Raw genomic sequence first — 109360 nt, 5'->3', positions numbered from 1 at the left:
TATTAAATATATCATACTGTATACTCTGATTTCTGAATCTGAGGTTAGTTATCTTTGCATTAAACCAGGCATCATTGGCCGGGGGGGGGGGGGCCACTTACATTGACGAGTGGATACCATGCACGACCAAAAGAAACACGTAAAAAGGATGTCTTTTTCACGATAGGGCACGTTACGTACGTAACGTGATAAGGGTGTCAAAAACACAAAAATAATGAAAAAAGGGTATCTATTTCTCTAGGAAAATTACGTGTTTAGGGTCGAATTTGTGGGGATGATCAAACAAAATTAAAATGTTTTATAAAGAATGTCATTTTTGCCCCAACACTTCGTGTTTAGAGTCCGATTTGCGCGAGGTGTAGAAGGTGGGGTCGTACTAACCCAAATAAGGTTAGGTCATAGAGATGTATACTAATTAGGCTATCTCTATGATCTCAATGTTAAGACGACCGAAGGACCCGTAACAATAAACCATTCCTGTACTTTTTTAGGGGTTCATTTCAGGGAATATTTTCCAAGAGTATCGTTTTGTTTCCAATACTTGTTAAGGGTAGGGTTTCACACGCCAATACTTGTTAAGGGGTGCATTTTAAGAATAAGGAAATTACGTGTTTAGGGTGCTTTTAGAGACCCCATGGTCCCGCATGGTATCCACTCGTGAATGGAAGTGCCCCCCCCCCCCGATCATTGGATGAACTTCATTTCTAGAAGGGAGGGGGGGGACACAAATATTAGCAAATATTAGATGAATACAATAATGTCTTGAATCTCAATTGCCTGAAAGGTACATGATGTAATTTTGGGTTACAATTTCTCTAACACATTTCGTAGGTCTCTACCCTGCATTTTAAAAAAAATGATGAATTACAAGGGACCATCCATTCAGCATGATCACACAGTCAAAAACAGAAATTATAAATATTGAGAGATTTAAGACACTTAAGCCACTCCCCCTCCCCCATTGGCGGCGGTAGCCAAAAAATTTAGGGGGTCCACCTGAAATCTTTTGATGGACATATAAATGTAAAAAAAATTGAGAAGCAAAAAAAAAAAGGTTATCAACATAAAATTTAGGGAGGCATCCCCCTCACCTCAAATTTAGGGGGGGCAGGACCCCCCCCCCACTTTATTCAGTAACCATGAACAAAAGCATATGATGAAATTGTAATTTCATGCATGCATGTTCAGCCCCCCCCCCCCACATTACAAACTGTTCAATGGACCCTGATAACAGAGGGTTATCATTGTCACAAGATTGACAGGCATAAATTTTAATTCTATCATTTTACAAATCTTGACTTTTCAACCATCAAGCTTCATTTTTTGAACAATCACAATAAATATTTTACTACAAAAACAGTACAAACAAAGAAGCTCATGTAAAGTCTTCTCATAATTTATGCTTTAGGAAATGACTTGATAATGGAATGTTCAAATGTTCCCATAATAATAATACATTCAGATAGATAATCATTCAAGGCATTTCTAGAAATGAAAAGTGCCCTGGGAAAGTGCTGAGCCTACCTCCCTTCACCAATTACAATCCAATTAGCTTCTTTGATAGTGATTTTGCCAATAAATATGTTCCATGATAATCCACTGGGTTGGTATTCTTAAATTATATTGCCTCTTGGTAAAAAGGATAAATTTATTTTTCTTTAATCTAAAAAACTTATAAAATCTTTTGTATACTGATATACCTCAAGACTGCAACTATATTGGTTTATTCACATATTTCACAGCATAAAACATATCACTTTCAATATTCATAAAACAATACTGGTAATCAAAACTCATATTCATCTTGTTTTGTGCACAAAAGATATGAGCATCAGGTTAAAAAAAATTGAAAAAAAAAATAACGGAATATATATGAAATTCCATACCATTTCAGGTTTCTCTATAAGATAAATTTTGATCAAATTCCTGGGGCAAAATTAAATAAAGAATTAATGTGAGATGTAAATATCTGTAATGCACATTCATAAGGCCATGGCCAGCCAACCAGCCATGAGAAGAAGTCCACCTATTGGCATGAGTTTGACCGGTGTTGCATCACTGGTCATTGAATAATAGTAGCCAGTCCCACAGAATCCAAGAATTCCTGCGGTCATCAAGCTCCCAGTCTGTAAAAAAAAGATATTTTTAAAAATCAGTTATCGTTAATTGTCAATTTAATTTAATCAACAAAATTGTTATTTTATGCACTATCAGAGTTTATGTCACATACATTTATGTATGAAGTCAATCATCCTAAGTCAAATCATCTGTTGTTGTTTGCTGAAAATTAATGGCAACCAGTCATATTTGACTATTACCGCCAACTCGTTAGGCCAACTATTATTTTCTTTTTTTCTTTTTTTTATTATTATTATAAAGACTATTGTATCTTACAGGTTACCGCATAATCCCGTCCTTTCTAACGACACCGTCCTGTCTCTCCGGTGTAGACAGGGGGCTCCCTTTGGAATACTCTATAGTCTTGAAACATCGACAATGTCGAAGCAATTTATAGGACCGGGGCCCCGTCTTACAAAGAGTTGCGGTTGATCTGATCAATCGCAACTATGGAAGGCAAGTAATGTCAACAGAGTTTGTTCCAATTTTTTTTCCAGAAATTACATACATGTATATTCACACATTCACTGTTTTCATGACAATTCAGTATGCTTCTCTTTGATTTCAAAGGTCAATAAGAAATTTTTTTATAAAGAAAAAAATCATGACACTGAGGATTTCCATATACCTGAGATTGATGGGATCAATTGTAACTCTTCAAGCGTTAATTACTTTATAAAGAGGAATTTGCCACACAAAGTAAAACAATTTATGGATACCCAACAGATTCAACTTAGGAGAGAGTCAACCAGAAACTTTGCTCTACAGACCACAAACAAAACCTCAAAAACATAATTAACAGCAAAATGCATAACTATAAATAATAATAATAATGGAATAATATAGGATTTGTATAGCGCACGTATCCACCTTGCTAGGTGCTCAAGGCACTCCTATATTACCCTGCCTAAGCTAGTCTACCGATTCTGGTGCGCACAGCTTTTTTGAGGAATTACTTGATTTACTTCCTGCCGGTACCCATTTACCTCACCTGGGTCAAGTGCAGCACAGTGTGCAAAAATTTCTTGCTGAAGGAAAACACGCCATGGCTAGGATTCGAACCCACGACCCTCTGTTCGAAAGGCGAGAGTCAGAACCACTAGACCATGATGTGCCCAGATGTATTACATCTGCTATTGCTTGATTAAAAATGGTATGGTTAGCAAAAACAAGAGACTACATGCGGAAGAAGGGTTAAAAAAGGAGAAGTTTGACCCCCTTTCATGTGTATTGTATGTCAACATTTCTTGCAATGGCTCTCCTAGCTTGAGAATGACTTGAGTTCTACAATACTGACAAAATTACAGCCTAACTGAAACAATGAATTTTAATATTAATACTAGAATGAAATAATAAAGTCGAGTCAAATCACAATTAGACCAAATGTGATTAATTAAACAGAAGAAATGGGACTAAAATCTTTCCAGTTTATTCAATGATACCAAATTGGCATTAGACAAGTTATGATTCATCTTTGAGGACACCATGATCTTACCATAAGTGGTTGCCTTGTGAGAGGGACGGCCAGCAACGCCAACGAATGGATCAGATGGTATTTGTTAGCTGAATCAAACGTCTGCAGTGATATAAGAAAATAATGAGGGGGAAAATGAAGGTCTTGTTTGGGGCAAAAGATTTTAAAAGTTTTTGTAATGACTTAAATTACGATGTAATTTGATATAGATATGAATTTATTGTCCACGTCAGGACATTTGATCTCGACTGGTTGACGCAAGCGTAAAATAGATTTGTGAGACCATGGAACTATAAAAAGAAGTTACGTCAAGGAATCCCTTACTGAGAGGCCAAGTCCATCCCTTGGCAGCTGTACTGGGTCAGCTTGCTCATTATGTATGAACGCTGGTAGGTCATATACATAGGGTAGATCAAATTTTTTGTGTGTTTTCTGCTAATCCAAGAATCTCAACTGTATGAACTAATTTTTTTTCTCTGGTGAACAATTGAATGACAAATAAAGTGTACGTTCCTGGCCTAGTTGTGAATATAAATATTTTAAAAATTTTGAAAAAAAATATATGTATTATGAAAAATTAAGCAAACTTCAAATGAAATGTCATAGTTTTCATATCCAATTTTGACAATTTCTTTTTTTATTTTTTTTTATTTTGACAATTTCTTTACAGTATGTACTGAGATCTTGATCATCATTCAAAATTTGTTTATAAACATTCAATTAGCTGATGCAGTTGTACAATCAACTTTCCTTTAAGACTTTCCCTGTGTATTGAAAACCACCAGACCTACAACTTCTTTTGTATTCAAATCTTTTGTTCCTGTCAGCAGTCTGTACATGAGCATTTCTATTCAATTTACCAACAGAGTGACTCACACATCATAAGACAGACAAGTTAACCTGTAATGGGAATTCTTACTTTTTCTTCACCTTCAATGAAGGTTTTTGATGTGGAGCAACTACTGACCAACTGTGGAATAGTTTTATTGAGCACATTGATTGGTGGTGATTTTTTTTACCTGATTGCTAAGAAAGCATGAATGCTTGTAAGCAAGCAACCAGAGGACCGACGGCTTAAGGTCCTCTCCGAAGGACCTGGTAATGAGGATTAATGCTTTACCAAAGGGCACTAGCGCAGAAAGTGGGAATCAAACGTGGGTCACCAGAATACGAATCCCCCGCTCTACCGACTGAGCTATCGCGCCTATTAGACGTAGGACACTCAGCACAAGGACTTCAAGCTACCAACTACTTTATACTGTGCTTCAAATGTTTTTGGAACCACAACTCACTATTTCTAGTTTCTTCATTCATCTTCATCACCTGTGTATATACCTTTATCGCCATTGCTATTCCTTGGGAATTATATATCGTAGCGCTCCATTCTGACGCATTCCGTTGAGGCCTCGCGGGCACGGTCATTTTCTTCTTGAAAGCGCTACTACTCTAAAGTAATACAATTGGACTACACATGATGAAATTACAGACATCATGCTCATATGCTCCAGATAGACAGTGTCCATGAGGAATCAATGATCAGAATTTTACGTCAAGCAACCAAGCAATGGTGAGAACATAATTAATGAGGTGAGAATTCAATTAATGAGTTTATATATGTTGAATATCACAGCGATACACAACAAGTACCATGCAATTTTATACATTTTTAGGTATTGAATCAACAAGTGTCTAATTATTGCCTCCTACAAAAGTTGCTACTTGAAAAATGTTATAACAGTTTGGCACATACTACATTATTTTTTAAAGCAATGTAATTTCAGCTTTGATTGTTGTTTTTGATACAAAGTACAATTCTACTTCTATACAGCACTTAAAAATTTAAAGATAAATGCTAGTTGTAGTAATGATCTCAAAATGACTTTTCACAGAATCCAATATAATGACCACCCAGGTGTCTGTTTGTATGAATGAAAAATATGTGCCAAAGGATTCTGGAAGAAATTGTGCAATTGCTGAGAAATATTCAGCTCGGATTCGGGCACTTCGGTTGGGTCTTTATTCCAGCAATAATATACACCGTCCCACGTGTGACTGTGTTGGCGATCTTCAGTGTGATCGTTTTTCAGCTTAGATTTTATGATTTCACAAAGTTCAGTTTATGTAACTGTATCAGATCTCGATCCACGATGATATAGTAATACTTAACCTTGGTTTTACAGACTTTCTCACAAAATCAGTGTTTTACTGCAACTTCTTTCATTTAGCTTTAAAATGATGTTGAAAAGCAACTTGATAGGGGAGGGGGACTAAGACAAGTGGAAGAAAGGTCACTCACCGTTATCTCGTGTTCTATCCCTGACCTTGTCTTAAGAACTGCAATGAAGGTTATATGAACATAAATGTAATACTACAGATGACTGCATACTGTCTGCCATACAGACAATGTTGTATATAATTATGTCAAGTGCAAATAGCTGTAACCCCAAATCTGCCTTTCTGTTATTTATTTAACACTAATTTCCATTATTCATCCTTAAAGCCTGAAAAAACGAAAATAGTTATGCTTTAAAAGAAATTAATACACTTTTAGATAATTAATACTTTTTCCAAATACATGTCTGTCTGACAGGTGTAGCTGCAGCCAGGCCTGTATGATTTATTAGTCAATTTTATCTATATAATTTACCAGTTATGATTCTTTATAAATGTTGATATGACACTATCAATTGCAAAAAAACAATACCAGTTTTTTATTCAAATAATTAATAATCAAGTGTGTGCTCAATTTTATTCTTCTTTTAGCCAAAATTGGCATTTGGTGGTAACATGTCCTAGGAATTCTTGGTCATCAATTTCTCCCAAAATTTAGTGATTTTGAGCCATATGATTAGCATTATGCAGATTCCAGAAAAGGCTTTCAATTTTTTAATCAGGCAATTTGATAAAATGAACTATATTTTTCTATAATGTCCTTATACCTGCTGAACAATTGACACAGTTTCATTCCTAAATAAATCACTGTGCACCTTTTGCAACTAGCAACTCGCGTAGATCTATTTCAGGGCACTAAATCTGGAGCTCTGCCACGCCTACGGCACGGGGGAACTGGTCGCCGTGCTCGTGTTGGTGAATGAGGCGACAATTCTCGTACAATTTAGAGACAAAATAAAGTGGCATTACTATCACTAACACAGTAAAAGTATTCAGACAAGTAATTATATATCTACCATGAGCACCGTATGCTCCCATGATTACTGCTGTGAATCCTGAAACTGCCCCAATGCGGAGAAACATCCGCCCATGTCGGGCGATTCTTGCTTGCCTGCTGTCCGCCATGATTGTCTCTTATCGCATCATATCACAACGCGCTGTCCCTACTCTGTGATCACGTGATATTCAGGGAAAACCCCCTCCGTTGATTTGCGAACGCCACGCCCACTATGGCCGTTTTCTCAATTTCAAAATAAAACATATATATCTTCATGTAATTATTGAAAAAATAAAATGAAAATGAGCAGTTACGTTATAAGGTAGGCCTATAGATAGCAGTCTAGCAGAGCTGACAACAATGATGTATCAAAGTCACTCTGTTCAGTTTTTTTTAATTGTCATTATTATCAGGTTTATAAAATCACATCAAAATATTAAATTTTATAAATAAATATTTCTCAATTCTAAATTGACAAAAGGCTGCTTATTCTCCGAATTTTTATTAAATTCAAAACAGATCCTTGGATTATACCAAACAAGAATTTCAGTAATTTCTTTGAGCGGGCTATTTTCACCAGCTTCGAAGCCAGGATTTTCAATTAGTGGGGGTTCGAAAATTTGACAAGATTTAAAAAAAGGGTTCTCAGTAAAAAAAAAATTGTTGGACATTTTGTCCCCGATAAACTGTTTTCTTTCCATATTTTTTATTGCTTTGGAAAAGTTGGGGCCCCATCCCCCTGCCTACAGGCTTTTTCACTATATTTTAGTAAGTTTTGAAATATTTTCGCTCACTTGCGACTACTTAGAATTTTACCCCGTTATGTAGGGCATGTTTTGATGCCTCAAATCTCTTGTCTCTAGACGCCATGGAGACGCAGGAAAGGTGGTCTTCCACGATATACTGGAACCTTTACCTTCCTGACTAAAAGTTAGACTGACTTATCAACAAATAAACTGTGTTTATCTATCTTTTCCTATTTAAAACAACAGCCACTGCCTGGAGTCATCTACATTTAATTCTGTGTATTAATTCTGTGTATTAAATACGGATTTTTTTTTTCTTTCGGTCGATCACTTCTTTTTTTTTTTAATAATTTTTTATTTTCTTCCTCTTTCAAATCAATAAGTTTACAATCACAATTCATAAAAATAAACATTCTTTGCATGTATACAATCAATAAACAATCAAACAAATAAATATATCAATATCAATGAGATTACAAATGATTACAAATGAAATTAAACTGCCAAATTTCTCTTCTATAACAAATGTGAAAAAAAACACATATCAAACGACAAAATAACAAAGAAAAAAACTTTATAAAGGATGACCTTTTTCCTGGATAGAATAGAAATAATCTCTTATGCAAATAATAATTGTAGAAGAAATGAATTTCAAAAGAGATAAAAGATTATTTCAAAGGTTAATTAGAGGAAGATTATTATCATAAAACATCCCTACACACTCACCTAAAACCCCCATACCCCTCCCCCTCATCTCTCTCTCCCCAAACACTCACACAAGCTCGCTTCAACTCACCATCACCCACAGCCCCCCCCCCCTTCCCCGTCACAGAACTCACACGCACATCTACACACGTACACCCACACACGATGCATCCTGCTCTGGTACAACTATCTGTCCCGTAGAATGCCCCCCGTTCAACACACAACTACTAACATTATTATAAAGAGTTTTTACCCAAGAACACATATTTTTCCCAAACCCGAAATGTTCTAAAGTTTTGAATAAAAGTTTATGAGAGATAAAATCGAATGCCTTTTCAAAATCCACTGCAATTAAAAAACCTAAGGGTTGATACAAAGACTGAAAAAACATATCATCAATTAACCGAACTGCTTCCCCAATATTACGATCTTTAACATAACCCACTTGATCACAATGAATAATATCTCCCAAGACCTCTTTCACCCTTGTCGCTAGCACCTTTGACAAAATTTTATAATCTATATTCAAAAGAGTTATCGGCCTGTAGTTTTTCATGTGCAAAGGATTTTTGCCTTCTTTTTCAATTAAAGTAATTACCCCCTGTCTCTGCATGCGAATTTGACAACATTTTAACTTCAAAACTCTCATTGAAAGCTTCAACTATGATTTTCCTTAAAAGTGGCCAAAATGTAAAATAGAACTCTGCGGTAAAACCATCACTGCCAGGCGATTTATTCCATTTCATTTCCTTTAAAGCCTGAAAACATTCTTCATGTGTTATTTGATATTCACAAAACTCTCTATTTTCTTTACTCAGTTTAGGTAAATCATTAAAAAACATATTTTCAATATCATCACTAGTTTCTAGATTTTTACATGCATATAATTTTTTATAAAACTCCCGAATGATTTTTATAATTCCTTTGCAATCTCGCACCGTTTCCTGATTTTTATTATAAATCTCCTTAATCGCACTTCTCCTTTTATTGGATTTAAGTAATTGTTCAAAGAACTGTGAATTTCTTTCTCCTTCTTCAGACCATTGGGCTCTTGAACGGACCTTTAGACCTTGACGAGAATAGTCGAAAAGTTTATCTAGTTCCTCTTTTTTAAATTCAATTTCGTTTTGGATGTCAATATGAAAAGTGATCGTCAAACGATATTCTAAATCTTTAATTTCTTTTTGTAATTTTTCAATGTGATTTTTTCTGAGTTTTGCTCTTTCACGGGAAAATGCCATTATATATTCTCTTAACTTCATTTTCATAAAATCCCAAAATTTAATCTTGCTTATTATTTGGTCCCGCCATATTCTTTCGATTTCAGAAATCTTCATCTTTACCCCGTCTACAAAATCTTTATCAGAGCATAAACTGCTGTTAAACTTCCAGTACGATCTCCCATATACAAAGCTTCTTATAGCAGTCTCCAGTGATATTAGCGCCAGCTCATGGCCAGATCGAAAACTCTTGTAATCCGATAATACTGTCGTAGTCATACTTTGTAAAACAGTCTCTCATTCGTACCTCCCTCCCTAAAAAAGGATGTATAACTTGTTTAAGTGTTTTCAAATGTCCTTCTGTATAGCATTTGGTTAAGCACATTTTTATGCACGGATTTCAGAAATGTGCAGTGAGCAAAAATATTTAGTATTCAATCCCTCTCTTGAAAAGGGCTCCGATCGGTTCGGCTCTGCCTTCTATAGTCCTGTGATGAAAAGACCTATCTTTTGCCCATGTCAAAGTAACAGTGGTTATTTCTTTTCAGATATCATGGATTATATAATACATGTATGCCCTCGCAACGTAAGATTTATCATTCGTCATTGAGCTCAGTAATGGGGCAACAATTTGTAGGGGCTGAGTTTTGGATAAGGAACGCGAGTTCAAAAGAAACTAGAGCAAGCACAGCGAGTCAGTAAATATATCAAGTTTTTAAGAAATAAAAAAAAATCATTAATAACTCCGTCATACCATGCATTTGACATGAAAAAGGTAAAACCGGTCAGATGGTGAAGGATAATTATAATTATGATAAAATAACCAAATAATAATTTTTGCAAGAACTTTGGGGACTTCGCCCCCCCCCCCCCCAGGAAGAAAAAAAACTCCACTATTTTTACATACGGTCTGAGCGACTTAAATCTGGCTGGTATATAGGGGACTCTGCGGCTTAGAATCTCGGAATCTTCCCCACAGGAGGTCCGTGTATAGCGTGACTTCGTTTTCTCTGAGAAGGTTGGAGGCACGTCAGAGCGAATATCTCAAGACATCATCCGCAAACAAGATCAGGGAGAAAAGTACAGCCGACCTTTCGGGCTGAATTATAGCTGCTATATTTAAGAAGAGGAGATAAAGAAAAATATAAGTTGGGCAACTGAAATTGATTGTCGAGAGAGGGGCGGATGCGTGCAGGGCGGTGGACGATAAAGCGAGATGGACAGATTTCGATAGATCTTGGACTGGAGAGGGAAGGATAAATATAATAGGGTACAAAAAATGAAAGAAAAGAAAGTTTGAGAGAGAGAGAAGGTGAAATAGAGGAGAGATCACGTTGGATTTATTGTAACAAGCCCGTTTCATAAAACTTCTTAAAATAACAGTTTAAAGCTACTGAAATCAATCAATTTCATTTGCTGATAATAAAATTTTTGATAGAAAATTTGCATGATGAAACGGGACTACAAATGTTCGAATTGTTCGTTTGTATATCCAACTTATTTTCACCAAGAATTTCTTAGTATCCTTTATAATACTGCACACATTTTTGGGTAGCTTTTGTTTTACTCTTCGTTTATTGTTAAGCGCATTATTACAGCAAACTTCTGACACATTAATATAAACAAACGAAGCAGAATAAAAATTGTATAAACAACAACAACGGTGACAACAACACGGTGCGCTCCCCAGGGGAAGGGACAATTCACAGCTCCTCCCCTCCCAGGACTTTGCCCGTTTCTCCTCTGCTATGGATGTGTGTCTTGGTGCCACTGTACTTTTTGTCTCCCTCACCTTTCCAAACTTCTTCCTTCACATTTCCAGATTTCCTTCCCCCTTTCTTCTATCTTTCTTTCTCCTACGTACGTCACAAGCCAGAAGAGAAGACAGTGAAACGAACAAACGAAAAATAAATGAAAAATAATGAAAAATCAAATTACCTTGGGCCGTGGAACAAATAGCTCGCGCCGAGATAAATCAGGTCGAATTTACAGCCAATATTCGCACCTGTCGTTTGGTTGGTCTCGCCTCAATTTATACCAGTGCCTTGACTTTTAAAAGCTTCGCGTGCTAACAAAAACGAGTTAAAGCGAAAGCAGTGAACATCCTTATGTAATTATTGGCTTGAACATGCTGACTGATTTTTGTTCATGATTTTAGCGCGTCCATCATATTATTTCATCAAAATATAATCTATATATCTGAACAGCTTGGTTTGGGTCGTCCCTCGTAAAAAGTGAATAGGCCTACTTACCACCAACTATGAAAATATTAGATTGTTTTGTTTTGAATATAAAAAAAAGTGACGCAGAAAATTAATCAATCTCAAAATAATGAAAAAAATGGCAAGCCCCCAAGGAAGTTGTGCAAAATTATTCTTTAAAGCTTTACACAATGAAATTATACTACTTTGATATTTTATAACTACAACGTGTTTTTTATATTCTGGTCTGAATAACTGGACAGTTTGAGAACGATTTTTTATAAAGAAATAGATGTGAATTTCCCCGAAAGCAAGAATTTTCATTTTAAAGCATTACATGTAGAAAAATTGTGAAGAGGACATGGATGGTTTGAGCGCGAAGCGCGAGCTGAAACTTTGGGGCGATTTAGACCTTTAAAACAGACATTTTATTCACTTTTGTAATCATGAAAAGAATGGATATCTTCCCAAATAAATGATGAGAGGGAAGCACAAGCTGTTTTTTTTTTCGATCTAAAAATTTGACATTTAAGCACTTTTTCAAATAAAGAAATCTGATATTTTTTCATATACTGATCCAAAGCGGAACATTTTCAGCACCGTTTAACACATAGGGAAATCGTGAAGAAGATGCGGATTTTAACGAATGATGTGAGCGCGCGAGCTGAATTTTCTTGGCGAGTTTTACTTTTTGTAATCATGAACGGGATGCTTATATCTAACTTTAAAAAATACATGCGAATGCAAAGCGCAGGCTGAAAACAATTGATATTCTGACATAAAAGGGGGTAATTCACGAAGAGGATAAGCGAGCTGATTTTTTTTATGTTCAGCACTTTTTGATATCATAAACAGGATGCGTATCTCCCTATAAAACAATAATGAAAACTCCATTCACGGGCAAGGTAATGTGTGCATATTAACTTGAAAATGAGTTATTTTAATCAAAATATTTTCCTTTTAAGCAGTTTCAGTTTTCAAATTCAGACTGTATTTCCAACAGAACAAAAAAATTAAAACAAAGAGATTACTATGAGATGATATTTTATTACATGTATCCCACTCAACAGGCAATGCGAGCGCGAAGCGCGAGCTCAATTTTGTTTTTATATAAATGACCTGAAAATTTTGATGTTTTCCAAAAATTACCTTCGCGGCCTTGTTTCGTTCAATTGTCTCACTTTTCTCTTTCTTCTGTTTCTTCCATCTTTCTCTTGTTTTATAAAACAGAAAAAGAAGAAATACATTTCTTCTTTTTCTTTTCATCTGTAATATGCAATAGGGAGCGGCCGCTTTGGGCCTCTGGATCCGCCTATGTGAATGTCTACCTTACCTTTATTCCTTCTGACAAGAAATGCGCTCATCGTAATGTAAGCAAGAAAAGAAGGGTAAAGAAAGGATGATGAATCACTCTGGTTGAAGGGTAATTATCATGACCTCCTCCGGCGCGAAGCGCTGAGGAAAATTTGATGTATAGGCCTATCGTAAAAAGTTTAAGGACTATTCTCTTTAAGAAAAATATAACACTCCGCAAATACCAAAATACTTTTCTCTTTTTCTCTCTGCAATTTTGCTCTCCTTTGGGGACCCATATCGTTTTCCGGGGTAGGGGCTAATCCCCCCCCCCTGGCCACCATCGCCTAGTTGGATCTTCGGGCTGAGCGCATGACTTTGGCCAGTGGTCCTAAAATGTATTCAAATAATGATGACATATCAGAACAAACGCTAATTTAACATTAAACATTTAAAATCCATCCAATAGACTGATGAATACCGAGTGAAAATATTGTATCTGTGAAAATCCCGCATGGCATCCAATAGACCGCCCGGTACCCCAACACTGATTGGATTTTCCCCCGTCGCTACGGGGTAGCGGTCAAGGTTGACACCGCTCGCGAGCTGACGAGCGCGTATCCGCAGCTCGAACGAATCGAGGCTGCTAGCTGGCCCAGCATGCCCGGGGCCTTCGTGCAGGTTCACGGTCCCCAGCCCTGCGGGGCACGAACAGACTTAGGTGTCGTTTTTCAGCAGTACCAGCTTATTGCCTCATTATACGCCGTGGGTGCCAAGCGCTTGAAGTCACAATTCAATAGAAGACAATCTCGGGCGAGGCTGCGGGTGCTTGCACTCTTCCAGGCTACCAAAAATATTCTCCTATCCCCGACCCCACTTCCTTTAATAATCTCTTGAAATGAATTTACATAATACACAGTGAAAACATTTCATACAAGCAGGTTTATTTCTATAATGATGGGATCTAGATAGATATGCTCAATGTTTACAGTGGTCTATATGAGCCCAAAAATTAAGGGGGCTAGATGGCGTATCGGGCAAAATTTATAACAATAAAAAATAAAAAAAAAGTCGTGAGCGAAGCGAGCGAGCAAAATTTTCGACACAATTATGTTTTTGCTATACAATTTCGTGATAGATTTTGACATAATATTCAGAAAATATTGTCATTATCACCCTTTTCTCTCTCTTTTTTTTTTGTCGTGAAAAAAATTGGATGGGGGCAAGCCCCCACGTCTGTGTGCTACTGAATGTTTGTAATAACAAGAATATACTAAATTGGACTTGTATCGCGCCAACTCCATTCCGTAGAGTACTCAAGGTCCATTGCCCTCGTATGCCAGTTGATCATGCACTTCAGTACCGTCACTTGTATAGTTTCTAAAATATCTCATCCCATGCAACTTCCTTAGTCCCAACAGACTACCAGCAACTGGAAGATTATTTTAAAAAACAACCCTAAACAACAACCAAAATTATTCAATAAAATTCATAAACAAAACAGACAACATTGAAAAGAGTTTAGACATTTTTTTCGAAAATTCAAACATATCAGAAATTGAACATTGCTGTCAATTTCGTTTAACATTATATTGATCAGCTGATTATAACTGTGATATAGTAAACGGGTTTGTACATAGCGTTTGTTTATAACGTTTCATCATTTTAATTGTTAGATAGGCACAATTAAAAATATAAAAATGGGAATTATATAGCTTACAAAAAAGCATTCAGAAATAAGAAAATATATATTAAGAAAAATCTGTTTTGAAATCGGGGAGCATGAGAAAAAAATATTGTGAAGCAAACCTATAACATCAACAGATTACAGCAAATCGCCTGAGATTCACATGCATGAAAAAGGCATGTTTACACTCTCCCCTCTGCATGTATGATAATGAAAAATAATGTTTTAATTTGGTTTTTCAAAATAATTTCTGTGATTTTTTTTTTTTTGGGGGGGGGTTTAAGGCGCACTCGTCTAACCGCATTGAAATATTGTAAAATTAATTCTTTATTTTGATTGCTCTTGTTTTTGACACTCCAGGAATATCATAAAGAATATTGTGTATAAGCACAACAGAATAGTGCATGATATCGTGAGAAGAAATTGCCAGTGAGTTGGAATATGCACGTTCTATAAATTTGTTGATCTTTGGTTAAGCTTTGTTGTTGCAGCATCGGAATTCGGCCGTGCCTACAACCCTGTTTAATTCATTTTTTTCTCCAATAATTGCATTGCCATGTATAACAAATTACGTTACTCCAGTCCTGAATTTTGCACGGATGAAGTTTTATTTCTTTAATTATAGAAAGGGTATATAAACAAGAATAAACCCACGGTAATAGCAGACGATCCAAAGAAAAGGTCGCTCATGGCCGGGTGCAGATTTTTATTTCCTGGGAGGGTATGTAAGCTGTTCAAAGAAACTCGAAAATGAAAAGGCGAGAGAGCGAAGAGACTGAGCATGTAATATGGCGATTTTCAATTTTGAAAGATTTGGGTGCACATTTTTTTGGTGAATTTTGTGAAATTGTTTAGTAAAAAAATGTACGTTCGTCAAAATTTCGGAGTGGGAGGGCCCCTCGCCCGTTCAATACGACCATGGATTTTTCTTTAATACACTGCAAAAACTCCGGTGTTGATTTAACACCATCCCGGAATATACATATGTCCACACCATTGAAACAATACTAGTTTGGAATCGAACCGATGCTGTTTTAATACTAATTGGTGTTGTATAAACACCTATCTGTTGTTAGACCAAAAGGAAACCGGTGTTGGTTGACACTTCTCTGGTGTGGACATATAGATTCCGGGCTTGTGTTAGATCAACACCAGAGTTTTTGCAGTGTAGTAATACCAGGCCTGTGTTATTAAAAATGTATATATACGGGAGTGCAATATGCAGGATGACAGATAATAACATGACCAAATTTACAATGATAAATTATAATTATGTTATACATTCAATAAAATATTTTCATGCTTTATCCTATAAATGTATTTGAAATATTTTTGTGCACATTGCAGTCTCTGTAAAAATGTACCATGCAGCACTAGGAGAGTCATGTACATAAATGAAAGCAAACCAACGTTTAATTAAATAAAATAATGTGTTACGCTGTTAACACTGAAAAGTTCAACTTGCTGTGAAGTTTGTAGAAGAGCGCCCTCTTCATTTTGGCAGTTTGATGTTAAACGGCCGAGATGAGGCCTGGCTCTAAGTAATTAATGCAGAGTTCAGTAGTTCTAAACAATTATGTTGGACCTACTAGACAGGGGCAACAAACTGATTTGAAAGTAAGACGGGGGAGGGGGTGGTTAAATATGCATAACATCAAAATATGAAAGTAATTTCCACTTTTTTGTACATGGTGACAGAAAACTAGGGAGCTGAAGCCCCCCGCCCCTCCGTTTCGTTTCGCGCCCTTACTACTCAATATTCGATGTCCAGTGCAATTCAGCAGACACCCTAACCCCCCCCCCCCAAAAAAAAAAGGGGGGTGAGGCGAAGTCGGATGCATAGAAAATATGGAAAATATTTGGGGGCGAGTCAGGAAAATGACAATCACTCTCCCAACGCCTTGTTTTCCAAGCATCTTAAAAGGTTATGGCTTTATTTTGCATCGGAGGGCTCATAATTATGCACATTTTGCTGCTCCGACATTATTTGGCAATGCCAAAACCTTACAAAATAAGCATAATATTTATCAAGGCATGAATATCGCAATCTTATTATGAAAGCAGATGGGACTCATCTGCAAGATACGCCTCTCAAGGTGCATAATTTTGGACCCACAAATGCAGGGGCCGTGCATATCGCTGTGAAGGCATGCCTACCGTGTGGTGTAAGCTATCCAAAACATCTAGTAGCAGCTGCGAGGGAGGCCCCAGTCAGTCACGTCACGCTCTCCAAAGTTATTTTGATGATGTAGGCCTACTGTATTGATAATTATGTACTATAATATTAAAGTGAGAGTCCACCCTGAGATTTTATAGCATTGCATAGGTTTTTGTATTTATCTATGTAAAACATAGTAATATTAATCAATACACAGGCTAGCGGGTTAATATAATAAGACTAGTATTTTTCTAATATGTTTTGTGACATGCTTGATTTTTCCCCTTCTGGTCCTGATTTTCAAATCTGAACATTTATTGATGTACATTCAGGGCAGTAGTCTTTTCGTGAGGGGTGTTCTTTTCAAGCATTTGTGCTTATGACTGTCCCCTCCCATCCAATGACTGTTTATTGTTATTTTACCGTGAAATATTGTCAATATATTTTATGCTGTTCTTTGCTTAATTGTTGCATAGAAATTAAATATTCCATGAAGGAGAAAAAAAGTTATGAGCAAATTAATGAAGGTTTTACGAAAATTTATCAAAGAATCAGAATAACTATTTGTGTGTGTGTGTGTTTTTAGTTTTATTTTTTTAATTTTGTGACGTCACATGCAAGCAGCTGCCCCGTCGTATGCCATGTTTGTACAGAGTTTTCGCTCAACGACGCATGGCAGATTCAAGAACCTTGAAATACTAGCTGTTCTTTGTCATTTGACAGACATTTTCAATACATTTACTGCGTTCTTGAATCCGTCGTACGACGCAGAGCGAAAATAACCTAATAGTCCCTTTTCTTGCAAAAGTGTTTTTTACATTTTTGTCAGATGGTATAATAGGTAGACAGGCCAGTGGCATACCAGGGCCCCGTCTTACAAAGAGTAGAAATCCATTAGTGTCATTATTTTTCTACATGAAATTTGCAAAATGGCGTTTGTAAACAAAGTCGAACACACAAAATTGTCTAGAAATCGATGATTTTATGCAATATACATCATAATTTAGAAAATATTTTGAACAAACATGTATTATAGATGTGGGCGTTGCTGGCTTTACTTTGAGGTTGATCAGATTAATCGCACCTCTTTGCATGTAAAATAAGGAAATTGTGATTTTCAAGTTATGCTTCATAATTTTACAAACATTGCATATTTTGTAGTTGTGTGCACATCAACCACTCACTATTATTTTATTTTGTATTTTTTATGATATCAAATGTGAAATTTTTAGGAAGTTTTCTTCAAACAAAGGTTAGATCCCCCTTTGGAAATTTGGAATTGTCATTAGTGCAACGTAATCGTCATTGAATATAGAGCCTCGTTTAGGTCAAATTTGAAAATTTGAAATATTCTTTAGTTCATAAACTTTATCCAGAGCTTACCATACATACAGGGGCTAAGCATAAACGTGTTGAAGTCCTTGAATATATTTGTTTGTATTTCTAAAACCTTGATGTCACACATCGACGCGTGTACTCTCGTTAAAGCCCCTAAAAGATGTCAGATCGGTATGATATGAAGTTTATGAACAACCCTTAGGCTGTGATTGAGACTTCATCCCCAGTCGTTACAGCAACTAAATCCAGCGAGACATCTATGGGTGTGCGGCTCATCGCGCGAAGCAACGACTGGATAGTCGCGGCTAAACAAGGAACCACTCACAGTGTGAAAATGGCCGCCCAGGTGCATAACATCATAAAATATATGAACGGGTTTTTGAAATGATATTGGAGACGGTTTTTCGACCTGGACTAGTTCATTATCACCTTTCCGCGAAGTTTGTTTTCGTTTCGTTTCATCGGGGCACAAGTACTTCCAGTCACTTGTCCAAGTTTTCTTCAAACCTGAGATGGGATGGTCGAGATCAAGAGAGAGAGAGAGAGAGAGAGAGGTAGAAAGAGGGGGGAGAGGGGGAGGCGGGGGTCTGTCACACCAGAAGCATGTTGCATAAAACTTTTTACCTGAGAAAACTCTGGTAAAAACTGGAAACTAAGGTTAGTCTGATTTCCGCCATTGACTTTAGCACAGGGCAAAAACCCCGTTAAAAACAACCTGAGTTTTCTCAGGTAAAAAGTTTTATGCAACGGGTCCCTAGAGGCTGATTCGGGGGCGGAATGAGTCGAAAATTAGAGGGTGGCACAGCAAGTCCCGATCGAGCGAAACGAGCAAGCAATATGCATATTTTTATTGAAAATATTTTTTTTTGTGATTGATTTTGACACATGATATTCAGAAAACAGCATTATATCGTACTCTTTTTGATTCCGTGGGGGGGGGGGACATGGCGCCAATCCCTCACCCCTCCTGTCTGTATACGCCAGTAAGATGACTAACTCAATGTATGGGGTTCGGGAGAACGGGTCTCGGATTGGACTTCAATGAATGACCGGGGAGGGGGATCGTGGAGATTTTTGCTCCTATTCCTCGTGTTTCATTAGTTTTGTATTGATTTTTTCAGCAAGTGAATTGAGAATTTAAACTTTAGAATAGTTTTGACATTCCACTTTTTAACAAGTGCAGTTTGATGTTATACTCACCCCCCCCCCCTCTATCCAGCTTCGAGTTTCTTATCTTTTTTTGGCGATATTTTGTAATTAGAAGACTGAAGCTTCGGCGGGTGGGACACGGCGGGGATGGGTGGGCATTAATATTGTCTAACTCATTCACTGTTTATCCAGAAAATAGGAACATCTTGTGATTATTTTCTCATCATGAATCCCCCCCCCCCATCCGCTTTCGGCACAGCTCTCACTTCCAAAATCGTCCCCCTGTTAGGAATGTTGTTAGGTGATTTCCTTTTATATATCTGACTAGACTTCCTATAAACTTAAAATCACCAACGATAGTTGTTTTCACCCCTGATGTCACCGTGAGGGGATGACTCGTCCCAAAGACCTATAAATTCAAACTCATTGACGGGTCATTTGGGTCAGTTGTCGGAAGTAAACGCAATAAATTTCCGATAAAAAAAGTACAAGTATTCCCAAGATTAGTTGCGGCAGCTACAGGGGCTTCTACTTGGAGGTAAGGATGAGTACAGTGGTAGGGGAGAATGCTCCCCCAGCCCCCCCCCCCCCACCACCCCTACGCGAACAGAGATTTTTTAGAGGGGGAACTGTAATATAATGAATGACTCGGAATTCGAGAAGAAATGCTCCTAAATGGGTAGAGGTAGGGGCGATGAAGGTCGGTTAATACCCCGGTTGATACAGGTTCAAGAAAAAGTCACTTTGCCCCCGCCCCAGCCCCCCCCCCCCCCCCATCTAATCAAGTGCAAACTCACACTCAACGCACACACACACACCCACACACATGCACAATCATCTCGTTTTCGTTAACTGACTTATATTGAAGATTTATTTTCAATTGGTCTAATGCCAATTCGTCAAATTGCCAACTCGTCTAATATCATAAAGTTGATCTACCATTAGTTCGTCCACTATCCATATGGTCTTCAAAAGGCATTTCTTCTATAATAACCAGTTGGTCCACTAGCCATTTAGTCCATATACTAGTACCATTTGGTCTAATTGGACTAAGTGCTGATTGGGCGAAATGAATTCATTGTTATGAGACGAAATGGTCATAGACCAACAAAATTATGATTAGACCAAATGGTTGTTCGGAGAAATTCTGATGGACGGAAAGGCAATAGACTAAATCGGTAGACCATGTGATGAGTGGACAAGTTGGCAATAGACAAAATGAACAATTTACCATTTTGAGTGAATCCCACTCTACCCCCCCCCCCCCCCACCTCTCCTTCGAAGCTTATCTCCCTCTATCGCAGATTTGAGAGGGTATAAAGGGCACATGAGAGTAATTCAACCGCGCGCAAAGCATGCCGGACAGGCGTAAGTAAAGATCACATGACTTTATTGATTAAAATAATTCATTAAAAATAGATCAAATGTTTGTATATCAAAAGAAAAACGATAGACATAATGCTATGTTCATATTCTTTCATAATCAAGGCGTTTGGGGAGGCTAGACTGCATTTTTGTATTTCATTTTAATTATTATTACCCAAAATGCAGTTCTGGTTTTTGTGGCAATGAACTGGCCGGAATTATGGTTAGTCTTATTTCAGGCCATTTAACTTTTGATTGAGCTGGTCAAGTACCTGATTAACATATCAAGTCTTAATGTACTGTTAATTGTGACTAATGTCAGTGAATTAAAGCAAAATCTATCGAGGGATTGATTTTTAATGATTTTTTGATGAGCTATGATATAACACGTGAGTGAATGGGGGTCTGTAAAATATGGGCGGCCATAAGTGCCAAAATTACCGATTTGAGAAATATATATGTACCGTTGAAAATAAACTAAAATGCAGAAATATATCTAAAAATAAAGAAATTTTTAAAATAATTAAGATAACAAAAAAATAGAAATTCACAGAATCAAACATTAGTGCAGAAATAAGGACAAACACAAAAACAAGACAATCGCAAAGAATAATAAATGATAAAAAAATACGTAGATAACCATATAATTGAACACAATCACAGAAATACAGGTTCATGCAGGAATAGAGAAAGACTGAGAAATGTAAAGACATTCATAGAATTAAATACAACTTCAGAAATATAGACAACCGCAGAATTGAAGAGAACTACAGGAATAATAGAGACCACAGAAATAAAGACATTTTCAAAAATATAGACAGCCAGAGAATTGTAGACAACCTAATAAATATAGACAATCTCAGAATTTAAGAAAACTTCAGAAACATAAACAACAGAAATATAGACAACCTCAGAACACAAAAACTTCAGAAACATAAACAACAGAAATAGAGGCAACCTCAGAAATACAGACAACCGCAAAATTAAACAAAACGACTGAATTATAGTCCATCGCAAATAGCGCTACCTCGTCGAAAATAGAGACTGCAGAAATTCTGGAGAGCACAGAAATTCTGTAGAGCTGAGAAATAAAAGTACAGCACGTCAAACATACTGGAAATGAGAGGGCAATAGAGGGCGTACTACCACCACGCACGTGTATGATGCATGCATGCGACGAGTGCGATCGAGCATGTGCTATGGTTTTCATCGTTACCGGTATTTTGTATTACATTATCCCACTTGTTTTGGGATTTAATTTCAACCTCTATGGTTGATTACGTTTGTTGGGCCTGAACTTGGTAAAGAGGACTTCGTGAAACAGCGGACAAGTAGCTCACTATCTCCGATTCAGTCAAGAAGTTAGACTTATAACGGTGTTGAGAAACGGGCCCCATGATGTCTAATCTACGATGACCGGCGTGAAGTTGGTTGGATATTCGATATTCAAACTGTGAAGTTGGTTGGATATTCAGGTTCGATATTCAAACGCGTGTGAAGTTGGACAGATATTCAATATTCGATATTAAAAAATTAGGGGTTTTGAAAGCTAGCTAGGGGGTTTAAAAGGTGGAACACGTCTCGGGCAACCATAAAATAGCTGGCTTGCCCTAATACGAGGATTTTTTAGGGGACAAAAGTCAGTGAATAAAAGGGTTGGAAATTTCTAATTTAATTGTTTTTTCAAGGGGCCCCCAGGGATATCCCGACGGCCTAGCCAGGGTAACCACCTATCCTAACTTGTAGAACTCGATTCGGGTAACAAGATAAACACCTGATTGACCCGGCGCATGTACATTAAGGGGGCTCAAATTAACAAAATTAAAGGGAATAAAGGGCTATTTAGACCATTTTTTAATTTAAAAAAGTATTTTTTTCAAGGGGCCCCCAGGGATATCCCGACGGCCTAGCCAGGGTAACCAACTATCCTAACTTGTAGAACTTGATTCGGGTAACACGATAAACACCTGCTTGACCCGGCGCATGTACATTAAGGGGGCTCAAATTAACAAAATTAAAGGGAATAAAGGGCTATTTAGACCATTTTTTAATTTAAAAAAGTATTTTTTTCAAGGGGCCCCCAGGGATATCCCGACGGCCTAGCCAGGGTAACCAACTATCCCAACTTGTAGAACTTGATTCGGGTAACACGATAAACACCTGCTTGACCCGGCGCATGTACATTAAGGGGGCTCAAATTAACAAAATTAAAGGGAATAAAGGGCTATTTAGACCATTTTTTAATTTAAAAAAGTATTTTTTTCAAGGGGCCCCCAGGGATATCCCGACGGCCAAGCCAGGGTAACCACCTATCCTAACTTGTAGAACTCGATTCGGGTAACACGATAAACACCTGCTTGACCCGGCGCATGTACATTAAGGGGGCTCAAATTAACAAAATTAAAGGGAATAAAGGGGTATTTAGACCATTTTTTAATTAAAAACAGTATTTTTTTCAAGGGGCCCCCAGGGATATCCCGACGGCCTAGCCAGGGTAACCACCTATCCTAACTTGTAGAACTCGATACGGGTAACACGATAAACACCTGCTTGACCCGGCGCATGTACATTAAGGGGGCTCAAATTAACAAAATTAAAGTGAATAAAGGGCTATTTAGACCATTTTTTAATTAAAAAAAGTATTTTTTCAAGGGGTCCCCAGGGATATCCCGACGGCCTAGCCAGGGTAACCACCTATCCTAACTTGTAGAACTCGATTCGGGTAACAAGATAAACACCTGCTTGACCCGGCGCATGTACATTAAGGGGGCTCAAATTAACAAAATTAAAGGGAATAAAGGGCTATTTAGACCATTTTTTAATTAAAATAGTATTTTTTTCAAGGGGCCCCCAGGGATATCCCGACGGCCTAGCCAGGGTAACCACCTATCCTAACTTGTAGAACTCGATTCGGGTAACACGATAAACACCTGCTTGACCCGGTGCATGCACATTAAGGGGGCTCAAATTAACAAAATTAAAGGGAATAAAGGGCCATTTAGAGCATTGGGAACTACTGCCCCGACTTCCTCCCTATCTCTTAGTGCCGGCAATGGGAAGAGTAGAAAAAAAAACCAATAAGAAAAGGGAGAAAATGAAATAGAAGATATCATTTATTCTACTCTTTTATATTGTATTAATTATATTTGATTTTTTATACAAAATTATGAAAAAACAATAAAAACTTTAAAAGATAAAAAAATAGAAGAGAGAGAAGGGAAAGGGACTCGGAGAGAGAGCAAAGAAAAGGAGGGGGGAATATAAAGAAAAATAGGGAGAACGGAGAGGTCATAATAGTATGAACAGGATACTTTAGGATTGTTCCCCGAGCAACTTTGAGATTGTTTTAGACATGCATGGTGTGCAGAAAATGAACATCATATATCTTTCATCTTCCTTTCCTTTCTTTCCTTTTGTCATTTCTTTTTGTTCCCAGTTTCAGAACTTTTTGGGGGGCTTGGGGCAGTGTTATCGGATGGGGTCCGGAACAATAATGGCACAAGGGTTTTTATCCTATAAGGAGGCAAAATAACATTCTCGGTGGGGGGGGTGACACACAATTTTTTTAAATCGAGCGAGAAGTGCGAGCTAATTTTATTTCAAAAATAATGGTGTCCCTCCTGACTTGAAAAGCGACCTGTTAAGGACTAGCTGTTTGCATTAATTGGGTCATGAAGATGATATCTCACCAAATAAATAGTGTGAGCGCGAAGGGATGATACCTGGACGTTCTAAGCACCTTTTTTGTCATCATGAACTGAATGGGTATCTAATTCGCTGAAAATATTTCAGTTATGAAAATTGTGGACACGCAGGATATGTATCTCGCTAAAACAAATAATGAAAACTCTAATGACATTGGATTTTTAAGACCCATGTAAATAGATAATTTACTTATTTCAATTATTAGTTACTGCGAGCGCGTAGCGCGAGCGACATCGTGAATTTTATATAATGACCTGAAAGATCTATGTTAGTGACCAAAATTGTCGGGAGCTAAATGCTAACGGTGAATGGATGAGAAAATTTTCAAAATTTTAAGAACAAAAAAAAAGTCTTGGAGAATTATGACAATGCTTACTAAACATTTTTTTCTTCAAAATTTCGGGGGGTTGGGCAACTCACTGGGCCTCATCCTTTGGTGCCACCACTGGTCTGGGGCGGAGCCCCCGGAACCTCGTGATATTTTAAAACTTTGCAGATGGCCAACATTTTTTATCATATCGCGGGTATATACACCACATATTATATTAAAGGGATGGTCCGGGCTGAAAGTATTATAGCTTAATAAATAGAGTAAAATTCACTTAGCAAAATGCCAAAAATTTCATCAAAATCGGATAACAAATTAAGAAGTTTAAATTTTAGCAATGTTTTGTGAAAACAGTATGGTCATGATATTCATTAGGTGGGCTGATGATGTCACATCTCCACTTGTTCTTTTGTATTTTACTATATGAAATTAGGTCTATTCAAATTTTTTTCCTCCAAGAGCTAGAAAAATTGGATTGTCCATTGATTTATTGCATTTGATATTATTTTATTGCTGCAACTTATTTCACTATAAGGGAGACATTATTCACACAAGTATGAAATAACGGGGAAAAAAATTATGTATTAACACGTTAAGAAAAATGAAAGTTGAGATGTAACATCCACAGCCCATCTAATAAATATTCATGATGATTGTTTTCACAAAATATTGCTAAACTTTAAACTTGTTTGTTTGTTTTATTTCATAACAATATAGATACAATAACGGAGGATCGCCCAATTCAGCTGTATTTGCAAAATACTGCTGTTCTTCCTTGGGGTCCTACGTTTACCAAACAAAGTAATATACACCAATAAAAATACTAAAAGAAAAACATTTCCAAGTAAAGTACATTGACAGAAAAGTGTTAAAAAAAAACTTACTAAAACTATGAAAACAAAAAGAAAGAAGTAAAAATACAAATGCTCAATCTAAATAATCATAATAGAGTATGAAAGCAACTTAAAGTTGGTACATTATGAATTTCATTGAGCAATCGATTATAAATTGATATCCCCGATAGAAAAATGTCCTTTTACATTTGTTAGAATTTGGCTTGGGTAAATTAATAACAAATACTTTAGTATTTGTTTTCCGATTTTAATGAAATTTTTGGCATTTTGCTCAGTGAATACCACTCTATGTATCAAAATATAAATATTTTCACCCCGGACTATCCCTTTAAGTTCAAAGCAGTTCAGTGCGGATAATAAACGAAATATATTAAAGCAGCAAAACATAGCAAAAGTGGAAAATTTGTATAAGTCACCAGCGAGCGATGCGAGCTAGAAAATCTTGGCCTTTTAAAAAGATTTTAAATATAAATTCAAATTATGTGATGGTCGCATTGGCAATTTAGCCGATCAATCAATCAATAATTAGTCACGCGATATCGTATAAAAGAGACATGTTAATTCATAATACAATTATTTTTTAGGGGTATAACTCCGTCCTTGTTGATTAATTGAATTGAAGGCTACACGTGCCATAGAAAATGTTTCCTGAGAATTATTTGAAGATTAGAAGAACGTTAAACTCATATTTTCAACAAGACGTTTTGTATCGATATACGGCCCCATATTTTTTCGGTATGCCTATTTTCTGCAAGAGCATGCAGAGACAGCCGATCTACAACAAAAGGCTAAAGATAATCATTCGACCCAACCCATTCTCATTTTTCTTACTTTGTAATCTGATTACAAAAAAGTAAGTATGTATAATGATTAGACTGATTCGAGAAGAAAAATATGGTTAACAACTCAACAAACTTTGTGCGAAAACAAAATACATGTATCACTCGGTTTTCGGAACTATGTTAGTGGCGGAGGAATTAGGACTGAGTGTCATTAATGAATAAAATCTGCTGATGAGATGCTTTACCGAGTTGCCCCTAAATGTGCATGCGCCGGGTCAAGCAGGTGTTTATCTTGTTACCCGAATCGAGTTCTACAAGTTAGGAGAGGTGGTTACCCTGGCTAGGCCGTCGGGATATCCCTGGGGGCCCCTTGAAAAAAATACTTTTTTAAATTAAAAAATGGTCTAAATAGCCCTTTATTCCCTTTAATTTTGTTAATTTGAGCCCCCTTAATGTACATGCGCCGGGTCAAGCAGGTGTTTATCGTGTTACCCGAATCGAGTTCTACTAGTTAGGATAGGTGGTTACCCTGGCTAGGCCGTCGGGATATCCCTGGGGGCCCCTTGAAAAAAATACTTTTTTTAATTAAAAAATGGTCTAAATAGCCCTTTATTCCCTTTAATTTTGTTAATTTGAGCCCCCTTAATGTACATGCGCCGGGTCAAGCAGGTGTTTATCTTGTTACCCGAATCGAGTTCTACAAGTTAGGATAGGTGGTTACCCTGGCTTGGCCGTCGGGATATCCCTGGGGGCCCCTTGAAAAAAATACTTTTTTAAATTAAAAAATGGTCTAAATAGCCCTTTATTCCCTTTAATTTTCTTAATTTGAGCCCCCTTAATGTACATGCGCCGGGTCAAGCAGGTGTTTATCTTGTTACCCGAATCGAGTTCTACAAGTTAGGATAGGTGGTTACCCTGGCTAGGCCGTCGGGATATCCCTGGGGGCCCCTTGAAAAAATACTTTTTTTAATTAAAAAATGGTCTAAATAGCCCTTTATTCCCTTTAATTTTGTTAATTTGAGCCCCTTAATGTACATGCGCCGGGTCAAGCAGGTGTTTATCTTGTTACCCGAATCGAGTTCTACAAGTTAGGATAGGTGGTTACCCTGGCTAGGCCGTCGGGATATCCCTGGGGGCCCCTTGAAAAAAAAAATTAAATTAGAAATTTCCAACCCTTTTATTCACTGACTTTTGTCCCCTAAAAAATCCTCGTATTAGGGCAAGCCAGCTATTTTATGGTTGCCCGAGACGTGTTCCACCTTTTAAACCCCCTAGCTAGCTTTCAAAACCCCTAATTTTTTAATATCGAATATTGAATATCTGTCCAACTTCACACGCGTTTGAATATCGAACCTGAATATCCAACCAACTTCACAGTTTGAATATCGAATATCGAATATCCAACCCGTGACTTCACGCCGGTCATCGTAGATTAGACATCATGGGGCCCGTTTCTCAACACCGTTATAAGTCTAACTTCTTGACTGAATCGGAGATAGTGAGCTACTTGTCCGCTGTTTCACGAAGTCCTCTTTACCAAGTTCAGGCCCAACAAACGTAATCAACCATAGAGGTTGAAATTAAATCCCAAAACAAGTGGGATAATGTAATACAAAATACCGGTAACGATGAAAACCATAGCACATGCTCGATCGCACTCGTCGCATGCATGCATCATACACGTGCGTGGTGGTAGTACGCCCTCTATTGCCCTCTCATTTCCAGTATGTTTGACGTGCTGTACTTTTATTTCTCAGCTTTACAGAATTTCTGTGCTCTCCAGAATTTCTGCAGTCTCTATTTTCGACGAGGTAGCGCTATTTGCGATGGACTATAATTCAGTCGTTTTGTTTAATTTTGCGGTTGTCTGTATTTCTGAGGTTGCCTCTATTTCTGTTGTTGTTTATGTTTCTGAAGTTTTTGTGTTCTGAGGTTGTCTATATTTCTGTTGTTTATGTTTCTGAAGTTTTCTTAAATTCTGAGATTGTCTATATTTATTAGGTTGTCTACAATTCTCTGGCTGTCTATATTTTTGAAAATGTCTTTATTTCTGTGGTCTCTATTATTCCTGTAGTTCTCTTCAATTCTGCGGTTGTCTATATTTCTGAAGTTGTATTTAATTCTATGAATGTCTTTACATTTCTCAGTCTTTCTCTATTCCTGCATGAACCTGTATTTCTGTGATTGTGTTCAATTATATGGTTATCTACGTATTTTTTTATCATTTATTATTCTTTGCGATTGTCTTGTTTTTGTGTTTGTCCTTATTTCTGCACTAATGTTTGATTCTGTGAATTTCTATTTTTTTGTTATCTTAATTATTTTAAAAATTTCTTTATTTTTAGATATATTTCTGCATTTTAGTTTATTTTCAACGGTACATATATATTTCTCAAATCGGTAATTTTGGCACTTATGGCCGCCCATAGTAATACTCATGTGTGCCCTAAATCATTTGGAGAAGGGGGTGCGAGCTGATTGAATGAAGCAAAATAGTCGGAACTAAGAAAACACCGCAGGCACAACGGGAAATAAATCAAGACATCATACACTTTTCACTTCTCAAAGTTTCTTTCAACACACGGGACCCGAACCTAGTCGTTCTTCAAGAATAAAGGCATTATTTAGAGAGTATATAACATGTATAAGGGGTGGTCCTTCAGGAAATTTGAACATGTATTTCGGACTTTCACGGTCGCTCTCGGGGATCAAGTGATAGAAGTGTCAATTGTGGCATAGCCCCTATTAAAAATGTTGCCATCTTTGTCATTAAAGAAAAAACCTAAGAAATTATATCTATGTCTGAAGAGGGGATTATAGGCAGAAGGCTAATTGACCTCAAAATCATATCAATACAAATTATGAAAAAAAACATTAGCATGCCTGAATATGGGGGTGGTGGTGATGGGAGCAAATAGGAAAAAATAGAGAAAGAAGTCAGAAGAGAAGATATCTAGAGGATATTAACTTGAAATCTGTCAAAAAATATAAACCCACAGACTATTTTCTTAGGACAGTTTATGATAAGCGACTTGTAAGAATGAGAACGGTCTTTTTCAAAGACTAACCTGGTGTCGGTCTAGACGAGAGATGCATTCCAATGGAAGGCGGCACCCCTTAGATGACTCGAGATGAACCCTTTCTCTTATGTAATCCACACCTTGCGTTTGTTAGTACAATGGGGAAGAAGCGAAATATGACCGAACCCAAAGCCCATATGAAGGGAGTGTCATTACAGTAAGATGATATGGGGCTGTATTATTGCTGGAATCGGGGTCGGTTAATGAGATGTTTGCTTAGAAGACAATTTTTTGTCCTGAATTTTTGTTTTAAAATCCTCACAGCCGACTCTCATCCGTCCTAAAAAGTCCACCCAACAGAAAACAATAAAACAAATCATATTATTTTATAATAATATAGTTATATTTACCCAGGGTAGCCTCTTCATTTTCGAAAACTGTCCAACAAGCGGGCCCTGCTATCATTATTACCCCGGCTTTAGCTGAGCTGCCTAGGCGCTCAAGCATTCTAAAAATTTCTTCCTTCCGGGTACCCATTCACCTCACCTGGGTTGAGTGCAGCACAATGTGGATGAGTTTCCTGCCAAAGGAAATTACGCCTTGGAACCCACGACCCTCTGTTTCAAAGTCTGAAGACTTTTTAATCAACGTGTAAGGTTTGAATGGTTACAGAACTGATTTCCTATCCGGACGGATCTACAAGATTGTTATTGTGGACAAACCCTAGAGGTGATTGTTGATTTAAAAAGAAATGTTGGTTTGATTTTCTAATGTGGGTTTAGATTTTTAATCTATACACCCGGGTCTATATGTTATGAACTGGCCCCTCGTGTTAAGCGAATTAACTATAACAATCATTTTGGGGGTATTATTATCATAATCCGTATGAAATCCTTCTCGAAGTAAGGGAATGGACCAAGGTCCATACGCCTACTTTCAGCACCACACACCAACACCACAACTCCATCACCATCACCACTGGCAGACAACACAACTATCACCATCATCAATATCATCACAGTCATCATCTGATCATTATCAACACAAACATACCAACATCAACATCGTCGTCATCATCAACCTCATCATCACTACCATCATAATTATCATCATCATTATCATCATTATCATCATCATCATCCATCATCATTCATCATCACTACCATCATTATCATATTCATCATCATCAGCACCAAAACCACCACCACTACCATCATAATCATCATCATCATCACCACCACCATCATCATCGCCACCACTATCATCACCACCAACATCATCATCATTATCACCACCACCATTCCACCAACACGAACATACCAATATCATCTTCGTCGTCATCATCAACCTCATCATCACCATCACCAACACCATCTTCATCATCATTACCATCAACAGATATACCAACAATAATAGCACCACCGCTGGCAGTTTATCTTCGTAATCATTATAAATGGAATATGCGATTGTGACAATTTATCAGGCGATTATCAATGTCCATGTCCCGAACATTTTATCAAAAGTTGCTACTTTGTTTTAGAGAGTCATGAGACATACGCAGGATGTATTCTGGTGACCTCAACTCGAGGTCAGGTCATAAAAGAATGTGATTAGTCTGGCAGTAATTAGCCATTTAGACGTAACCCGGAGGAGATAAGGGGTATCATGGGAGGAGTGATGATGGATGGAGGGGGGTAAAGATGCCCCCCTACAGAGAGCGGAGAGGTGTCTTAACGCTATCGAATGGGCGCTTATTTACGCCTCTCTTTACTCATCCTCGGGCAAGAAATGGACCACCTTATGTAGTGAATCAAGCGATTGCTTTTCTTCGATCAGCGGATAAATAAATAAACAAATGAGGAAAGAAAGGGTTTTGGGATTTATTGAAGAAGAAGTTCTTCTCTGTTTTGGATGTCTACATCAACTCTCATAAGTGTACATTTATCACTATAAATGAAGACAAGAAGAAGAAGAAAGAGGAGGAGGAGGGGGAGAAGAAGAAGAGGGGGAGGAGAATAAAGAAAAGAAGAGGAAGAGGAACAGGGAGAGATGGGATGAGGAGAAGGAAAAACTTGGAGGATGGATGAAATAAAACATGATATTGAATATGTGGTGACTTTGCATCCTCATTCTAACTAACCGTGTGACTCATGTAAGCGTTTTGTGAAACTTGACCAAATTAACCATCATATTAACATATTGATAAAGTTTACGTAGTTATGTCATTGTTATTTTTAATTCAATTTCAATTTAATTCAATTTATTTGGTGCTTCCCTCTCTCTCTTTCCCCTTCATCTTTCAATCATCAATCATTTTTGGGTGGAGCGCCCTCTAAAGAGAGACAAATTAGCGTCGTAAAATCGTCACCACGAAGAATGAGTGAGAGCATCGTATTGTTGGTTACACAATAGCCTTAATTCAACATTCTTTCATCTTCAAATTTACAGCCTACTGTGAATAGAGAACGATACTCGTAAATAAACCTTTCATGGAAATCTTAAAGGGATAATGTTCCGTGTGTCATGCTTTTACTAACCAAATTGAAATATATTATTTTAAAGATTATAATCAACTTCACTGTTATTGAAATGTTGTTACTGTTGTTATTATCATTATTATCATTATTGATATAATATTATTATCATTATTATTTATTATTGTCATTATTATTATTATTATTATTCAACAACAATATTCTTTTCATTATCATTTATTATCAGTAGTAGTAATAATTATATTAAAATTAGTATTATTATCGTTAATATTTTTTTATGATAAATAATTATCATATGAATTTTTATTATTTGTAAATTTATCATCATCTTCCTCTTCTTCTTCTTCTATTTTTTATTCATCTACTTCATCATCTTTATCATCATCATCATGGTCGTCATAATCATCATCATCATCTTAATCATTACCTTCATTCTTCATCACCTTCATCATCATCATCATCATCATCATCTCATCATCAATATCATCATCAATATAATCATCATCATCATCATCACCATCGTCATCATCATCATAACCACCACCATCATCAAATTACCATCAAACTCATCATAATCACTGTGACATCCATCATCGTATCTCTCTGTTTAGAATTCATTATTATCCTATTCATCATGGAGGTATAAAAGATTATTCCATCTGACAATACGTCTTATCGGTCCTACAAAAATCACTGCTCCTTTAAATTTCAAGTGTGATCTGTTGGCTACTTTTGAAAAAAAAAAGATCAGCGATAAGTTCCCGGTAGGGGACGTGTCAGCAGACAAGCTATATACAATCGTTTGCAGACGCTAGTTAACAATTATCACAATTCGCTTGTTAGTCCCTTGGAGAATAACAAAACTGGTCCTCCAACACAATGCGAGATAGAGACAAATAATAACAATATGAGTGATCTATAAAGCTTAATCTTTCCCCGTGGGAGAATTTAGAAAATTTACTTTCACGGTTTGGATTGAGTGATGTGTCATGCGAGAAGAGGTATCGGTATCGGCGATCGAAACTTTCGCAGTGCTATCGATTTTACTGGAGCAAACGAATTATATTGCACTGTTGGATGAGGAAAATTTTTTTGAAATCATATCAGCCTTTGAAAAAAAAGATTAACGTTTTTATTGTATTTACTTACCACTACACTACAAACGCACACACAATGCACAATAAACATGATAAACACTCGTAGAATAATGAGAAAGAAAACTGATTATCCCGCAATTTGTAAATAAGGACTTCTATTCTTCATCAATTTTTCCCCCAACTACTTTAATTTGAGAATATTCATGATGATGCCACTAAGAGAATCCCCATACACTGCTTTTTATCGTACCTTGTGAAACCAATATATATTTTTAGAATGACAATAAAATATCTATATCAGTGTTTAAAAATTATTTGGTTAATTAACTCTGGGGATAATAATGATTATCATTTTGACCATTTGATTTTAGTTCTTCGTTAGAATCATGTTGGTACAGGTATGATATTCTTCAGACGCAGAGGTGTGTTGCTAAAGAAAACACGCCGATACAAGGCTTATTCATAAAAAATAAAAATGAATAATAGTAAGTAGGCTTAATAATCATGTAGCGCCAATAAGATCATATAGGCGACGATTGAATTATATTTTTGGGTTCATCGAAAGGGGGGAGGGACCGAGACGACCCTCTCACAATTCTTTGGCTCTTGTACAAACTTTGAAATTCTTGGAGGCGGTTCGTCCCCCACTCCCCCCTCCGAGACGAAGCCAATGAATCAGATTAATTGTATGGAACAATAGACGAATTTGCACAATTAACACCTAAAGGATAAATTTCAAAGGAAGCCATCAAAATAAATCTCTTTTGATTTTTTGCAAAAAAATGATAAAAATATGATTGTTCGATAACGTACAGTGTATTTGACAAAAACTAAATGGACTTTGCTAATTATTTAGGCTAATATATCATTCGAAAGCTTTTTTTATATATGTCTTACAAGATAAAAAAATCAAAGAACATAAAATCAACATTTTAAAAAGGGCAGACTGCACGGACTTGGAAAAAAAACTTTGAAAATATTATTTTTCCATTTTTTTCTTTTAGCTTATTTAAAAAAAGTGGAGGATGAGATAGATCGCGGCTACTTAATCGTGGTCAATGACAGTATACACTCTGTCTGTCACTGAGCTTTAAATGCTAATACGAACAAATAACGTCAAAGAAAGCCTTAAGTAACGGATCGTGAACTAATCATTATGAAGGGTTACGAATTGAGTGACAGACCTAAATACCTTGGTCCATGAATACGGCCCTAAATGAGGATGTCAATTCCTAGTCCTGTTCCTATTGTTTGGACCACAAACCGATCCCCGGTCCACTCAATTCTAGGACCACCCATTCAATAGCCACAAATCAAGTCTACGCCTATTGAACATATTGAAGATGCGTCACCGTGACATGGCCATCGACGAGATATGGGGGTCGTTCACACTGGCGGTAAAATGAGAAGATGGTGAGTGTGGGATATTATGTTCCCAATCAGTTTCAATCTTGTCGCTCGCAAAAGAAGAGAAAAACGAAGGGAAAATCCTATTTTAAAAGCATTTTGTAATTTTTCATTATATCCACCCCACCCCCACCAAAAAAACATTCCAAGTTTGCCGTCTGTATAGCCATGCATCGAACTATCTCTATGCATCTACTTATTCACTATACCATTAGCTTGATGAGATACATCATGTCATGTATTTTAGTATATCAATTGTAACTTTGAAACAGAATTAGGTCTTGAAACACATTTTGCATTCATTTGATTCACTTTATATTTCTTCATTATTATGTGTGTGTGTTTTTTTTTAATCTTATACTTTTTTATGCCTAATCTTGCCGATGAAGTTGTTAAGTGTAAGTGGTTATCGTCGTCGTCGTCGTCACAGGGAACTAAGTAATGTGATGCAAACTGGGCCTGTAAGACCCCTGACTTATGACTAGTTTGTTGCCAATTAAACCCTTCACTCAACTTCGCCAATAAAAGATGATGGGAGGGGCAAACGAGCTCATTTCAAATCACCTCTTTCAATCGAGAATGAACCTCCTTGTCAATAGCACAACAATCGATAATCGGATCACTCTTTCTTTGTGCCCCTTGTTAACCCCCTTCTGTCGTTGTTCGCACCCCTTTTGACCACCCTTCCTCGCTCCTTAATGATACTTTTGACCGCCTGTGCTCAAGAACAGTGGTATTTGTCGCTATGCAAATAAAACAAAATGTATGACTGAGAATTAAAAAGAACATTGTTTTGTTTATATTGTATTCATTCGTTCCACAACATTTTATTCCACCAGTCCTGTTGAACGGCGAATAGCAAAAGACATTTTTTTCCTCCATTTCCTTTCCATATAAAGTATATTGATTTACCAAGTAAATGAAGAGATGTTATTTTTGCCAACTTTTTAAGGAACATAATTTGGCCCTGAAAAATCTCACAAAAACAGATTACAGGCTTACCCGATATAGCAACACTGAATGTATGAAAATAGAATCATCTTTTTTTATTCCTCTTAAACCCGATCGGAATGAGTAATTCACTTAGGAATGCTCATGAGGAAAAAACATCAGCATTGTAGAAAGGGATCTTTAAAAGGGAAGTTTTTTCCCCCTCCCATATATAACTTTTATGAAAGTTTACGATTTTTTGGCATGGTCAGCGCCCGCCCCTCTTTAAAGAATATGGACGAGGGCGTAGGCATGGGGTGCACGTGTACCCTCCCACTGAAGCAGAGGAGTTCCGACACTGCTCTGCAAAACGAAATTTGCACCCCTTCTTCTGCTTTTAACAGCTGATTTTCCAAAATTTAATTCCACCTCCCCAAGATGTGCACTCCATACCACTTAAGTTCCACCCCCCATGCTCAAACCAGCCTACACCCTTTTTTATGCATGGGTTTATTCGTGCAGGATTATTCTAAGTACGGTTGTGACATGCACGTTGCAAACAGTTGTCAATTTGTGGTTGATTCATTTCAACTGCAAACAATCGTCCAATTCCTGAGGGAAAATATATTCATGAGCAATGCCCCTCCCCCTTTTTTTAAAGGCACTTTATCAGAGAGTCAATCTTGACTTTCTGTAGCTTTTTATCCCTTGAATGATAAAGTGGGCGTTCAAACAATATGAGCAGTTGGAGTTGCGCATGCGCCTCAGCCGTCCAATAGCGAGTTTCCCCAATTGCAACCGTGACGGATCCAACATCGGTAAATCTATTTAAAATACCGTCAAATGACAATGAACAGCGGAGAGGTCTTTGTCGAAAATTTGTATTCTGTGACAGCAGATCGTCCTAAGATTCGGAGCTGGGGAAGAATTAAAAAAAGAGAGGAGGGACGTTAACCGATAGTGCATAATAAAAGTGGGGGTGGGGGTAATAACTCAACACAACATCGATCCGGTATTACAGTACACATTTCATGAGGGGATATTAACAAGATACGGCTAAACTACATTCTATTATTGTGAGCTTATGGTATGCCGGGAGGTTACAAAGGGGGCCATGGGCGATGGGCATGTACCCCCTCCCCTTCCCTCTTAAAAGAAAGAAAAAATAAGCCCAGAGAGGCCGGCGGTGATACCATTGTAATGGGCTGGTATAAGCCGATAAGACCACTATTTCAGTCCACGCGCCGAGGAGCGAGTTTGGCCCGCCACCTGCCCGTGTTAACACCTCTGGAGTATGAGGTGTCGCCGGGATGCTTTCGACCATATACCATGTATGCGATTGCGTATTTATCATGAAGGCGCAATTGGGGCTAAGTGATTCTTCTTTTCAAACAATTTCCCCATCGTCTTTTTTTTGAAAATGCATTTCCAGTCTCTATTCCCCTCTTGTTTGATATTTGTTTTCGCCTCTGTGACTTCGGATTGCCTGCTTGTTTCATTTTTAACGACCCAGTTAAAAAGAAAAAAAACAATCAAGTTCACGAAAACGTTGAATTGCCTAGCCAAGTAAAAAATGTAGCAGTCATCACAATATGGCACACAATGGATACAATTTAAAAATTGGGGAAAAAAATGATAATTTGTTTTTCAGTTTATAAGTTTTCGAATAAATAATTTAATTATTCTAATTGTTCTACTCCCATTATTTTCATCAACATTCATCATATTCATAAATATAAACATAGAATTAAAGGTCAAGTCCACCTCAGAAAAATGTTGATTTGAATCAATAGAGAAAAATCAGACGAGCACAATGCTGAAGATTTCATCAAAATCGGATGTAAAATAAGAAAGTTATGACATTTCAAAGTTTCGCTTATTTTTAACAAAATAGTTATATGAACGAGCCAGTTACATCCAAATGAGAGAGTTGATGATGTCACTCACTCACTATTTCTTTTGTTTTTGATTGTTTGAATTATACAATATTTCAATTTTTACGAATTTGACGATTAGGACCTCCTTGCCTGAAGCACAAAATGTTAAAATAATGGAATTCCACGTGTTCAGGGAGGAATGAAACTTCATGTCACATGACAATGACGAGAAAATAAAAATATTTCATATTTCAAACAATAAAAAACAAAAGAAATAGTGAGTGAATGACATCATCGACTCTCTCATTTGGATGTAGCTGGCTCGTTCATATAACTGTTTTTGTGAAATGAAGCGAAATTTTGAAATGTCATAACTTTCTTATTTTACATCCGATTTTGATGAAATTTTCAGTGTTATGCTTGTAGAATTTTTCTCTTCTTATTTAAATCAAATTTTTGTTGGGGTGGACTTGTCCTTACATAGTGAGATAAAACAAGCTGTAACATAAGCGTATAATGGATACAATACCTCCAATAGCGATAACGTTTATGATTATAAAACATACAGGAGACCTATACTATAGAGCAATCTTGCCGATTGCGCAGATTGATAATTAATATTTTTATATTTTGTCATCATAAGGTACAGGATATTTCTTCATTTTTTTCTGAAAACTATAGAAAATGGAAAATACAAAATGAAAAGAACATACAAAAATTATTTCATTTTTCCCTCGTTTATGTATTTTCGATTCTGTTATTAATCGTTAATGATTAAAAACAACTTGATGGTAGAGACAAAAAGAATACGCATTGTACGAATTTTCTTATAACAGCGTTGATTATTTCCTGAAAGATGGGCCCCGATAATTTGTCAAAATTAGTATTTAAAAAATCTTTGGAATTAAATGGAAAAGGGACTACATTTCGGGGGCCATTTACAAACCAAGCCGGTTACCGCGGATAACGAATTTAATGAGATAAGTTGAATTATTTGATATAAAAATCTGAAGTTTTATGATCTATGTTTTACTGAAAAGAGAAGTTTAAGTGGTGTAATAAGCCACGTACCCCCCCCCCCAATAAAACAAACGAGGGACGAGACTGGGCGTACCGGGCGAAATATATGTACATGAAAAAATAGTTGCGAGCGAGCAAAAGTTGTAACATTTTTATTACAAAAATGAATTTTGTGACAGATTTCGACATGATATTCAGAAAATCATATCATATTTCACCCTTCTCTTTACTATTTCGTTCATTTTGTCTTTTTTCACTTTGGGCGAAGGGGGAGGGGTTCAAGCTCCCCAAGACCCCCCCCCCCCGCGCCATCTGTACACCACTAGAAATAGAGAATGACCTAATATTGATACAAAATAACCAATTTAACACTTTTAGTTTTATATAATACTTTCAGGTTATAGACAATATTTCTTTCCCTCTCTTTGTATCTCTTCATCTCCACCTCCCTCTCCTTCTCTCCACCCCTTCTCTTCCCCTCTCCCTTCCCCTTCCCCCTCTCTCTCCCATTCCCATTCTATCAATGAGGGCGAGAGCTCGACAAGCTGAAGAAAAAAAATGATTTTTAAAATAATTTTGTTGTTTCTGTCAGCTTACAAGTTATGTTTACATGAGTGCGGATATAAAATCGTAGCGAGGCAGCGATTTCACGAAAGATGAGTGAAAAAAAAAATCAAAAATGGAAACAATAATTAAAGTATTGTTAGCAACTAGCACGACGAGTCCTTTCGAGACACCGTGGGGTATCTGGGCGCTATAGCTCCCCGATCCAACAACTTTGATCACACAAAAGACCTGCTTTGAGTTTATAGATATTTCTTTTCTTTTAAATGTGAATGGATTACAAATTAATTTCATTATGGATGAGAATGACATATTTTTGGAAAATTAATTTTAAAAAATGTAAATCTGGGCGGTTTCTGCAATGTGTGTCGCAATATTTGGGTTGGACACCCCCCCCCCCCGATAAAAATAATAAATTGAATAAATGTCTGTGAATTGAAAAGTAACCAAATATAATAAAATATATAACGTTAGTATTAAAATAGGAAACCAGCAAATATGCGGTCCGTATTAAAAACATAATTAGACACGTAAAACGCAAAATTTGAGTTATTAAAACAAGAAGGATTTGCTTATTTTGTCGTTTTTATTTTATCTATTTATTTATTTATTATTCATTTATTTTTTTTTTTGGGGGGGGGTTCTCAACACCAATTACACAGTATCAGTAAAATTATCCTCCACATGATCTATATAGGTGCGGATCCAAAGACTGTCGTGGGTTCGTGCCCTTCTTCTTTGCCTAAAATGTATGTTGTATCTGCTTTTTATGACCTCTTCTTTATCCTTCACTTAAAAAAGAGACTTGCTGAAAAAAGCTATGCCATTGCATCGTCATTATCGTTCTGAATTTGAGCATGAGTACAGAATATAACGAAAAGAATGACAGAGAAAAACTATGATTGAGGAAAGAGAAAAGAAAATTCCAAGTCTGTGACTTCGCTCACAATTACAAATCGGGATTTGGGTCTACGGTAGCGTGAAATCGCAACAGAAAAGAATTTCAAAGCGGTGGTAACCTTGAAAGTGAATCGCGGCTTTTTGAATGTGTTTGGGATAGGGACCGGTGAATAGCTCTGATATTGCGTTTAGACTACTGATACTCATCGTATAACTCTAGGATAATACAGTATTAAGGTTAAGAATTATTAGTTTTGAACTATTCTCAACGTCGTATTGGCCAATAACAGAAATATTATCGAAAAGCGAAAACCCCAGTCTGTAAATTTTTCGTCATTCTTTGATAGCAAATTAGCATCACATTATTGACTGCGCGGACCATAATGAAAAGGATATCTTTCAGCATACATGTCCTTTTGGCAAACTAAACCTATAAAAGTCAAATTCTTTATACATTTTTTTTGTTTCTAGTCTGAACGTCCCCCAGTTTCAAGTACGCACGACGATACGATACCACTATACGGAGCTTTTTATCCAGTCTGAACAAGCTGCCGACCCTAGACCCAGAGAGGTAAAGTGAAACGTAATGAAGGGTGCCGTCCTGGCGCCGTCGTGGCTCCGTCACAACCATACCAACAAAATAGACATTTTCCAACTATTTGCACTCGTATACTTCTCGTGCTAATATGCCGAATTAATCCTTACAAGAACGGCTGAACTTCACTTTAAAAAAGGTCACGGTCCTCATTCTTCTGTTCAATACTTTGCTTCCTTTTTCCAATCTCCCTTTCCTTCTGCAATTTTGTCTTTTGTGGCGTCATATTTTTCTTTGGTGAAAATGCCCAATTCGGAGGTGTTTATTGTTGTTTATTTTGTGTTCTTGTGAATGAAGGACCCAAGGTCAAATTTGGCTGCGATGTTTTAACGCCCAATTGAAATTCTTTTGATTTGGCATCTCCAAACTATGTTTGATCTGTAATACAAATTGATACAACATGGAATATACACCATGATCATGATGACGAACATCACAGTTTACGGACCAACTTAACCAGCAGATATACAAAGCTCATTTAGTCCATGGATTGCGGATCAACTAGATTTATTGAAGCGATTTGCACCCATATCGTGCGTTATCCATGCAAAAAGCTATTGAATTCGAAAGTGTTCAATTAGTATTATTTTTGTTTGTTTCCTTTTTCAAAACATATCTTAATTTTCATATGCAAGTATAAAAACTATAAAATCTGCCGAATATATACAAAGTATATGCAATGCAAATGCAGGACCTCCTGTTTTAAACACAGTACCCTACCTTATTTTATTAATCTCCTTAAACTCGTGAAGTGCATATTTTCATTATAATTTCATTGTATATACTGGATTTTTCTTAATGTACCATTAGTTTTATCATTATTATATTATTGTTTTATGCTACATGTGCAATTGTCATGCCTTGTAAATACATACATTTCTGCTTTCTAGCTGCAATCTGTGTATGGTTGTTTTACTGGAAATAAAGAAACCATGAAATGAAATGGAATTTTCCAGCCGAGATCAATCCGGGTCATTTTTTATCATAAGTGACGTGATGTGGCAGAGTTCCTTCACGGTGCCTCGATAATGTTTCTTTATGTTCTTCTCTTGTTCCTTGTTCGTTTTGGTTGTCGTCATGGTCGTGTAAATATCATAATCCTCTAAATTATAAATGAACAAACTGCATGGAAAATGTCAATACCAGGATCACGTGACGATTGATAACTAATCTGGGTCCCGTACCACAAAGGCTAGCGATTGCTCGTACACTCGATTTTCACGATTGATTGTACATTGTAGTCAATGCAATCAATCGTAGAAAAATGTTCTATGATCGTTAAAGTTTTGTGTTACGGACCCCTGGTCACAGAATAATAACCATGATAACAGCATAATATAGGTTTTCCCGTCCAATTTCGTCAAAAGTTCAACCGATCTAGTGATGTAATAGTTTAATTTGCAATAATTGAATGACCTGTGATATCAACATTTAAATAGCCAAATACTTAATTCAATTCAATTCTATTGGCATGCGATTTCACGGTTTTCTCATTTAAACAAGTATAAAGAACGATCAAATTAAAATAGCTGAAGAAGTGTTTTCGAATTCGCACCGGTACCCTCTTTGCGAACGTTAAGAAATTCAAAATCATTGATATGCAATCACTTATATGATATGGACAGTGTTTTCCGTTGTTTTTTGTTTACTTCTTTTGAATAATTATGGAAGTGTATTTTACTTCTAAATTGAATGTTTACAATTTTACTGAAATGTCTCATCCATCTGACAAACCATCATCGGAACAACAACTCGTTTTTGATCCACTTTAGATAACTATAGATTGTGGTCAATACCATGCATGTTTCCCATTCCTTCCCCAAAACGATATAATTTACATTTCTTTAAAAAAAAAATAAGATGATGAAGAAAAAATAACTACTATAATTGGCATAGGCCATCCACTCACTAAAGGGCGGATCCGGGGGGGTTGGGCACAGCCGGCTCGTGCACCCCCCCCCCCCTTTGAGAGCCAAAATTATGTTTTCCCCTTATTCATGTTATTCATTGGTTTAAAAACCCATTTTTGCTCGTCAAATTCCTAGGGAAAATGTGCTCCCCCTTTTTGGGAAATCCTGGATCCGACCCTGCACCCACTCATTGATCACTGACCGTTTACAACCTGTCCTACAAGTGTTACATGAATTTAGTTCTTATTTAACATAATGGAATGAAATGATTCTAACTGAAATGATCAGAAAAACTAAAAAGATAAAAAACATATTGTATAACGTAATTAAAAAAATGAACACAGAAACATGTTATCTGCATTTGGACGTTTAAAGTGCAAATAATATTATGTGTGCATAAATAATCATGAGGTTTTTATTCATAATGGAAAATAAATTTTGGATGTTAAGATAAAATTTGATTAATGATATATATGAGTCAGAAGTGCGAAAAGCAAGAAAATCTTAATCCAACATCTTAATCCAGATTTTGTTGTTGTTGCTCTTGTTGGTCATGTTGGTTAACTTGTAGTAATAATGAAAACGCTTCATCCCGACACTCGTTATGACCTCAGACAATCAATGAAATTTTTACGATAAAGCAGACTTTCCGACAATAAGTTAAATCTATTCATATAATACCCAGTCTTTCTTTACAAGGTCAATAGGTGAGAGGGACGAGGGATAATGAGAATTAGAGAGAGCAGAAGAAGGACTTTGATTTTATTCACCCTTTGGCCAGATTCAATTTATTAAATGTGCTAATGATCCTCTGTTAACACCGTTTAGTTTGCGCCCATGTCGCGTTGATTTTAATAGCTTCAGACCTGGATGTCGAATAATAGAACAGCAAGACAGATCTAAATTGCGTCTTCAGACTTTTTTTCTTCTTCCACTTCAAACGTCTAAGTCCACCCCACCCTGCCTACCGCGGTAGTCTTTCCCTGGTTGTTTTGAGGGTTGATGGCGAAGTCCGGTGATATTGGCGTGTGTTGACCGTTGCGTGTAACGGCTGGTAAGGAGGTTATTAATGGATGAAATGAAGCGGATTCAAGGTCATGTTATTGATGGTGAACTTGGGGTGGATGATAAAGAGCCCTGCGGATGGTGAGGAGTGTGGATGAGGAAAAGAAAAGGAGGAAAATCGGCTGAATATGCATGCATGAGAAGACACCAATTGAGTACTGATATAACACACATCCAGCATCATCATAAAGACGGGCTAAGAAAATACGTCTGATTGCGGAACTTTCCGTGTGCGTAATCCCCCACAATTAGAAGGTCTGTAAAAAGGCACGAATTTTGCCACAAATGAGTGATAATTTTCAAAGGGCTGCACCAGTGTAACGAATCGGTCCTTCATTGCGCATTCTGCCGGTCATTGTGCGGCGCCGCGGGGAAGCTGACGGGGTGAATGGCGTCGCGCTAACCGCTATCCCTGCCAGAGAGGCTACAGCGAGACACTTCGGCACCTTAAAGTGGGCTGTCCTTCCCTCAAACATCTCCTCAATCGTAGACTGATCTGACACATGAATCAATCAGTGGAAGATCAATCAAGAGGCTAGATCCCAACTCGATTTTTTTTTCTTTCTAAGGGTGAGCTTTTGACTTCACAATCGCACCCCTACATCAGACACTTTACCCCCTCCCGAAGATCCCTCAAAGGTGTCTTAATTAACCCCTCCTTATCCTCACTCGAGGCTTGGGCCCACAAATGCCCCTTAACACAGCAATGACAAAGCCCGCCTCTCCGTGTCCAAACGGTGCACAATAGAAGAATCCACAGGTAACAATACTAACACAAATTTGACTGAATGGGACTAAGCATAATTGGCGTTTGCCGAAGAATTCACGAGGGTTTATTATAGGTGTATCATGGTCGGGGATGAATCCTTCTCCCGAGAGGGGTTTAAGAGAGATGCCTTCCACAAACACTTCTCATCGATTAAAAAAGATCTCTCTTCAGCTCTTGACAGGACTCAAGATGGGATGAAAAAGACAAGATCTTTGTCATCTACAGCTCTCAAAAGATCAAAGACGTTAGGTCATAAACTTGATAAGTGAATATACCAATTAACAAATTGGTATAGGGTCACGCTCGAGGATTTCGTACTTTTAGGATGCAAGTGAACTTAGTGAAGGCCTGTTGTAAGGAAGAGAATAAAGAAGTCCTACGATCCAAGAAATTTAGAATTGAATGTTTGATAACTGATTTTGAGAAAGTTTGGCAAGGTCTAATGTATAATTGTGTCATCAATATCATACATCAAAAGTATGGATTATAACTTGTTTCTCAAAGTTGAAATACAGTTTCTTTTTTATTTCAACTAAAAAGATTTTTAAAAAAGAAATGAGAACAAGCAAATCGCAGTTTAACATACATTTTGAAAATGATTTCCTACTCTGTTAAAAAAAACGTGATTTTTACAGGGGAAAAAAGAAGATTTTGCAGAAAGCAATAACCATGATAACAGAATCATTCTGTAGATTCATACAACGGGAATTTTTCTGCAATTTAACAGAGCAGGGCCCTGTTGCATAAAAATTTATGTCATAATGACATAAATTTCGATCGTGACATAAAATCATGCATAGCTTATGTCGTTGACATAAATTTCGTTGCATAAAAATATTTATGTATTGTTTTAGCTTATGATGCGATTTAATCATCATTACATAAACTGAATAGTCATGAACGAGCCTGTTGACATAAACTTGGCATAAGTTGTCATTTTTCAGCCGCAGGAAGCTCTTGCGAAAAAGGGTCTTCGGCTTTCTATTTGGACGGGATAGAGGCCTATTTTGGTATGTATCAAATTTTCATTGTTGTATATCGTAGATAATAGATATATCTCACGTTCTGACCAAAATTAAAAGTTTCTAAGTATGAGGAGATGTTTTAAATAAATCATTATCGCCGTCAATTTTATGTAATGATTGCTCGGATACTCTCCGGCTGCTCTTAGCCGTACAACGCCGGCAGTGCTAGCCGGAGGTTCCGGCGTCTGACAAAGACAAATAATGCATGGAATCAACAACAACAGAACAGTGTTAAATAATCTTCACGACATTGAACATTAATTTTAAGGTTTGGCGTCGGATAAACACAAATAATTCATGGGATGAACACTGACAGAAAACAGTTTTAATTAATCTTCACGACATTTTATTGGACATTTTCATTCATTGATTTGAAATTAAAGGTTTTTTTAAGAGCATCACTGTTCTTCCTGGAAAGATCTAGGCCTATGTTAACATTACTCGTTAGGCCTAGTCTAACGTTAGACTTAGAGCCGAACTGTCTAAGATTAGACTAGAAGTCTAGACTAGACACTCTAGAGTCTATACAAAATAGCTCTGTCACTCACCGTGAGGGCCTACCCCGTGCAGGCCTAAATAATTAGTTGTGCTGAGCCTATGTTTGGAGATTAAAAAAAAACCTTACATTTAGGCATGTCACTGTCAGTGTCAATGCAGGGCCAGGCCCTAGCAAGTAAAAGCTTGGCCCCTTTATTAAGTGCTAGTCTAGATCTAGATCTATTGTTATCAAGTTTTCTATCTAGGACTAGATCAAGTCTAGGGTCTAATTTAGACTTAGTCTAGCTCTAAAAAATCTAAGTTAAACTTGTCTTAGTTACTTAGGTGAGCTGAGCTGGCCCTACAATTTAGTTTAGACTCTAGTCTAGGCCTACCCTGGTTTGGGCCTTGGTCCTGGCCAGTGAATGAGGTAGTGCAGCCCTGCCCCTGGACTGAGTCTGGCTGGGGCTCCTTCCATTCATATTTTTATTAATAGATCAAAATCGAGACCTAATCTAGTTTAGCAATACAAGAGATCTAGAATAGATCTAGCTCAGGGCCCCAAAATTGTGTTTACATCATTAGCAAACTAATCATTTGTGGGGCCTATATATCATTTATATGAAACAAGTAACATTATAGATCTACTAGAACTACAAAAGTTACTTTAGATCTATTCTATGTCTAATCTTTAGCCTGACTTTTTAACTCTGACATCAAAATTCAAATACAATCTAGTATATGTGTAGGTTATAACTTAGACCTTTGGGAGACGAGTCCTCCGCTGCCGACGCTACGGTGATGGAGCCCCCTGGGTTTTTGATAGAGCTATGGAATAGGGTGTCTAGCTCTAATATGATATTAGTTTCTAGTGCCAGGAGTAGAGGCCTAGATGATTTATTAGTTGGTAGATGTGCACTTCAATAACATGTGTAGAGTATAAGACCCTAGCAGCGAGGGGGGGGGGGTTCCCTCTTCGTTCAGAAAAAACAACAAAGTGATTGGTGTGTAATAAAGGTGATAAAATAATTTAGAAAATCCTGGGTCACCCTCTGTGTTAATGAAGAATGGAGACTACTGAACAGGAAGGTAAAGAAGGGGGGGGAGAATTACACGCTGAACTAATTAAGTTAAACACTGAACTGAAAAGACATGTAACTTCACGAAAAACTGATGACTATGTTGTATGTTAATATCTAATAAAGATATTAATGTACATCTATGATGGATTAATTTCTATTAATTTTCAAATCAGTGCACAAATAATATGCTTGGAGAAAAGGCATTTCAGTTACTGGTAACTACAGGATTTGGTTTCTGATCTGTGAATAAAAATAACCATGACAAATGAAATTCTCTTGATGACTGTTATTAAGAACTCCTCATAGTATATTCTATTCCTTTTACCTATTTACTGTAAAGAGGATTTCTTTTAGATCAGTTACTAGAGGGGTGCTTTTTTAGAAAACAAAAACTGGCAATTTGAAGTAAAGAAAATCCCTAATTGTATGAATAATAGAATTATAGGGCCTACAATTACTTATCAAAACCTATCTTCACTAGAAGTATTCAAACATTGAGTGTGTAAATCATTTTTCTAACATAAAAAAGAGGCTAAATGAATTACTTGTGCTTTCCTTAGTAAGTGATAAAAGGTTAAAAAAAGTTGCTTTGTTATTGTTTGCACCCATAAAGTTCGTTTGCTCAATAAAAGGGGCAACATTCAACCTTTTAAGGTGCACAATACTTAAAGATTAAAGATGTTCAAATTTTTAACCTCTATTATATGGTTCAAATCTGCGCCCTATATGATGATTAATATAACTTATGATACACCCATAAAGGTGCACAAATGGGTATAATTGCTCTCATTAGCACCCCTTATTGTACCAACCCGTAAGGTTCAAATTTGAATCCCGATTCTTAGTATGTTCATCAAACCATTTCAAGTTTGAAAGACTAGACCTCATTTGCCTTAAAATAAAATATTCTGTATAACTGTACCAACACCCCTGTCAAATATATTTGACAAAATCTGTAATGATAAAAATATATTTTTTAAAGAAGGGACTTCAGTTGTTGTTTATACAAAATGTAAATATGAATTCATTCTCATCTGTTACTATATGAAAAATTTGGTATTCACTTTTTAACAGGTGACCCACACAAACGGTGAGAAGAGGTAAAGAGAGAAAGGGGCACAGCAACTGGAAGGAGAGGAAAGTCCAGACACTCTACCACTGTCTGCGATAGAATAAGAAATTTCTCTTTGGATCAGGGGGTCAAGCTTCTAGTATGAAGGTGAGTCATTATATAAAGTTGTGTTTATTGAACATTCTACTTGTAAATACAAGTATACTACTGTACGGTAATATTTATTCTTGTCTAATTTATTATTCTTAAGAGCAGTTGCAAATGTGATGTCCTGTTCTAGTAATTTTCAAATAGGAATCTCTTAAAATTCATCCACATCTTGTAATAAATACATCTTAATTTTACTCACAAAAATGCATAATATCAATCTCGTGATTTTTTTATAGAAATTCAAGTTTCAATTGGCAACTGAGCCCTCTTAATATTTCAATTAATGATATTATTATGGAATGCATTCACAAAAATATGTAAGAGCAACAATGCAACTCGTCAAAGTGAAAACAAAATCTAGGAAGGCTATTGGATCCATACTATTGTAACAATTATTTTCCACTTAACTTTTGCAAGAGATTCAGATTCAGTTGATTTATATTTTTTATTAGAATCTCAACAAAGAGGCTAACAATGAGAGCTTACAAGCATAAACGCAATTTAAGTGCATTTAAGAATAAATAGTAGTAGTAGAAGGGTATATTTTCATTTTCAAGTAACACCACATATGAAAATTTTCACAAATGACTTGATTGAAATTAAATATATTCTGACTTTAATTATAAGTATATAAAAAATGATATTCGAAAGCTATTTACCCAAGTTTTATTTAACATTCTATATTTTTTTCAATTATGTCTGTGATTGCAATCTCAAAAGGCTCTTTCATAATCTTTTAGAGATACATCATACATGTAAATGTATGTGAACACTTTACTGTTATCAAGTTGAGTTGCTAAAGTTGTTTTCACTGATTCTTCTTATTTCAGATTGTTCAAGACTCAAGACTGTTGAAGAGGTGACGTCATGGACCTGGTAGCACCTGGCAAGGGAACTAAATTATATTACTGTTCACCCTCAAGTATCCTAAAAACGGTTTAAAAATTTGAAAATTAAGAAAAGTACTAATTTTCATTTTTTCAAAGATAATAATCATTATATTGACATTGTGGATATATTTTATGATTATCATAAAATTATTATAATGTTAATGATGATAGGTCATAATAATACAAATGAACAATAGGTAGAAAAGAAGACAACCAAAAAGGAGGAAGAGAAGAAGAAAAAGAAGAGGGGAGGAAGAGAAGAAGAAAGAAGAGGGGTGGAAGAGGAGAAAAGGAGAAGAATAAATTACAACACTGTGAGTTCCTCTTCATGATATTACAGAAATCTTCATCTCTTTTAAGTGGAAATATCTATGAATAATGTAATATATAATGATATGAAAAATACATTTTATTTAAATCCATGTTCCACTTTTAATCATGTTTATAAAGTCATAGGACAGGTGACAAGATAAAATTGTTTCACAAATTTCTAGTGTGTATTTATTTTTAAAGTAATAAATTTACATAAAATGTCATTCTTTTTACTTCATCTCTTTGTTGCTTTTATTGAATCGGGGGGGGGGGGGGGGTGGGTCTGGTCAAAATATGATTTGCCCCTCAGAACACACTTGTTTCCCAATACTAAAAATAGTAATTAATATTTGTAGAATATTGTAGGATTATTTTTATAAACTCTAAATATTGTCCCATGAATCGTCAAATTTGGAAAGTAATTGATTGAGGGCGAGAAATGAAAATGAGATAGATCTATGTAGAGATGCAAAGATTACACTGTATAATAGTGAGAAAGCGGGGGCGAGGTGAATTAGAATGGGAGTTGAGAAATGAAAAAGTTTAAATGTGAAGGAGTCATTAACAGAGATAGAGAGATGTATAGAGAATTGGTTAGATAAATTTCGTGAATGATAGTGGCCTAATCTCGGAGGGAGGGAGATAATGAAAGCGATAAAAGGATAAAGCATTTTTTTTTTTTGGGGGGGTTACATTTGATGAGAGAGAGATAGAAAGAAAATGGCCAGGTGCTCAAAGATGAATAAATATAAATGATTGGTGACTGAGGTATGGATTAAGGGATACAGGTGGTATGAACGTGTCCCAATTAAGGCACAAAGCCGTGATGAGTAGTGGCCCCTCATGTGCACTCCTCTTGGAATTTGGGCAATAAGTGAGCACATTCTAAAGTGGACCCCCCCCCCCATCGCCCCATCTCTAATGGCCAGTTTTTGGCACGGATTAAACCCCGTCTCTTCTTTTTATTTAGGCTTGTTTATTTGGGGTTTTTTTCATGTCAAATATTTTCTTGAAGAAATTCCCCCATTGTGCTTCCACGTTTGTAACCCTCGCCGCAACTGCACTGGCAAGGTGGTTCCATGACATGCTTATATAAAACAAAATTGAAATTATAATTTCAATTTTGTATTATATAAGCATGTCATGGAACCACCTTGCCAGTGCAGTTGCGGCGAGGGTTACAAACGTGGAAGCACAATGGGGGAATTTCTTCAAGAAAATATTTGACATGAAAAAAAAACCAAATAAACAAGCATGTAAAGAAAAAATAATAATCATTGATTACAGGGATATATGCATGGTTGTCAATCGGTGTTCATGGTTTGGGGATGACTGACACAAATATTGTTCTCTGTGAAGGAGTTTTCTTTCAATTAGGGGCTTTGGAAATCTAAATTGTTATGGGGCAGACATGGCATAAAGGACGAAATTTATAAAAAAAACTGCGAGCGAGCAAACATTTTAACTTTGTAATACAAAATCTAACTTTGTGATAGATGTTGATATGATATGAAATAGCATATATCATATTTCACTTTTTCCTTTTCCTTTCTTTTGTCAGACCAAATTTTTCATGATAATGCTACCTTTCTTTCTCCAACGAGACTATTAACTAAGAACTAGATGAATAATGCAAGCGGGAAGCTGCATCTGAGATTTTCGAAAAGAATGGGATGACCTATAAATTATCAATTTTGATGACCTTTTCATATTTCCTTTTTCTTTCCTCTTTTAAATTACAATTCGTATTTCTCTCTATAGGCCTACCATTTTAGACTATGAACCTGAATAAAGAAAATTAACAAAGAAAAGGCGATATTAAAAAGGATGATGAAATGAACGAGGCACGTCCTATATGCACTTTGTTGCGGGGAAGGAAAATTAAACTAGAACTATCAATGAAGGTGATAAATACCCTTGCCCTTAGCCGTTACAAACTTACAATGGCAACAGTTTCAAACTATGAAAAAAATATGTCTTGCCCATCTTTACCCAAGACCTCCACGAGCAAGTCATGAGCATAACTGATGAAGTAGTTTGAACCGCAAGATTTTGCCTAATTTTTGACACATATATTGTTACCATGGCAACACGATTCCGACACATTAAAAAATATGTCCTGCACATTTTTACCTCGAGACCAATGTGTGAGCCAAATTTCATGAGAATTGGTTTAAACTAACCAAGAAGCAGGAACCAATATATTTTTACCTAATTTAGGGCAAATAGTATGTGGTAACCATGGCAACATGATTTCCGACACACACAAAATATGTGTCTCTCACATCTTCACCTCAAACTCAATATGTAAACCAAATTTCATGAGAATTGGTTGAAAATTGATCTAGTAATTAAATCTGAAAGTTTTTTTACCAATTTTATGTCATATAATATGCCGTTACCATGGCAACATGATTTCTGACACACAAAATAGATTTTAAACCTACGGGAAGCAATTCAAATTCCAATACCAACGCCAACACTGGACTTGAAATCACCCAATGTATGTACCAAATTTCTTTTTTAATCACATTTGAATTAAGCACAAAAGGGGCGATTCTAGACTGAAAGTCAGAGTTATTATCATCATTTTGGGAGGTAGGGGTGGTGCTTGAAAAATATGTGGCGTTGATATAAATTATGTCATCATTCTAAGGAAAATGTCCTATCCTCAACGAAGTAAACACATTAACTATTATGCTTAGGCCTAGTTTTGCTTATAAAAATAAAGGAAATATTCATGATTGTTAGTTTATTCAAATATTGAAAGAATACATCATACGCTATCAAATGACACAAAAATTATTTCGAAAGTCCAAGTAAAACTCAAAATATCATCAAATTACAGAGGGCATAATTATAGAAAATAATCGTAAAATTACCCTTAAGTCACTTATTGCGGAAAGCCGCCGTTTATGTCTTGATTTTAATCACGACATAAATTTATGTCATTCAAATGGATTTATGTCATGATTTTATGTCGTGATTTCAGACATAAAGCTTTATGCAACGGATTTATGTCATTATTTGTGTTTATGTCATGATTTATGCTATATGACATAAATCGTGACATAAATCATGACATAAATCAATACATAAATTTTTATGCAACAGAGCAGGTCTGTTTAAAAACGGGAAAATGTGTAAGGTTCCATATACCAAATACCAATTTCCTGTAATTTTACATGATATAATGCATGATTACGCAATCTGGTGTTCTCGAGACCCTGCTGCAGGAACTTCTTTTATTTTAAGGATAAATTTTCTAACAGTGAATTACGATAGAATCTAGAGGTGAAAATACGAAAGACAGAGCTTTTGATCGAGAAAAACATTAAATATATGTTTAATGTCCCATTTACATTATTTACATTTTTAAGTAGTAGTATGGGAAGAGATGTAGAAGGGATGTGGTGGAGGGGGGGGGGGACAGAGGGAAGATAATCTATAATTAAAGCATAGATATTCATTGTTATGTTTTTTACTCTGGTATTGGTATCTGGTACTTGAAATGTAGATAGCAGGGAGGGGGAGACACCTCACACATTGATTTTAATAGTATAAAACTTGGATTCTTTTAAAAAAATTACGTACTGGGAAAATGGACAGCTTGATGCAGCAGCCTCATATATTTCACGAAACACCGGGAAATAAATGAGAGAAAGAGAGAGGGGGGAGACAAGGAGAGAAGTAACGAAAAAGAAAACAAATTGAGAAAGGCTACATCTTGCACTTCTGACAGGAGTCACGGCCATTACGAGTTTGCAGTACTTTTTACCCGAGAAATTTGACACCAAATTATCAATGCACAAAGAAATAGACCAACATCCGAAAAGAAAATGGAGCAGATATTCCTCCCCAAAACCCCATTGTCCCAAGAAACAAAGTACACGCAGAACTGATACTCTTAAAGATAGAATTGAACTCTGTTAAACATGCATTTTTTTCCTTTCAGACATTAAACAAATGGGAAATACAGATTTTCAATTTCCATTTGTGTATCTGCTGTTTGTTTCTTTTGGGTTTCTTTTTTTTGGCGGGGATGCTTACATTACCAAAATGATAATCCTTATCTCAATTATGCATTTAACATGCCAATTTCAGTCTCCAGGGGTCCGTTACAGAAAGAGTTGCGTTTAAACGCAAGTCAAAAAATTATCGATCGCAAGTCCCAAATGTGCGCTGTTGATTGGTTGAAATACAAGTTGCGCATGATTTTTAGAATTGCGATTGATTGCAACTCTTTCTGCAACGGGCCCCAGATCAATCAAGTCTTTGCAATTCTGTTTAGAATTGCAAATTGGGTTCAGGGGCTCTTTTCATAAAGAGTTGTAATCAAACGTTACTCCAATTATCAATCGCAACTTGTTTTTTAGCCAATCAGAAGCTTATGTATTCATGGTATTTAGGATTTGCGATTAATTTTTTTTAGTTAAATGCAACTCTTTCTTCAACGAGACCCTGATTTGCCCTTTTTAACAGAAAGTATATATTAATTTCCTACGATTAGAATTGATTCCACTTACGCTATTTTTTGTTTTATAACATGTTTTATTGTCTTTCTCTCACAATTAAATATACAATAACAATGTTAGTCTCATAAGCAAATTATGCAATAACTGAACTTCAGTTTTATCAAAAAGTTACACATTATTTTGTACAACGATCATTGAGAAGGAAAATAAAAATGATGATAATGAGGAACATGGAACTTGTCTCTAATACAGATTAAGATTCATATAAGAATTGAAATTCAATTGGAAATTATAATCAATCTTATATCATTTCTATATAACGCCTCTCTTCAAAAGCGAAATGTGAAATTGTATTTGGGAATAAATAAATATGATCTGAGAGCTTCGTATAATTTTCTAAATTTCTTGTTATTTACAAAAAATTAAGATTAATTTACCAAAGTTTTCGATGGGTAATTAACCATTATTATCACGTTTACGTTCACACTAAAATCAGTTATAGAAGCCCGGATCTAAATTTACATTTATGTCAGAACGCAATTTGATCTTTAAAGAATATTCTTTCGATTGTATGGAAAGGCCTTGCTTTTCGCGACTTTCCTTCGCTTTGAATCGTTATTTTCATTAAATCTGGGACAAAAGAAGATTGAGAAAAGAATAATGAAAAGATAACTTAGACCCTCAGAAAGGCCGTACTCTTGTCTTGTTAATTTTGATCACCATGTGGATTTGTTTTTTATGTTTATAATACCATTGGTATGCGGGAGAATTATTCCCACAATGATACCTTTCAATATTTTATTCAAAAACTTGTATATCTAATATTTCAATTATTCTTACCATGAATTTGAAGGACTCTGGCTGTAATGTCATCATGATTAATTGTTTTTTTATATATGATATTGCATTAAATGACGTCATAAGCTACTTTAAAGGATTTAATTGATGTTCGAAGATTTATGTTAATTTCTCCCCTGTGTTAAATGCATCCCCGTGCAAATTCATATTCGATTACTTTCCAAGCAAAAAAAAACAAGAATATAATACATAAATCATTACATACATGCATAATTCTATAATAAATGAAAATAATACAAGAAATATTAACAAACATGGAATATTTATCTACACAATGTATAATACATACATTAAATATTATCTGAATGTCTGTGGATATGGGGGATTCACTTAAAACATCCCCGTTATAATGTTGGCAGGGAACATGATATTGGCAAACGGTACCTAGAGTTAAGGATTTATGAATAATTAATCATTATTTTACATTCGAATAAACAATACCACAGCCGGAGGCGGAAAGGGGTAGACAATGTCACATTATTTGGGGGCATGATTAATTTCATTAGACATTCACTGGAAGTGTGGTGGTGGGGCTGGCGGATGGCCATTTTGTTTTGGGTCATGATTAATTAAACAGTTAGTGTCATTCATTGGCATGGCATAAGCTCTGGGCTCTCACCGACACATCACCTGTCCTTATTTTCACGACTGGCTGATACGACGATGATACGCGGAGTACAGTCGTCTGAGCCGTAGTAGTCCCATGCTCGACCAGCTAGACGCCAATAAATTACACGCATCGGATGGTAGCCTCAAAGAACGAATTGGAAAAAGTTTATGAGGAGGAAAAGTCCACTGTTACGTTTCGGTCCAAAGCAAGACAAAAAATTACAGCTCGCTTTTGTACATCTCCTGCTAAGCGTGTGATAGCCCTCCTAAGCAAAGCAAATAGATGATTTGGCTGGGAAGCGAAATGTTTTGGGGGAGGAAGCAGGGAGAGATGAAAAGTGAGGATTTGGCAACCTGGAGTTCAGGAGGAAAATGGCGTCCGTTTCGGCTTGTGTTTGAGTGCGTCTCAGCGCACGTAATGAGCGACGCGCGGTTCGCGCAGATATATACGGTGCTTCAATCGACTCGAAATGCATGGCGTGGACGGGAATTTATATTCAGCCCACTGCTCATAACATGATGGTATAGTAGGTCGTAATATTAATTGTAACAAGAGTGAGGGAAATTACGAAGGAGGTGTAGAAATGTGGTTTGGAGACAGCTCTTTAAGGGTTAAAACCTTTGTTTGTGTGTTCCCCACCCGGCCTGGTTCACAGCAGTTTTTCTAGTATAATTGGCACGATCTATGTTTCCCTGTAATGTGCCTTTACCATGTTCACAGCAAAGTTTGCAAATGAGTGCAGTTAGGTCCACCACATGTTAGCGTTCATGTGTGATATCTTTATGATTTAAGTTTTATGGGTTTCTTGCCCATATTGTCACGTCATTTCCTCCTATTTCATTTACCACCCCCTCGAAATTAGCGATTATCCCACTCCGTCGATGTTGACACGAATATCGGGTCATGCTCAAGCAGAATTTTTATAAAGACTCATAAAATGATCACTACGGTATTGTATTGCTAAATCAAATTGGATTAAATGAAATGAAATTAAATTCAAATTAGTTTTTATTTCATACCATGTCATATATAAAAATTGTATCATCGAAAGGTATAAATATGAAAATCAAAAGACAATATTACAATGATAATAGATAAATGACATGATCAAAATACGAGGCTGCGTTCTCTTTCTTTCTTCATCATAATTATCCATAATTTATTTGATACTTTTTATTTGGAATGAATAAATTGATAATTGCCCTAATACAATTATCATTGAAATATACGAAATTCCTTAATTGCCATGGTTATAATAAGATAGTTTTTGTCTTTACTGTGACGCATGCCCACGTATGATAATCATCGGTCTGAATCAGATACAGTAGTTTAAAATGATAAGATTGATATTTTGGTTAGTCCAACCGATATGTCCAATCATTTTATCTTAATAAGTTCTAGTCAGAAATGACTGTGCTATAGTCAAACAGGACTTTATTGTCAACTATGATTGATATGATAGTTGTGCCAAGGAGCCCCCTTTCATCTGGTAAACTTGATATAATATGTGGGTTATTAAAACATCTACATAGCGTAACAGTTAGAATTTTTTGCTCGGCAAAAATGTTTGGGTTTATCGTTAAATCTTTGTTGAAATATTTCTTTCATAACCTATTTTCGATTAAATTTTAACATCAATTATGAAATTCCTAGCCCCTCTTATATATATATTGTGGATCTAGCAATTAGAACATAATCCATAATTAGCTATTTTGCAATACACCAATAATATTTTCTTATCAGATATCCCCAACAAATGTTGGCCATATGTCTGGGCTGACTTTCCCCGACATTGCCCCTGATGATAATAATTAGATAGAATTTGGTTTAACTTCTGTGTATATAATCAAATTTTATTCAACTAAGGTGTGTCTTTTTTTAAACTCCATTTGATGAAATTAAAAAGTACCACATTGTGACTGTGATGTAGAATGTTGATTACATTTTAAAATTGATGGTTTAAGACTTTTTGCATCATATAGGACTGTTGAATCTATGTAAATAAAATATTATTTTATATTGTTGGGCATTGATGCTAGGCCTATACATGTAATAAAGATTGAAAAGCATTTTGTATGCTTTACCTTTAGTTTCCATTGCATTATTCTTGTCGACAACACCATACATCATTTAAAATGGTTATTAAAGGTCAAGTCCACCCCAGAAAAATTTTAGGGCCTAATTAAAAAAAAATCAAACTAGCTGAAAATTTCATCAAAATCGGATGTAAAATATAGTTATGACATTTGAAAGTTTTGCTTATTTTTCACAAAACAGTGATATGCACAACTCAGTGACATGCAGATGAGACAGTCGATGATGTCCCTCACTCACTATTTCTTTTTTTAAAATTTGAATTATATAATGTTTCATTATTTTGTTCATCGACCAGGATGTGCATAATAACTCTTTTATGAAATCAAGCGAAACTGAAATGTCATAACTTTCTTATTTTACATCCGATTTGAGAAAGTTTTTCAATTTTATGCTTGTTGGATTTTTTTCTCTTTTTATTCAAATCAATTTGTGTTGGGGTGGACTTGTCCTTTAACGAACCGTAAATATTTAAAAAAATAAGAACCAAGTATCTTGTCAGAGCGCGAAATGCAAAACATAAATGTCAATCAAATGATTTTTTATTTTGAATTTATATTTCAAATTATTATCCACATAAGCGGTTTATTCATTAAACACGCAATTAAATATCATATTTTATCAGATTTACTTGAATACATGCTCTTGTGGTCCTTGATTCTTTGAAGCTTATTTTTTAGGAGAGAAGCCACAATTATTTTTTATAGGGAATTACATATAGCCTCGGGGGGCTTGATATTCATTGACGCATTATGTGGCGTGCTAGTAGGTGGGGATCTGAAAAAAACCACCATACAAGCAACAAAAGGAAAATTTTAATACGATTTTTGAGGTGAGTATATTTGCGCTGTACAAATTGTCTGAAAGAGGTGATAATAGGGATTTATGCGAATTGATACCAGACAGGAAGTTTTTGACATAATTGTATTATAAACAAGTATTTCATGAGAAGTTATAGACTACAGGAAAAGAAGCAAATAGATATATTAGAATAACTTTGATTTTTTTCGATAGTTTCTTTCATTTAATTTTTGTACCAACACTGTTAAAAAAAACGTGATTTTACAGAAAATAAACAGGAGATTTTGCAGAAAGCAATAACAGAATCATTCTGTAAATTCATAAAACAGGAAATTTTTCTGTAATTTAACAGAACAGGTCTGTTTAAAAAGGAAAAAGGATGTTTTATTCAAGGAAATTTGAAAGATTCCATACTCCAAATACCAATTTCTTGTAAGATTACGCAAATCGGTAAGATTACAGGTGTTCTCGAGACTCTGCTGCAGGAACTTCTTTTATTTTGAGGATAAATTTTCTAACAGTGAACATAGGCCTAATACTGATACACGTTTAAGTATTTTTTTTTAGTATTTTCCTGAATTGATGACCATTCTCTCTTTTAGGCATAAAGGACAGTAATAAATGATGATGATTAGAAATCAACTGACTTATCATCATGAGAAGATGATCAACTATTGATTGAATGAATAATGGAATACCGCGAATGTTACTGTTTGAATGCCTGAATTAAAAAGCTTTTGGTAAATGAAAAGAAATCCAGCTACTCCCCTCCTCCCAGCGGGACTCTCCGTTGGGGCAGGGGCAAGGTCGGGGAAAGTCAACCCAGACATATGGCCCACATTTGTTGGGGATATCTGATAAGAAAATATTAACGGTGTATGGCAAAATAGCTAATTATGGATTATGTTATTATTGCTAGATCAACAATATATATAAGAGGGTTTAGGAATTTCATAATTGGTGTTAAAAGTTGATAGAAAAATAGGTTATGGTTTGCAAACTTGATTTGTTATTAGCTATATGCATAATTATTTTATGTTTGTGCTGATAATTTATTCCTATCGTTTCTCTAATTCATGCAATATATATGTACTATGTTAAATGTCATTCTAAATCTAGTGATTGATTGATTGATTATATTTCCATTTGACCATAGAGCAAACGACATAAAATGAATTAAAGATAATATTTCATTGTAAAATAATAACAGTCATCAGATGGAAGGAGACAGTCATGAGCATAATTGCTTGAAAAGGGAAGCCCCTTTTGACATGCAGTTCAATTTTGTTTCGTTTACAGATATTATATTTAATTTAAATATCTGTATAACTCTGTGGTAAAAAATCATAACTTCTAGCTGATCGGGGCATATCCGCTGCATTCTTTTTTTTTTAAATCGCTCATAATGTTTCTTTTTCAGAATTTAAAATCTGATTAAAATGCATATAGGCTGATATAAACTTTGTACATGTAATGAATTTATTTCTTTTTGTCATGATCAATTGAGAATACTTGTATTTTTAAAGTGAAATAAGATAGACTAAATCTTTCTACGAAATTCAAAGCATGAGGCAAATATGCATGAAAACTCACTCATCCATCGATTTAAATATGGATACATAATCTGGTTTCTACCGGTCCATACCAGTGGCATAATGAGCCAAAAAAATGAGGGGGGAGGGGCTAGATAAGGTATATCGCGTAGAATTTATAAAAAGTTGCGAGCGAGTAAACATTTCGACATTTTTATTTTAAAAAATCAAATTTTGTGATAGATTGTGATATAATCATAGGCGGCGGAAGCGGGGGGACGTGTCCCCCCCTAAATTTTAGGTGGGGGGACGGCCCCCCCCCCTAAATTTTGTTTTGATAACCTTTTTTTTTTTTTTTTTTTTTTTTTTTTGCTTGTCAATTTTTTTTCCTGCGTCCCTCCCTAAATTCACGTGGACCCCCTTTACACGTGTGTTGTCCCCCCCTAAAATTTAGGTTGATGACCTTTTTTTTTTTTTTTTTTTTTTTTTTTTTTTTTTTTGCTTCTCAAAAATTTTGGGCCGCTTGTCCTATTTTTTACATGTGTCCATCCAAAAATTTCAGGTGGACACCCCCTAAATTTATTGGCTTCCGCCGCCAATGGATATAATATCGAGAAAATCATATATTTCACCTTTCTCTCTTTCCTTTTTTTTCTTGTTTGTGATTTATTTGTGAGGGAGAAGGGGCAAGATCCCCACCAGTCCCCCCATCTGTACGCCAGTGGTCCAGAGCCCTTGCTTATAAAGCTGTGGATTGTGATACATGCACCTTCTTTTCTTTTAAAAATAAAATTTCCGGATACTTGGCTCATTATCTCAGTTGGTTATGAGAATAACAATTAACGTTGGACACTGGATTCAACACCTCCAACTTAAACAGTAACACGTGGTTAACCTTGGCGATGTCAGAATTTTAAGCGTCCGATTTCGTTTACATATAACACTGGACGAGGCAAAATGTTATTCTCGATGAAATTGAAACGCTTGAACGAGGACACGCGCGAAAATTTTGAGCATGCGCAGTTGCTTTTCAGTTTATTTTGCATATATCGGTATTAAAGGGCAGGTCAATGTACCTGTACATAAAAGAATAAAATAAGCCTTAATCTACTCTTGAAATTTTCTAGACCGTCGGTATTTAAAAACATGTAGACCTATAAATGCATAGATGATAATGACAAAGTTAGTGTTAGCGGTGACGATGATGACAATAACGACGATGCTGATGATGACGTCGATGATTAAGAAGATGATCGCAATAGTGATGACGACAAAGGTGGTCATATAGTGATTAAAGTCCTTCTTAGACCATCATCCGCGAATCATCATATTTACCGTCAAACTGCACGGTTTGATGTTCACATATAGGATTGTATATTTGCCAAGGTATGGAGTATTTGGGGCATATGGGTGTCATTTTTCTCCCGAACTACTGGAAACTCTTTACCCCCCCCCCCCCCCCTCCGTTCGCCCCTTTGATGGCAATGGGTTCCAATCAAACACTCTCAAGTCTCAATAACAAAGATTGACTTTCCTCCGATTTAGTTTTATATTCCGTGCCGAAAATGGTAAGATAGACTATGCCCTTGAGCAATAGGATCGGGTCTTCTCAGCATGGGGTCCGGGGAGCTACGGCGGAAAGAGTCGGTTGCCTTTCGTCCAAGAACGAAAGTTAGCCCGTCCAATTTGGCCGCTTCCTTCCGCTATATTACGCTTACTGCATCTGAATATGAATATACTTTCGGGTTTTCTTCTGAAGAATGAGCTATACCTAGTAGCTCCATGCTATATCTATCCACCATAATAATACGTTTGTTTCATACATTTACTTTGCTGGTATTGACCTAAAAAGGTCGGTCAGTTTTAGTTGGCCCATGTAACAAGAATGTCCTTTCACAAGTATGAAAATATTATTTTAAAAAATGGTAGATCCCAAACTCTCTTCCGCAATGTTCCGACTTCAACTTGTAGTTTCTCTCAAAGTGATTGTGTGGGATGGTAATGGTGTTCATGTGTGGGAGAGTAGGATGAAGACATACAGAATGATATTTCGATAGAGTACATGTCATTTCTTCTTATCCTGTAATTGATATATTTTGTTTCCACTTAATTTCCTGGATCGGGTCAGCGTACTAAATTATTTCCCACAATGTTACACATACCCTATGTTTGTCTAAAATGAGACACATATCATATGTAAAATTGTTAGTTTGCTGCAACATTTACAAAATAGAAAGCACAAAATTGAGTTATAGGCTCATATATCGAACAAAAAAGGAGTTTTCATATTTCAAAGAATGTATTGCGGTCTCATTATCCTGAACGTATAAAATTTTACATAAAACAAATACCGGTCGATAAAATATAAATGTCATATTCCCCTTGTGCAAATCATCTTGATCTATGTCATTTTTCAAGTCAAAGGTGTGTTTTAAATTTTTCCATTGATCAACTGTCATTGGTATTGCGTGAATTAAACTGAACCATATTTATCCATTTTAATGTACTTCTATTTTCTTGTGATTCAAATAAAATTGACCAGTGAACAATATTATCGATTCGAATCTTAAACAATGGGTCGAATTCGGACTCAAGTATTCTAGTCTAAAAATCACCAGATTCTGGTTTTGTTTTGATATGCATGTACTTGCAGGCCTAAGTCTATAGTCATGATAATTGCCCATGGAATGTTCTTATTCATTTCTACCGTGCGGTTTTCTAAAAGATAAAGATTCTGGTAAAAAAATGTTTTGAGTAAATTATTCACAAGGGGAAGCTTGCGGAGTCAAACTATACACGTGTTGCAGTCACACCAATCATGCTGACTCCAAAACGACCAATGGTTATCCCATCGAAATAACGTAATGACTTTGTTCGATCCGGATACAGTTTCACAGGTGTGACTGAGCCTTAGCTAGACTGGTTCCATGACGTTTGCTCCGGCAACAATTGCTCCGGTGGAAAATCTGCACGTTAAGCCAAACATAAAACATAACCTTCAAAACTACATAAACCCTAATCCTGATTTTTACATTATTCTGAACCCAAAACTCTTATAACAATCACAACTTTAACCCTATGCCATATGACACATGAAGAACGGAGCAAATGTCGCAGGGACATAATGTCGTGTCACCAGCCAGGTTACCTACACTGTTAGAAAATTTATCCTTATAATAAAAGAAGGTCCTGCAGCAGAGTCTCGAGAACACCTGTAATCTTACCGAATTGCGTAATCCTACAGGAAATTGGTATTAGATGTATGGAATCTTACAAATTTCCTTGAATAAAACACCCTTTTCCCCCTTTTTAAACAGACCTGTTCTGTTCAATTGCAGAAAAATTCTTGTTTTATGAATTTACAGAATGATTCTGTTATTGCTTTCTACAAAATCTTCTGTTTATTTTCTGTAAAATCACGGTTTTTTTAACAGTGTAGCCCAATCCGTGCAATGTCTAGGTGTCGGCCCCTTTCAACTGTCTATTTTCCATTCCTTAAATCTTAGAAGAAGTTTAAACAGCCCAAGATTGACCAAAAGAGATGGGATATTGCTCCACAGGGGGTCGTGTCGACCTACGATAACAACAGGAAGTTCAAAAATATACCGCGCCGCCATCTTGAACTTCTTTCTCTCGCAGGTAATGGGAGGGTTTAAAGTGTGGGTGTGTGTTTGTCGTGCGTGTGTGTGTGCATGCAGGTAATGAGGGTCTGTGGAGAACTTGTGTAATTGACTTGTTTATGAATGGGGAATAAATGATAAAGGAGTAATGCTTATGTTGAAATAATTCCATTGAAAATTTAAACATGATGAGGTGTGAAGAACACACTAAGATTAGATTATGATTATAACTGAAAATGCGGCCCCTTAGATCCTCAAACCATCAGTCATGTCAGTGCTGATACAAAGGAACATGATTTTTGGTGGAATAACATAACTATTAACAAATATTTATCCTAACAATCACACATTATCAATTTTAGTGGAATCCTCATATAACAACATTCCTTTTGAGAAGTACAATTACACATCAATAAGGTAAACTCTATTAAAGGGGAAGTTCACCCTGAAGAAAACTTTGTTGTAAAAATAGCAGAAAAAATAGTAAAAAATATTGGTGAAGGTTTGAGGAAAATCCGTTAAAGAGTAAGAAAGATATTAGAGTTCAAAGTTTTGGATTTGTGACGTCATAAACGAGCAGCTGCCCCATGTGTTATGTAATATAAAATGCATGAATTTCAAATTTTGTATGGTTCCTGATGACTTAATTTTGTTTTTTATTCATGATCAGATGTGAAATGATTGGTCTATTGAAATTCAAAAGGTACAGTGAAAACCATTTTCAATTTTCTGAGAAAATGACTTTTCATTGATTTTTTACCATTCGCTATGTAGGAATGCTGCTCGCATATGACGTCACAAATCAAATAATTGAAATTCTAATAACTTTTTAATTATTTGATGAATTTTTCTCAAACCTTCGGCAATATTTTTTATTATTTTTTCTGCTATTTTTACAATAAACTTTTTGTCAGGGTGAACTTCCCCTTTAAGAGTAAACTCTATTAAGGTAAGGTAAACTCTATTAAGGTCTAACTCTATTTAAAAGTTATGATGAAAATCCCGTCTGCAAACAACCCTTATTGCAATATCTTACAAACCTGAAGCAAGAAAATGAATTAATCCAATTTCTTTGCATTGCAACTGCAGTGAAAAATACATTGATTGATATGAATTTTGTGAAATCCATTCTATTCTCTACGATACACATTTTTTTATGTTAGAAATTGAGACACAAAACAATGAGTTTACCCTATTTTGACATATAAAATTTTCACAGTTTTAATGTAATGATTCATAATAAGAATTTCATAAACGAATTTCAGCTTCAAAATCGAGGGCGCATGAACAGCTGAGAGGGAAAAAGAGCAAATGTATAGGAAGCAAGAACCAAAAGTTCATTTGAACTTTTCAAAACAGGAAAAGTATCAAAGAAGAAGTCAGTTCTTTTTTTTCTAAGACAGTGCCAGTCGGTCTAGTATGTCCATATAGAAGTACTACGGTCAATTTGGATAATGGATACATCGTTAAATTCAACATCAATTACTGCAAATATAGCAATTATCAGGATTATGTACTTTCAGGAACAAAAAGTAAAAGAGAAAAAAAATAGATGAAACGGTCTTGATTATCAATATTGTAGATTATGAAGGCCCCGATTATAATTCACCGCACATCCCAAGACTGAGGTTACTTAGAAGAATTTTCCCCTTTTCTTTAATGTCTCGAAAGGTCGAAAGCATTCGACAGAAGTTTGTAACCAGCGGGGAACTAATGAGAATAGGAACATCTCATGAAAAACTCACCAAGACGTTACAAGCGTCACACCCCACCACACCTGTATGACCGGCTATACCAGCCCGAACACCCACCGTCTGCCACCGTAATAAATGACTTACCAACCTAATTGCATGACCGGGCATTACCGCTGGGAAGTGCCCGGTACGGGGGCCCGGTGTACTATGATTTGCTCGTATATTTAGATGTTGAGGTATGCTAAGAATACGTAAACTTGAGGAGATCATAATGTTATATCTACTTTGGCCTATATTTGCGACCGCGATGATGTGACCTACTAAAAAAAGTGGGTTCGAACATGGATCTATATTCACAGTTCATCAAGCAGACAAGCCCACACAGTCTCTGTACCTACTTTTCCGTCTCTATATTTCTTAATTTCTTTTCTTCTTTTTTTCCCTTTCTTTTCTTTCTTTTTTTCTTTCTTTTCCTCTTTATTTCTTTTTTTATGTCATTCATTGTTGCTTTCTTTCTGTACAACCTCACACGAACTTGTTTATTCATTTCTTTCTTTCTCGGTGTTATTTCTATTTTCTTTCTTTTTCGTGTTTTATTTTGTTCTCTTTCTTTAGTCTGCTTCCAATCATCCTTTTTTCCTTCTCTTTTCTTTCTTTCTTTCTTTCTTTCTTACATTCTTTCTTATATCTTTACCTTTTACTTGGTATCCCCTTTTTGTCCAGCTCAAAAGTGTAATCTGGACATTAATGAGAAAAATGCGAAATCAGATACCATAGGTATAAACCACTGATTATATCCAAGTCGTGGATATTATTTTGATGACTGTGATATTCAGAAAATATCTAGAACGAAAAGCTTACCACATGTTACTGTCAACCATATCCCTCTCTCCCTCTCTCCTTCTCTGTCTTTTTTCTTTCTTTCTTTCTCTACTGCTTTCCCTTCTACACACACACACACACCCTCACCCTCCCTCGCACACACATTCTCCCCTCTCCCTCTCTCTCTCTCTATCTATCTATCTATCAAACCACTATTTTTTGTGACAAGGTAAACCCTTTCCCTCCTTTTTTTTAATTGGTCGCGAAAATTTTAGAGGTCCGTGGTCCCTGCAGCCTCCCCACTTGTCTGATTTTCTTCTATTTTATTTAATCAAACCTGATTTTAAAGGGCTTCTTTCACTTCAGCCCTCGTATCCTAAAATCCAGCTCAGTCTTTATAAAAAAAGAATGAAATAAGAAAACCACATTTATTTTCAAAGGAATGCACCTTTTTATTATTATGTATATCTTTTTACACCACACGATATTGTGCGAGTTATTTGACTTAACATTACTATTTACACGAATTTTTACATGCCTTGACACATATGCAATAAATCAACAAACAAAGTGAGTATAAGGTGGGCATAAACTTCTTTTAAAACAATCTGTTACATCTTTCAGATAAATTAACTTTACTTTTAAACTAAATATAATTACTTTTAAAAAAATCATAATTTCCAGTAAAAAAAGTATAAACGATGCCATCACATAGCTCTCGTTTAAAGAAATCGTGATTTTTGTTTTAGATTACAAATCAATCTATACGATCGCAATTATGATCCAGGCCAAAACCAAAATAAGATTGATAACTTTAATCGTTGAAATTGATTTACATTCCCGCTCGATGCAAGTTGTACTATTTTAATTGTAATATAAAGAAAATTCTAGAAATTAAAGAAATAATCAATTTATGATCATTATTACAACCTTTCTTGTAATCAACATTACTAACTAAAATAAAATCGATAACAAAGACTGGGTGTGGAACACGGTTACACTTCGTAATTCCGAAGTTCTTTATTCCGAAGGTTCGTAATTCCGAAGTTCTTTATTCCGAAGGTTCGTAATTCCGAAGTTCTTTATTCAGAAGGTTCGTAATTCCGGAAGTTCTTTATTCCGAAGGTTCGTAATTCCGAAACACGCAAATTGCCTATACCTCGATGTTCGTTAATCCAAAAAACGTAAAAGGGTTCGTTAATCCGAACATTTGTGGCGTTATTCCGAAGGTTCGATAATCCGAAAACGAAATAAGGTTCGATGTTCCAAAGGTTCGTTGTTACGAAGGTTCGTAAGTCCGAAAACGAAATAAGGTTAGTTAATCATTTAGTTTCCGGACTAACGAACCTTCGGAATTGCGAACCTCATTTCTTTTTCGGATTAACGAACCTTCGGAATGACGAGCCTCACTTCGTTTTCGGACTGACGAACCTTCGGAATTACGAAGCTTCGGAAATACGAACCTTCGGAATAACGAACCTTCGGAATAACGAAGCTTCGGAATAACAAACCTTCGGAAAAACGAAGCTTTGGAATTACGAATGTATGCGGTGGAACACACCCCTGCTGCAAAAGGTGGAACCATTTCTGACACAAGAATATTTACGAGTAGTAATTTCATTAAAATTATGTCAACTACAAAAAATATATCGATTTGATTATTCAAATTGACAGAATGTAAAGCATGATTATCAAAATGCATATTTAAAGTTGGTGGTATGTTTCCAGCGAGTGGTTTGTAATATATGATATAGAATTATGGAAGAATCGTTAAGTGCACATCGCAGAAAGGCAAATGCTTACGAGTATTTAGAGCCGGTGGGTAGTCAAATAATTCGATGGCTTCGTAGTAAAACATTAACAACATTTCAAAAACACTCTTGTAAAGAAATGGAAAATTATGACAGAATCGTACAAAAATGCATCTGTTACACAAAATGTTGCATACATTACAATTTCAGGAAGTTCGCTGTCCATTTTCACATTGCATTGAAGTGTTTTGTTAGAATGACTATGCCTGGTTGGTACGGTACAGATATCCATTTGAATACTGTTATTTACAACGTATCCGAAGGAGAAAAAAAATAACTTTTTTGTGAGTAGCATTGTTTTCAAAATTGTACATGTATGACATTACATTTTTCAACATCTAGATATTTGATTACGCACACAAAATTCAATTGAAAATAAACTTGAGATTGCATGCAAATTCAAGTGACAATAAATTTTCAAATTTCATAGAACTACTGTATGTGCAATTCATAATGTCCGATGTTCATTGTAGAATCGTCTAAATCAATGTAAAATGTATATATCACATGTCAAGACAATCGAAACAGAACGTCAACAATTAAATCACATTATACATGAAGAGACAAGACACTACATCAGGTTTGTTCGATCTACGACGTTGCACTTGAGTTTTAAGGCTGATATACTGTTGCTTAGAAGGGTAGCAAAGTAAAAATATGAGAACAATAATTTCTTTAGAACAAAATACAGATGTCTGAAGAAAATATTCATTTAAAATTCAATTTCTGGTTTCTACAATTTCAATTTCTACAAAATTTCATCCAACCGAACACTTTCTGTCAAAAGCAAATTGGTCCTACATGCCCAAAGTGAGTTGTACTAATTACATGTCAGTTTGAGGTATCAGATTTGTTATTTCTTTACTATTTGTTATAGTTTAACTTTTTGAGTTCAATGTCGAATAAAGAAGGCAAATAAATAAATAAAACTATATTTCTATCGCACTGAACGAATGCTCAGTTAGTTGAATAAACAAATTCGTGGACGAAATGAAGGAAATATTAAAACAAAAAAAGAAAGAAGGGAAGAAAGGCAGGACGGAAGAAAGAAAGAAAGATAAGTAAGTAAAGTTAAACAAAATGAAACAAAAAATAAAGAACAAAAGAGGAGGAAGAATAATTAGCCAAAATAAAAGGAAAGAAAGAGCGAAAGAAATAAAGAAAAAAGGAAGGAAGAAATAAATAAATAAATAAAGAAAGAAAGAAAGAAAGGAAAGGAAGAAAAAGGAAGAATAGTTAAAAAAAAACGAAAACAGGTAAGAAGAGGTGAGAGAAACGAAAAAGAGATGAGGTATAAGAAGACAAATGATGCACTGGGGACACATATAAGACACACGTAAAAGAGAGCTACATAAAGAAATTGGCAAATACGCCTAAGTTTTAAGAGCAAGTGTGTCCTTACTGTTAGCATCGGTAACAATAAAATATGTTTGATTGTCCATTAATGACAATTCTCTATTCATTAAATGTCTTAGACAGTCTTTTGGCAAAACATTTTAATAGTCCAGGCTAACGACTGGACACCTACCCGTCAGTCACGGGTATGACGATCCTGTGTTGGGTCCCCGACCTAGGCCTGCAGAATGCGTCAAGAGTGTCGAACCCACACTTGGACCATGGTTATTGGCTCCCGTCCCTACCGGGGAAGGCTCGTTACTGGGAGGGGTGGGCATGCCTCCCGCACTTTGGCACACGTACCATTCACTCAAGTTCGTTCCCGCGTTCGTCGCTAAGCTCGACGCCGTGATCGAGCCACCGCTGCTTCCACCGACACCCGCTCCTCCCGTGGTCCCCCCGCTGCCACCTCCGACAGCCTGGCTGTTGTGTTCCGACGATCCCGCCGGTGAGGGCTCACTACTACTATCGTTGACGTCATCGAATGAACCCGGTGGCGGCGGTGATTTGCTGTGCACCTTCATGTGTTTGCGTAAGGAGCTCGGGTGTGTGTAGCTCTTGTCGCAGCCTCTGACACGGCAGTTGTAGGGCTTATCCGAGGTGTGTACGTGAGAATGTTTCTTACGGTCGCTGGAGTTGGCAAAGCGACGATCGCATCCCTCGAACTCGCACTTGAAAGGTTTCTCACCTGGAAGGTCGGTAAAGAACAAAGGAAAGAGGGGTAAAATTATTAGGATGAAATCGACCAAGATATTCCGTTGGATAGCATTCTATTTTTTTATTGTCATTGTGTGATATCGTTGCCCTATTGGATCAAAGGTCAAAAAGACTTCTCTTTTTTTTTGGGGGGGTGGGGTGGTCAACAAATTTAATTTTCTTTGGTCGCAGACAAGACAGAGAATTGTTAATAACTATTCCCTGGGAAAAAAACGAAGCTATGCAATATACATGTTCCTGATACATGTGAAAAATGAATTTGCATAACAAAGTTGAAAAGGGTGAAATTCCTCATCCATGTCATCACTTAATTGTTCTATGGGTTGCAAAAACTTTTGCTAGGTCATGCTGGTGGTTGAATTATAGGACATGTAAAATTTAGTTAGAGTCCCATATGTGCAAAGAATTTACTGTTTTAGAGGTACTAATCGTTGTCGAAACAATTTTCCACATGGTACCCAAGCTAATATTCAGAAATGCCTAAAAAGAATAAGTCAAATACATTTATATTTATTTTGTCATTAATAAATGGACCAATCAATTTGTTTCTAATATTCAGTTATCTACGTTTTTATTTGCATTTTTTTACTTTGTGCCTACCCATGTATGATTAATTTAGTCATGTCTGTTTAATCAGTTTTATAAAATATGGAATGTGCATTTCTAAACCCACACAGTTACACCGATTCACGTATAAGACTCGTGCATCTGTGTACTTATTTATTACTTTTTCCCACAAATGTATTCCTTTGTACATTCATTCATATTTGAATATGTATTTACCTAAATAAATCTTATACATGGGTATGTTCAATGGGGAAAAGTAAACGAAAGTTTAATACACTTGACATCAAACTCGCAAGGTTGTGATTAAGTGTCACAAAAACTCTAGACTCCCGTAAAGGTGCACATTTTTATTTTAATTCCGTTACGAAACTGATTGTGATATCCCATTAAGCAGAAGGTACTTAGATCTTTATGAAGCCTGTTAACCATCTATATTTACCTCATTTTAATTGTTGATTAGGTAAAATGATATTGAAACGAAAATGAAAAGACATTCAACCAGTAAAAAAAGTGAATAGCTAAAGTGGCATATATGTCATATTTCTATTGCGAAACATAGTATTGGTCGTCTCCATAAAGATAAACCTAATTAGTACTTATTAAAACAAGTTTACTTTGTTAAATTTAACAAAAGTTCCGAGAGAGTTTGACATGAATATTTATAATGACTATTTTTTATTAACAATGGTGTGCAATATCAGGTTTACACATTCAAATATGAACTTTTGATTTTTGGGGGGTTCTTCATTTAATTTCTTGTTTTAACTTCTAATGGTTGTGTTTTACATGGCAATTTGTTTTGTATTTGTGAAATAAATTACGCTTCATCAGTGAGATATTGTTGCAAGCACACCTACTACACGCTTACTATCTTTAGCCAAACGATAGTTCATGTGTGTCTGATTTGAAGTAAGATGAATAAATCTGATTTAAAGTAAGATCTATAAATACAATAACAAGAAAGAAGAAAATATCAGTTAAGAACATAAAAATAGTGATCATAGGAATGGTAAATCCCCATATGAATAATTCATGAATGAATGAATCAATTAATACATTTGCATGTATATAATGATGACGTAAATAGATAAATAAATAAATAAATAGATAAATAAATACATGAATAGATAAATGAATGAATAAATAGATAAATAAATAAAAGAAATAATAAATGGATCAATTAATGGTTAAATATTTTTAATAAACCAAACGAGCTATTTGAAATAAATCCGAGAATTTGATGAATGAAACGCTGAAAATAAATCATTTAATTTATCAAATTAATTCAAAATTTATAAAATATGACTTGTTACTTGCAACGTAATCATTATTCTGTGTCCTTAATCAAATCACATCATAGCATTTCCAGAGTTATTTTCACTTTTCATGACCTATAAGTTTCCGGAAACCAAAGGTGTTTCCAACAAGTTCCTGTATCGTTCACGCCATGAACACGAATCACTATAAATATTTCACTCAATGCGTGAGTTTCTTCTGCGGTGACGAGTTGCTCCAAAGTGGCCTAATCCTAGCAAAGCGCCAAAACAGAAGCGAAGTTTGTCAGGCTTGGATACGGTCAAATGGCATCGCTTTTACACGGGAAATTGGGATTTGATTGGGCCTGGGTTAATGAAAGATTTGTGGTAAACGGTAGTATTCAACCTGGATCGAATAAAAACGCAGAACTACGTGGAATAGAACTATACTCTTTCACCATGGAAAACTCGAAATTATTTTTTATATTCTTATATTTTTTGGTAAGAATATGGCAACGCAGTACAGCATTTTGAGCTATTCATTTAAATAATGATGTTCATTATTATGTCAAACCCTTGATATTTTGTAATCATCTATTTTGTATTTTGCTAATCATTACATTTAGCTACATTCTGCTCTTTTGCAACAAATGGTCAATATCATATCACGGAGAATGGTGATGATAAAGAAAAAGGATATCTCTTAGCATATCTTAGTTATAGGAGGACAGGGGGCGTTCGGAAAAAAATTCTGTTAATCTGTTCATGGACCTATAGGTCCATGATCTGTTTAATAATACTGAATCTGCTTTCGAGTTCGTCTCTCAGTCTAAATTATACAATATATAATTTCATTATCGAAAAAAAAAAACAATGATCACCGCAATTTTATTAGGAAATATGCTTAAATTGAATGGTGAAAATGAGAAATGCTATTGGTCCAAATATTGGAATCTTCAAATTCAAAGATGTTTCTTTTTTGAGCTCTGGTAAGCCACAGTAATTTGGAAAACAGAATACTTTCTTGTTACTCTGTAAATCTGTTAACATCTTTTCACAAGAAGGGTGCGTTAGAAGTGAATATTAATACACCCCGAGTGAAGACACCGACCTTCATCCGGATACAATACAAGACAGAGATGCTCCCACAAAATGTAACGCACACGCGCTTTAATATACATCACGCACGCGCACACACTGCTCGCTGTCCGTCAACGCGGTTTAATTCACTCGCTGTTACGTAACATTCAAACTGTTTGTGAATGACGTATCGATTAATGAGGATCCAGCTCAAGTATCATCGATATCACTTCAAAATATGAGTATTGGTCGGACTTCTGCTAATTGGTTACAATTGGTAGCCAAACTGCTCAGCGAGTGTCTTTACAAAGAGATAAACATGTTTATTTCCGTTGAGTGAAATCGGCGTGTTTATGGCTTGTTCAACCGCCGTTTGAAGTGTGTACTTTAAACACTTCATGGCGTCATGTAGATTTAAAGCTGTTAATCACCAATTGAATTCAGTGACAATGCTTCAGCATGGTCATCTTCAATCAAGATTGGTATGAAAGGTATTTCCATTCCAAATATTAAGTTTATTTTCCACTCCAAAATTAGAGTATGCCGCTCACGTTGGGTGACGATTATATTCAGTGGTAAAAGCAACGATTTTTTTATTATTTATACAATGAATTATTTACTTGAACAAACGTAAATCAATATTTCAAATTAAATGATTAAGAGAAAACAGGACAAGGACACGAAAAGTAGGGGTAAACGTAAATGCCAGTTGGGGTAACTATCTGAAAATAATTCCAAACAAAATTCAATAAAATGACTGCCCAAGTTAGGCCTATATGAATAAAAAAAATATATGTGCCACATAACTCTGGTATAAATGGTATAAAATGTTTTGCTGTTGAGAAATGAGCTCCCCAAAATATCAATTAAAGAAACTTCAAATCAAACTCTGATGTAGACTTAACTTAGGTAAAAAACGTGATAAGATATGATGATAATAAATAACGTCAACAAAAGTGTTGATGAAGATGATGGTGATGATGATGATGACAAAAAACAATTTTATTTAGCTCATTATAGTTCCATGCAATGCACAGTGTGCTTTACATTTATACAAGTTTATTGACTCTAACCTACATGTATATCAATCCAAACCAGGAGCTCATGATATAGGCATATACAAATATAATATTGCCTACAAAATATTTGCTTTCAAGAAAACAAATATTTTTCGGATGAATCAGGAAGAAATCCCATGATTATACTGCATCACTTGAGGTTATTAAATATTTTGAGCGGTTGAATTATTATTATTACTTCTCAGCTATTTCTAAAACGTCTCTGCCTGGAGTTCGTTTGATCCTCGTTGAAGAATGCCTGCAAAACCTCTGACCATTTTGAAAAGTTATTTCAGAAAAAGTAAACATCTACCTGACATTACTGGAACTTTTCATAGCTCATGGACATCACACGCGGAAGGAAAAGAAAAAAAAAGTTGAGATCGAGACGCGATATGACTTGATACCCTGAAATAACAAAGGTCCCCCGGGAGAGCTGGGCGCGGCGTGAGATCGTGAACCCGCTCATAATACCAGCGGGCCTCTACAAACCAAAATGGCTACCGTGAGGCATGGCGTTATTACTTTCCTACGGTTCTAACGTGTCAAATTGACTTCTGATCCTAAAGTCTGACTCATAAAACATACATTTCACTTCAACAGTGTGACTCACAGTTCGTCTTTCTGTTCATATTCAAGGTATTATTGTCTACTAGAGATTCTTTTGTGATCCACCTTCGTGTTCGTAAGATTTCTTGTCGTTACTTTTGAAACTTTTAATAGAACGTATACCCTAAACAAAATTACTGTACTTAAACGAGAGGCAATACCCTTGATTCATTTGTTAAAATTTTCAGGCCAATAACATCTTCATCTTGTTACTTTGAAAACTTTCCTCCATGAAATAAAATATATCAAAACGAATCATGAATATTCTGCGATGTAAGACTGTCTGCTTTGTCTGGCCAATGATAGTGTTTCTTCAGATCCCTTTGAAAACTTTATGGGAATCTTTTCGGACTTGTAAGTGTTCAAAAGGCTCTGAATTTCCATTCTAATTTTATTGCAAGTGACATTTTCAAACAAAGATATAAAGACCTTTAAGGGTAATCTTCAATCGTCACTTTGAAAACTTTAATATAAAAATGGTAAATAAACCACAATATATTGTTTACATTGTATAGTATAAACTATAAACTTGTTTCCATCTACAGTTTGCAAGTAATAATAAATATGGAGTACCATTACGCACCACAATTTCCCCTCCCCCAACAGACACACGCCCTCACCCCATCATGACCAATTCACTCAAAATAAGTTCGATGATCTAAAGAAAAATTGTCACAAAAATGTCTGAATACCCGATCAAATACAGCAGCAACTGGACTCCACATGCACATAGTTCCCACACCAAACACACACTCGCACCACAGATCAGCTCCCACTCACCCACATCCACTTACCCATGGTGAATGCGATAGCCTTTATAAGAGATACACCAAGAATAGGAGCAATGTTGTCGGCCCTCGATCTTCCCGCATCTCCAGAAATGTGCACTGAATAAGCCATAACACACACACACACACATCTGCACTCACCCACCCTAACCCACGCACACACATACACACACCCTACCATGTCACATACACATTTCATACTATACAGATGATAATTTTCAAGTGATTGAAAAATATCTAAGGTGGCGGACGGGTCTTCATAATGTGTCTTTCATCCAGATTTCACACTTCTGTACAATACCGAACGCAAAGGACACCATTTTGGGAATTCTAAAAAATGCGGTTACATGGTTCGATTACAAGGCAGACAGTTAAAGGGAAGCCTAGCTAGAGATATTTCATTAATGCCATGAGACATATGTCTTTTACAAAACAAACGAAAGGTTTTCACTTAAACGAGGTCCAAAGTAAACTTATTGCATTGAAAAATGATAATCATTCAGCAATGTTGTTATAGATGCAGGTTTTATACAGTTTCATACTTTCATTTCATTTTCATTTAATCATTTTCGATAATAATATCATTTACTTTTGAAAGTATTCTATGAGTATTCTTTTTTTCATAAAAAACTAATTTTTAGCGGTCACTTCATATGTTTGCTTTTATTTCCTTGAAAATATACACTATAGCTAAAATTCACAAAATATGAAAGATTTTAGTTTACCTTATTCATTATACAGGCCTGTATATTTTCTAAAAACCATGTTAAAATTGCCATGCCCTATATATTTGCATACCTCATTTTTTACAGAGTAAAATGTCATTTCTTGTGTAACTGTTTCCAAGAATATGCGTCACATCTGTGCTTTGTATACGATTTATTTAAATGCTCCTGGAACTCTTTATGAACAATTATAAGTAGAATGTGATATAGTCATCTGCTTTTCCCCAAATTTGGTCAAATTAGCTTCATGCATGCAAATGCAGTGATGAGGTTTCTTAAATGGACTTTTATAAAACTTTAATAAACTTGTTTAAAACATTAATCAACTTGATTAAAAACTATAAATAGTTAGAATGACGGACTTTTACGTGTTAAACATTTCAAACAACGTTTTAACAGTGATGACGTTTTTCAAAAGACTTTGTCAATGTAAACTTTTGTATTCTTTATATACGTTATTATATACCATGACCATGTATTAAAAAGGGTCTTCTTTTCCAGCTTTTCGATCTTTTTTGGATGGGAGGGGCATCATTTTGATTCCAATGATGAAGCTTTTTATTACATAATTATGAATTCTGAGCTACAAAATAATGCGTCAGTTGTTATTGATTTCATGTTATATAGGCCTATGAGTTTTCCTAAAAATATGAAAAACGTAATTCCACCTCCATGCATGCACTAGTATTCATGTTTCTACATATTGTTACGAGAGTGACGGGCTTAAAACAGCGTTGCTTAACATTTTTAACAGCGTTTTTTACAGTGATTAAAGCTTGTGTATAGTTTTGGTAAATCCACCAAAATGCACCAATCACTATTCCAATTCATTGCTAGCTAATATGAATGGATATGCCCTATAACAGTTATGATGTGGAGGATATGAAATTAAAATGTGTTTTACAGGATAAATTTTGCGATTTTACATGGAAATTTAACTTGATCGGGTCATTTAACTTGATCGGGTCACCCGATCAAACACCCGATCAAATTAAAATATCTGTGTGTTTTTGTCTTTCAATTAAATCCTATTCCAAATCATGGAATGGGCTGAAACTTTCAAGATATGTTCTTTGTCTGTAACTTTTGGATATCTAATCACTAAATTTATAAGATAAGTGCTTGAATGCCCATTTTTTAAATTTAAAACAAGCATCGCCGAGAGAGGGCGCTATATATCCAAGATTTGAATATTTGAAATTTTCTCAGAGAAGTGCAGTTGGAAAAATATCTAACGGTCTCTACGCTTCAGTAAGACTGTCATATTAGATGATATTCGATTATCAATCACATTATTGACCCTTACCAAAGCTATACACAGGCTTTAACCATGTAGGGTCCATGCTTTAACTTAAATTATCTTTATGTTACATCCTGATATACAAATGCATCTTATAAATCGTCCCTGTTTTCACGAAGTGACGGATGTGCGCGCAACTTTTTAAAAGCCAGTTTTGAGTAAATCGCTTGCGAAGGTTTAGACCTCAATCTCAACCTCTTTAATGTATGCAAGGTGAATAAATATCATATTTTCGTAGAGGGCATATTCTAGACAATCTTTGATTCCAATCATTTGCATTTTCCTTTAGTATTTAAGAAGATAATGAGCTATAAACAGAACCATATTTTCGTGAAAAAAAAATATTACGGGACACGCTTAGATTTATTTTCACGAAGTGACGGATAGTGCTCCGCGCGCATAACCGTCACTTCGTGAAAACCCGAAATTCGAGGACGCGCTTCAATTTTGTTTTTACGAAGTGACGGGAAGAGGTTCCGCCTTAGTCCCACGTATAGCCTTGTGGATGCAATTCCATACATAGGTTTTAGATATACTCAAACTCTTTATTTGCTATTGCAAACAAAATTAATCCTAAATGTGAGATTAATAGGGCCTGCAGCTTCCGCAAATAAGTACAAAAAATCACTTCTAATACTGTTTTCTTTTTTTCACGTAATAAAAGGGAAGCCCAATAGACATACGTTTTAAATTCTTAGGCCTATTTTATTTCAATATATTCATTTTTGATAGATGAACACTGAAATACGAAAGCTTTGTGTAACAGGTCATGAAAATGTGACTAGAATGTATTCGATTTGTCTTTTGTCTTTGTAAATTTATAAAGAGTTTAATTATATACCCTTTGTGTGCTCTGACTCCGTTTGGAAATTGAAAATTCAACATTATAAACTTTTGTTAGTTTATTAACCTCCCTACCCCCTTCATAAAATGAAATCCCGATTGAGTGTCTCTTAAATGTTGTGTATTAATTCTTTGTTAAGGCCGAGTTAGTGATTCAACATTATTCTTTGAGACTATACCTCGAGAATTGTACTCAACTATATAAGGCAACAAGAATTGGTAAATTATGACTAATTGCTATCCCCCCAAAGAAAAATAAGAATTTGTCAAAATAAAGCGAACAAATTTCGAGTTACATATCACTCTCGCCCCCCCCCCCCCTCTCATTCTCTCTCTACTCCATTTTTCCTTTATCACAATGGTCATGTATTCTCTCCTGAAAATCCTATTAAAATATCTTTTCATGCAAAATGAGAGTTATGACTTGTCATAAATCATTGAAAATACTAACGATATAAAATAAATTCTTCAAAGTTAGCAATGTGAATAAATTTAGAAGAACACTTTTAATTCTATAACATATGAAATCATAGCAGCAAGTGACAAATAGAAAATTAAAATATAATTTTTTTTCATATCAATCATTTCGATAAAGGTATGCTTAATAAATTCATTAAAGTATCATCTCCATACAATGTTAACAATGGAAATATATTTTTGACAAATTTTTAAATTCAATAATATATAGGACCATAATCGCTAGTGACAAACACATCGACATTCATAATTATTCAAATTAATTTAATATTGCACTGTGAAAGGTATAGGAAATGAACCATCAGGTACACAGAATTTTGTCATTTTATACATTTCATTAAACTTGAATATACCGTTATGCAACAATATATTTATTTGTATATCATACCTTGCTAAACAGAATCAGTAATCCTAGTCTGGGAATGCCACATTTAGAAATACAGAATTGCTATCAAGTACCCAATTCTACATTCAAAACATTCCAATGACAAATGAATAAACTTTCAATTACAAGAATACTGGAATATAATCAATGCTAGTGGTGCAGGAAAGTTGTATTCTCTAATGTATATTTGTATTAACATACACATATACAAGTATAATGGCCTATTTCTTTTCCATCAAAATAGAAGTAACATAGTCAACATTACTTATTACATTCATTACTCTTTGGAATTTCTTAATGAAAAGAATGTCATAATTAAATCAGTCGACACAATTGCCTTGAGAGTTATTTCATGTTTTACACACTGTCAAAGACTAAAAAGTCTAAATGATACTAAAAGCTTATCTTTACCGAAGGAAACATGCAAACCTTTGAATAAACAATTATAAACTATGATGGCCAAAGAAGGAAATATAATTTTAAATCAATAATTTAACGTCATATCAAACAGGATAATTTTTTTTTACAAATTTATAATCAAAATCCCAAAATCCAGACGGCGACAAAAGCAAAAAAAAATGCAATGATAAAAAATATGAATGACTAAGTAGATTTGCATTTTTTCCATCATTCTCAAGTCATTTGCTAAATAACATTCATCAATACATTTTCCAATCAAACACTTTTTTTTTAATTGCAAATTATTGTCAGAGTCCGAAACAGGAAAATGTATTAAAATACACCTTAGTTTCTTCTAAAATCTGAACTTTACAAAAAAATCGTCTTCATGGTTTTAGAAAATAACATCTTTGATCTAGTGGGATTAAAAAAGAGTAAAATTCTTACTCCAAATAGAAAGAAAAACATGTGCTGTGGTGTATCTTCCACCTCAAGCTAAAAATAATCATGTATTACTTCTTTCCTGAATAACAATCATTAACAAAATCTAACAGTTGGATTTTCTGGAATAAAATTACGACACATCGACTGCATGAACCAGGTGTGTGAGCGATGACAAATAAAGACCTGAAAATTCTGTAAAGAGTTGGGGATTAAATTGAATGTGCTCTCAAACTATTGTACAGAAAAGGGGGATATCAAGCTTAAAATAAAAAGCAAAAAATAACTAAAATCAGCTTAAGAATTCTCACACCCCTGATAAACCAATAAAACATTACCTCATGGAAGAGGGGGGGGGTGTCTGTGTTAACACATTTGGCTTTTGAAAATGAATTCACAAAAAGCTAATCTGATTTTCACCCTTACATCCTTACTAGTAATTTATCATGCAGCTATTGAGTTTCACAATGCATGTCAGTCTAAATTATATGATTGTTATCATTAGAGAGTATAAAGTATTAACACAATACATTTAAGCACAATACAGCTAGTAACATTCAGTTTTATTTTAAATGTAGAAATATGCCGTATTTCTGTTTTAAGATAGCACCAAGCAAAATGAAAACATGCAAAACAAATGAATGAAAAGGGGTAATTATTCTGCATCCATATGTGGACGATGTGTATAAGCAATTTTAACATGTAAGTATAGCAGATAAGTGACTATTCTGAACTTTATATTTGACTGTATATATAAAATATTTTAAAGGAGTTCATAATCATATCACTATAAGAGCAGAGACTTATAGTTCAAGCAGTATAGTTTCTTTATATAATACACTGCTCTAAAAATGAAACCAGATTTGAAAGTCCTATCAAAATTAAAACTAAACTTATGTTGAAGTCAAAATCTCAAGAAAATTAAAATTGGTATCAGTTACCCAGCTGGAAAAAGAAAAAAGGTTAGATGAGAGCACTGAACCTGAAAGGCCACGAGGTACGGAGGTAGAGCCAACTCCTTCACATTTTCACAAGTGTAGACAGACTTTCATCATCAGAATTGCAGTCAGAGTTCTCAGAAGATGTTTCTAGTTTGGTTACTTCAATAGTTCAAAACCAGGGCACACTATAAAAATCCAGTCACTACCAATTCCACTGCCATGTCACCAAATCAGATCATATCTGCGATGTTCAGGGAATCATCAATGACCCATCTGACAAGCGTGTCGGCCCCTGGATCTAACCTATGTGTGTGGAATGAAATAATGTACAAATTATCTGTTTGTTTTCAAAGTTTTTTGTCAATCCAATATCAAGTTTGTAGAATAGATAGCAGACTCAATATTTTAAATTGCCCTTACCAAACATAAACCTTCCCAGTCAGTATGGTACAAGAATATACTTTATACACTCTATTTACCACTGATAATTAAAGCAAATATTTCAATTAGATGTTTCCAATTTATAAGAAAGTTTCAGCTGAAAATATGATCACATGTCAAATTTGTAATGCTCTAGGGCAGTACACCAAGCATCTGTTAAAATGAGAATGTTCTTTTACAACTTAGAAATACATGGTGTATATCTGCTAAATTATAACGTATTCCAAAATTAATATTTTCTGGTTATTATATCTTTGAATCAACGTAAGTTTCATAGCTTCATTGTTTACTAGATTTGCAAGTGAAATTAAATTTGGTAGTAAGTGAAAATCAATGAATTGCTTATACTGACAGGATGTCATGTGAGTTTATAACACTATGAAAATTCTCACCTGGAATTGTATCTGACCATCAGCATTGTTAAATAGCAAGTGTACCAGTTCCAGGACTTCTCTCATTTGTTCTCTGAAACATCGCTTATTGTATATACTGCATCTGAAAAAAAATGAAAATATCTTCATCATCATGATTATGATCAAATCCGAGGTGCAGTTATTTATGTAGATTCTTTCAGTTTCTGTAAAACGTTATAGAGATAAGGGCGAGGAAGTGGCCACCAAACAACAAAGTATAAAGCTCTATCTACATTAGATGTAGACCGAGTCTGGACTTGAGATGATTTATTTAAAACATAAATCCCCAGTAATCTTCAGTTTAACTAAGGACTCAACTTATTTGCCCACATAGGTTGGCCACTAACTTTACCAAATTAATTCATGATCTCAGCATTCATATTGTTATTTATAGACCCCCCCCCCCGGGGTATCTTTCCATTACATATTTTCTAAAGTATGTAATTACATGATGAGTTCACTATAGCAAAGCAGACAATAAAATCTATGTATTCATTTGTGATTTTTTTTATGGAAATTTATTGCAAATACTATTCATATGGCCTGGGAACTTGTGAAGACAAGTTAGAACTTAACGAGTACGAGTTAACACAATGGCAATGCATGTAAATTAGACTAGATCTAGGCCTAAACTAATGCCCCTATAATATGATTATTTCACCAAATCCTCAGCCTTCATTAAATCTATTTAGTCTTGATTAATGTTTCAAAATATTCTAAGACTTATGGTTTGACTAAATTTACATTCAAGTTCGATTGAGTGACAAAAATGTACACGCAATACTCCGTTCAATTTTCACTGACACGAAAATAAATACATGGGGCAATGTATGTAGAGATTGGACGTTATTTTAAGGATTTTTGTTATCAGAGACGTTTAAAAAGGGTTGAAATCACTCGAAATGACTTTAAAGGCTGCATTACATTTATTTCATTGCCTACATTTACAAAAAACTCACCATTTCATGGTCTTCGGCTGTTCAAAACTGTAAATATTTGCCTTCAGTCACTTCGTGAAAAAACTCTTGAGTGCAAAGCGTATTCGTTTGTTTTCACGTATTGACGGCTGCTTATCCGTCACTTCGTAAAAACAAGAAATCCTTTAACCCGGTATTTTCTTGAATGTCATGTCGCCATAGCAACGTAATTAGACATTTTTGTGATCTGAAACTATTTGAGGTTCAAGATATAAGTCATAGATGTCCAAAAATACAAAAAACTCAAAATTGAAAAAAATGAAATTTTTCTCGTATCCGTCACTTCGTGAAAACAGGGACGAAATGTTGTAAGCTATATTCCAGAAATGGACATTCCTTTAACTTTGCCCGATTTTAGCTGCCTACAGGTCGCTGGTAATAGAGAACTACCCGAGTCACGCCCGGGATCATCCGATGTCAATCCGCCTCGAGCTAGAGTGTGTGCAGTCGATGGTTAAATCATGGAGAAATATCGCATTGGTTAGGATACACAGTTGAATGGATCATTTCATTTACAACTTGGTTTAACATGTAACTTGTAAGGAAACTGGTTCTGGTGCTTAAGTTGAAAGCTCAAATTCGTTAGACCATTTCACTAATTCAAAATTATAGGATTAAGAGATGTGAGTAAAAAGCGATAATAAAATCTCTACTTAGTATAAGAGGCAGCACCAGAAGCGGCAGTAGTAGTAGGAGGGGGAGTAGTAGTAGTAGGAGGGGGAGTAGTAGTAGTAGGAGGAGATGGAGGAGGAGGAGAAGTAGTAGTATAGTAGTAGTATTAGTAGTAGCGGTAGTGGTAGTAGTAGTAGTGGTACACTCTAAAAAATGAAGTGCTAATTCAGCTCTTAAAGAGCGTGTATAGTGACTGCACTTCGGAGTGCTGTTTTGTCTAGTTCAAATTTGAACGAGGAAAATCAGCACTCCGAAGTGCAGTCACTATACACGCTCTTTGAGAGCTGAATTAGCACTTCATTTTTAGAGTGTAGCTGTGGTAGTAGTGGTAGTAGTAGTAGTAGTAGTAGTAGACGACAAAGTGGTAGTAGTAGTAGTAGTAGTAGTAGTAGTAGTAGTAGTGGTGGTGGTAGAAGTGGCAGTAGTAGTAGTGGTAATAGTAGTAGTAGTAGTTGTAGTAGTAGTAGTAGTAGTAGTATAGTAGTAGTAGTGGTGGTGGTATAGTAGTAGTAGTGGTGGTGGTGTGGTAGTAGTAGTAGACGACCAAGTGGTAGTAGTAGTACATGTGGTAGTCATAGTTGTAATGGTAGTAGAAGTAGTAATTGGTAAATGGTGGTGATTTTTTTTACCTGATTTCTAAGAAAGCATGAAATCTTGTAAGCAAGCAACCAGAGGACCGACAGCTTAAGGTCCTAGTAGTAGCAGTAGCCATGGAGCAGCAGCAATTCAACGGAGCTTCATCTTTCACAAAATAAACCAATTAACTAATTGATCTTCCACATTATCCTTCTAACCATGTCTAACCATTTCGTTCATGGAATAACTAGGCCTACTGTGATAAAGTTATCGAGGAGCATGATTAACCTTTGTCTGCCAGTGTGCGATATGCAAAATTGGTATTCAGCCCTAATGACCGCATAATATAAAAAAAACCTCAATATTTAGCTAATGCTTTCACTCTTGAAAATCGTAATAAACACGTTCAATTTACATCTGCTTCGCTATTTTTGCTTCAACCCAAATCTCAGGATGAAATTGTATCGACTTTTTTGTGTGGGGGGGTATTACTTGGTCATTCATTTTGATAAATATCAATGTTGACCCTTTTTCCTGAACTACTGTCAACATGGTCAATAAGCGACAGCAGCTTAATATGAAAAAAATCTTTGTCACAAATCAAGAGAGATGTAATTTCTTTCAGCTCGTTTTGATGGTTCTTACCGTAATCTTCTACATGTAATGGAAACAAAACTGTATTCATTTTGCGGAAGGAAAATACCATTTATGATTGATGATACTATTGTTTAATGGTTTACTTGCATGTAGGCTATACTCACATTCAAAATGATGTATATAGTCTCATTATATTTCCATGTTCGATCAAATTACACTTAAGTGAAATTGAATCTAACAAATAATAAACTTAAAGAATGTGTATCTGAACTTGTTTAAGATTAAGGTGTGTACGCAGCTTAGATCAACACAAAGTTCTACACAATCATTATATCAACTTGCAAATCCATGCATGTATCTGCCATCTTTGATAATCATAGGCCTAATTGATAATCACATAACACATGAACATGATCATGATGATGATAAAATAAGTTGATTTGTGTAAATTAAAAAAATAAAAATAAAAAGCCTTTGAATTCAAGCAGACATTTCAAAGCACAAATACCGCGTTATGGTGTGACAATTTCTTGAGGAAAATGATCCCGTTCCTGATCTGAGATATATCGGGGTTAGTTCAGGTCACGAAAGGTCACCGGTTTACTATATCACTGATGCTACGCGGTGCACTATGGGTAATTCCGCCATTTTGAAAACATGCATTACATTTTATCGGGGTCATGTTGTAGGGATCGTTGCATTGAACGATTTGAATATCAGCGGTATACACTGGACGCTATTTTCTTATTAAAACTGTACGAACCGATAATCAAAACATATCGATAACTAATAACTTTTTTAACCTAAAACTCAAACCGATTAAAACATTTTACTACGAAATGTTTCAGTTTATATAAAGTAAACAGAAAATAAGTTAAGAACATTCAAAAATACACCTCACCCCCCAAAAAAACACACAATATCATCATCATCCTTGTAAAGTTTTATTCAATTTCGATGAAACATTGTAACATTATGCTTTTTTAGATCACATTGTATCATTATTTTTGAAACCAATGATACCATTACAATAAATCTTAACGAAAACAAAAGCTTCTGAAAATTATAAACAATATTTGAAAATATCAAATACATATAAAAGCAAAATACAAGAACAATTCTAATCAGATTTTCGATATAAATATTTTGTTTGATCGTCTGCAGAGGACATTGTGTAATGCTTCAGTCACAACAACGAAACCAACTCAAGACCAACCAAAATATAGCACGTTATTTCCAACGACATATCGTTGATCGTTTTGGAATCGGTATCGCTGGTGTGACTAGAGATATATGGTTGGAGAGAGTTAATAAAAATATCAATTTTGCTATCAGAATTATCGAATTAATATTTTGTTTGATCGTCTGCAGAGAGGACATGGGGTATTGCTTCAGTCACAACAACGAAACCAATTCTAGACCAACCAAAATATAGCACGTTATTTCCAACGACATATCGTTGATCGTTTTGGAATCGGTATCGCTGGTGTGACTATAGAGCAATATGGTTGGAGAGGGTTAATAGAAATATCATCATCCCCCAAAGCCCCCAAACGATTGGTGTGATCGTAGTTCAAGTTGATCTATGTTGACATGGTTCAAAGTGGATCTTTCATCGCATGATGAGGATGATGATGACATTGTCGTCTGCTCGATCATCAGGAGGATAATTTGTAGAGGAGGGGATCGAGGCGGAAAAAGAGAAATCCTTTTTTTTTATTTCAAAGTTTTAAACTCGAAACGGGGGTTAATATCCAGTTATAAATTAAACATAACTAGCATATCATGCACATAGGCGCCTCCTTCTTTTGTAGGTTAAACATTATCTTCATCATGGAAATAATGCAGCAACGCCTTATTTGCATGTACCAACTCCTTGCATGTACATAGTCAAGTAAAAAGAATGAAACAAATCACATAGCATATAACAATGCATAGATAAGTACAGTGAAATTGTAGTAAATTAAATGTACTTGCGAACTACTTTATACTATGATTGCTTTTAATCACTTCTTTTTACAGTACACTCGGCGTAATTTTAATTCATGAATTAGTACCTACATGTATATATGTCTATACAAGTTGAATTAATATCATTATTCACTTTAACCCACAATTAGCAATAACAACAAATCATCCTTATTATTCCCTCTGTCTAGTCGGCCATCTGATCTAGTTTCATACCTTCAAATATTTTGTACTTATTTAGTATTGAGTGTCGTACTGTGTCGTTGCATTGATATTGGTCAGTTACACAGAAATTGCTTTTTTTTTCTTGCCTTTCTGCCAACCGTACATCCGTTTTTAATGTGTTTGCCAACACGATCAATTCCATTGAACTGCCATAATACTACATCTCTCACAATAAGTGGTCAACAAAACCACATGCATGACAGTTATAATACGACAAATTCGTTTCCTTTTTAACGATTGAATCAAACTTCCACGACCCGGTCATGCAGAAATCTCGCCTATCTATTATATCGTACGCTTTTATATCCGAGCGAGTGCGGGACCACCCCGTTCGGAGAGGGGAATTCTTGCGGCTTCCAGCGGGCTGGAGTATAGGCGACGAACCGTCGTCGAGAAAAACAATAGCTGGCTGATTGGGGGTGTTGAAAATCGCCACAACAAAAGTGTCCTAAACAAAGGCTTATCAGTTCAACAGAAGGATTAAACTTCTGTCTTTATGATGGATGTCTGGAGGAACAATTGCAATTGTTGATTTATCTTGAGTGACGTGGGAATTGGTAAAATAAGTTAACAGATTGTTTCCTTATCAATCTATTTGAAGGGGGTTTCGATCAAATCACAAAGTCAAGATTGTAGACTGAAGTTTGTTACACGCAAAGGCAAACGAAGTATCACTTCTCCACATTCATATCCCTTTTTTAAGTGCTAATAGTACAGCGAGAGATATACAGAATAATCATCAAGCAAGTGTTTCATGTGATTTTTAACAATAACTTTGTAATCATTTCTATTATCGGAGCAAATTTTCATGAAACTAAAAGAAATTAGGGGATAGTTATTTGATTTTTTTGTAACAACGTTGTAATCGTTTAAGTATATTTCCATTATTTTCATAAAGTAACAATTTTAAATAAATGAGTTTGCAAATAATAGTTTAAATCATAACATTGTTCAATTAATAGACGTCGTGTAATAATCAACTCATTTATGTTCAGTATCAATATTAATTCATAATCATGAATTATTTTAACCCATAAAACTTCGTTAAATATAAATCTACTTTAACCTATTTGATCATTTCGAAATGAAAGTTAGAAACTTACAATTACAATTACATTAATAACATATTAACCAAGAACCGCTGAAAAGGATTCATCCACAAAAGATGTAATAATACCATTTGTCGTAGCTGTTGGAAATCTTTTACTCTCTTCTACAATAGTCAGAATGATACATTAATGCAAAATATAGTTTAAATAAGACATTTAAAAATGGGAAATAAATCTTGAACAGTGATAATAGTATAAGAGCGATGGAATATTTTTATTTGATTATTATAACGATGAAACCATTGCTAAAGTTTTTCTCCCGTGCGGTGAGGGGTGAAGCAACGGTGTGTTTAATATACGTATGCTATCCCACCATTCATTGCGATATCCGTTTGTCATGTGACCAAACTTGATCACATGACACCTTTGTATCAACAAAAGTTGTTCGTGTCTCAATTTTAGTCATGATATGATGACGATGATGATGACGAAAGGGAGGTCCAAAGATTATAGACGCACATATTTTGGGTATATTTTTCCCAATTTTTCAATTAGGTCTGCAATTTATTCTATATCTTAAAATAATAATAAATCATTCAATTGATAATTATAATTATTTTCAAGTCAGTTCAAATTCTATAATCATTCATCATTGATCATTTTCCAACATGAATATAGTTTATATTTCGTCTAATAAATCGGAAATGAAAGGCTTCACATCCAATAAGATAATTTAAAGCATCGACTTTTTTAAATATTGACTTTTTCAAAAATTTATAAACTCTGAAATGCTTAATCTAAGTCAATCGCGTATCAAATTTTATTCCTCAATGGAACCTCAATATTGAAACATGGAGCTCTGCGTTTAGTAGCTCCATGATTGAAAGTTGTCTGGAAGAGATCAGAAATGGGGGTCATAAGCATAATTGAAAATCATCCTTCTAAAAGTGATTATTGGCTTCCAGACCTTGATGACATCGTGTAGAGGAAAGAAAAGCTGAGTTACCACTAAACAAACCATCCCGGGGCAAATATAACTGACAGCATCACTTTGATACGAAGACAATGCATTGCCTCGTGTTACTAATCCGGATTAACTAATCCCTTTTTACATCCTTGCGTCCCCTCCCCCCTAATGACCCCGTCAAATCCTGACCACTGGGCAAAGATTTTCCACAAATCCAGCGCGTGTGGCTGCAGAAACCAGTTCATGAATAGAGAGAGAATTCCTCTGCATGCCCTCCAACACAAGAGATGTTTAATTACGTTTGTTCCTAATGACTTAACAGTCCCTTGGTCTTCCTAGAAGATAGCCCCCGGGTTTGTTTACGATGCTATTATATGTTTGAACGTTTTTTAACCACATCATTCTTTATTCAATCGCTGCTGCGCAATCGCTGGGTGAGTGCACTATTTCAAATTGTTGCCCACTTCATTCAAAATGCTCATTTCGTGGTCAATCGGTGACGAAAAATCACATAATAATGTATAAACATCATTCAAATGTCGAAGTATATTTAGTAGAATCATGTTTTTTTATTCATTTACCCAGAAACAAAAACGAAAGCATCATCAGTCAACTACCTGTCCTCCAAAACAATAAATTGAAAATCTTTCCGGTTTCCACACAAAGAAAACGTGGTTTGTTGAAGTTATGTCTTTGTAAACTTACGTGTGCATTGTTTTTTTTTAACGAAACGCTTTATCATAGGTGGGGGAAATAAAGTACTAGAAATTCAAAGATTTCTGAATATCAATATAATGAAATAACACTACAAATTATTACAAGGCTACATCGAGCCTGAATATTAAAGACCTATCATTATTTGAAATGTTGAGTATAATGTACTAACGTTGGTTGGAACTTTAGGGAATTAATATCACCGTAGTGGTTGTTTTGATCATAATAACCCACGAATATGTATATAATAGTTAGTTCTCTATCAATGTATGATAAACAAAATAGCTAAAATACATTTCAGACCTATGCAGATTGAAAATGAAAATGGCATAAAGATGATTATTAAAATGTTTATAAAAGATAACAAAATGGATGTTCACAATTCTGTTAGCACAACCAAATTTTGGAACACCTGTAGTTTGATGGGTATAACTACTTGCGAAGATTCCATTCCTATAGTTTACTAATAATTTTAGAGTTATGACAACACATAGTCCCATTATGATTATTCACCTTAATTATGGTATGATTCAATACTGATTTCGTCTTGTAATAGCAATGAGCACCAAGCATTAAATACAAAACAGTTGCAACAAGTTCCATTTCATTTTAACATCATTAACCTTCAGTAAAAATATTACCATGGAGCTATTAATAGCTCTATGCTATTACCATAATTGTTAACACATTCGATTAACTACAAACCAACATGGCAACCGCGTAAATAAATGGTATAAGTCAACACACATGGCTTTTTGCATGTTTCTAGCATGTTTCCTACATTAATGTATGAATGACTTCGTTGACTTGAGCCTTCACCTGTATAAAGTGATGACAGCTAACATCGTTTGCTACGTATGGGATCAAAGACTTGACCGGTACAGAGTGTATTTGTCCCAATGGAGGCATTTGCAGGCGATAAACGAGCCGCCAAAACGAGTTGCTAACTATTTACGATGCCTCAAATTCGTATCAGGCGTGATAAATTTATCCCAGAGCCGTTAACGACTTTGAATTTTACAGCTTGTTGTTACAGAATCATTTGCCCCGTGCCATGTGGACAAGATTTGTAGTTTTGATTTGGGAAATAATTCATTTGGGAAGTCAACTTTCCAAGAAGAGTTACACACGCGCTTTTCTGTGATTGTGAAGGCTATGGGTCATTTTTGGTCAACTTGATCATCTGTACATTTCATGAAATATAAATATAGACGCATTCATTTATAGGCATATTCTTTTTCATGAATAGGCCTAATTTTTCTCCTTTGCAAGATCATAAATTTTCAATTATGTAGTTAAACCAAGGAATTTTACAATTCTCTGGTTACTCCCCTTTCTCATACCAGCTATAACGCTTTTCAAATCAAGTATAAGCCTATATTTCCCTCCATCAACAGCATAGCAGAGACATAAAAGTTTGTTAAACTGACCAAACAGTTTGATAAACATAATAAAATAGCATAAAGTTTAGATTTTATTCACTTATGGTAACCATATCCTCTCAAGACAATTGGCCATTTATTCACACTTTATAATTATAACAACCATGACAACTTCAGAAGACAAAAGCGTTGGATAACTTTGTGCAATCTCAAATTGACATGGGAGATTTTTTGTTTGAAACTTTCTTGAATAATGATGTTTTCTAAGGAAAATAAAGCTGTAGACTTTAATAGTAAACTCAAACTAGTTTTGTATTTGCATTTCATTGGTTTCATTACTGTATTTTTCACAAGGCTTACGTAAGAAATATCCGCGCTCTCTCATTGTGAATGTTTTTTCTGTCTAAATTATTATTTTTTAATTACTTAGATATCGATGTTTTACTCACCTGTATGTGTTCTCTTGTGAATCTTGAGGTTTTCCGACCTAGCGAAGACTTTCCCACACCCGGGGAACGGGCAAGGGAAGGGTTTCTCACCAGTATGGACACGAATATGATTGACCAGTTTATACTTGGCTTTGAAAGGTTTCTGTTCTCGAGAACAATTCTGCCAAAAACATGTATGGTTCGTCTGTTCTGGCCCTCCGACATGCTCGACGGTTATGTGAGTCACGATTTCGTGCATGGTTGTGAATGTTTTATTGCAGGGTTTTCTGGGTTCGGGCAGGTCTTGGTCAATCCACAGGCAGCTCAGTTCTTGCTTGATCGGCTGCCGCATGTATCGGAAGAACGCGGCGTGGTGCGGGCCGTGGTGGGCGGCGGGGTGGTGCGGGGGTCCCATGTTCATATTCATGTTCATATTCATGTGGTGGTTGTGGAGTTGTGGCGTGGTTAGGTAATCGTTTCTCGGCGCTGACATGTGGTGGTTAAACTGGTCCGATCTCATGTCGGACGTCAGTCCCAGTCTCATCTGCCCGTTCATGGAGCCGGTGGTTTGGTCGTGGAAACTCGGGAAGATGACGTGAGCGGAGCCGGTGTCGGCGTGGTGCCCGTGATGCAGAGAGCTGCTTGTCGGGAACATGCTGTGGTGGCTCGCCGTGTTGCTGGGCATCGGGTCGTGCGAGGATAGTCCATTGAATGGAGGCATGGTGGTGCCAGCGAGAGGGTCTCTTCGGATGAGGTAATCCCGAGAGGTTGGGAAGGGTTGCGGGGCGGGGTAGCTGCTCATGCTGTGATGCGATGGATGATGGGGGGCATGGGAGTGCGGTACATACCCATTATGCGTCTGGCTACTGAAATTCGGCTGTCCAGAACTTTGGTGCTCGCTCGACATGTGATGCGGCGGGCTTAGCTTTAACGTGCTCGTCATATGGGAGGTATCCATGCCGTAGGAATTCATGTTGAGCGTCATCCCCGTGCTATCCGACAACCCAGAGCTGAGCGCCGTGCTCTCGGCGGCCGAGTGGGCCGGGGCAGAGTAAGCAGGTGTTGGGATGCTGAAGCCTGGCACAGTCCCTAAACTCTGATGGGCTGCGTGGTAGTGATGAGACCCTACGTCGAGGAAGCGCAGAGCCGAGCCCCCGGGCCGTACCAAGGAGGTGTCCATGCACTGTGGTGGTAGAGTATCCGTACTCATGCTAAGAATCGCTCCAGAATCCTTTCTTTTCAAAGTCACCCCGCCAGTCGTACTTTCCACCGGCCCTGCAGGGCGAGAGGCAGTTTTACACCTATTTTCTTTCTTTAACTCGGCGAGAAACAACCTTTTTCAGTAGTCAACTGAAACGCAATTGACGCTCATTGAGGTGTGGCGATATCTTTTCGATGGGTTTGAGCTCCGGGGAACACCGTGTTTAGAAGTAGGGGACTTTAGTCGATCTCACCTTATTGTATCGTACGCTTGATTGGTCGTCTGCGGGATAGCCTTCACTTGACAGTCAGTCGGCCAATCACGGAGCTGCTTACTTCAGCTCGCGCATGCGTGCTGGCTTCCTGGTAGCTCGGTGTGTGGTAGATGAATCGGGGATGACCGAAAAACTTTCTGCACAACCACAACAAAAGTACATCCTAAGCCGACTCGATGACAAGTCATGATTATTATATATCCACAACTCTTCACAAACCAACAATCATTACTAGTCTTGTCGGTCTGACATCCACGGGTTTTCGAAATGAAAGTACATGAGGAAATTTCCAAGACAAGCAAGAAGAAACAAATTGGCATATTTTTGATGCGGGCTGGAGGAAATCAAAACTGGCATCTATCCCATCACCACAATTTTAATCATAAAAATGTTACTTTCGTTTCCAAACATACAGCAATAACGTTAGCATATCTGATCCATGCAAACATTGATTAATGCTATACAGTGTTATAAGAATATGGAACATGGCTCTATAGTAAAAGAACATAAAAGACATATATATTTTACCACTATCTTCGTCATCATCGTCGTCATCATTGACGTCGTTGTAATTATCAACGGCACCCTTGTTATCATCGACGGTGACGCTCTGTCTTTTTTTTGCAAGTGATAACCTGGTTATTAATTTATCATAGCAAACTAAGATGCATGGTTTTATAAACTTAGCTATCAATTGAAATTGGCTCCATTAGTTTGTAAAGCTTTTTGAGGTCTGTAGAATACAAAAATTATAAACTACAAATTTTTAAAATTACGGAGGTTTCCCCAAATCTGTGCAAGAGATTGTTATTAATTTCCACCGGTAACACGTCTCCTAAAAACTTCACAAACAAATCAATAAAAAGGAATCTAAACTTTTTTTTTTTTTACAAAATTTGAAGAGCAATCTCGAGAAAAATACCTTTTAAATACAAATCCCCTTCCGCAACAAAGTTGGGAGGCATGTTTAGATTTTCCCTGAGCACAACCGCTTGTTCGTTCGCCCAACTTTAACAACTTCCTGCACGGGTTAATTGCATTTGATATGTCCCCCAAACAACATGTTTAATACTGCAATTGCGGTCTTCCTCACTCGCTCGCACTAAAGCAAGGCATTGTCTCTCCAGTCCATGCACTCCCATTGCCGAAGTGGAATAAAACTGGTGGATAAAATGATATTTTTTATTTACTTTGCCGCTCTTTAGCCCGCAAATAAAACCCAGTGGCAATTATAACAAAAGTTCGAAGCATAATAGTGATTTTCCGTTACGCTGATTTCATTGCATTTCGTGTCAATTTTATTTTGCTTTGTATCATCTAATCGCCCTACCCACTGTGGTGTGTTATGTCGTTATTCAATAAAAAACTGTCTATCATGAACACATGCAATAAATATAATACTATTTTTCACGATTTATCATTTTTTATCAGGCTTCGCCTCTTGGATCACTGCGTTTTGCTGTGAAAATATTTTAGACAATTTGGTCCCTGTGCTGCTATAACCCCTTTATAAGCTAAATCATGAAATCATATATGTTTGTTTTCTCGTTTTAAAAATAGGTTGAAGTAGTGATAAAACTACTCTTCATTGCTTATGGGTAATAAGCGCCGATAGCATTTCGGTGTGATAATGTCAGCATTTCTGTGTGTTGCCGCCCCCCCCCCCCCCCCCTCCCCATCGTCATCGGGATAATGATTCAAATTATGTCGTTGATGCTTCCAGAGATGGGGGGGTCGAGCACTGTCCAGTGTTTCACCTGCGGTCTGGTGGCACTCACCTTGCCCCACCCTCATTGAAACCCTCATGGTCCCAACATTAATACAAAATAATGGTGATAATGGTAATAAGTTTGAAAACGTCTTGCAAGCAATCTCTTTATATCAGGCAATTCTCACTATAACAAATACTCGCTTGTATAATGGAGGTAAAGCAAGGGGGGTGTTTTCAACATTACCATTGATTTTCTTTAAAATTAAATTTCATTTCATAATCGTCAGGAGTAAAAAAATTATTCAACATGTTTAAAAAAAACCTCACCATTAATCGATTTTTTTTTCTTCTCAACTTTTAGTAATGCAAGTTATACTGTTATAGGCCTACGCGTGTTTGAAGTATCTGTTGTTTTCCTTAATGAATATTTTTTTTAAAAATGCACACTTAGAAATTAGAATCAAGTTTGATAAGTTGCAACTGTTTTTTGAGTCATGGCCCGCGGTCAAATGATACACTCCATTGTGCCCATAATATTTCAGAAGAAAAATTTAAGACAAGCAAACTTTGACAATCATTATGGATACTCTCAAATTATACACACAGTTGCCCCCAATCGTCAAAGTAAATTACAGTACTTGACAATAGAATGAATACAATTTCGTGAAGCGCACTTGTACGATTTCCACAAATTACCCTCGTTGCGTAACATACAGTATACGTCGGCGAGAATTTAGCGGAAGTCCGCACAGCTGAATGCCTCGTGGGTCGGCGAGCCAAGGCGATGGCAACACCGAGAGTCCGCTGCGAGGATCCAGCGGCAATCCTTATTAAAAATATGGTCGTGTAATAGTCTCATGCATAACATGAGATGTGGTAAAATTATATCATTTTCTTATACTGAATTCCATGTCTAATTTGCCTAATGATAAGAATGGTAATGAGTTCCACTATACTTGCCTACATGCTAAAAGTGCATCGTCACCCCCCTTTTCAATTATATTATTATTGATTTAGTTTTATATTAAGTTGTGAGGGATGTACGAACATCAATCAAGAAAAGTAATGAGGAGGGGAGAAAGAAAAGATGATGGAGTAAGAGAAAAGGAATTTGAAATAAATGAGCATTAATTCTTCTAATATAGTTTAATGATCATGGCTGTACGCAGAATTTTATCCGGGGAGGGGGGGGGGGCAAGACGCGTAAAATCTTTCGAAGACTAACTCAAAAGGGAGAGAGCGACCAGGCTTGTCATTGAGGGGCTTTATATATTTTTTTGTGAAATCTAAAGATTTCGTTCACCCTTTTGATGAATTATATTTGTGACGAACAGCAACGACTTGTCATTAATTCTATCATTTCTATTGGTTAGTGATGATCAACGTATTTTTAACAGGTTTAACATGTTGAATTGATTAATGTGTCTGTCTGAAGATGCCTATAGGCAATATGGATTTATCTATCTATCTATATATCTTTCTATCTATCTATCTATCTATCTATATATCTTTCTATCTATCTATCTATCTATCTTTCATTCTTTCTTTCTATCCATCTGTCTTTCTTTCTTTCTGTCTATATATCTATCTATCTATCATTCTATCTTTGTATCTATCTATCTTTCTTTCTTATATCTATCTATCTTTCTTTCTATCTATCTATGTATTTATATATATCTATATCTATCAAAGAATATTATATAATTATTTTCTGATGTAGTTGGTCGATAATCTTACCCAACATGTTAAAGGATGGCCTTCCTCTTTAAGTAATTTAAACGGATATTCGTTGTGCCCCCCCCCCCAAAAAAAATATATATATATGAATAAAAATATAACTTCCATCTTTAAACAAATAGCAGTTAGGAAAAATTAGTTTGGAAATGTAGGCCTTTATATTTTTCTCTACAAAGAATAGGAAAACAAAGTTTAAAATAAACGTGTTCAAGCTATTTGGGGAAAAAAAGGTAAGCAGACATTGTTGAAAACTGAGACAAAGAGACTAATTCGTGTATCCTCTTATACATGTCCTATTCTGAATCTGCTTCGCAAAAGAGGGGAAATAAACATGTCGGATATAAACACATATTAATGAATTTATATACAAATCAAGGAAAGGCCGAAATTCATCATAAACAAAACAAAACCATGCTGACTTTGCGGGAAGAGATTACATTTTAATATAAATCAGTTTTCATATCGGGATTAGAGGAAGTTCAGAAATTATCGTAAAACGCGATGCTATATGTGTTAGATCTTGTTTTTACAGACGAAACAATATTTTTTCTAATTTCCAGGATATAATGATAATACTCTCATATTCCGTGATAAAGAGAGGGGAAACAAAAGAAATAAAAATGAATATACAAATCAATTTTTAGATTGACGTGTTTATAAACAATTCAATTAAACTTGGTTTAAAATCGTTTATATGAGATGATTATTTTATTTTTGTTAAAAATATCAATACGTTTAATAAAGTACAACAATATTTTGATATTATATCAATTATCAATTATGCATGGAAATATCAATTGTCTGGGCACTATAAACTGATATATGTTTTCAAATTGTTCTTATTTTCAAACCAGTAAGTCCAGATGATCAGATGTACTTCTATTCGTAATTAAGATAAGCAAAGTTTGTAATGCCACACTCTAAAAACAAGAAATGTTAACCTAACATTTGAAAGGTTGGAGGAGTGACAACATTTTCTAAATTTTGCATTTACCACTTTAAATGGTTCTACCCAACACTTAAAATGTTGGATTCAGCTTTATACAAGGTTGGATGTAACATTTGAAAAAGGTTGTCACTCCTCCAACCTTTCAAATGTTGATTTAACATTCTAATTTTTAGAGTGCATGCGCGTTCATATTTTCGGCTATAAATTATGATAATGACGATGAGAATATAATTGAAAGTATTACCAATGATAATCATTAAAATGATAAAATGACTAATAGAAATTGAACAGTTATCGAAAATAATGAAAGAAATTTTATTTTCTATTCAGAATAGAATAGAAATGGTTTATTTGAACAAAAAAATCATTCGCGGCCCAAAGGCTGAATTACAGATTTTCAGACATAAAAGCAAATACACAAATATACATATAACTACAACATAATGAAAAACGGGAATTAGAAACACAATCCAAAATACGTGAAAAAATATAATCAAATGCCTGAGGTAAATAATACATACATACGTTATTTCAAAATCAATCAATCATATTTGATCTTTTTAAAGTATTTCATGTTGCTAACATTTCCATGTCTTGCGAGTTTTATAACGCACATCACTCAGACGTCATTACATGCATTACGAAAAGGTACAGGCATATATAGGCTGCCATACCTAGACGAAAAACAAAAATCAGACACGTGTTAATGCCATTTAAGTATCCATATTCTATAACTCTCTTTGTTATTGTACCCCTTTCAGAATACAGTTTAAATGATATTTCATTCTCATATTGCACTATCCACTCGAACTGTGCAAACATATAGGCAGAACGGCGACGACACCTACTTTTGGAATCTACGCGCCCATGAAACAGGATTATAATTCTTTTATGTTCCGAAATAGAGTTCGAAATTTGCGCAAATAAATGACAAACTAGAGAAACAGATAGACGAAAAGACGTTCTTTTGTATTTTTGGGGCCCCGCATGCATTTGAATATAACGCGCGAGTCATCGCGTATCTGTACTGATTATTTTCCGTTGAATAGATAGATACATATTTCGTATTCATTGCATAGTGTTTGAAGTGGTGGTCGTACAAAACTGTGACGTAGGAAAGAAAAGGGGAGGTGCTTCCCTGTCTCCTTGGTCACGTGACTTAATGAGTCACAATTTCTCAACTATTTATGTAGAGAATAGATACGTTCACATTGTAGTGAATCCGAGGATATAGACCCAATGATAACTGATGTACATAGATTGGTCCCAGTGATTTATGTATATAATTATCATCATTTCATGCAAGATAAAACAGCTATGTTAAATAAAATCCTTGCTCAGGTAGTCGTGCCGGGAATCGAACCCCTAACTTCTATGGTGTAGTTGGGTGCTTGAGACCACTCGGCCATGTCACCTTCTCCACGGTATACGATTTGAATGTACATGTATATCATCGTTCAATATCGTTATTCGATAGACTTTGATCAATCATATCATTTTACGTCAAGAGTTTAAAAATTGAAGTTACATAATGACATTCGTATATTCATAGAGAAACCAAAGGGATTTTTTTTATATATTGACCAGAAAACTAACCTGTTAACATGGTTAAGGAGTGCATTTAGTGACTCGTGAATAGAATACAACATATCTCACCAATCGAATAATGCGAGCGCGAAATAATTCCGACCTGAAAACTGGACATTATAAGCATTTTTTGTAACCAGGAACAGAATGAGTACCTTACTAAATAAAAATTGATGCTAGCACAAAACGCAAGCCAAAAATCAGTGATATTCCAACCTGAAAAATTGACATTCTAAGCATTTTTGTAACGATGAACAGGATGAATACATTACTGAGCAATAATTGATGCGAACGCGTAGCGCGAGCCTATTTTTTTTATTATTATTCTCTAACCAAAATTTATTATGTTTTACTTTAAAAAGGTATTTCATTTCGAAAAAAATAAGGCATACCCCCGGTTCCATCGCCCCTGTTTCGAACGTCGTGATGAATCTACTTCAAATTGTCCAAAACATGAATAATTAAGTTTGAAGCAGTCATCAAATCGTGCAAATGCCATGAATGTAGATGACTTAGATATAGTTACTTAAAAAAATTATCTGGTAAAACCCTTTAACTTCCCAAAGGTCCTTTCTTTAGGTACACCGAGATGCAATTAAAAATCATCGCAGAGAATTCACAAGACTAAATCATTCTTAGTAGCGCAGTGACCTCTTAAAAAAAACTGTTAATGAAAGAACCCTTCATACACTCAGAGTGGCAATAAAATAGGCCTGGGTAAAGGGGAACGATTTACCCCCAAATTAGCTAGCTCATATTTCAAATAAAATTCATCAAATTATACAATATGAATTCACTGATAAATATCATTAGTTAAACATCCAAAGTTAGCCTAACTATTGCACCTAGTAATTTTGTCGGTTTTAAACAGGCACTTTCATTTTATGGAAAACTGTACTTTGAAATGAAAAAAATAGTTATGTACCTTTTTTCTTCCCTTTTCAGTCCTTTCTTTCTTATATTTTCTGAAATGTATGCTATATACAGGGGACACGGAACCGGGGGCGGGGAGGGGGGGGGGGGCTTCAGCCCCCACTTTTTTTCCAAAACCGTGTACAAAAAACAATTTTTTAGCATGGTCAGCCCCCCCCCCCCCCCACTTTGAAAACCGTTCCGCGGCCCCTGATAAATAGTTTTCAAAGCAATATATAACGAAAAGAACAAGAAACATTTTGCCAATATTGCTACTTTATACTTTATATTTTGCACGCAAACTAACCCCTTCTGGCATCCCCCCCCCCCTTAATAGAAATAGAAAATATCACGCTACGCTACTGGAATCGAAGAACGATCGGCTGAATTCATAACAGATGTGCAAGAAAGGTTGAAAGAAATTATCACTGAATAATTTCATCCGATTTATTACAGAGAAAGGGGCCAGGAAGGGACAGTTCTCTCTTGTACATAAAGGAAATTAAAAATGAGAAATCGGAAAGATTATTGCTCTGACCAAATTGGCGGATGTATAAATGTTTGTTACCCTTTTGAACCAAGAGGGGTGATTTGGAAGTGACCCCTTCCCTGAATAAAAAAAGTATTTGTTCCTATTTATTAAGAAGGGATATCTGTATAGAAAACAAAAATATCTCGGATTTGTCGGATAAAAGATGAAACAACCAAAGTCACATTCGATTTTAGGAGGAGGGGAAGAAAAGAAGAAGAAGATGATGAAGAAGAAGAAGGAGGAGGAGGAGGAGAAGAAGAAGAAGAAGGAGGAGGAGGAGAAGAAGGAGAATAATAATAATAATGATGATGATAATAGAAATAATAATAACAATAATAGTAAAAATAATAATAATAAGAAGAAGAAGGAGAACAGGAAAAAGAAGAAGAAGAATAAGAGAAGAAGAAGAAGAAGAAAAAGAAAAGAAGAAAACGAAGAAGAAGAAGAAGTAAAATGAGAACAGGAAAAAGAAACAAGAAGAAAGTTGCCATGGTTGCTATGGTTACTCGAACGAAAAAGAAAAAGAAATGTAATTTTGAAATTTCTAGATCTATACAAGAGAGAGGGAGATTATATTAAAACCCAGACAAAGGAAACATAATTGATTAAGATATCGCAAAATGGAGAGAAAAGGAAATTCATTGTTGACGCGATTTTTCTTTTTATCTTTCCGCCTTATAAGGTCATTGTACTCACAAAGGACCAACCACGTCATCGTAAAGTAGCCCGCTAGATCAGTAAAATGATTGAAATTGACAACGAAGAACACTATAATTCATTTGCTGTCAGAAAACGGAGTTTAAGTTATCTCTAAATTAAAGTGGAAATCCGCCACGAAATTCACCTTGTTTTACAACAGGAATGTTACTCAGAAATGCACTCTGTAAAAACGCGGTTAAAAATGGAGCACTCTAAACCACTATTGTTTTGAGTTTTTAAGAAGTTGTTAAAAAAATTGAAACATGTTATCTAAGCTTCAAAACAGTTAAAACAACTTGTTGTTAGAGTGACAAGCTTCGTGCATTGTTTGTGAAAATGAGAGTAAGAATATTTGTTGGAATATGAAGTATAGTAATTTTAGGCCTCTAAAATTCTTTTTTTTTATCCAGTATGACCAATATGACATCCAAACTATTTTGTATCCAAACATTTCAAAAGTTCTCTCAACGGTAATCACCATGGAGAGATGCAATCATATCCACTCTTCTCATTATGGTCGGTATTGGAACAAATTACATTTCGCATTGATTTGAAACATAAACACTATCGATTTTATTTATTTGGGATCCAGAATAAATAAAAACATACTAATTTTGAAATTTAGAGTGCAAGCCTTCATAGTTATCAGACTATAACGTAATAGTTAGATGTCGACGCTAATCTTATGTTATTTATGATACTATGGTTTGTATTGTTTTTTAATTTAATATGTTATGTTTATCATATTTTATACAACTGTGAAACGGGAATCAATAAATCAAATCAAATTAAATACTATCACCACCATGTCATTGATTAACAACTGTAAACACAAAAACTTGACTTTTAATAGCCGTTGATATAAACATTTTAGTAATCACGAATGTTCAATGCATTGGTCAATACATTTTTTTTAAGTAATTACAAAAATAATCTTTGTTTAGGGGTTCGAGGTTCAAACCCGCTACAGAACTGATTACCTCTGGCCATGTAATTCATCTTAATGTTTATGGTTAGTAGTATATACTCGTTCATTAATTAATGGACATTGTTCATGTTGTTATGATGATCGCCGTATCAATACAAACCTGTCCATGTGAGAGTGCTCCTGTACTAATGGCACTGAGTTGTGACTCCCTGCATGTAATAACAATTAATGACTTTTGCAATGTGCAATGTGCAAACGTTTCAAAGCGCAAAATACAAATGAGAGAAAATAAGAAGTATAGGATGACAACTTCAGAATATTTGCAAATAAAAAAATGTTCTATTTCTTGGTCTCTTTTGGCTACAAACTATGAAAAGAATGGCAATTAATTATGAAAAAAAACACAAGAGAGAAAATAGAAAAGAGCGAATGGAGAAAAGCCCTGCAAGATCTGCAACAGTCCATGATCATCAGAATTTGTTACTTACAACTTTAAGATTTCTTATTCATCTCACAATATTTGAGACTTCCCTCCGTTATGTGTAAATTCCCCATCATTTTATCTTCCTACCTGTGCAATAATTGTCAAACCAGATCATAAATATCGTCAAAACTATGAAATTTATGATTGTCTGAGCTCTTGGGCTTCCTGAAAATTATAAGCTATTAACCGAGATTTATTCGCATACGTGACTCATTTTCACGACACTTGTCTCACCCATTCAACGTCCCCAATCATTACTACATCTCCTATTATTAACATGATTATAATAATAAAGAAATTAGTTGAGATGGGCCTATACCCCCCCCCCCCCACACACACCCTTTCTTGGTCATATCGGTCGCTTCAGCCTCTTCCTGAGCAGCCATTTTCTTCTTCGTCCCCTTTCTCTTTTCTCTCTTGCAAACAGCTTTTCCGTCTTCTTTCATATTTTTTCTTCTTTAGATCGTAACATTTTTTTCATTATATTTTTTACCTTTTCTGTAGACGTATTTATACTACTTCTAATGCAATCACAAATTCTAATTTGATGCTACAACTTCTCTATTTCAGCCTACTTCTCTTACATATACTGCTACTACTATATCACTTAAGTACAGTGATGGTTCGGGGGGGGGGGCATCCGGCTTGTGCCCCCCCCCATCTTTAATAGCCTTTTAAACTAGTTTTTTTTTATGTAGACTCATGGTTTGCTTCACATTTTTTCTGAATAAAAATGCCGCTTGAAAATTGTGAATTTGCCCTTTCCTTCTTATCATTATTTTTTGACCAAAACATACCTGAATTCTGAAAAAATATTACTCTTTGATTTATACAGCACATGTCGTGAATTATATTTTAGAAGCACTGGAAGAAAACATTTCTCTCCCTAAAACTTGTGTTGGGCAGTCCTGACTTTCACTCATTTCCCTTTCATCGCCCAATTATTTCCTCCCCTCTGGTCGGGTCTCAGGGGGACACTCATATCCCCTTTCCCTCATCAACACCAAACAATACCCCCTCACTGGAAGAAACCGCCCCCTTTAAACAAAGGAATTACCCCCTGTTGTTTCTTGGAAATATTAACCTATGGGAACTTTGAATGCATTGTGGTTTACTATGCATATGAAATAAGCTCTCATATTGTGATATCGTATTTATGACGTATATCCAAATAACAAAAGTCATAAAAGAATAATATATTACGTATGTAAGGGTGATGTGCATTTAAAACAATTCCTCTCAATTTCATTATCATATTTTTAAAATAAAAACAATAAATTAACATGGAAGGGGATACTACATTCTTTTTAACAATCTACTAATATTTGACAACACACTTCGCCATAGAGGGGCACTTAATATGATTTTCTATCAAAAAGTGACTAGATTTTTGTATAGTTGATTGTATTGATCTTATCACAGAATAAATATCAAATGCTCCATAGGTAAGAAAGGCGTAGAAACTAATAACAGATTTGTGTGGATTAATTCAAGCGCTATATAAAATCATGAAGCTATTACATTGATCCATGATATTAGTGTTGCATATTAAATACATTTATCGAATAAATTCGAGCGAAGCGGCCGAGCTTGCAATGGGGCGCTATAAATGCATTTTCTAAACTGAAATTTCGCACACACTTCTGGTGAATTTGGAGAAATTTATTGAAATATTGTAAGTTTTCAAAATTTCAGGGGGGGGGGGCAACTCCTCCCCCTCCCTCGCTGCGTACACCCAAATTAATCAGTCACTTCACATCAATTTTTCTCAGGCCACCAACATCGAATAATTAGTATTTTGTGATTCTGTTTTGATTATGAAAAGAAAATATTATTTCGTGCAAACATGGTGCAAGTTCTACAGTTGTAACACTGGACGACCTGTGCGTAAACTGTGCCGATGTGTTTAAAGCTTGACAATCAATCTCCATAATATTTATAACCCATGTCAAGTGCTTTTACACATGTTAATAGGCCCGATTTAGGGCTCAATTGAGAAGTCATTTGCGTCGAAAGAGATCCCTTGGATTTATGAGCGGAAGTAAAACCCGTACTCAAGGGAATTTGACCTGGACGAGGACACAAGGTCATAGGTCATCTGAGGCTGCTTCGCTTTCATGGCGATTTCGCTAAAGTCTTTTGGAAGACAACTCAGAAAATGAACACAATTATTTCGTTTGGATAAATGGACCCTTCATGGTTAAACATTGCAATTATAAAGTAAGTAAGACGTTGGTAATGATGATGATAATAAACTATAATTATTATATACGAGAGAACAGACAATGATAATGCGAACATTGCAATAGTCAGAGATCGGGGCAATAAAGAGAAGCCACGCTAAATTCGTTGAGATAATTGTAGTTGTAGTCTTGTAGTTGTTAAATCATCAGAAGAAGCATAAATTATACATATAACAACCAAAAACGAAGATGAAGAGTTGGAGAATATTGAAATAATGAAAAAAAATCCATATCCTAATACCCTTTTTAGACAGGCTAAAATTTCCTTAACCCCGTACTATTGGTGGGGCTAAATGGCAATTTAGCCCCACCTATAGTACGGGGTTAAGCTTAGCCCACTTACGTTTTACACAGCGTTTTTGCAAAGTGGGCTAACCCCACCTATAGTACGGGATTATTTGGCCCTGCAAAAAAGCAGGGTTATCCCACCAATTGCGGTGCTAAGAGCAATAGTACGGGGTTAAGATCGCATGTGTAAAACGAAAGTGGGCTAAGCTTAAATAGTACGGGGTTAAGGAAATTGCGAGTGAAGCACTTGTACTACGAATGATCGACAAAAACCACTAGTCCGGGGTTAGCGAGTTTCGTGTGTAAAAAGCAAGCATTCCTTATCCGGGGTTAGCAATAACAATTTGGCATGTGTGAAAAGGAAAAAAAATAGTACGGGGTTAAGGATAGTACGGGGTTAGCGATAGTCCGGGGTTAAGAAAATCCTGTGTAAAAAGGGCATTAGACTGACTAATGGCAGCAAATACTGTTTTTTTTAAGACGCGTAGCATTATTCATGTTATTTGATATTGATATGAGTGAGATCACTGGCGTATATGGATTGGGGATTTCGGGTAAATGCCCCCCCCCAAAAAAAAAAAAAAAAAAAAAGTTCCACGACAGAGAAAAAAAAAGAAGAGAAAGAAAGAAAAGGAAAAGCAGAAAATTTGAAATATCTATGATTATCATTTTCTGAATATCATATCCTTACAAAATATGCTCCGTGGACCTTCACTATATTCCTCCCTCTCATTTTTTTTTTGGGTGGGGGGGAGGGTCACTATGCCACTTTAGCAAACTTAAAGTCTTTTATATTCACTGATATTGATTAATGATTTTAATCAACATTTTAGACCCTATTGTATTCACGGTCGCTTTTCGATCATTACCCGTATTACACAGGTTTAAAAAAATAAAATGCAGTCAAGTATTTTTCAAATATCATTCTCAATGTTATGCCATTTAGTCGGATGTATTTTTAGAGAATAAAACTCAATACTGAAAAGACTTCATGGCTTGGCAATAATACTACGTGCTTGTGATATAATGGGTCGTCGAATAGGGCACAGGAGGGATATCCCTCGCGGGGCCTGCGCGCCGCTGGGACCGCGGCATGACACTCAGCGATCCGGTACGACTTCTCACCGAGCTTCCAGCGTCGACTTCGACAATTCACAACTCGAGTTCATATAATCTCCACCTAGTACATCCTTTTCCTTGGAGGTGGGATGGCGTATAAAACGGCTCAACTTCAAGTTTACCGGTTACCTCTTCGTTTCCTGACGATTTCAAGGTCGCTATCGCTCAATACGAGCAGCAGGATAGCGACATTGAAAATAATATTTGGATGTCGACTGGTGAGCGGTATTGTCACAACATGGACAGATTTTGACGATAGATTGATTGCAAATGAAATGCGAAGAAATAGTCAAATTTGAACATATTCATCACATTTATTTTCTTTTCATGGTGTCCAAATCAATATTAGCTTTAATCTTCATTTCCATCTTACTGTTATAGGGTTGGGGTCTTGAAATCATTTTGTCTTCTTCTTTTTCTTCTTCTTCTTTTTCTTCTTCTTTTCTTCTTCTTTTCTTCTTCTTCTTCTTCTTATTATTATTATCATTATCATGATAATAATAATTATTATTATTATTACTATTATTATCATTATTATCATCATCATTATTATTATCATTATTATTAATCATAATATTTATACTAACATTTCTACTGGAGTTTTTGCAATATTTCTTCCTGTAATATGGATCTCTTCGTCCCATCTTCCTTCATTGTTTGCACTTCCTCTCTGTTTCATCTATTCTTCTGCATTTTAAGATGACAATTTTCAGTTCATCATAATTATAAAATAAATCTACTTACACCCCCTGATCTAAAATGACCCCAATGTTTTTATCTAGTCCTGATCATTTCTCATTCCATTATTTTGTGCCCTCTTTTTTTATCTGAATGTCTTAAATTGAAAATCAACAGACTGCCAGATATATAGGATGTTTTTAGTGATCAGTGTAACTCTATAGATTTATACAGGCCTACAATCTTTGTGATTATTTTTTTTATATCGTATAGAGAAATAATAAGCCATGCATTAATTTAAGATTTTGAATCAATATCCACACTGCTAATTTCTAATCATTTGATACTTAAAATAGCAGCCCTAGATTTTAAATCTACATGAAAACAAAATACTGAACATTATTTATCCATAGCCAATCAGGGTTTATTTAAAATTCTTATTATTACGCTCTAAAACACCGAGTAAAATTTTACCCAATATTTAATTACTTGGGTAGAAAGGGAACATACATTTTTGCTGGGTATTTTGTTTATCCCATATTGGGCTATTTCAACGCAACACTGCGTAAAATTGACAAAATATCTTTTTACCCAATCAACATGCACGAACATGGCATGTTCCCATTTTACAATATTGGGTAAACATTTATTAAGAGTGTATATTTATAAAGTTCAACTCTCCCTTTTCCCACTATCCAATACATACACATGGGACCTATTTCCCTAATAGGGTTTAAATCATGGGCAGTACGCAGAATTATTTTACGGGGGTGCAAGACACGTAAAAAAATCGAGGAAACTCGAAAGCGAGAGAGCGAAGTGACCGAGTTTTTCATGGGACTTTTTTGCACTTTCTATACAGTGAAAATGAAAGAGTCGTTGCACACTTTTGGTGAATTCTGTGAAAACTTTCAGTAAAAGAAGTAAAATTAAGTATTCATGCTGCATATTATACACGACAGTGGTCTAAATCAGCTTTTTGAATTTTCTCTCCGACAATTTTTTAGTTCATTTTTGTTGCCTTTTATTATGAAATCTCACGAGAAAGAAATTCTAAATGTGTGCCCTCAAATTTGAGAATAAAGTCACACATCTTCTCCCATTGTATAAATAGGAAATGAATGACGATGGAATTACGACTCGACAAATCATTTTAACTTTTATAACTTCTGTCGTATTCCTCATAGAACGGAGAATTCGAAGAAAGAAAAAAAAACCGTCAGCGGAGTGATGACAGAAAGATCGCCCGCAGGTACGGCGCGCGTTGAAGTCACCGGCCCGCTCCCTGATGGCTGGATTATTTTGCCATCTCGAGGAAAGGGAAAGCGATTTGATATCATTTACGCAGATCCACCTACTTACTGGAAGGATAAAAAAAAGAGAGGGGGAAACTTATGGATATTTTGTTAGGGGTGACTGACTGAGCGAGCGTAGACCTTCACAGTGAAGGAAACACAATGTTTTCATTCAAGCCTGTGTTGGGCTTTTCTCGAGATCATTCGGGTGTTTTGACCCATGTGGCCTTCGTTCTATACCACCGGCATCTCTCCCGGGGGATGCAGGTTGTTACCCCTCCCCTAAACTGATGAGGGGCGGGGGGCGATGGTTCCTTAATGCATGATAATTATGCTTACAATCTATCTTACGATCTAATGTCCTTATAGCGACGTGGCTATAGAGGAACATTTAACTGGAACGTACTAATAAATAATTGATTTCATGATTGATTCACCAAATTATTATCATTATTCATCGAAAAAACAGTGGAGGGTCGTGCGGGTTCAAGTTAAAAAAGAATCTGTTAAACAACAAAGCCCTCCACGAATAAAAAGAAACATAAACAACAAACGCAGAACAAATACATGGTAAATGAATAAATAACAGAAAATAGTGAAAATAGACAACATAACATAAAACTAAAAATTCAAATCAAAATTGAAAACATAAACAAAAACACAAATATATACATAAACCGTAGTTAAGTGTGGCTTAATTTAATGAAAGTTTTGCAAAGTTTTTTTTTAAAGTTATTTAGGGACTTGATAAACTTTTTTGCGGACAATGGTAATCGTGCACCTTTCAACCAGAGTAGTGATAACAATTCCCTGTTTCAGCAACGGAATTACAAATAGCCCCGCTAAATAACATAAATAGTACATTGGTTTAACCATGGTTTAACCATGGAGCTATTACAGATAGCTCCATGGTTTATCTACTTCCAGTAGATTACAGGCCTATTTGATAGTAATTATCATAGGCCTATCGCATTTCTAGTCTTGCATGCATGGGCCCAATCTTACAAAGAGCTTTATTGATCCAATAACCACAACTATGGAAAGCCAGCAGCGTCATCATCTAAAAAGCATGTTAGTTCAACAGGTTTACTGTAAAAAAAGTGAAGTGCTAAATACAGTGCTTGTATAGTGACTGCACTACGAGTACTAATTTCTTAGTTCAAATTTAAACTAGAAAATCAGCACTCGTAGTGCAGTCACTATACAAGCACTGTCAGTGCTAATTTAGCACTTCATTTTTTACAGTGTATATAGATAATTGTGTTGTTTATTTATACATTCATAGTTTTCTTCAAATTTTAGTGAGATTCTCTCTGGAATACACAGGATATTGTGCAAATTTCCTGTGAGAAAAATTATGACAGTGATGGATTTCCATATAGTTGAGGTTGATCTGATCAAACGTAACTCTTTGTGAGACAGGGCCCTGTTCATCAAACAATAGACAGGGGACTCTATAACATTCGTCACATTCAAAAAGACAGCAATAGACAATGATTAACATAACCAATGTAGTAACTGCATTTTCCAAACTCAAATTAGCTCAGGCATGATAAACGTTATAGCATTTCATAATGTCTAAAATTATTGCAAGTGTAAGTAAAAATCGGCAACGCAACGAATGTCTAAAAAAAAATGAATAAGATAGTATCCTCAGATTCATTCCGATAAGTCCACCCCCCCCCCCCCCCTGATATCGGTAACAGTCCGTTTGTAATTAAAACGGGAAATAGATCGGATATGAATTTCAAGCTGCCAACGCATAAACATCCTACATTCAATAATTATAATCATGACGTCATACAGTGCAATAATCAACGCATTACTCATGACTGTGACACCGACCGAGTTCCTTGATGGTTAAATATATATGTAAAGAAAAAACTTTTGATACCACTTTTCTATGATTCTAATTAAAGTTATACAGCGATATCAAATGCAATTCAGAATGAATTCAATTCTAATATAAAATATAAAAAGATATCAACAATAATTGCGCCAGAACCTGAATAAACTAAACAAATTCTATAATGTAAATTATATAAAATTACATTATCATGATGCGTA

General features: G+C 35.6%; 2 protein-coding genes and 2 long non-coding RNA genes across 4 annotated transcripts; 1 reads left to right on the top strand and 3 right to left on the bottom strand.

The window, feature by feature from the left end:
* Nucleotides 1-1430: 1430 nt before the first annotated feature.
* LOC121430139 (transmembrane protein 256 homolog) lies at nucleotides 1431-6926 on the bottom strand. Its single transcript, XM_041627418.1, has 4 exons — nucleotides 6781-6926; nucleotides 5889-5926; nucleotides 3614-3694; nucleotides 1431-2126 (listed from the first exon to the last, which is right to left on the bottom strand). The coding sequence occupies exons 1-4, from the start codon at nucleotides 6887-6889 to the stop codon at nucleotides 1983-1985; spliced, it is 372 nt and encodes a 123-aa protein (XP_041483352.1). The 5' UTR covers nucleotides 6890-6926; the 3' UTR covers nucleotides 1431-1982.
* A 37746-nt stretch (nucleotides 6927-44672) lies between these two features.
* Nucleotides 44673-48758, top strand: LOC121429419. The gene is made up of 3 exons (XR_005971931.1): nucleotides 44673-44951; nucleotides 47600-47744; nucleotides 48578-48758. It is a non-coding gene; the product is annotated as an uncharacterized LOC121429419 (long non-coding RNA).
* A 19687-nt stretch (nucleotides 48759-68445) lies between these two features.
* LOC121429755 (zinc finger protein ZIC 4-like) lies at nucleotides 68446-92120 on the bottom strand. Its single transcript, XM_041626959.1, has 2 exons — nucleotides 90678-92120; nucleotides 68446-69349 (listed from the first exon to the last, which is right to left on the bottom strand). Exons 1-2 carry the CDS (start codon nucleotides 91864-91866, stop codon nucleotides 68802-68804), a joined length of 1737 nt encoding a protein of 578 aa, XP_041482893.1. The 5' UTR covers nucleotides 91867-92120; the 3' UTR covers nucleotides 68446-68801.
* On the bottom strand, nucleotides 80323-82083 carry LOC121429756. Its single transcript, XR_005971968.1, has 3 exons — nucleotides 82061-82083; nucleotides 81081-81183; nucleotides 80323-80550 (listed from the first exon to the last, which is right to left on the bottom strand). It is a non-coding gene; the product is annotated as an uncharacterized LOC121429756 (long non-coding RNA).
* Nucleotides 92121-109360: the final 17240 nt, after the last annotated feature.

This window comes from Lytechinus variegatus, chromosome 16, assembly GCF_018143015.1.
Source record: "Lytechinus variegatus isolate NC3 chromosome 16, Lvar_3.0, whole genome shotgun sequence".
Classification (NCBI taxonomy): Eukaryota; Metazoa; Echinodermata; class Echinoidea; order Temnopleuroida; family Toxopneustidae; genus Lytechinus; species Lytechinus variegatus.
The sequence above is the reverse complement of the archived record's forward strand: the minus strand, read 5'-3'. Positions and strand labels throughout refer to the sequence as shown.

Coding starts and splice junctions, on each gene's coding strand:
- LOC121430139 (XM_041627418.1), bottom strand. CDS start 6,889: ATGGCGGACAGCAGGCAAGCAAGAATCGCCCGACATGGGCGGATGTTT. Junction 5,927..6,780: donor GGGAGCATACGGTGCTCATG/GTAGATATATAA, acceptor CCTTCATTGCAG/TTCTTAAGACAAGGTCAGGG. Junction 3,695..5,888: donor GGATAGAACACGAGATAACG/GTGAGTGACCTT, acceptor ATATCACTGCAG/ACGTTTGATTCAGCTAACAA.
- LOC121429755 (XM_041626959.1), bottom strand. CDS start 91,866: ATGAGTACGGATACTCTACCACCACAGTGCATGGACACCTCCTTGGTA. Junction 69,350..90,677: donor TCACAAGAGAACACATACAG/GTGAGTAAAACA, acceptor CCGACCTTCCAG/GTGAGAAACCTTTCAAGTGC.